A 144,179-nucleotide genomic window follows, 5' to 3' on the forward strand; every position below is an offset into this window, starting at 1 on the left:
TTCTTTTAAGCTGGCAAGGCAAGTGCAGTACAGCAGCAGTGTCTGATTTATATCCTTTTCAGCTATTCCCTCCAAAACTAACTAAAACCTGAACTAATGTAGGTGGGTTTCTTGTTTTTTTCACTAACCAGATCACCAGTCCATTGCTCAAATTGCTGAGCAACAAGAAAACTCTAAATCCATCTTTAAAAAAAAAAAACCACAGGAGCAATGTTTTCTCTGATCTCCGCATCTATTACATTCTTGCTGAGCTCCTCTGGCATATCTGAAACCAACAGATGTTGATCATGTGCTTTGGACAACTCTTTCCAAATGCGTAAGAGACATCACATTTTTGAGCCAAAAATGCTCTGAAAAACAAGCAAAACCAAAGTAGCTAAACCATGCTAAGCTTCGTGCTCATGCATGTACGTCCAGTTTAAAATTGTCCATAGGTTTTAAGTCTGTAAATTCACTGATAGCATCCAGGTTTAATACATCGAAGCGTTTATTCAGTATTTTGTACTGGCTCAGACAGTCAGCTTGAAATGACACCCTTAACTAGACAGGAAGCAAGGGAACAATTTGATGAGTGCAGCAAACTTGAAAGAGTTCGGGTGTAAGGGGATGCAGGAGAGAAACCCAGATTATCCCCTCCTCCTAGAGCAGCCCTGAGACATTATTTGTTACTGAAGTCATTCACTACACAAACACATATTTCTTCAAAGATAGCAGAGGGGAAAAAATGACTCCCCCCCCCCCCCCCATTTAACAACTGGAAAGTGAATGCCAAGTGCCTCGGTGTTTTCCTTGGCACCTGCGCTGCTCTGTAAGCTCTCTCATAGAGAGCCATGAGCAACTGAAGTGCAAGAGGAAATGTGGAATCAAGTCCCCCTGTGCTGCAGCCAGACTCCTTCCTGCCCTCAGCAAGATCTGTCCCTGCCCGACGCTGAACAAACCCCATATTCACGCGGGTTGGCATCCCACCTGGGCACGGCTGAGGCACAAACCCAACCCTTCCAACACCACCCTATGTGAACTCTCTCCCTTTCTCCCCAGGCTTGGCTGCCACCATGACTATTTTAACCCAGCATCAGGCACCTCCATCAGAGATTAGCTGCACTTACACCCTTGTGCGCGTTGGGGATTTGTCAGCTCCTGCCATTTGCCATACTTTACTGCTATAAACCATTGGATTTCTTGCTCAGCACTAGTGTTTGCACCAGTGTGGCTATGTCAGCTGTGGGCATCGGTTGCAGAGATCAGGGCAAAATTCCAGAGCAGATCAGGCCTTGGATTTCTATCAAAACCCATATGTTCCTGGCTGGGAATCATTCCCACCACCTTTATAGGCGGGTGGGATAAGGAGCTACTGAACCCACAAATTAGCACAACATGGAGCTCTTTTCATAGCCTTCCTCTCCAGAAAGTCAAGGCTGCTACCGCATCTTGTGTACACCAGCCAGCCCAGCGAGCTAGGAGGACTTCTAGCTGACAGTGTCAATTGTTTTTAAAGTGTTACTGCACTGCTGACATTTGAAAAGCAATTTAATATTTCTCCCATGACAGTTACTTCAAATACTCTGGAAACAACTCGTACGGAACAGCAGACAACAGCCGCGATACTTGTCTTTTCTGAGACGCCCAGGCTGGATTTGGGTACAGCTTGTGCCAGGCAGGACTGCGAGGTGAACATCGCAGCAAATACACCTCCTCCATCAACCTCAACCCACTTGGTAATCGGGTGTGTGCAGGAGGGTTAGCCTCACACCTCAGGCCCTGCCACAGGAGCGTTGTAATTAAAGGGCGCAAGGGCTGAAAGGAATTCACGCAGAGCTGCTGTAGTGTTGCTCCCTCCGCAGCAAGCCACAGCACCAAGGGTTAACACTCTGCTGCCTGCCTCCACAAATCTGCATAATGCCTCGCGTTTGGCAGCTATTTGCATAATTTTAAATGACTCTTTTGTCTCGAAAATAAAATTAAAACATAGCTTCAAAAATAAGTGGTAGATATTAACGTTTCATATACTAAGAAGGCTCGGTTAAGTCTATTTGTCTGAACTCGTCAACTGAGGTTGTAAAAATAATTTCAACAGAGCGATGTTGTTTCTTTATTGCAGAGCCTTGGGTGTTCTTTCCCAGTGCCATTTTGACTACCCTAAATAAGGTCTAACGTGCTCACCCACCCCACGCAGAGGGGCTGAAGCTGGCCTACACATGCTCAGACCATCCGGAGGGCTCAGCAGCTCCAGCCTTTGCAGGGGGGTCCAGCCCGCCCCTCTCGTTAAACTGGAGAAACAATGCCAGCAGCTGGAGACTGAATCCCTGTCATCAGCATGTCCTTATCGGGGATGGGCTTACCTCCAGGCTGTAGATGTGTACCCAGAGGTGTCAACACACCAGTATGAGCTCAGTGTCCCACCTCCCACTGCCACGAGGGATTCAGCTCACCAGAGGATGGATACCTACGTTTCGTCAGCTGAATCACACTCCCAGCTCCATTGACTGCCGTAACTAAGTCTCCACTGCCTGGAGTGGGAGATTAGACACCGAAATTCAGGGATCTGTTGTCTGGATCTGATTCCCACTCCAAGTTCAGTTGACAGCCTGTGAGTCGGTCTTTGCTGGCTGAGCCCCGTACCTCTCAGATCTTCTCTCCCTCATCTTGGGAGACAGATACAAAGCACAGTGTCTTCTACTTGCAGTCGTGTGTTTCAGTGTAGGAGAAGGGGCTATTAGCCTGAACTGGCACTTCAGCATGTTTTAAATCATAGTTTATCAGAGCATCAGAATAAATCCTAGGAAACAGGAAGCCAAATGGATAAGATATGCATTTAACAGTAAACTCGCCTGTCATTATGACTGAAGCCTGTCTGAACTCCCACTCCAGTGCCTTACATACTATAAACTTCTGTACATTCCTCAGGCAAAGACCTGTAATTTCTGCATTAAAAATTTACAGCATTTCTAAATGGGACATCCCAAAACAATGCACTTGTGCTCCTAACTGTGCAGTCCCAACAGCTAGGCAACACCAGAAGACATTTCCCACTCGACGCCAGCTCCCCCTGGCAGCGTGCCCGGCAGGCGCTCTGCCCAGAGAGGCAGCCAAGGGGCAGGAGGGCTCGCCACCTCCTCCTGGGCCAGCTGGAAGGCACCGCATCACGGAAAGCTTTAGGCAAATCTAGCTGGGTCTAGGTAGCTTGTACAAGCTGTGCAGGGAAAAGGACAAGTGTAGGTACGGAATCCTGAGTGAACAGATCTGTCAAATGCTAACAAGTTTCTACATGGCACATTTAGTTCAGTTTTTCTTGTGCCCAGTGCTCATAACCCAAATTCAGGTGAACTTTGAAGTTTCCTGCAAGTGATAATACACTGACTGCCCTCCTTCAGACTCTAGTGGCATCACAGTTTTCAATAAAATCTTTCAAAGATGATTTCGGGCCATCTTTTGCTATCTTTGCCTTTTGCAACAGCTAAACCTTTTTCTTGACACTTCTGTTAAAAATTAGACAAAGACAGATACGCAGTATTAAACATTTCAGCCCAAATAATTAAAGCCTAGTAAATTTACAAACACTCCAGTTCACCTCGGTTTACAGCAACAGGCAACATTCATTGCAAGTGAAACTACCTGTATGTTCAGTTAGTAGCAAGTAATCCTGCATTTGCAAATCTGCCTGCAGTTTCATGTTAACTACCTACCTATCTATATAAATACATGCACCAGCACATACGCAGGCATATATAACAGACAAGTGTTGTAATTGCTGTTACTCACAATAAAATGTTCATCCATCAGTTAACTGCGTCCCTTTCCTCTTATACTGCAATTGAAGAAAACCTTCCAGACTATTTATTCATCTCTTCTTTCCTCCATTAATTTCACTGAAGCTAAATGTTAACTACCGAAGCAGTTCCCAACACAGGTCTCTGTGTACTGCATCTCCTATTGACCACTGCCCCCACTGCACTTTTTTTTTCTCCCTTTCAGCACTGAAGCTCCATCATCATAAAAATCCTAAAACCTTATTTCATGGGACTCCCATCTGTTAGAGCTGCCTCCCTTCATATGAAGTCAACATCTTTTTTTTTTTTTTTGACATTTAATCACTTCCGCGACTGGTTGTGATGACCCACTGCAATTATGTTCTCCGCTTGGGAATATGCTACAGGGACATGGAGGAACAGTTAAAAAACACCCATCCTGTTCTATGTAAATGTCCTTAGTGATTTAAGGGGGGAAAAACAAAGAAGAAAAAAGCTCACATGATTTTGAGCAGAATGGTGAGATCTTTCCTGAAAGCAAAGCCCATCATTTAAAGGGAATGGGGTGGCCCAAGAGATGAGAATGTTTTCACTCCTGGAGAGCTGTGTTTGAAACTGTGCCTGCATGCCCATGATGGGAGCCTCTGGCTGCTGAAACGTGGAAGAGCTATTTCAGAAGGGATGGTGAATTTGCAGCCTCTGTATACGCTCATTCTGCACAGGCCAAATTTCTCCTGAACAGCCACTGTTTATCGCTTCTCAAATGACACAGCCTCTGGTTCACTTAAAATGCCAGCTGTAAATGGAGGCTGCTTTGGAGCTGTTTCACCAGCAGCTCAGTTTTCTCTCCGTGTGCCTGTGTTATCGTTCAGATCAGCAGTTTGGGCTCGAAGCTCATCTCCCTCTCACCACCCTCCGGTTCACGTTGCGGAGCAGCCTGAGAGCACATAACCTGGCCTCCTTTGGGGTGAAACCAAATGGAAACCTGCGCTCCCGAAGTGCAGCACAATCTCTGAGGAAGCTGTGGATGTTCAGTCTATGAGGCACGCCTGGAGCTGGCCAACACAAACCCCCTGAAAATGCAGCGCTGCGAATGCTTGGGCACTCAGCACCTGCTGCTTTACACTACAGTTGAATCCTCTTGAATTTTTTGAATTTCAATAATTTTTCAAGTGGAATTAAAGCCAAATGCAAGAACTATCTACTATTTCTTTCTATATTATAAATAGCCGTCCATGACAGGCGGCTATTTGATAGCAGAGGAACAGCGACTAAAAAGTAGGCTACTACACAGAAAGGTAAATCCTGGCCCCATTGGAGTCCATGGAATAATTCACTTGCTTTCGCCCTGGAAGGTCTCCACTCCTTTCCCTGCCAGAAACAAATTTACTCTGCAATGATTTCAGAAGGCAGTACATGAATCAAGGCCATACAGAACTATTGCTGTGAATGCAGTTCACCCTCACAATTTATAAAGGTGATTTTTTTTCCAAACTGCCACTTTCGAAGGTAAATATGGTTAAGGCAAGAGTAACTAACCCAATCAAATGGAACTAACAGTGAAATAAAACCCCTTTTTTGTCCCAGTTAATCATCCGGACTCCCTTGGCAGCCTGCAGACAGATGAGCAGGAGAAGGCAATTCCACAGGGAATCCAGACAACCTGCGAGGGCCACGTGCCCGCTTTTTAGGTTGCTAAAGTTCCAACAAATTCTGTCTTTCCTCAACCAGGAGCTTATAGGAAGCCGCTCTGATGTAAATGAGCACAACTCTGCTTTTCAGCTGCCTGCACAGGAACACCTGCCCAGGTGACACAGCCGACAACACCGCAGCGATACACCCACCACGTACACTGTGCACGCGAGCTCTGCCCACACCGCCTTCCAGGGACGGTCGCACAAGGTGGCTGTCCACAGCCTCTGTTCCCAGGATGTTCAGCTCCTGCACAGTGCCCGGGATGCCTGGTGAGCTCCTCTTGTCACGCTTAGCTGCATTTGTCAGCAGACAGGTCTGGTCTACACATACAAAAGCCATCATGTAAACTTTGTGGTTGGGCCTAGACAAGAGATGTCCTGGATGCCTAGTCAGAAGGAAGAGGTGTTCAGAAGTGTCTCTGTGGGATCTGGAAGAGAAGGATGCAAGTGAAGGGCTACAACAAGGGTGAGGAGCAATGTCAAGTGAGGGATCTGCCAAAACAAAATCTCAGTCTGCCAGATACAGGTGGATCTACAAACTCTACTGAGTGCTTGGCAGAGACCTCACCTTGATCCCAGACATACCATGCCAACTCCGCTAAACAGAAGAACGTAACTCTGACTGTATACTCAAGAAAGGAGAAACAGATGCACAATCCTAATTTCTAGCCCTGGAGTCCTTCACCGCAGAGCCGGGGTGAGGAAATGCTGAGCAGCTCAGACAAGAAAGGGGAAGGGACATCAGGTACCTGCAGTATTGCCTGATTTTAAACGGATATATTTCAGTCCGTGTGCAGCAGCAAGTGTATCAGCAGGCTGTGTGTCAAAGTGTCTAGCTCACCATATTAACTTCTGAACATCTGAGTCTCTTTTGGACAAATTTTGACATGAGTTTCTGGTCTCAGAGGTCTGTGTTAGCTTAATTGACCCAAGCATCGGAGAGGGGGCAGGGGAACCGATTAGTACTGCAGCTAAGGGAAAGACCGCAGCAGAGCTCAACCTTTTTTAGTCGCTGGAGAATCCACAGGGCAGAGAGAAACAGTGTGCGCACTATTAGACACCAAAGAACCCACTGTAAGAAAAAATCCATGGGAAACAAACTTTCATCAGCTCTGAACCTTACTAAGCTACCTGCCCTTTTGTGGCCGTAAACAATACTTCTTAGAGACCAGCATTATTTTGTGCACAAGACAAATGATTTTTCTATTACAGCAACCTCTTTGCTTGACAGCCAGCGCAAGCTGGAAAATAAGAGATTATAAACACTTAATACCTGGCATCAAGATGAAGTTTCAGCTGTCATAAATAAGCATAAACAAAAATCAGGCTACAACAACCTGGGACATGAGCATGACAAAACATAGCCCAGGACAGCAGAAAGCAAATGGCTGGCAGCGCAGTCATCCTCAGCTGGAATTGTCTGATTTCTAGTATTAACTTGCAAACTATGCAGGTACTTGTGTTGCAAAACACACGGATGTGGTTTAAAAGCCTGATGTTCCCAGCCCCAAACAAACTACTCTTACACTATACCTAGACAGAGGGAGAGCAAGAGGCAGCGAGGGACCGGCTTTGCTTCAGTTTGTGGCCCAAGGTGCTGGAAACAAAATTTCTTCCTTTGCAATGTACTTTGTTGCTCACTATAGGAACTTCTGCTCAGCCTTGGGAATAATCTAGAAGCTGCAGTTTTCTGCATAGCATTCTTGTTGACATTTCCAGGAATGCTGGCCTCATTTCTTCCATAGCAAAATACAATCTTATGCTGCCAGCCTGATGTCATCTCTGTTGACATCTGGAGTTAACAGCCTGGAAAGTGCGTACTGGGGCTCTCCTTAGCTGCCTGAAGCCTTTACTTCTGCTCAGGGCCTCCTCCCTGACTTCAGCACGCCCCATCAGCTGCAGGCACCGCTGCCTGTGGTACACCTGCCAGCATCTGCTTGCACTGTTTACGGAGCAAAGTCCCTTGCAGTCCTCCTACCCTAATCCTCCCATCTCTAGCAGGTCCCCTTCCTTTAGGACTAACAGACTTCTGTGCAAACCACCAGTCCTGCAGCTGCCGAGTGAGTTTCACAAGCAGTCGGGGATAAGTCTGTCCCGGTGCACGTTATTCAGAAGCTGCTTCCGATGGGAAAGTTCCTGATCTACTGAAACCGGACATTTGTGGAGCAGGACGCTGGATGAGATGATCTCCAGAGGTCCCTTCCAACCCATGTGCTTCTACCAGTCTGAATACTTCAGGAAATGCTGTCATCAAAACTCAATTTCAGACATGACAGCAATGATCCCACAGGAGCTATTTTATATGGTATTTCCAAGCTGGCAAAAACTCTCGCACAGACAAGTATACCAGCAAGGAACTTGTTCTGCTGGTTGGGTGTTGGTGTATTTATAGCTGCACCTTCATAAGGAAGCTGCTGCTTTATCAGTATGCCTGAAAATAGCACCATCTATACACCGAGGAGTTGTGCAACACAAGGAACTAAATTTCTTAGGCCAAGACAGAAGTCCTGTCTTCAAGATACGTTTTGTAAACAAAGAAAACCTAGGTCAGTTCTTGATTTTTTTCATAATTTGGTAAATACGAATTTTTAAATACCATTTCAGTATTGGATGTTGTCATCCAACAGACTTAGACAATCCAGAGGGCTTAGGAAAAGTCTTTTATTTTGAAGTTCTTAAAAAACAGAAGTTGTAAGAATGAGCAGTTCTCTATCAGAAAGCAATTCTATTTGGAGTCATTTCAGATAATTAAAGGACAATCAAACTCTGTTACCTGCGTGATTATCTTCTAAGAAATGCATCAGTGGACAAAACAGGCATTCAGTGCGTTACCGCTTACTGGTACTCCAAAAGTCAACCAGTAAGATGCAGCCTTGCATCCTGGTTAGAGAAGCAGGGGTGCCCTGGAACTTCCACCGTGTGACGAACTCCTGTCAGAATAACAACATCGTCAGCTGAACACTTGGTTTTGCATCCTCTCATCTACACTTAGGATTAGCTGCCATTTTAGACAGCAGTATCAACTCTTAGTGTGAACAAAAGCTGACATTTGCACTACTCAAGTTTATTCTGGCTCCAAGAGCAAGTTCCAGTGGAACCAATTTTGATTTTTTTTTTTTTCATTTTTGCTTATGCTGAGTGTTTGCATTGGCACAGCCATAGGCAATGGCTAAAACTGGGGTTCAGTCATAATGTAAATAAAGCTACAGAGAAGGATTACTTGGAAATGCCAGCAGCAAACTGCTGAGCCCTAACAGACGTGTGCCCCCTTTGGGCTTTTCCAGCTCTTTTTCTGTCTTTTATCTAATAGGTTTCCATAACCCATTAACTTTTAAAGCTTGCGTATGAAGGGTGGAAGGAAGAGAGTAATGGAAATCTCTTCCTTTTGCCTAGCCCCTAAGAGAACTTCACTGAACAAGTCACATTATTTGGAAATGTCAACGCTTTGGAGAACTAGATCTTGATCCCAAAAGCAAACATAAATATCTAGAGCTTCCGAAACCCTACCAAAAATTCTTGAAAGCATTCCCAAGGATGCAACAAGACCTACTGCGGGAGTTCATGTTGCCCATCTTCCTACAGTTCAATGGAAAAGAAGAATGACTGTCAAAGGCAAATATTCATTTTTTGTCTGGAAAAAAATAATCACATTGAGATACAAGGTTTTTCAAGTGATTACCAAAACATGCAAGTGATTCTGATAAAATGACTGAGGTCAGGACAGCTTAGAAGAATCTCTCACTGCAAAAAACAACATAAATATTTTCAGGGAAAGCATAAAAGAAAGAAAAAGCAGAACAAGACTAACAAACTTTGGTACAATCAAATGCAGAACTAAATAATCCAAAAACTCTTAGCTCTGTCCTAACAGGAAAAAAACCCCACTAAATCATGGATCTGCTCATTTTTAAAAGCACAGCTACTGCACTCACTACCGAACAGAATGAGTCCTATTCCATGCCTTGTGTATTTCCAGAAACCTGTTAGGATTTTCCTTCTAGGATAAGCTAAAGTACTTATTTGTATTCTTGAATCCATCTGAATATCACTGTCACCTGAGAACAGAACATATGGAGAAACAGTGTCTGAGAATAAGAAACCTGGAACACATCAACTGAATAGTTCTTCTCTTTACCACATTTCCTTATGTTAATGATAGTTGTATTGAAAAAAAACTTCACAAACTCCCCAAATCTTTGGGCTGCAAGCAGCTACATCAGCTGATTCTTGGATTAGTGCCGTTCGGCTGTATGGAGAAAGAGCCAGGGAAGGAAGGGGAATGGAAGAAGGGAAGTTGCAAAATTCCTTAGATTTGATAGCGGAGGAACAAACCGAGATTTCTAGGGTTTATGATTACACAGCCTCAGAAATTAATTATAACTCACTGAACTAGGTTCTAGAATTTTTTTGTACCATTATCATGTGATTGCTAGCATTCCTCACATGCTAAAAAATTCCAAGCCCGTTTTCCAAATTTCTGGTTTCCTGAAAATAAGCGAGAGCAGGCTGCAAAAGCAGCAAATTCCAGTAAAAAAAAAAAAACAAAACAAAGCTTAGTACAATCCCAGCCAAGGTGTTAGTTTCTATAGAAACAAATGGCTGTTTTACTGACTTTGTTACTCAACTTTCAGCAAATTGAGATGTTAATTTGTTAAAAACAGCTCCATTTGCAAGGTATGCTCTCTTGGAACAGTACAGTTAAACCCTGTCCAGAGGGAGGGGGCACAGCCACAGTGCCATCGAGCGCTTCATCGGCTTGGGAAATAACTTTTTGTTCTGATACACCACCAATTTCCCTGAAGAAGCATGGATAATTCTGGCTGTCGGAGGGACGACTAACTGCGTTACCTGTAACTAGGAATTACAAAACAGGCGACGAAGGGCAGTAGGTTTGAAGCACACCTGCGGCCGCCCGTGCACCGGGGGGGGACGGAAAGCCCCGTCGCAGCCCCCCACTAGGGACCCCCCGGAGACAGCCACGGCCTCACACACCCGCTCCCCTACTTCCATCCCCGAAACCACGCCGGCAGGCCGCACCCCGCGCCGGTCCCGGCCGAAGGGCCGGTGACAGCCCCTCCCCCCCCGCGCCGGCCGCAGGGGACCCGGCGGGGGCCAGCGAGCCCAGGCACGTGCCACTCACGGGGAACGGCTCGACCCGCGCAGCCCCAGCGAGCCCCGGGAAGGCGTTCAACGCGCTACAAGGCCGCGGCGCGGCGGGGAAGGCCGGCGGAACGCGCCGGGGCTCTGCGGCCTGTGCCCGGGGAGCGCTCCCGGCGCCGCGGCCGAGTCAACCGCCTCAGAACCAGCCCGGCCGCCCCACCGGCCGAGGGGATGGGGAAGCGGCCGCAGCGGCAGCGCCGCCCGCCTCGCTCCCGCCGAGGCCCGCCTGCGGGGCGGCGGGGGGAGGGGTGGAAGAGGCCCCGTCCGGCGCCTCAGGGAGCCGCGCGCGCCACCCCGCCCCCGCCCGCCGGGGAGTCACGCCCCGGGGCACGTGGTCCTTTACGTCTCTCGCGCATGACGTCACCGCGCTCCGCGGGGCCTCCCCGACCAATCGGCGGCGCGCTTAGTGAAGGGGCGCCGCGCGGCGGCGCGCGCGCCACTCAGCGCGAGGCTTACACCGCGGCCGCGCGCCGCCGCCCCGCCCTCCCCGGCGCGGCGCACGGAGGGAGGGAGAAGGGCCCGCTGGAAGTTAAGATGGCGGCGCGTGTGTGAGTGCGGTGCGGGCTGAGCCTCCTCCCGGCGCCGTTGCGGCGGGCTCCTTCTTCCTCACGCTCCGCGCCGCAGCGGGTGAGCCGAGGACTCCGCCGGCGGCCACGAGCGGCCCCGGGGGAGGGACGGAGGCCGAGCGCCCCCTCCCCCGCCGCCCCCCCGCCCCCATTGTGTGCCCGGCCCCCGCCCGCCCGCCTCCCTCCGCCGGGGGGAGGGGGCAGCGGCGGCGGCGGCGGCGCGGAACATGACCTCGATCCACTTCGTGGTGCACCCGCTGCCGGGCACCGAGGACCAGCTCAATGACCGGTGAGGGGCAGGCCGTGCGGCGGGGGGCGGAGGGGAGGGGCCGGCTTGGCGGGGCTCGGCCCCCTGTGGGTGAGGGGAGGGGCCGGTGGCGGCCGGCCGAAGCGCGGCGCGGCGGGTCGCCCCGGGGGAGCGGGCAGCGCCGGCCGCGGGGGACGTCCCGACATCCCCCCCCCCCCCCCCCCCCCCGCGGTGCCGCCGTCCCGCAGCCGCACCGCGGAGTCGCAGGGCTCCGGCGCTTTCCTCTCACAGGAGCCAGCGGCGAGGAGCGGTGCGGGCCGCGCCGCAAGCATCCGGCCTCTCCCGGCCGCCGCCGCCGTAAACTTTGCCCCCCGAGGGAACGGGGGTGGGGGGCCGTGACCTTCGCCGCGGCTCCGGCGGGGACTCCGGCCTGCCAGGGGTGTCCTGGTGTCTGCCCGAGGAAGTGGGTTCCCGAGGATCCCTGGCCGAGGACGAGCGAGAATGTGTCCGTATTAATCAGAGACGGAGCGAGGCAGACAATGCAGATGGGGGATCGCGGTGTGTGTGAGAGAATGATGGGAGCGAGGATAAAGAAGACGTACGCCAGGGATGGTTACACGCGCACGTACCGCCAGTGTGCTCTGCGTTCCCCTTCATACATACATTTTTTTAAATAAGAAAGGAGGCCCGATCTCCAGATTACTGATTGTGTGCGGCTTGGCTGGGATGGGAATGACAGCTAGAACAGAAGTGCAGTGTGCTTGGAAACCTCGTAGCTAACTTTATGTTGGATTGGGGGAGAGAATTGCGGGCTGGGGAGAAACTAGAATGCTTGGGAGAAAATAAATCTGTGAACCGAATTTTCTTCGCTGCTTGATGTGTATTTGACAGCACTCTGTGTGGCTGTCAAATATTTATTCTGTAGCAATTACTAATGGTGTGTGTTATAGCTTGTAAATTTTATTTGTGCTCGTTTATATAGAAATTCGTAAGAAACGTGTAACTATTCATCTTTAATTTCTTATAAATTTGTGTGTGAATAAATTGAGATCTTTAATCATCACTGGATAGAAACCTATGTATTTTTTACGCTGTAGATAAATGTTATTTAATTTTTATAAATAGTATTTAAATATTTATAAATCTTTAAAAGTATGGGCTCTTGGTTATATTCTTCTGGTTTTGATCTTACCAGGTTTCAGAGTAGGTCAGGGTCCAGCTCACTTTCGCTATCATTTGTAGTTAGGTCACTTTTCCTAGACCAATCTTTGCTGAAATGCCTCTGTTAAAACACAGCTGAGGTTTGAGGGCTTATGATGAGGAAAATAGGTCATTGTAAAGATAAAATTTCTGCTGAACTGCATCATCCATGCCCTTAAATGGGGAAAAGAAACTTCTAATGATAAAATAGGTCCGAAACCTGAAGTGTGTTAGTGTGGAGTGTATTTTTTTTCCTTTAACCTGATAATACGTTTTACAGGATCCTGCTTCCTAGGAGGCCTGCCTATTACTAAGGGATTGTTTGGCTTTCTCCCCAGTAAGACATTCAAATTTGGCATACATCATCTTCCTTTAGAGTGGCAAACTGAGAGGCGATGCTGTACTAGGAGTTCTTCCCCTTCTTCATTGCACTGTTTTGATTTAGGGTAAGATCTAGGACTTTGAACTTGAAAGGACCCCAGTGGTTTTTCTTTTTCTTTTTTTTTTTTTTTAATGTTGGTAGGCCCTTAGAAAACATTTAGCATGTAATTATCACACTTTGCTCAGAGTGAGAGCGCTCATCTGTTTTTTCTTTAATGTCACCTGTTTTGTGGACTTACTGATGTTAAATATGATGCCCCTTCAGTCTTCATAATGCTTCCTAATTTTTTTTAATTTCTTTTTTTTTTTCCCCCCCTTATTACCACAGCAGCAGCTCTTACCACTTTGATTTGATACAGGAAGCTTCATAATGTGTGGTAATTAATATATGGAGAAAGCTGCAGAAATGCTATTAAGTAGTGACTTATTCTGAAAAATCAAGTGGCTCCTTGATCTGAGCTGCAAGTCGTAAATTTCCACATCATAAATATAATTCTACTAGAAGTGCAATAGCGGTGTATCAGAACTTGTAATGCAGTGAAATCAGAATGATTTGTAAATAGGGTTGAGGCACACACATATGTGCTGGAAATGCCAGTTCAATTTTATCAGTAGCATTGCTGCTTATTACTGTTCTGTCAATATAGATCAGGATCTAGAGAGCTTAACGAATTCTCATATACATGCTCATAAAAGTTAGGATCTTGGAACATCTCATATCTCTATGATGTTTCTTTCCCCTCTCACACTTTATGGGCTTTTTTGAGTCTGTCCTGTAGACAGTGGTCAGTAGCCCAAATTACTTTTTTCTGTCTGCATTCTGGATGATAATTGCTTCTCAAAATCTGATTTTGGGACCATAATTCTGCATTGTATGCTTTCATTTGTAGTGTATGTAGAACATGATCAATTGTATTGCTTTCAGTAATGAATCCGTGTTCTGCATCTAAGGAATAATGGCATTTTAAAACGCAAGGGATTTATTGGTGCAATCCCTGTGTGTTCAGGATACATGACAGTTTTGAATTTTTATAATAAAGTATTTGATACATTATGCTTAATAATCAGCGTAGATGGGTGAGGTGTGTTTGGAAAGCATCCTTCTCCTGAAGTATTGCTCTGCTCTTAAGCAGTCACCAAAATGTGAGGAAGTAGGTTTTTTCAGTTTGGTTTGGTGCAGTTTGTGTCACTCTGCTTTACAGTTTTTGTTAGACTTTCTGTTTAATTTGTTATCCCTCTTATTCATGCAGCAACTCGGAGAATGGTAAAACACTTTGATGAAAAAAGGAAAAAGTAACTGTAGAACCACAAATAATTGGGAAGACTCCTGAGCACGCCTACTCATCATCTGAAAGTACTTCTTAACTAGTGTTTTTGAAAATACTACCTTGATGGTAGTTATTAGACCTCTCTCAAGTAAGTTGAAGCAGTGTTGGCTTGTTCATGGTATTCACTCAGATGTCTGGAAGCTAGTTGCACTGAAGAAAGCTCATAGAGGACAAGTTTATATTTAGTTTTGCAGTTGTATTAGGATTCATTTTTTTAAATGGTTAGTAGGCTAAACTTTTGTTTAGGATGAACTGAGGTAATTAAGCTTTTTCCGGTAAGTTTATTTAGGAAGACAGGTAACTTGGAATTTTTCCCCCAAGCAATTTGCTCTCTGCAAACTGAATATGAAAAGTTTAACGGGAAAAAAATTGTGTATGGCCTGCAGTTTGAGAAACAACTCCATAAAGTATTTGGAATGTAAATAATTAATGGCTTTGATCTTTGAAAAAGAGATGCCCAGCTTCTGTTGCAGTGGGTGTTAGATGTATTTTATTGATTATCCACTTATTTCATGTATGTTTCAGGATTGGAGACTTTGTGCTTTGTGAAGGAAGTTTGACACACAATTTCATAGATACGTCAATCTTAGTAAAGACTTCTTAGTATATTTCTTAATTTTATGTTGGGTTATGAAGTGGGTGTAACCACGACAAATAACCATTTCTTGGCTATTATGAAACCTCACAGGAGCAGTTTAACTTGCTAGTCTGTAGAATAAGAAGGGGAGTCTTTCACCTTACATGAATGGCTTTCCATACATGAACTAACCTTCAGGGACAGGATTCATCACAAGGCTTTGCCTTTGTTTTTACCTTATGCTAAGAAAATTCTTGTCAGCTAAGCTATTTAAGTCCTAGCATAGGGTAAGATGTCATTTTTGAAGTGGTCATCGACGCAATGTTGATGTGCTTTTTTCTCTCCTCTTGAAGATGAGACGTAATGAATTTGGTTAAATAGAGGGTATTCTGAATTTAAGATGAGTGTTAAGAAGTGGTATGTAGTAAGTTTTCTTGCAGTAAGCTCTTTGAAACAAGTAATGTGACCAAGAAAAGTTTGTTTGAAGCTTCAGTGAGTATATACAGTCAGCTTTAGGGGAAGAAAGGATTATCTCGCTCTTATGTGAGTTTGTTTTTCCTTAATAATATATTCAATGCCTTTCTCTATTATTTGAATATTACTTACTTTAGGCCATGCCTGAACTGAAAAATTAACGAGTATACTTTACATTGCCCGCATTGTGTACCTGCTCTGATAATCAATTTCCGTGGAAAAAGTACCTAGTGAGAACATACCCTTTTACTCTGTGCCTGTGTATCTCATAGCTTATGTACATGAAAACGTCATTTCAAGGTAACTGGCAAGTGATCGGTGGATATATGGGCTGCTACTCTGGCAGATTTTCTTACCCCCCCTTTGCATTTACTGATGAGCAAATCTCTTAAAAATCCCAAGCAGATGTTGCTGGAAAGAGCTGGTGTAGGGTGTGGTATGATTCCGCACAGGGAGCCAGCAGGGATGTGGAGCTGGTGTCCTGGCCCCACATGTCTGTGGGAGCCGTGCACGGAGAGGGAGAGAGAGCTCCTGATAATGCAAGTGTTTGTTTAGCCCTGAACTCCCTCTTCTACATCCACAGGCCTGCTGGGAGAGTACCTGTCCTCTTGAGGAGAGGAAGGCAGCCCGAGCATGAACTTTGCTGCTGTTACTCACATATAATCTGCATTGCTGCTCAAAGTTGGGGGGGGAAGAAGGGATTGACTGACTTGTTCTTAAATAGAAAACCTGCAAGTTGTGTGCAGATAATACAGTACTTCTTTTAGCTCAAGTGATTTATTTTGGTGCGCTTTAAACCGTTTCCTAATCTACTTTAGCAAAAGGGAAGTTAGCCTGCCTCAAACAGGAATAGATCGTTTAATTACAGGGAAGCTATTGCTGATGTAGTACTTTAATTTCCTGAGTTACAGTTGCTTGATGAGACTTTAGTAACGGGAGAAGCGTTGACTTTGTTTTTAGGATTAATTTCTTGAAAGCATAACAAAATTTAAATTGACTTCTTTTAGAAGAGAGTGAGGGAATGGCATGAGTGTCATGGCATTATTATTATCATCAGACTCTTAGTTGGAAACACCTTTTTTAAAATAAAATGTTTTAGCTGCATCAAAAGGTTTGCACCACCACTGTGGTTATACAGACCATTATAAAGAAGCAGTGCATTAAGATTTGATCTTATTTCAGTATTGTTATTTAAGGATGATAATTTGGGAAGTTAAGCATCAGAACTTACACATAAGCATCATTTCATATCTGGTTGAATGTGAAAGGTTACCTATACACAGGCCAGTAGTCTAAGCCTTTTTGGACTTTGGTCTGCGAGGGTCCTTTTCTGGTTACAGTTGTTTGCTGTGCCCTAGACACTGCTTTTTAGAGAGTATGTGTGTAATTGTCTGTGAATGTTCTTGCTGAAACTTTCCTGAGATGTTGTAAGTCAAAGTAATTGCTCTCTTCTGAAGGGGGGAGGTTAGTTTTCCCCACTTCTTACCTTGCACTAACTTTTAAGTGTCTGATCCCACAGTAAACTAACTTAATTTGCTAAAATGATATAAAGCTAACCCTGGTAAAGTGAAGTAAATATGGTTTTGTGGTTTAGGAAGTTGAACTGGTTTATCTCCTGGTTGGGTGAGCATCAGAGTAGATGGATGAAAAGGGGGGATTTTGAAAAGTGCTGCAGGAGGGAGAGTTGGGAGTGAATAACGGGGAAGAGGAAGCAGGGTTGAGTTCCTTCCATTTTGAAAGCAGCAAGTTTATTTTGGCTACTGTAATGTGAAACTGTACTGTGAATGTGATCTGGGCTGAGAGTAGTTGTGACCTGTCACAAGGAATTTAGTAAAATAGTAATTGGGGCACAAATGTTGCCTCTTTTTTCCTTCTCAAATTATCTGCGAGGTTTGAGCGTATTTGTTGTTAGACCAATGACAAAGTAAGATTAATTGAGTAAGATATTAATAGCCATATTTTAAGGTTGGCAATGCAAGTCAGAGCTGTCAGAAAACAACTTTTTTAATTCTAAGAACAGTAAGGTATCAGTCAATGACATTTATGTGCTAGTTCTTGGTAAAAGTTAAAATTTAAAATCAATAGCATACTTCTAAGGTAATTTTGGTATAGTATGTATTTATTAAATGTTCTAGTTGCCATGTAGGATACTTTTGTAAAAAGATGTTTGTCAAAAATTTGTAATTAATAAAATAGATGTAAAGGGTATGACACTTTTTTCTTAAACTGTCTGAAGTAGATAACTGTTCAGTACACAATTGCATTTATGTGAAAAATTACTTAACATTTGAGAAAAACAACCGAGGATGTACCTAAGCATGGCAAGCCCTGCAATGTGTTGTAGCTGCCTTTTTACAGTCATGGCACGGTTAACTGTTCATGACTTAACTCAAATAGATGGTAGTATGTATTTGAAAATTACATAAAGAAGGAGGAGGAGTTTCAAGATAGCTTTTATTGTAGTGATTACGCTAACAGCAATTTAGGTAAATTTGCAAGATGCTCCCTGTAAAAGCTGCTGTTTTGTCTTTCCCTGCATCAACTCAACAGCCACTTATGCAGAAGAAAACCATATACAAAAACTACTTGTGCTTTTCAGTTGCACAAACTTTTTTTTTTTTTTTTAAGCTTGAATTCAGTGAAGTCCACTAAAGATTTGGCTCTTAGTAGAAGACTGCAGTAGTTGGCATCTGCATGTGCCCCAGAGAAAACATGGGGACAGGGCCTAGTTGTAGTGGCTAGAGGATTTTAAATTGGGAGGAATGATTAGGAGAAAAAATATTGAAATAAGCGTGCAAATGTAATTTTCAAGATGCACATGTGTTTTGTCCAAAACCGTAAGCCTGTCAGTTTGAATGAGGATGGTCACAGCACTAGTTAGTCCACTACAGCAATAATTATCCAGGTTTCAGATCTTAATTCTTTTCTCTTTCTGGCATAGAACTATTTTGACTATAAACTCTGTGCTCTACTTTTTAAAATCTTTCTGTGCTTAAAAAAAAGCAGTCAACCAACACTGGTTCCTTTTCTCTTATCCTTCCCCTCGAAGGAAAATTAACTATTTTGTTTCAATTTAAAGAGCTTTTTTGTTACATTTGAGAGAAGAGAACATGTACCACCTCACTGATACAAAGGTACGAAGTTTGCCTATTCTAAACACTTCAAACATACTGTAAAACTGAGTAGAAAGGTGTAAGGTGGGCACACTGGTCATCTACATTTATGTAAAACTGCCAGTTTGGTTCCAATTGAGGAGTGATGTAACTATTGAATTTGCTATCTTTGAAAATTTTGTCTTCCTCTCACAGGTCTCATTGCTACTGCCAACACTTGTCAGGGGAATTTCTCATGGTAAATATGCTTCACCCTGTCTTTCAGGAAATCTTAGCTACTGTGCTTGAAAGCGCAGTGTGTTTTACAGTACCAATCCATGTTGGTACAGAAAAGTTTTGAATATTCGTTTGCCACCCTTTGTAACACCCCAGCATGATTATTTTGTTGCAGTTCTAAAAATTATCTTTAACATAGCATCTTATGGTTTGTCTCATTGGCTGTTTTTTGTAATCCCAAGTCTGTTGGTGTTATGCCGTAAGATGTGTCTCAGCAATTTCTCAGATTGTTTACATCTGCAATGGAGATGAAATGTGAATTTTCTGTAATTTTGTTTTGGACAGCTTTTCTTGATTAAACTGGTTACTACTACCTTTTATCAGAAAAGATGCCTCAAAATAGCTTTGGTCCCTTATGTTTCTGATTTAATTTTACATTACGGTGCTTTATTAAAGAATGCAGAATAAAAAACATTGAAAACAGTCACATGATTATTACTATTTTGGACATTAACTGTGTTGGAACTTCTCACTATCATTGTTGTTTTATTGCCAGCCGTGAGGTCTACCAATTTAATTTGGGACAACAGTAGTATAACTCAACAGATGAAAGCACGAAGGCTGCTGGAGACTTCAGTAGTCTTATGAAATTTGTCTTTGGCAAAAAAACCTCCTTACATTCAAGGAGTGTGTGTTTTTTGTTTGTTTGAGTTTTTTGCTTTTTACTCAAAGTAATCAGTATTGTGGACAGTTGTGAATATCTTGAATAATCTAGGGTGATTATACCCATGCAGCTGTAGTTTGCCTGTTCGGTAGAAAATAGCCCAGAAAGAAACTCTGTACACAGGGCTTGGTGGTATTACTTTCCGCAGCATGTTTGCCATCATCTCTAGTTAAGCTGGATATTAATTTTTGTCTTTTTTTTACCCTGTGTCATAGTAGTAGTTGACTAGCTTAAGCCAAGCCTGTGTTAAAACAGCATTTTAAAAATTTGCTTACAGTCTTCATTATGTTTCATTCTCTGTTCTCCATTAGGTTTCCTCAAACTCTCACCTTTTTCACCTTTGGGATAGATTGTTTCTTTATATACATAGGTAGTTCCGATACAATGAGATGGATCTTGATTGGGATCTCTGGATTCTACTAAAAGTTATAATTTCACTATATAGTTTCCAGTGTGGAGTCTGACATTGACTTAATATGGACAAATGTTTGTGCTACAGCATTTTTACCAAAAACTTAACTGGAAAATAAATACTTACCCATGTGAATGCAGTTGAATGATAGCTATAGGCCTTAACTCTGTTGTCATTTGAAGTCATTGAGGTTTGTCACTTCCTTCAATAAGTGTGGTATCGTTTTAATTTCTCGTTCATCTTGCAAAATTAATTTTCTTAAATATGTCTCTTGGTGTTTATTCTTCCATTTATGGTATGAAGTTTTGCTGTTCTCTATCCAGCCTGAAAAAGATCAGAGCTGTGTTTTTTTCTCTTTCTAGTAAATGTCAAGAAGTGTTCTTCTAAAGAGGATTTATGGCTTTTAATCCATCTTATATTGTTTTTCCTTTTAATATAACTGAGTTATTGTTGTCTGACCTTTAATGAAGATCTCTTTCTTAGGTTATTCAAACTTTTCTTCAGCTTTGACCACACTTAGTACATTAGTAACAGCAGTTTTCCTTCTCTTTTTTCTTTTTTCTTTTTCCTTTTTCTTTTTCTTTTCTTTTTAAGGCGTTATTTACGCAATTTGCTGACTTTGGTGAAATGTGTCTGTCTCTAGAGCAAAGATTTAGAGGTACTTAATAAAACATTCCAATGATACAAATCATAGCATCTTGTTGTTGTGGGGCAGATTGGGTAGGCAGAATGTGATCTGGCTAGAATTGCACTGCTCTTGATGGGAGGGCGTGGGGGGTAACAGGCTGTATGCTGGAACGGCCAAAGCCTTGTTTCTTTCTCTTGTGGTGCAGAATCTGTATCTGGCAAGATTGTTACCTGAAATAGTATAGCCATAGGCAAAACGTGAAGCAGGAGGTACGCAACGTGCTGCTTCATGAGTTCTTGTAGAGGAACCAAAATACTAGTTACGCTGAGGGGAAGCACCTGGACTTTTGTGGCTGTGGTACAGACAGATGGAAAAGAGAGAATCTGTTTTTCGGCAATGCAAAGAAGTATTGTGATGAGCTGTGCACCTCAAAAGCTGCGGTTTCTTTTGAGTTATTTTGCCTGCAGTGTGCATCTGACAAAGCGATTTGGCTGCTTGTTTTTCTGGCATGGTGCTTGCTCTTTACTGCCTATGCCAGGCCTCATTCCGTTCCTATCTAAATCAAAGATGCAGTGTCTGAGAGGAAGGTTTTGAAGATACATGTTTAGTAGAAGACAGTGCAGTGTGAGGAGGGGAGTCCATGGTATTTAAAAGGCAGTTTTTAACAAGATTGAAAAAGTGACATGCAGATAATACTGTGATATCAGAGTTTTTGTTGAAGACTTCAAGCCTTGGAATTGAAGGAATTGGCAAGTAAAGGACTGGACATGCGAAACGATCTTTCCCTATTGCTAAAACTAATTCAGCATGTGAATAAGCATGCTGGACTTTATTGCAAAGCAATTAGAATTCAATGTCTTGTTTGTGCTTTGTTTTTAATAAAATCACTTGTACAAAATATACTGTTGCTTTTCTCCAGCCAAGACACACAAGTGTTTAATAACGTGACAGTTCTTACTTTTAAAAATATTTTTGTAGCATTTGAATGCTCTAATCAAAGGCCATTTTCCAACTTTGCACGTAGTGGTCATGGTTTCCAAAAGCTTAGAGCAAAAATGAAAGGGAAAATGGTGGAGAGATTATGATTTGGGTTCCCACAGTAGCCTCAGCTGGGACCAGAACCTGGCTCTCCTGGCTTTAAGCTCGTGTGCTGGTAAATACACAGCCTCCCTGGTGGCTCGTAATTAACTCTTGAAGGAGCTTTAACAATCTATCACTATGGGGCACAAAAAGGTTTTAAGATTTTACAATGACTGGATTTTTATTTTGATAGCAATTTTTTTTAGTGGAATCACTACAGCAACACTCTGACAGTGAAAAAATAGGATTTTTTTTTTCCCTTTGTCTAAATGTGGTCTTTTAAGTTTCATGCGTTCTAGTCAAACAAGTGTACAGCATCCTAGCTACATTTTGGTAGCTCGCATTCATATGTTGCTCAACATAGTAATACTGGCTCATGTTATTCCATATATTTTTCAAGTATCCTTGAAGACAACCATGGGGTTCTAAATTCCCATTATCCACATTTTACTGTTATGGAAGGATATACTTACTGAAATGATGGATAGCTAAACAGCTTACAGCTTTCATTGTTTCAAGATTCAGAACTCACACCCAACTGAGTTGGTTGATCCAATTATTTAGCTTTTAGTGGTCTTCTGGCTGAAGAAATAGCCTTCTGCTAAATGTTAAACAGAATTTTTTTGCAGCTACAAGGACTTTGTGTTGTTGAACAGAATCTGGGAACGCAGAATGATGATTTGATGCATTCTACACCAGAGAACGTATTTCTGTCTTGTATTGCCTGAATCTGCAACCCGTATTTTTGGAAGTCTGCTGTCATAGAATATTGAGACTGACTTATTCTCCTGTAGTGTATTTTTCTTTTTTCCACAGAAACACCAGTAGGCATTTAGGCAACCTGTAGCTGTAGATCTACTTTACTACCAAATACTCTGGATACTGTGCTAAATAACATACATAGGTGTGCTGTAACTGCTATGTGCTGGTCCTGTCAGGATCATACCATTTGTGATTTCTTTCTGTTTATATTCAGACTTTTCATTACAACTTTTTTTGAGAAAAGAGGCTGTGCTGTGTCATAGCTATTTTAGGATTGAGTGTTTGCTTATTTAAAAAGCGTGATTGATTTTGTATTCCTCTTGAGCTAGGTTATGCCTGTGCTTTGCACTGTGTGGTGTGGTTTGTTTTTTTTTTTAATTCAGAAGGTGATCTTTTCAGTGTCACTTAAATGATAAATCTGAAGAAAGGGTGTAAGTAGATTTTGAACTAGAGGAACCAGTCAGCCAGCCTAGAAATTCATCATTAATCAGAGGCATCTAGTTCTGGCAAACCTAATGCTGCATTTCACAAGTCCTACAGGTGGCTGTCCCCGGTCTTGCTGTTCCTGCTAGAGAAACAGAGTACTTCCATCTGGATATTATAGTACCCATGAATATTTTTACTCAATGTGTAAATAATACTTCTCAGACACTTCCCTGACTCCTTGTTGTAACTTTTTTTCTAAGCCACTGCTCTTACAGAGATTCTGTAGTGAAACATGAGCTCCTAGCTTTTCAATGGCAAAAAATGTCCTTTTGTTGCCATGCCTCCAAGTCAAATGTGTGGAGATCACATCCTGAAAGCAAAAAGCCCTCAGAATCACAGGACCTCTGGATGTCACCTGGTCCAACTTGGGTGCTCAAGCAGGGCCATCTAGAGCTGGTTGTCCAGGACCATATTCAGACGGCTTTTGAGTAACTCCCAAGGATGGAGACTCCACAGCCTTCCTGGGCGACCTGTGCCAGTAACCCTGTGAGGTAACCCTCACAGTAAAAAAATGTTTCCTGATGTTCAGACAGAACCTCCTGCATTTCAGTGTGTGCCTGTTGCCTCTAGTCTTTCACTGGGCACCACTGGAAAGAGCCTGGCTCTGTCCTCTTTACACCCTCCCTCTAGGTGTTTATATATGTTGATGAGATCCCCCCAGAGCTTTCTCTTCCCCAGGCTGAACAGTCCCAGCTCTCTCAGCCTTTCCTCATTTGAGAGATGCTCCAGTCCCTTAATCATCTTTTGGCCCTTCGTTGGACTCTGTCCAGTATGTCCATGTCTCTCTTGAACTGAGGAGCCCAGAACTGGACACAGAACTCCAGGTGTGGCCCCACCAGTGCTGAATAAAGGGAAGGATTGCCTCCCTCAGCCTGCTGGCAATACTTTGTCTAATGCAGCCCAGGATACCACTCACCTTCTTTGCCGCAAGGCATGCTGGCTCATGTTCACCCTGGTGTCCACCAGGACTCCCAGGTCCTTTTCTGCCAAGCTGCTTTCCAGCTGGGCAGTCCCCAGCATGTACTGGTGCATGGGGTTGTTCCTCCCCAGGTGCAGGACTTTGCACTTCCCCTTGTTGAATGTCATGAGGTTGCTGTGCTCTGGATGCCAGCGTGACCTTGTGGCATATGAGCCACTCCTCTCAGTTTGGTGTCATCGGCACGCTTGCTGAGGGTACGCTCTGCCCCCTCATCCAGGTCATTAATGAAGATGTTGAACAGGACTGGACCTGGTATTGACCCCTGGGGTACACCGCTAGTCACTGGCCTGCAACTAGACTTCATGCCACTGATCACCACCCCCTGGGCCCAGCTGTTCAGCCAGTTTTCAGTTCATGTCACTGTCTGCTCATGCACCCATACTTCATGAGCTTCTCTGTGAGGATCTTACAGGAGACAGCGTCAAAAGCCTTATTGAAGTCTAGGTAGACAATATCCACTGCTTTCCCCTCGTTTTCCTATACAGTGATACAAAATCTGCCTTGCTTTCTTCAAACTAGAACTGAAATATACGCTTACCCTCTCTGTAGGGTGAAGAAGATGGGTAAGTCATTTTACCTGCCTCTGCAGTATGTATTTAATTTTGAATATTAGATATTGGTGGGTATCTATCTTTAACCTTCTGATGTCGTTGCCACTATCCTGTCTTTGCTAATTTTTCTTGTCCTGCTTTAACCTTGTGGGCTAGCTTGTACCTAACTTTAGATATAGGTCATTATTTGTTGTTTGTTGTTATTGTTGTATCACAACACAGTCACAGTGTTGTTATATCATGAAATAATAATGGTCTGCTGTAAGGGAATTTACTTTCTGCAATCATTGTATAACCTGAAGACTCTTCAGTGATATTGCAGAAAAATGTTTTCAGGAGATTAATTTGTTTGATGTTTGCCATATTAGCTTTCTACTATAGCTTACTGATTCAACACAGTGTGTTACCGTTGTTCCAGAGAGGACTATTAAATGGTCAGAACTACCGTTATCAACCAAACTGACAGTCTTACAAAATAGAAAATAAAGTTTGGGAGCCATATGCTGTAAACCCATGTTGGTTGATACCATGAAACATAAGAATAGCTGTTACAGTCAGACAAGAGGTCCATCTTGTTTTCCTCCTGTTTGTGGCAGTGACCAGTGCTAGATGACAGGAGACACAGGCATAACAGGGCAAACATACAGTGATGCTTTTCCAGCTTCTAAGAATTTGCAGCTCAGGGATTTCCTGAGCAGTAGGTGTTGATTTAGTATGTAATAACCAAATAGTCCTAATTTATATTTCTTGGAATGGGGAGAGGACACGGTGTAAGCCATGGTACACCTGATTACTGACTAAGTGGAGCAATGACTTTCTTTGTCATCTTGTTTGTTTCAGTGATCTATGTATTATAGTCTAAACATGTCATCCCACCCCACTGCTGAGTAGTATTGGTTACCTTGGAGGCTGTCATTTTGTACTTGCACTTGGGATTTTTTTTTTCTTATGTGCATTACTTTATATTTTCTACAGATAATGTTATTGCCTGCTCTTGTGTGGTACTTTAGCATTTTTTTCCCTGGATGCTCCCCCCATACTACCCAGAATGACTTAAAGCACACTTTAATCATCTTCTCCCGTTCTCTCCCCCCTTCCCCTTGCTAGGCCCTGCCCCCCCGGGCCCCTTCATCCTACTCATTGGTAGAAGAGAGGTTTTTCACTTCTATTTCTTCATTTATTCCATTAGGAGAAAGGTGTTTGGTACAGGAACTGTGGAAGGCTGCCTCTTTGGAAACTGCTTTCTAATGTTTCACGTGGCAATCGGGGGTGGGATCCTTTTGTATGTTGTATTATGGCATGGAAGATAGCTGGATGTGGCTTTACGTCAATGACAGCATCCAGTGTCCAAGACATCCTGGGATCAGGAAACAAAGATAACATATTCACTTAAGCTTCTCATTGGTGTCCTTTTTCTGCATTTCTGAGACTGTTTTCATGACACCAAAAGACAGGCACAGGAGTTCATTTCCATGTGATTCAAGATAGGCAAGTGTGAGAGGGCTTTGATCTGGAGGCTGTGCAGCTCTTCTGGGCTAAAACCTGTTAATTGGCCGCATAGCTGCCTCCTTGGGTCTGGCTCACTGTGCTCAGAGCACTTCAGGGCCTCAACTGAGGGATGGAGATGAAGGTTGTATTTACTCTTTAAGTGGTGACAAGTATGTTACTCAATACTGTTTTCCAGTGCTTGAGTTGTTTGGTCGTGTCCCCCCGTCGTCCCCGTCCCCCCCCCCCCCCCGCTTGGATACCTGCTTATTGTTAGTCTTCCCTTGGAAAAGCATTGTATCAGTTCTTGTGTACTTCTTTCTGCTCTGGTGTGAAAGTCTGCTAAGTTTGTTGGCTTACAGACTTCATTGACATATTGTCTTAAAGAGGCCTGATCACTTAGAAAAATCTACCAGGGCTAAATTAGTTTTATTTTTAATTTCCCTACTCGAAGTTGTTCATCATACCAAGCTGGTTTTTTTAAAATGTACCTTTCCTTTTCCTTCTCTGCAACTCTTAGCATCACCATGTGGTGCTGAAGTGAGGAAGGCTGTTGTGGTGGGGCCCCTGCCTGATATTTTAACTTTAAAGTGTACAAATAACTTTTTAAGGCTATAAAGGAGGAACTTCAGGAAAAATCCAAGAGAATCTGCTGAATATTGTGTCTGGGACTCTGTAGTGTTACTTGCCGAGTACAGAAAGACTTTCTTCCTTCTGGAGACATGCAGCATGTGAACATTTTATTTTACATCTCTGCGGTTAAATCCTTTGTTTGGATTGCTTAACTTCAGTGATTTTTACTGTGTGTTCTTTAAAGACCTAGCTGACATTTAAAAATTTAGTCTCAAGTTGCAGAGAAAAATGAAAAATAGCTTGCTTTATATCGTTACAGAAATTAATCTCTGAGATGGCAGAAGTTGTTTTAATACTTATAAATAAATGTACTAGATGTACTGTTACTTGACCAAAGCTGCAAAATGTCCGATTAGATATTAGCACCTGTAAATACTGTTTCTGTCTAGCAGCAAGTAAGTTTTTGAGGGGAAAATTATGTAAATCTTGCTACATGATATTTCTATTTACAGTGCACTATGCTTTTCATGTTACTTGCCTGCTTGAGAAGGTCTTGCAGATGTTCACTGAGTGTAGATGATGTAGGTGTGGGTTTTTTTTTCCTTTATTTTTGTAACTGTTAGTTTCCTAACACATGGGGAGAAGGATGAGCATACATTCATTGAACTATTCTAAAACCTTATAGCAGTAAGAAAGTTCTGCTTATGTCTTATGGTTTGTTTGTTGGTCTGTGAACTGTTACTGGCATGAGGGAAATACTTGAGAAGGATGAATATTCCTGCAGGATGACTGGCAAGGTAGGACTGCTGCTGATGGACTGCTGAAGGGAACTGAGCATGGTGAACATGTATTATAGAAGTCTGTAGTGTCTTTGGGGAAAAAAAAAAATTCTCAGGACAGCTTGCCTACTTTAAAAGAGAAGATTTTTATTCTTACAAATTGGGTAAAAGCACAAATTGTAAACAAGAATTTTGCTTATGTGGATTTAAGCACTTGTTTAAATAGGGTGAAGTTACTTAAAAATGTACTGTAGTCCAGTTTTTCTATAAATTACTTGGTATTTTGAAATAGAGTTTCTCTGTAGCTCTCTTGCATTTTTGAGCCTAACTTGGTTTTATAAAGCAAGATGTGGTGGAAGGATGGGTCCTCAGATAAACTTCTCTGGAAATAGAAATGTACTTTGAGAGAAGTAATACCTTGTGATGAATAAAAGCATCCACTTGTGAAGTCTGAACTCCTGTAGTCCTGACCTGGAGCCTCTTCAGTTGCTTAGTGTGAGCATAGTTCCCTTCTATTCTGATCAGTTTGGAGAGGCTAGAAATTGTAGCTGCAAAACTTAAAATCGAAGCAATCCCTACTTGGCTTGGACAAACTGACTTTTTGTTTTCCTCACAACTGTTCTTGGATGAATTTTGATAGGGATATTTAAAGAATGTGTGTCTTAACACAGGAGCCATCATCACTAAACTTTTTGTCTAAAAGCGTGGCAAGCTAGTGCATTTCCCCAAAAATCTGTCTGTGAGCAAAATACATGTTGCTTCTAACTTTGTCCTTTGAAATATTTGAAAAATTCTCATTAAACTCTTAGCCTGTCCAGGCATTCATATTGGAGATTCGTTTTACCACAGAAAGGTCTCAGTGGAAGTCTTGACCTTCCTTAATGCAAGAATTGATTAAGTAATCTCTGCCTGTACCTCTTCCTCCAGTGCACCGTGAGTTGAAATTATTGAATCGTATTGTTAAAATTAACCTGATCTTAAATACGCATTTCGTATTTTCCCTTCAGAGGGTTGGTAGTACAATACAAGGCAACTGTACAAGTAGAAAGGCTTACATTGCTGCAGGAAATATTTTTGTGAAATTATTTAGAGTTTTTATTTGCACAAACATATTCTCCATACAGAATATACAAACACATCTTTCCACTTTACTCTTGTTTTTCTGCTGGTTTAGTTTTGTGACTGGTGTTCACGCAAATGCTGGTGGTGGCACAAGGAAAGGGGAGGAGTGAGGGTGAAACCAGCAGCCCAGCAGGGACGTGGCGCTGGGGAACCACTCCTTTTTCACTCAGTGGTGTTCTGCATCAAATTCAAGTCCTCATGGATCTCTAAGCTTATTAGGCAGTACTTGGTAATTTTGCTGTTACAGCAGTTGCATATGAGATGGTCGGGGGGTGAGATAGTTTTTACTCCCCCCCCCCCCCCCTTTCTGTAGGAGAGTTCAGTGCTTTCAGCATCATCGCTTATATCCTTCTCTGCTCCCTCCCCTTGAATGTTGACAGCAGCCTCTTTTCAATGATGTTAGATCTCTTTTGACCTATGCTTGCTGCAGACAGACCTCCTCTTTTGAGATTGGTGTTACTAGTAGATTCACTGAGTATGCAAGTCTTAGCTTTCTGTGCATATTTCTTCCCTATCACTGCATTATTTTTTTTACAAGTAAAAAAGGATTATGATGATTTTTTACAAATTGAAAAATGTCTATTTCTTTGGTAGTGCTCAGGTTTTGTGACACAAAGCTCAGGTAAGGAAGCTTTAAATATTGCTCATAGACTAGTCTAGTAACCATCTCCAATAAAGCACTACTTTATTTGCCGTCAGCTTTTCATATAGGCAGTGCAATGAACTTAAAGGTAGGTTTTCCTATTCTGTAATTATTACTTATGCTTGCCAAGAGGAGAAACGTTAATGGAAAGCTGCTCAGGATTCCTGTGGGAAACTGCTAGGCGATATACTTAAGACATGAAACTTCAGGGATGTTTAACTTGTCATATATAAAGCAAGCAGATCCCTGCTTGCTTTATAAAACTGTATGGTAAGCTGTGGAGTGTATGTCATTCATCTTCGGGGTTCCTTCCACATTCTCCCACAGTAGTTGATTCTTGTGGAGTACCTTTCACGCAGACTGCATGTGAAGTTTGTGTTCTCTCTTTCCCTTTTGTGGGTTGTCTTTACAGAAACCTTATCTATGTATGTACTCTTGGCCTGTGTGAAGTAGTTGTGGCTGGGAATTGGGAGTGTGAAATTGCCTCCTTACAAACCAGCAGATTGGCTTGGATAGCAAAAGGCGATTCTAAGCACGTTCAATTCCTTCCTGCTGTCCTTTCACTGTGGTCCTTTCTTCTTGCGCTTGAAAGTTATTTCTATCAGTATAAATTATCTTGTTTCTCAAACAGACGTGTGTTTTTTTTCCTTTTTTCCCTCAGGACAAGCGCTTTAGAGTTAAACACTGTTGATAATGTTAAGACTTGGCTGTTTGGACCTCTAATCTGTGTTCTTTCTCATACTCAGGGTTTGCAAGTAACTGAAGTCTGTTGTCCACAGCAGTCTGTGTATAGAAACTGAAGTGAAGCAAGTAAAAAGAAAGGGTTTAAAGACATGGATTCAGACAGAGGAAAACAGTGCTGGTGTGCACGTCTTTTTGTTAGGTTTAGAAAGGTGTTCCTGATTAAGAAGGAGATTTGTGGAATGCTAGGATGAACATGGTACCAAAGTTGGGATTTTTTTTTCTTAATTAGGAAGACCTTGCATTATTTTTACAGGATTTGTCTTGGTTTTATATCTTAATATAATGCAAATGTTCTAACTAAAATTGGAAGCTGTTTAGGGGCTTTTTGAGATTGCTTGTCGTCTCTGGGAAGAAAGGAGCCCAAGTTTTACCTGAAATGCCTACCTGATATTACGAGAGTCTCTTTGCTGCCTGGAGAGGATCTTTTCTAAGTGGATTAGAAATTACCTTAGAAATTACTGTGTTGGTTTCCACTTTTGGACTCCATACCCTCTAAGCAGGAGTGGTCTATGGGTTGGCCCTTTTTTGGGTTCTGATCTTCCATTTGGTGAGGTGCCGTGAAAGTGAGATAGAAGTACTTTTGGAAACATTCTTTCCCTTTTAGTAAAGGTGGTGTTTTACATAACCCTATATATAGTGAATTTTCTCTGGATTGTTTCTTCTACTAGTCAAAGTTTGTTGTTCGTCCCTTTTGACACTGGCTTTTGTGCATCTGTGTTCCTGTCTTTTCTGTTTTGGGGAACTTACTGTTATATTTTTGGCTCTGATGTGCCACATACTTGGATTTCCTAGAAAATGATAATCCTGTCTGCTCTGGGATACTGTATTCAAGCTCATATGAGGAAACACCAGTATATCTATAGTGCACATTGCTTCATCTGCTTATTTTGTCTGTAAAGTTGTAAATGGTGGTAACAAGGCAGGAATAGTGCTTTTTGATAGTGACTTGCAAAACATGTAGAAATGCAAGAAAACACGGGTTTTGTGGCAAGATAGTAGGTGGAAGGGTAAAACTCTAAAGCAAAAACCCTCCAAAACAAAAACCTGATTTGAAGCTGAACACCATCCAGTTCTTATACAGACTCCCAACACCAAGTAGTATTTATATCAAGCTTCATTAAATGTGGTGGTAAGTTGTTCCCATAATGTCATCAGTATGGTGCTTAAGTGAATGTTGTGTACTGTGGAGGATGTATTTCAAACAACAGCTTCATTTCTTTTTCTTTCAGATTAAGGGAAGTTTCAGAGAAGCTGAACAAATACAATTTAAACAGGTAAGGCATATCACATGCTGCTGTAAATCATTTAGGAAAGTACAATTTTTCTAACAGCAACAAGAAGCAAATGATTTTACTGTAGATGTAGCCTTAGAAAGCCTCAATAGTACTAATACTAAAGTTCAGAAATGCTTCAGATAACACAGTTCTTATTAGGAAGAAAATGTTAGGTTTTCAATTATGATAAATTATATTATTAAATACCCTCCTTATGAAATGACTCCTTAATTCAAAGTATAACCCCTGTTCTTTATTGGTGATCAAATTAAATGAAAACTCTCTCACCTTTTAAGATTTTGTTCTGCATTTTCTGTGCTTAATGACCAAAAATACATAATAGTTGCTTCAACTAATGCACGTTTAGTCATTCTTGAATGTTTTTGTATCGGTAACCGTCACTGCACATTGTTCCGTCCATATACCACTTGGTTTTTATTTTTTTCAGACTTTAAAAGTTTAAAAATGTTATACATGCTCACTTTTTGTTTTCAGCCACCCCCCTTTGAATGTATTGGAACAGGCCACTATTAAACAGTGTGTGGTGGGACCAAATCATGCTGCATTTCTTCTTGAGGTAAATTGCTTAAATCTGCTCAGATAACAAACTTGAAACCATACAGTTAAAATTATTTCTTCTAACATCAAATTGATCAACATTCTTCAGTAACTGAAGACTTGTTTTTGTTTGGTTTTTTTTTCTGTAACTTGTCTTACATTTCAATTTTGGACACTTGGTTTTCTTGTTTTAAATGTAGGATGGTAGAGTCTGCAGGATTGGTTTTTCAGTTCAACCAGACAGATTGGAATTGGGTAAACCTGATAATAATGATGGGTAAGAAATGCTTTTCTTCATATGAAATCAAATGAACTGGATAAGCAGCATAGCTGCTTTTTTGGTTTTGTTTTTGTTTGTTTGTTTTTAAACTAGATTGCCTTTGGAATGGGTACTTTGAGTAGATACATAATGGTTATGGTGATGCAGCCAAACAGCTTAGCTTGTCCAACTGGTGTAGGAATAAATAGTAGATGCAATTCTAAAAGAAGTGAGACAGGATCTTTTTAACTTCAAGAAACAACCCCCCCCCCCCCCCCCCAAAATAATCCTTATGAAAGAAACTGCGTTAAATTGTTAAGCTTCATGTAGAATTCACTCTGAAAGTGGTCCCATCTGGAGAGGCTCACTTTCTAGACCTGTTATCTTCAGTCCAGGTAAGTCCCCCTTAATAGGACTGTTTAATGGTTCATATTTGAATGTAAACCCTTCTTAATGTCAAAGTAGCATACTCAGGCTCAGGTTTATGGATAGAACACCTGGTGATTTCAATTTGTACGTATACGCTAACTGAAAACTTAGCACAGTGGCTAACTCAAATCACTAATTAGCTTAATATGTATTTGCAACTGTGCTATTATGGATTGCCGATGTACATAAGATCTGTTAGGCATGCTTTCCACTTTCTTTTTCCAGTGTTCCTCTTAATATACAGTTAGATTAGTTTGGAATATTCCCCAAGGGTGTTGCTTAAGCTGGTATGTTACCAGACTAAGTCCCTGAGAATTTAGACCTGGGATTCCAGGTTTTGTTCTTAACCCATTTGGGATTGTTTTGTGACTGATTTACCATCTTTTACTTTCAGTTCAAAGTTGAGCAGTGGCTCAGGGGCAGGAAGGACATCCAGGCCAGGCAGGACTAGTGACTCCCCATGGTTTCTGTCTGGTTCTGAAACTCTGGGCAGACTGGCAGGCAACACCCTTGGGTAAGTTTTGATAGGATTGAGGCTGCAATCTGTTTGTTCCATATTTGAGTATATGTGTATACACATATATAAATTGTATGCAGTATGTATAAGGGAACGTATAATTACAGCAGTTTTGTAGGTAGGGTATAATAAAAAAAACTATATTGACTTGGTTAAAATAACAGATATGCAAGTGACCCTTCAGTACCTAGGATACGGAGCGTTCTTCATATATGTGTGAAGAATAACTTGGTTTTGGCTGTGTTGTCTTTTTTTGAAAGCTTTTTAGTTCCTCGATTTTGAAAAGCAGTTTTTTAGAGGGACACTATCAATTTAAACCCTAATAGGCTAGCAGCATAGAGTAAAATGAGTGCATTTATGCAGGAAGAATCTTCATTATCTATGTTTGCAGACCTTTGTGCGCTGAGTTTTATTGTGCCTTCCTTTCCCCTGCCCCAAGTAATGAGTGGTGTTTTGTTAGTTGGGGTCTTATACATAGTAATAGGAAGGGAACATCTGGGAAAGGCTATCGCTCAGAACCTTTAAAATTGTACTATATACTAAATGTACTATACAGACTCAATTTTTTAATCATTAGCTTTAAAATTGATGGTGTCCCTTTAAATAGCAATGTAAATTAATCTTCATTACATAATCAGAGTGAACTCTTTGTTATATGCTTTTGTAAGATGTGTTCAACGGTGCTGCTTCCTAAGGTTACTAACCGTAGTAAGGAGAACTGCATTTACAAACTATGGTTTCTGCATGTGAATGATTTGTTAAGAGGGAGGAATTACAGCTTTTCCACGAAAGTGAATTTGTTGTTTATGTTACCAAATAAGCTAATTTCATCCGGGACTTAGTTGCATGAAAGATAACCCACCCCCTTACCCCCCCCCCCCCCCCCAAACTTTTTGTGAAACCTTTGTGCATCTGAACCTAAAATCCATGTATTGAACTTTAAAGGCAAACTGGTATTGTCATGTTTAAAAAGTTACTGTGGAAAGTGTAAGACTTTTTTTCCTTGTTATTTTTACCTGAGCATAACCAGTTAAAATTGTTTGAAGCTATGTGTTTAGGAGACCAACCCTGAAGACTTCCTAATTTCTTCCCTTGCATGTTTCAGAACTAGGTAGTTGAAAGTTACCGAACTAGTAGAGTAGCAGTAGACACTATAACTGCTCTATTAAATGAAGGGAATACTTAACTTAATACACTGAGTCTAAAAACATTCAAACTGTGGAGCCCTTAGATTAGATCACTGGATTTGGAAAATTGCTAATATGCTAGTGGGCAGTGGAGAGATGTGGAAAACTAGTACGTGAGCAGAAATGAGCAGAAAGATTTCCAGTCTATATTAATATTTATTCTAGGTTTAGACGGCTTTAATAGGAATAGCTGTGTCCTTATGATTTTTTTTTTCTCTATAACAGGACCAAGTTAGGACACACTTGGAATATTTGAATTATTATATGAATATAAATGGTTTTAACTGTTAGATGTCTTGTCTGTCAGTGATAGTTTGTAACTTAAAGTAGAAAATGCATCTATAGTAAGTATTAAAATCTAAGACGTAACCTTTTCTTTAAACCCAAATCTTCCCTGCTGAGAGTTGAATTGAGAATTATCGTGTAGGAAGAATTTGACTTCCTCTCAGCCCCCTTCTTTTCCCCTCAGCCCCCTTCCCACCTTTAGAAACAGATTAACTGGCTCGTTTTATTTAAAATGTCACATTCTTCTTTGGTTTGAGTTTGGTTTTGTTTTGGTTTTTTTCCCATTTTCAGTAGTATCTTTTTTTTTAGAGCTCTTTTTCTAACTCATGAGACAAGACTTTTCCTAAAGCCATTGTTGAATTGCTTTTTGTCTTGTCATTGTGTGTGTGGTCACTGGCTAGAATCCTGAAAATGTAGATGTCTCTGACAGGGCCTCATCTTAGGCAGATACTTGAGTTATTCTGTGATTGCATGGTCTTGTCAGGAGGAAAAAAAAACAAAAACAACAACAAAAACAGAGAAGGACGTTAGTAATCAACTTAAGCCATAAAATGTAAGACAAATATTCTTACTTAATTAGCTTTCATAGCTACGTGTGGTATACTTTTAACATGAATTTATTAGATACTGTTTCAGAGAACATACCTTTTTTTCTTGTCTTATTTTAAATTTTTTTTCTTTTTCTTGAAAGGAGATTGAGGATTAGGGTGGTTGAGAACAGAAAAGTTCTGCTGATACTGATTATTAAATAGCAATAATACCATATCCCATATCCTTTAAGGTAGATTTGTACAACAAAGTTTAGTTAACCTTGAAGAACAAACTAGAGTCTTTTAGCCTTTCATGACAACAGAGTATCTAGTCTTGCATCAAGAACAGATTCAGTTGACAGTTCTGTGGTGTTAAGATTAGTGGAAAGTTGTAATGGTGAGTTGTCTATTTCTACAAATCACTGCCTTTTTACTGCCTTGTTTTGATACTGACTCACAGAAATGAAAAAACTGTTCAGTCAGTTTAGGCATGTTTTTGCAATGTATACAGTTGATGTTGATTTCTCCAATAGGAATAGGTCTAGAGGAGAGTGTCTCTTGAAAACCATCCATGAGGATCAGAGAACTATCTAGTGTAAGATTTGTTTTGCAGTAAAGAAGATTACTTGATTTTTCCAGTGTAACCTTAAGCAATTTCTTAATGTAAATCAAGTCTCAGAAATTTTAGAAGACCCATCTGAGTATAGTGACCTTCTGTCAAACAGAGTCCACTGACCATGAAGCTGCTGCATATGTACTTCTATAGTAAGAAGTTAACAGCTGAGTGTTAGATGTTATGCTGCTGATACAGTTGCTTTTAGAAACTCTGGGAATTGGTGCCTGCGTGTATTTATGTATGTATACATCCACACAACTATATGAGTAGGAAAGAGTGCAACTTCCAGTTGGAGTCCTGTTTTATATTTCTTCTGTGTAATTCAGAACTCTATCAATTGCCAGGTGCTCTTGTTCTTACTAGTTTTTAGAGATACTTTCATAGTGTTTGTCTCTGAAGTCAATCTGCAGGATTTTTCAGAGACAGCCTACAAGTTATTAATAATAAAACTAAAGACATTTCTTGAAGTAGTGTCCTGGTTTCAGCTGGGATAGAGTTAATTTTCTTCTTAGTAGCTGGTACAATGTGTTTTGGATTTAGTGTGAGAATAATGTTGATAACACACTGATGTTTTAGTTGTTGCGAAGTAGCGCTTATCCTAAGTTAAGGACTTTTCAGTTTCCCATGCTCTGCCAGCAAGCAGGTGTGCAAGAAGCTGGGAGGGAGCATAGCCGGGGCAGCTGACCCGAACTAGCCAAAGGGATATTCCATACCATAGAATGTCATGCTCAGTATATAAACAGGGGGGAGTGGGCCAGGAGGGGCGGATCGCTGCTGGGGCATCGGTCGGCGGGTGGTGAGCAATTGCATTGTGTATCACTTGTCTTTTCTTGGGTTTTATTTCTCTCTCTTTTTTTTTTTTTTGTTATATTCCATTTCATTAAAATTGTTATTATTATATTTTTTAATTATTATTATTGTTAGTATTTTATTTTACTTTAGTTATTAAACTGTTCTTATCTCAGCCCACGAGTTTTACATTTTTTTTTTTTTTGATTCTCTTCCCCATCCCACTGGGAGGGGGGAGGAGTGAACAAGTGGCTGTGTGGTGCTTAGTTGCTGGCGGGTGTTAAACCACGACAAGTAGTCCCCAAAGTATGATGCTATATTAAAAAAAAAAATTATAATCTAAATCTTCTAGAAGTCGCTGGAGTTCAGGGGTTGGTGGAAGTGGAGGAGGATCTTCTGGTAGATCATCTGCTGGAGCTCGAGATTCTCGAAGGCAAACCAGAGTTATACGCACAGGACGTGATAGAGGATCTGGACTGCTGGGGAGTCAACCACAACCAGTGATTCCAGCATCAGTCATTCCAGAGGAACTCATTTCACAGGTATGTGAGCTAGAAACTGCTTGTTGCCAAAAATCTGGAGAGCTTCTTGTAGCACGTTAACAGGAATGTATTGTAATAGTAGTGCATTTTCTCCAGGGAGTAATGGCATATAATTGAAAAGATTTACTTTCTCTAGCTGAATTGCTTTTATTCTTAAATGCATAGTGTGAGTGATAGACTTTTTTTGGATTCTAGAGTTTTCGTTTCCCAAAGTTCCACTAAGACAGGGTATGTGTTTAATCTAGATGAGGAATTTCATGTGTTGTTCATTTGCAGATGGAAGATGTAGTGAGAAAATCAAATATCTGTGAATTGTATCAAGTGTGTAGCTAATAAAGTTTAAGTTTCTTGAAGGAGTACAAGGAAGCGGGGCAGGTTGACTTTTTTTTTTACTTGTTTGATAAAAGGAGTGATCCATTTTAGATTTAAATGGAAGACATTAAATATATTTAGTCTCTTTAAAATACTAATAATTTTTCTTCATGGACACCTCTACTTAATTTTTTATAAATGTAACTGATGAATGTTGGATATAAATTGCTCTGCTTTTGCATCTTAATGCACTAAAGCCTGAATAAGCTGATGGACTTTGCATTGTGTGATTAAATGGAGTTTGTTAAAATAACGTATTTCTCCACATTTGAAGAAAATAATACATTCAAAATATGTGAGTAGTTAATGCATTTTAATTCTTAGTTCAAAACAAGTTGCTGGTCTACATTTGGAATACAAGTGTTAGTTGCTAGGCCAAAGATAATCTGCTTGCATGCTTTGAATGGCCTATAGCATGACTGGCACAAGGTAGGAGCTAGCGGGCAAGGGATCTGCAGACCCACCAGTGACGGACTGGCTTCTAGTTCCTTTCTCTTTTTGAATTCAAAACCCAGTAAAAGCTAGGAGCTTCTGCCTTCACAGAGGCAAGGTACTGGAGGTGTTGGTTACTCTGAAGTTAGCCCTGCTTTCAGGAGGTAGTTTGGTTAGATGACCTCCAGCGGTCTCTTTCAACTGTGAAGTGGTAGGGGTGTTTTGACTTCATTGTTCACCTCCAGGTTTTTTTGAGAGTGTTTACTGACATCCTTGATACCTTACATGAAGTAGGAAAACAGACTAATATCCCTTGGTCCAGACAGTTCCGTGCTATAATCTAATGTATGGTTTGTTGGTTAAATCGTAACTTTGCTTCTCTTGCTGTGATCTTTTGCCCTTTTTTTTTTTTTTTTTTTTTTTTTTTTTTAGAATAGCATACTTTGTCTACCTTTAAAACAGAAGGTGTCTAAAACATTTTTGGGGTAACTCTAAAGCAGACCAATGGGAAAGATCTTCACAGCTGGTCTATATAACATAGATTCTACCATGTCTCAAAAATCTGTAAACTTCTGGCATAGAATGTTATGACAAAAAGTTTACTTTTGTGTGCTGTTAAAATGTCCCTTTCTTTTTTTGCTTGTCAACAGACTATTTTATTTGGTGCTTCATTTTTACTGTGTTACGAAAACTTTCAGTACTGGTTTCTTACATTCTTCATGCAGTTTGTGATCTTCCAGAACTCTATCATCTTCGCTGGCATTCAGTAGATGGTAGTCTGTCTGGAAAAAACAAAATGCTCTGAGTCCTAGGGTTAGTGGAATAGACCAGAACGCTTCTGGTTTTTGTAAATTCATTGCATCTGTTTAACATTTGGAAGGTTTTTTCTGCATTTGCACTTTGCTAATAAAAATTTAAATGTTGCAGAAACTGCTGAAGATAAGCCTTTAGAAACAGAATGATGAGAAAAACAGAGGAAATAAGGTGGTTATGTATTGAAGGGCAGTGGAAAGAGAAACCAGTGTCAAAAAGACAGGGATTGAGGTGTGGTTTTGGAACAACAGTTGATTGCAAAACTCTGTTGATTGACATAGTAAGTTTAAACACTTTCATAGAAACATATGGAACATTCTCAAAAACAGATTTAGCTTATCATTTAACTACAGCATTAAGCATTTCAAGAAGTAGATTCTAAGATTCCATTAGGAAATTCAGCACCAAAGTTGGAATTCAGTGGACTAACTTGAACCGAGAGAAGGTTGACTATCTAGTACAAGATACTGTGAAAAATCTATGTGAGCCTTTGTCTGTATGTACTGTGATTGACTTTTGTTTTTTATTAGACTTCTTTCAGAATTAAGCATTCTTTTCTTATGAATGGTGGTTGGTGAGCTGAGAATGACCAGTAACCAATTATACTCTGCTCTTACAGGCACAAGTTGTTTTACAAGGAAAGTCCAGAAGTATTATTATTCGGGAACTCCAGCGAACAAATCTTGATGTAAATCTTGCTGTAAATAATTTGTTGAGTCGTGATGATGAAGATGGAGATGATGGGGATGACACAGCAAGTGAATCATATCTTCCTGGAGGTTTGTATCCTGCAACTTTTGATAAGAACACGCCAGTGTGTTCTTATTTTTCTGTATTTAAGCACTGACAGTGTGCTCCGTGCTGTGCAAGTTATGCAGCAAAGACAGTTCTTGGTTATAGGAGCAAAGTCTAAAGATGTGCAAAACGAAAGATTCACTGGGATGTCTTGAGGGATTAGGTTAGGCATTGAAGAATAACTGTTGACCCTGTTTGTGGGTGGCATGAAAGTTATTTTGGTGGGGGGGATCCCAGGCTTTGTAACATCAGCATTACTTACATCCGTATTTTGCTGCTCAATGAGATGCTGAGACTGCTGTGTGGCTTGCTCATAAAAGCTAATTCTAAAACCTTCCTGTGACTTGCATGTTTTTTACTACTAACATATTCTTAAGATACAGTAGTTTTTAGAGCAAAAATTATACAGCTTTTTTTTAATCAAAATGCCTCAAGAGAGGGCAAAACAGCTTACAGTTGTTACAGTTAGATCGAGAATTTATTCTTCATCTCAAGTTCCCCTCATAAATGCTCTAGTATTCTGGCTGTACCGGTAAAATGCTGTAACTGAAGTCCAACTATTTTTGAAATACTGTCTGTCCCGTACAATTGCTTTTTATAAAAGACTTTGAGTCGTCTTTTTGCATTGGCTAAATAATTTAGGTAATCTTTTCTTGCTGAGTCAACATATTTGAAAACGTAGCAGCCAAATCTAATGTTTGTGTTAGGTGCACTGCATGAAAAGAACACATCTAAACTCTGACTACATATTGGCTTTTCTTTCTGTGTGTCAAAATGATGTTTTGATATTTTTCTAATAAATGCTTTTTTTTCTGCTCATCTGGTTCACCAGGAAGATTCGTGGGCTTCCTCCATCTTTATCCTGTCAATCATGTGATTAGACAAAGGGTTTTTTTGTTCTGCAGCAAAGGCTTTGTATTTCATTTTGCCTCTTCTAGTTTTAGTTGCATCTGTCAAGCTTCTTTATTTTGCGGTAGAATCAAGAATCCTCTGGTGAAAGGGGTGAAAAATCTTTAATTTGAGTCTTGTGTTTTAGTGATCAGCTTAATAGCATTAGACAGATGCATTGGAGGAAGTAAATTCTCCTAACTCTTTCCAAGTATTCAAAGCAGGAGTTCTTACTCTAAGCATACTGAATGCATTCCTCCAGAACCAGCCTTCAGAGGATAAATCACTGCTAGTAATCATTTACAGTAGAAGTTTCTTTTAACCATACTAACCAGCTTTCTACAGCATTAGCTATTCTCTTAGTACCTCTGGAGATCATAAGGATCAGTTAATAGGGACCGTCTGACAACCTGTGACTGGTAACTTTTATTTGAAGGTGCCTGCGGTTCAGTCTGTGAGTCTTTTGTATTTGAGATAGGTTAAAGGAGTATGCAGAGTTTCACTGTCCTCACTAGCTGTCCAGAAAACAATTTTGTCCTTGGCTTAATTTTTAAAGCTTCTCCCCTGTTTAGACTAATCTTTCCTATAAGGGATTGCAACTTCCTAATATTTTGGGGTTTTTTTTCCTTTTTTTCTTTTACCCCACGGAGAAACTGGGCTAGCTTTTCCCCAGTTCTTGTGGGAAAAGACATGGAAATGACAACTGAAATGAAACTTGCTATGTCTTAACTCCAGTCTTCAAAGATGTAATTTGCAATTTGTAGAACATGCTATGCCTTCTCTGTCTGTCTTAATTTATTTCAGTGTTACGGGCAAAAATAAGTTTGTTGCACAGAAATGAATTAATTTGATATCTAAATGTGATCAAAACAGTAGGAAAAGTCTAGCTGAACACTAGTCCGTGCTGTCATGACTCTACTGTTGGTACATTAAATAGTACAAATTACCAGTCCTCGCTTGTGTCACATAACCATGCAGGCTAGTTTTCAGGAAAACCTGATGGCCAGAGAAACTTGCCTATAGCTCTCTGGAAAAATACCAACATTCTGTCCTTCAGAACTACGTAGAACCTTTTTTTAAGTCTGTTGCTCTAGAAAGTTTGCACTCTTCTTGCTTTTACTTGTCATCTCGCCTCTGGATGCTCTTTTGGAACTATAACATCAGAGTTCATAAAAGAAAACTGTAGATAACTGATAAATGCTATATGCATGCAATTTGATTTTCTTCCTTCCAAGAACAAAAAAAGCAAATGACAAGACTGCTTTTGCCTCAGGACTCTTGAGGCTCTTGCAGTTTGATTAAAAGCATATGCTAATTTTTACTTTCTTCCTTCTGCATGTCTGGTGCTTTGTGACCCTTAAATTTAGGGGTTACTCCTCTAAGCCTTCCAAGACAGAGAAGCTTCTTTTAAAACAGTAAGAGTAATTTACACTTGATTTTAAAAATAAAAAAAAAATAAAAAAGCTAAGATACTTTCCAACCACTGTGAAATGAATAAATTCTTGTTTAATACATCATAATTTCATTAATACATCAGTTGTGATAATTCCAGTTAGTATTGTAAAGGTTATGCATCTGAATTTTTTTTAAGGTAACGAAAAACATGTCTCGGTTCTTCCCGAATTCTTCAAAATGTCTTAAGAGCAGAACTTTCCTTTTCTGTGCAGATTGCCTTCAATAACTGTCTCTTAGATATTTATTTTTGGGCCCTTATGTACTTTGATTTTGACTTCTCTAATCTAGTCCTGTTTCTTTTGTTTTATGATAGTTAGCAGAGAGGAATGTGGGTTCATTTGATACATAACAAGTACATAAGGAAAATAATCAAAGTAAAAACTACATAGAACAAGATCATTTAGCATAGAAAAGACTTGAAGGTCTCTAGATCAATTTTCCAGCTCATATCAAGTTGTATTAGAGGCTTCTTCTGGGCTTTTATGTTCTGTTAATCTTCTGTACAGAGATTCTGTAGAAGTTAAAATATTTTGTTGTTTGTATAGTTCAGATGTGTGCATGTTTGCTCAGTAACTTCTGCGTAATATAGTGGGTTCTCGCTAGTGGGACTTGTGAAACATAGGTTTGGCAACATCCAGACTACTTTGGATTTTGGAATTGAGATGAGCTTGTTCAAAAATCCATTTTATTTTGAAAGGAGAGAAGAGAGACGGGCTGGTATTGCAGCAGTACTGACTGTATTGGTTTGCAGTGAGGGGAGATGGGAACTGGAGCATAGCATAGGATCAGTTCAGTGGCTTGCCTTTGAGGAAAGCAGTTAGGTGTATGTTTTTTCTGTGGTTTTGTTGGTGTGATTTGGTTTTCTTTGTGGTTTTTTTGGTTTTTTTTTTTTAAGATAAACTTCAAGTTGGGTAATGTTTTGAATAAATATATCTTATCAAGAAATGAGTTCTGGAGTTCTGTTTGAGTCTGGTTTCCTAGGAAACCAAAATACATGTTTCTCTCCCTTCACTGTCACAGTTTTGCCAATTTAATGCAAGCTTGAAAGAGGAGGAGAGACTGAAGACATTGAATTCTTGGATATTTCATAAAAATATGCAGCTGAGAAGAGGGGAGAGGACTTATGATTGCCCCCTTAAGGGAAAAGGTTTAATGCGAGCTGAACTTGAGATTGGAATCAATCTAGGCAACACCTTCAGTTAATGAATCCAGTGATAATGCTACGCATGGAGCTATTGAAAATAAAAATTTTCTCAGTACTTGAATTGCTGCTTATGTGCATACTGGAACTTGTTTTTTAATTGGGGGGTTGTTTTCTTTTTTTCCCTTTCCTCTGTGCTGGATATCCTTTTCCTTCCAATTTTCATTGGTATTTACTAGTGAATCATGGGTACTTCCTTACCTAAATAGATTGATCAGAATTATCACATCTAAATGCGAAGGGTGCAGTCTGATTCTGGTCTAATATGGCACAAGAGATGAATGATATCATCCCATGGGATTTTTCTGAAGAGCAGGAAAACAAAGTCATAGAGAATGTTTTTTCCCCTGGATTCTTAAACTGGATGTAGCCTTGCAGTATCTGTGTTTTCACAGCACTAAAAAAATTCCAGTGGTGTTTGAAGGGGAGTGGATTTGGCTCCTATCCCTACTGGTTTTAGCACCTTTGTTTGCTGGTATAGAAAATGGAAGAAGGAGGATCTCTTGCAGAAATATTGGAAGAAAATTTAAAATCTGATTTGAAGCTGAAATAACAGGGTAAGAAAAGGCTTTATTTCCTCACTCGTCTTAATGCACATTTAGCCAAAAACCACATAGTTTTGGTTCTTAAGTCTGATGGCTTGAATTTTTACTTTCCTTTTTGGAAACACAGCTAAACTCAAGATGCCTAACATGGTGGAAGGTGTGTGTGTGTGTCACAAGTTAGTGTGTATTTTCTGTCAAGAGGATTTCTGGCCTAGCTTACCTTAAAAAAAACCAAAAAAACCCAAAAAACAAACAAACCCAACATATTGTCCATTTTGAACGAGGCTGGAGAGTTCTTTTCTGTACTGGCCAATCCTGTTCCTAAAAAGAGATCAAAGTTTTTTGCAATTTTTGGCTGGATAGTGACCAAAAAAAATAAGAACAAGTTGATAGACTGTAGAGAGGTTGGAGCTTACCTAGGAAGAGATGGTCATGGTGGGTGTGGGAGGAGGGAAGAGGAGCAGCGTGTGAATATTGGGAGATATACCAGAGTCTCAGCTGTGTTTCCAGCTCTTAAAGTCTAGTACTTATAAGTTGACACTCTTAAGGTGAGGTGTACTGCTGCTTTATCATTGTGGAAAGCCGGTGGAAAACAGATAAAGTAGCAGGCAGCATAAGGCCACTCTGAGTGATCTGAAGTGTTTTAGTAAGACAGAGCCTGTTTGCCAAATCTGATTTTTTTTTTTTTTTTTAAACTGGGATTTCCAAGCAGTCTGTCAAGGATGAGTTCTTAAAACGTACTTCATGAACCACTGAGTCCCAAATGGTGTGCTTGTAGAAGCACAGACTACACTTGAGTGGATTACTTACTTAACGCAAAAAGCATTCGTGCAGGTCTTGCTTGCTTTGAAATCCACAGTGCTCACTAGTTGCAGTGCTGTTTTTTCTGGGGACAGCTGGTTGTAGTTGGTATGTGTTACATTTCTTGGAGATGAGAATTTAGAAATTTAAGGATGAATATTCTGGTGTGCAGGGATGTGAAAGTCTCTAATACTTTCAATATCCGTAAGTGGAACAGTTAAGTAAATTAATGCCAGCTGTAAGTGTGGACTGCTGGCTCCTTTTCAGTTTTTTGATACCTTCTCCTTTGTGTTCCTCCCCCCTTTCCCCACCCCCTTCACTCCAGACACTGAGAAAAAGACCCATAATAATCAGTTCCTACTGTTAGGAATACTTTTATTTAACTTCAGACCTTGATTTCTAGCCACTATTTTGTTTTATGCTTACGATGAGGCAGAGGCTGAGAACTGGATGTGTTGAAATTACATGTGCTCCTTCTGTGTTTCCTGAAGGGATTCTGTGTATAGCTTCATGTTAGTTTCATGAGTGGTTAAAGCAGATGAGGTTGTCCTGCTGCCAGAAGGAGCTATCCTGCCATTCCCTTGCATGGTGGTGAGGTTTGTGTGCCTGCATGGGTTAGCTGAAACCTAATTTGAGGAGTCTGATTTTTCGGTCAGATTTGCTTGAAAGTTTGGAAAGGGGCAGAACTGTCTCTTTCGGCAGCAGTAGGGTCCAGTCAGCTTTGCTGCATGTGGTGAGGCACCACCTTTGAGGGTCTGTTTGACTACCCAGTTAAGTCAGTCTGAAGATTGCTTCCCACCTTACTTCTGTACTCTATGAAGTACTGTTTCAAGCCAGACGAATGCACTAGTTGTAGATTTAGAAATCCACCTTGCCCCAAGGAGGTGACTGCCACAGGGATGAAGGAGGGAAGTAGGACTGTCCTTTCTGTAGCAGCAAGATGGTAGTCGGGTTTGGTTGTCTTGTCAGTCCACATTGCTGGACTTCAATAAATTACATGAATTTTCAGTAGCCTCTTTTGTGTGTGGATAGTACCTATAGTTTCGTAAACGGAAGGAAGTTGTTTTATACTTTAATGATGATCAGTACTTCAGAGAAACTCAAGTTTTCTAACATAGAAGCTAGGGCAGTCACAGTATTTAAGTTCATCTTTTTGGTTTTGGTTGGGTTTTTTTTTAACTGCATGGTATTAAAAAATGGTGCTTTTTCCAGACAACTGTTGTTGTTCTTATTGTAGCTACCATTTAAAGCTTTGTACTGAGAGCTGCAAGCTACTAGCCTGTGAATTAAACAAGAGTCATTCTCTGAAAGAAACCTTCCATGAAGGAACGTACAGTCTTTGACATCAAAGGCATGACTTCGTGAAGGCCAGCTTTCACCATCAATTCTGTCCTCCCTTAATTCTAGGTCGTCTTTGAAGTTCTGCGTTACATGCATGAGTGTGTGTGCACATGTATGTGTATGTATCTATCTTATCCTAGCGCTTTGTTCTTTCAAGTGACAGGCTAAAGTTTGAATTTCTGGGTTACAGAAAAATGTGTTTTGGGCAAGTCTTGTTTGGGAAATGTGGTTAGATAAGTGACAGAGCAGTTCTTGTAGGGAAACTGGTTTTGTTCACTGGTCTGCCAAGCTTGATTGTAAACGTTGGTTGCATAGGAGGCACATGAGTTTGCACTGGTGAATCTGAAGAGCAGAAATTCAATTAATAGATAGGATTTTTTTGTTTTGATATTTGTTTAGTTGATGGTCTCTCTAGCTGATGTTTTAAGTAGCTGATTATTCACTTAAGACCCTTGTCTCCTCTTATAGAGGATCTTATGTCTCTTCTGGATGCTGACATACATTCTGCTCACCCAAGTGTCATTATTGATGCTGATGCTATGTTTTCAGAAGATATTAGTTACTTTGGTTATCCATCCTTTCGGCGCTCATCACTTTCCAGGCTAGGCTCATCCAGAGGTAATTTTGCACCTTTTTTCTTTGTAATAAGTAGTTTGCTGTGGAAAAAGCTAGTGATAGTACACACTGGTGGTTTAGATTCTGATTTAATGTGAAAGTAGACTGTGATATGTTGTCAAATATAGAGTAGACAAATACTGTTACTCATTATCAAAATTATTAATGAATTCTGAATATTAGCAGGTAAGTTCTGCAAGAACCTTGATAGTCATGTATTTTAAATCTAATTGTTGATCACTGGTGTTGCAAGGTGTAATAAAATTTTTGCATGTTAAGTTTATTTTAAACTGTAGTGTAAGTACCTACTAATACATAGATTGCATTACAAATATTTAATTTGGCTCAAAAAGGAGTAACAATTGATGACATACAGCATTCTTAATCTTTTTTTTTTTTTTTTTTCCCCTTCCCTTCCCCTTTCTTTTGGGTTGCTCTTTGTTCACTGTTCTTCACATTTCCTTAATTGTTCCATGACAGAAGTTACCTTTATGGAATAAGGAACTTTAGATACTAAGGAGGGAGAAGAAATCTAAATTTTACTTTTTGGAAGCATTTTTATAGTTGGATAAGGAGAACTATTGGCAGCTGATAAAAAAAAAAAAAAAACCTCCTTGAGCAGTGTTAAGGCATTTTACTTTTTTTTTTTTTAAAAAAAGCATATTACACTTAAAAGATTTATAACAGACCATGCAGCAATTTCCTATCTTTTTGAAGCTGTTGCGCAAATGCCTAGAGTATTTCCAAACTGTTAATCCAACCTCTGCTGTGATTGTTTGTTTAGTACAGTTCTGTTGCCTTTCATGAACATGTTTTAGTATATTAATTGCTGAACACCTAAGTTCCTGTTACAAAATTATTAGTCAGGAGTCAGTGTGATGTTTGCTAGAAAATAAGTACAGTACTTTATGAAATATATCTGTAAGACAAGCTGTCATGTTTGGCTTATGAAAAAACTTTCCCATTTGTCTAATACAGCAAAAGACCCAAGACTTGACGTAATTTGTTGAAACTATGATATAATAATGTGGTCATCTCATACATGTAATTCCAGTTGATTTTTGTGAGCATAAGTGAAGTACTTAATAGGTTAAATGCATTATGTGCATGTACAAATATTCAGCATCTGACATAACGCCTTCTAAATTCCTCCTTTTTTTTCCTTTCCTAAGGTTATTCTATATAAGACGTTACCACGAATTTTATAATCCTTATTTTCCATGCATAGTTGACTCTTGGAAAGTTAGTTTGATTACCTGATTTAAAAAATTTATCTGCATGAGCGAACTGCAGAGTACTGGCTTTAGACAGTTTGTAGGCCAATTGGAGGGGAAGCATTTTGGTAAGGAACATTTTCCTACAAGGATCCTTTTTAAAACTTGTCTGACTCTTGAAAAGTTTTCATTTGATCTGCTCGAAACAGATTCACTTTGATTTCTTAAATCCAGTCCTATGGAATATTGCTTTAAACAAAAGGGGTTGGATTATCAAACATGTCTACAAGAGCTTTTTTTAATGCTTGCTTTCTTTAACCTTTTCAAATTACTGGTTTTTTTGGGAAAGTTGTTATGAAACTCTCTAATAAATACTCTTTTCTGGTTTGCATAAAGATATCTAACAGACTATACAGACTTAGTTTTTGTTGTTGTTACTACGTTGATAAAACAATACTACAAAACTGCATATTATACTATAAAACTTGAAATTGCAATGTTAAATGTATTTGGCCTCTTATGATGTAAGTGAAAATGCTTTAGCATTTTTTTATAGTGCACAAAACTGTAAGACTTCTTTATTTCTAGCTTATTTTTATGTTTAGTAATTCTAAAGTACATATGCTTGAAAGGGTTAATATATTGAATGTTGCATGTCAGGACTTTATTTTTAATCTATGTGAGTAGATTTAACTGCTGTTAGTTGCATCCTGAAGGGTCTTTACTAGAGAGTGGCTTACTTTTATCCCACTGGTGTGACCCAATTGCATACCAGTTCTCCTTCTTCCCTTAGAGAGAGACTCTGAGCTGTTGCGTGAACGTGAGTCCGTTTTACGTTTGCGTGAACGAAGGTGGCTTGATGGAGCCTCATTTGATAATGAAAGAGGCTCTACAAGTAAGGAAGGGGAACCAAACCTGGACAAGAAGAATACACCTGTTCAAAGTCCTGTTTCTTTAGGAGAAGACTTGCAGTGGTGGCCAGATAAGGTATTGAAATTTTCTTACTACTTTATTTGCATGCTGTGCAATAGATCTGTTTATTTTTTCCAAATAAATACTCTGTGTTTCCTTTTTAAATATCACATCTCAAATTATGTGAGATAATGAAATAAAGCATATTCTTTATCATGCACTTAGAAAAATTATAAATAACTAGTTATATCCTTATACCTGTGCTTCTGTTATTACTGTTTTAATTTTCTTCTCCTTGTGTTTTGAAGGCACTGCTGTAAATCATAAGGTTTGGGTTTTTTCTTCCTTTTTTTTACTTAGATGCTCAAAGCATTTAACAGGCAGTAGGAAACTCATGGAACAATTTAAACTATCCTTCATCAAGGAAACCTTTTTTTGATTAGCGTTATTATTCCCAAAGATACTTTCAGTTTGAGTGGATCGGGCTTTTAAGCAACAACGGTGAAAGTTGACATTTATTTGCAGTTGTGTTTTGAGTCGACCAATAACTTAAATGAGTATTGGCTGCTCCTTCAGAATCCCTTTGGCTTTGATTAGCTGGTTTTCTTTGTAACCCTAATTCCATTTTCAAGGCAAGAAGTAATTCCCACATGAGATACAAGAATAATAGGAACACCGGCTATATGTTGCTAACTGGGTATCTGTAGTCATTTTCTTTATGAATTACCTAGATGCTTGGGGAAATGACACTGAAAACCAACCCAAACCAACCAACCAAACCAAAAAACTTCCCAGGAATGGAAGTGATAATCTATGTTTATTAGACCAAATTTTATGGATTTAGGGTGTCTTTCTAGTGTTCCCATGTCTGTCTGTCTGCAGTATCTGTGAGGGTGCTATTTTGATATGTCATGCTTTCTTTTTCTATGTCTCTGTTTTTTCCTTTCGGACTAAATATAGATAGCTTGAAGAGAGAGGTGAATTAGAGGCTTATTTCTGCTTACAGCAGCTTACCTTTAGCTGCTATCATCTTCATTTGGGCGTTCAAACTGAGAAATGAAGATACCGAAAAAGAATGTTTGTCTAATAGGTGCTCTCCCAACCAGACCTTTTATGTCTGAATTGTGATTTTATTTTTTTTAGCCAGTAACGTTGAACTTCTGTGTCAGTGAAAACTGGCAGCTTTTGCCCCCCTTACTATGTCATAACGGTAGAATGAGAGTCATGTAGCTTGAGTAGAGAGAGATTTCAGGGGTTTTAGCATCAAAGAATAAATGTAGTTTAGATTTGGAATACTAACTTATCTTTTTTATTTCCACTGCTGTGTTTTGGTAACATTATTATGGCCGTTATTACTGTTGTGTTTTTTCTTTTGTTCTGTTTTTTTAATACTTCAGGAATGTTTTTCCTGTTAACTCCATTCTTCTCTGTGGCCCTGCAACTTAGTTACTAAATTAGTGTTGTGGTTTCTCCCCCCCGCCCCCGATGGAGTTTTTTGTTATTTGCAAACTCAGCAGATCCTGCCCTAGGACAATTATTGCAGTCTTTTATTGGGCATCTTTTATGGAACTAACTTGCTGTGATATCTAATTGCATGCTTGTTCAATTTAAATATACTGAACTTCTTCCAAGATACCTGTTTGCATATGCACTCATATAAACCCTAGCTTCCAGTTAAATGAAGATGTCTTACTGGAAAGGCCTTTCTTCTTTATCAAAAAGTAGTGTCATCCTGTCCTTCAGCTGAACATTCATAAGAAATTGTTCTGCATCTTTCTTGCTATAGCCCCACTCTGAAGTTTTGTTGGTGGTATTTTCCAGCAGAAATTCTTCAAGGTGAATCCTGAGGGAGGTGATTTAGCTGAGAGGCCAGTTCAGATGTTTATTCCCTTTTGAAAATTGGCAAGGAGATCTTGAAATGTTAATGGAAAAGACAGTAAGCTAGGGGAGAGATTAAAGTGCGTGAAGAATCGCTACAAAATAACCAATCTTGTTTGCAAATATTTTTCCTTCATTTTTCATTATTTTGACGTTTAGCATTTGAGACAGAACTTTAGTAGTCCATGATGAGGATGGTTAACTTGCATTTATGGGAGGTAAAGTACCAGCCTGAGAGGAATGGATGAAACTTTTGGAAAGCTGGTAGTGTTCCCAAATGTATCAGTTTCACCTGCAATCTGAGATTAATGATGTTGAGACATGTTGCGTAGGTACTGAGTTTTCTCCACCAAGTAAGTGAAATCAACTGCTCAAGAATTCAAGTCAATGAATGAATTCTTCTGATAGTTCAAATCTTGTTGGACTGTAGTACTGTTAGCCTACACTGCCACGTATTAACATTGTGCCATGCATATCAGAGCTACTCTATTGTATGGCAAGTATGGCTGATTTTGTTTCTGCTAGACTGTAGTTAGGTGCAAGCTGAGCCTTTAGTTTGTTCAAGTAGGTATATTCTGTTTAGCTATTGAGATACTAAGATTTTGTCAGCAATCTGCATCATCTTGAAGCATGTAATTTCTCTGGTCTGAAGTCAGAATTTATAGTTGAACGCATAAGGCTCTGGGTACAGAACCAGAGCTGTCATGTCGTTTGTGCATCTTTGTGCAGTCTTTTGAAAGGCCTCATGAAGGTGTATGTAGCATTGGTCCTGTAGCATTTAGATCACAAGTGCTAATATTTTGGTGGAAGGGAGAGAAAAATTTTGAATGTCAGGTCTCTCTAGTGTTGAGCTTGAGGTATAAAACGGTTTGTTTATAAAAAGTTGTAAAACATATTAGCAAGATTAGAAGTCATAATGATACTGTCTTGGAGCAGAAATTAATTGCTTTCCATACTTAACTTTGAGACGTTAGGCCAGATAACTTCTGAAGATTCATTTATGCTGATGAAGTACAGATGCAGCTCATTAGACTACTGTAGGTTCTGATGGCAGTTCTTTCTCAGAATATACAATATTTATATGATGGCAAGTATTAATCATGACACAGATTAGCATTCGTGCTGCTTCTGTACTGTGTTGGTAGATGCCCTCCAGAACAGAATAATTCACTTATGATTTAACTAATTCTAGATCCTGTTATCAGGGTATAAAAGAGAATTGCTTCTGTCCTTTCCTGCTGCCTTCTTTCTCTTCTTGCCCAAAATACTGGTAAACATTTTGAGCTATTGGTAAGAGATGTACTGAATCCCGTGTTGTTCAAGGACACACTCACACCTTTTGAAATGTGCACTTCTGGGCATGAAAATAGTAAAAAAATAGTGTGAATCCAGATTTATGAAACTAAAAATGTTTCCACTTGTAAACTTCTGTAGCTGAAAGAAAAGTCCCTTAATTTAGGGGACAGATAAATGTAGTGGATGGTGTTTTTTTTTTAATGGTCTGACAAAGAGTTCAGTTTCCCATCAGATGGTTGAATTGCTTAAATGTGGTATATTGTAATCAAAGAGAGGCAGCTAAAGGTATTGATCTGGGAGATTACTACAGAGAAGACTAGTTATCATGTACTTGTCTTTCAGATTTGTAGCTGCAGAAGACAGCATTTGATTTTATACTAGTTTAAGGTTTTTTTTTCCTTTTTTAGAAGCTGTATTCTCTTTTGTTGTATTCTGGAACTTTTAGTTGTTACCAGTAAAGAAGTTTAGAAAGAGCGTGGTTGTCCTATAGCTGCAGTTGCTGAGGAGCAGCGAATGGACAGGCCTTACAAATGTTTCTCAGTAAACAGAAGCAAATGTTTTGTGAAATCACTCAAATTCACAGGTCTGTAGTTTGAGATTGGTTTCAATGCCAGGGGGAACAGGAACTTCGAAAAAAGTGACATTGTAACTGCTGTGTAGCTGCTGCACCATTGGTATACAACCAAATCTAAGAGGGGGGAAAACAGGCCTGTGAGAGCTGGCTAAGGTACATGATGAAGCAATTGAGCAAAGTGGTACTATATAAGTAGTAGAAAGATGCCATATGAGTTTTAGTAAAACGTTAAAAAGGAGAAAAGGGCGGGTGGTGAATAACCCATAATTAGAAGCTTTTTCAGCATATCAGGTCATAACGATGCATTAATGTAGCATGCTGATTTATTTTTTTTAAACTTGATCTTGTTTGCAGTTATTTACCTTCAGAAGTGAAAGATAAGAATTGTTTAGTTGATGAGGCAGTGAATTAGATAATTGATTTCTCGGGTAGTTGGAAGATACCTTCATGAGTATACTTAGGAATGGAATAATGGAATTATGTTGCTTTTTTGTTCATTTCAAAAAGCCAGAATTTTAGAGGGAAACTTTTTTTTAAATGTCACAAGTTAAGAGAGGTTCCCATCTTTATGAGCAGTGTTGTGTTCTTAAAGTATTGTGGAAGCTCTTAATAAACTGTCCAAGTTAATTGCTATGTATATGTTATTGCTAAACTTCAGGAAAATAATATCTGTTTCTTTCTTCCCCCACTCTGTCAGAAGCAATAATGCTTTTTTGTGTGTGTTTGAGGGCATGCTGAGCTTGAGACAAGCTGGATATATCTTTATTTTCAAGTTCAACATCCATGGGAACTCTTAAAAAAAGTTAACAGTTACAAGTTCATTTTTTTTGTATTTCTGTATTTTTATATGTATTTATAATATTCCTGTCTTAGACTTCCTATTTCTGTATTTGTAGGATGGAACAAAGTTTATTTCTATTGGAGCTCTGTATTCTGAGCTCGTGGCTGTTAGCAGTAAAGGAGAACTCTATCAATGGAAGTGGAGTGAATCAGAGCCTTACAGAAATGCACAGGTACCGTACATCTTTAAATGCTTACCTTCAGAATGACTTACATGCTTTGAATATCTAAAATATTTTTTTGTTTCCAAAGAATCCTTCACTGCATCATCCACGAGCCATGTTCTTGGGATTAACCAATGAAAAGATAGTGCTCCTTTCTGCAAATAGTATTAGAGCAACTGTTGCTACTGAAAATAACAAGGTATGAGATGTGTGCTGGTTGCTGAATTTGACAAAGGTGTTTTTTTCAGTTACTTGCAGTATGTTACAGAGAAGTTGATTCTTCAGCTGCATCAGTAGTAGAAAGTACTTAATTCGTTCATTCATTCTACTTCTTTTCCTCTATACAGATGTAAAAACGAAATAGAAACCCAACTGATGTTTTGTAAAAATGCAAAAAGGTAGAAAAAAAAAATCTGGCAGTGAAAAGATACCTGTTTTACCTGACTGTCTGAAATACTTGACTCTTTGCTGTTACAGTAGAAACTGTCACTGGTTTAAGAATAGAGAAGCTTGTTAATGTTCTGTATGTATTTTCTAGAAAAACTAAGGGCATTGAAGCTTTCAGTGCTGTAAAGTAAGTTATCTAAATATGCTTTTCTGCCCAGTTAAGAGTGAACTTGAAACTGATTTGTTAAAGTATATGCACTTGTTGAAGTATTTTTATGACACCTCTCTGTATTTTTTTTTACCTTTTTTGTTTTTGTTAGGGACTGGAAATAGAGGAAAAAAAAAATCCTGACAATTTCTTTTCTGGGGAAAGAAAAGTTAGTAGGGGATAATATCCCAAAGGGAATCATTGGGGTTTTTTTTGTTCTGTGTTGTTGGTTTTTTGTTTGTTTTTTTTTTTTCCTTTCAAAACCAGTAAATATTACATTAAAGGCGCAACTTTTCTTTTCCTTTTTTTCCCCCTACCTTCTCTGTTCTTGTCTTCCCTTTTCCCTTAGGTTGCTACCTGGGTAGATGAAACTTTAAGCTCCGTAGCTTCTAAATTAGAACACACTGCACAGACATACTCGGAGCTTCAGGGAGAACGGATTGTTTCTTTACATTGTTGTGCTCTTTATACATGTGCTCAACTAGAGAACAACTTGTATTGGTGGTAAGTAAATACAGTGTTTATGTACAACAGTGTAGATCCACTGGATGTCTTCATGTCCTTGGCTCTGAGAAGCATCGCAAAACTACTGAACCACAGTTGTTCTGAGTTCTGTAACTCTGCACTTGAGCTTAGGTTCCCTTTTTAAAGTATATTTATTCTCTTCTTTAATGCCTAAAGCTTTTGGATCCAATTATAACATCTTTAAGAGAATAAGGTTATTCTTTTAGGACATGTGTATAAATGCTTTAGCATTCAGATCAGTACTACAAAGTATAAGAGAATAACCTTCTTTATGCTTTTCAGGCCTTTTTCAGATTATAAGTATGGAACAAACTTACCCACGTGTGAGGTCCACATTCCTCTGTCAGGCTCTGTTAGAAAAGTTGGTCTGTCAGTTTGTGGTCCAAATCTTAAAGAAGGGAGAAATAACATCAGATGCTCCCTCTGGAGCTTGTTGTTAAAATATAACACTTTTAAACATTGTAAAATATGAAATGTTAGTTAAAATATTTTAACTAACAATTTGGTAATTAAGAAGCCTATGTTTAAAAAAAAAAAACACAAAAAACCCCAAAAAAACCCCAAACCCTCAAAAATAACACTCCCAAGACAGCTCTGAAATGAATTTCTAATTTGAGTGAATTAATTGAATATTACTAATGCATTGTCAGTATGCATTATTTTTGTCAGTGTGTCAGGAGTTGTTGGATTACATATCATGCCCAAAGCTCAAGTAGCTTTTAGGCATGGATGAGTTAAATACTTGATGATGAGTTGGAAATCAGAGCATTGAAAATTGATTCTATGAAACAGCTTTCTCGTTAAATTCTAATAACTCTCTGGAAAACATTTCAGTAGAATTGTAGCTAGGCTTGTAAACTTAAACACAGACATATTTTATTCTAACTTCTAGTCCCAAATCTCAAAATTACAGCTCTCTGGTTCTTGGCCCTTTTGTTATGTCACGGCTGACATACCTCACTTAATTACCCTTAGTATAGAAACTAATAAGCCATAACATTGGAGATACCTGGCTAGTCGAACCTGCCATCTTTACTGCCTTTAGAATAAGTGGTGCAATATATAAAAAGACTTATTAGCATTTATATGTAATCTTTGAAAGCTGTTAACCAACATGTCCTTTCTGGGAAGGGTTAAATGTCAGCAGTGGTGATTTTATGTTAATCAGATTGATGTAGACAGAAGCTTCTGTTACTATTGATATCCTTAGTTACAATGGTCCGTAGTACACTAGACAGGATTTCAGTTTCCAGTGTTGCACTGATGCTTTTCATGTTTTACTTAACAAGAAGGAGGTTTTCAAATAAAAGCATCTAACTCTATAACCCACTGACTAAAACATGAAGTATCAAAATAATAAGCACGCTTAACTGTGTAGGTAGGCGTTATTTTCAGCTAAACTGAGTGGATCCAATTACAAAAGAAGTGTCCTTTTTTCCCCTCTTGCAGCTTAAGTCTGTTATAAGAGTCCTAGACTCCTTCAGCCATGTCCCCAGAGAAGAAGTGAGGCTTTTAGAATTTAAAAACAAAAAAGCTTATCCTGTTCCCCAATGACTGCAAATTCTGGAAATTACCACTAGTCATGGGAAAGATATCCTCAAGTTCAGAGGGGACAACCCGCAACTTGAAAGCTGTGACTGGAGCGTACCATCTGCGACAGAGGTCTTGCATCATTTTGGACTAGAAGGAAAGCCATTTGGCAGTGACATGTCTTATGTGCTCTCCCTCTTCCTCCTCCTCCTAATAAATTGAGATGAAGGCCAGTGGAGATGAATTTGGAAAGTAGGGGTGAATATAGAAAAAGATGTCATTTCTACAGTGCTTTGAGATTTTGGAGAAGGTGGCACAGAGACTTGTATGTTTAATCATGACTACATTAAGCAGAAGGAATAAACTGTTCAAAGTTATAAACAAAGCATTTCTTTCATAGCCTTTTTTAAATAATATGCGTTTTTCCACAGGGGTGTAGTTCCTTTCAGCCAAAGGAAGAAAATGCTGGAAAAGGCCAGAGCAAAAAATAAAAAGCCGAAGTCTAGTGCTGGTATCTCCTCTATGCCAAACATAACTGTTGGAACCCAGGCAAGTGCAAGTGTCACAAGTGGCATTTTTACAGTGCTATATGATGAGCTTACAGCCTGCTCTTAAAAAAAACCCAAAACAAATTAGGTTCTGTTCTTGTTACGCACAAAAGTTGTATCAATATTATGGGATTAAAGTAGTATGTTTTAATTATATGACTGTAAACTGATGTGCCCTGTTAGTGTTGTTATTGATTTACAAGTATGATTATTGCTGCAAACATGGAGGAACAAGCTGTACTCGTACAAAGTACTTCTCTTTTAACTTACCTACTGATTCTGTATTTTGAGAGAAAGTAAGTATAGAAGTATGAATCTCAGTAGAGCACATAGCTTTGTAAATGATTTGGCATTTACGTGCCTGCAGTATTAGAGTCTGGGTTTGATTTATTTATGCACTGGGACAGGCCTTTGGTTTGAAGCCTTTACCAAAAAGGTTAATAACTGATACAGAGGTGTAGGATTCTTTTTGTGATTAGTATTAGAACTAGTATGAGACAAAGCAGCTCCTTCCCAGGGAGCACAATCTATTCTAATCAACTCTGGGATGAGTCTTTGTTATTGGATGAATTGTTTCTTTTGTGGTTCAGCATCTAAATACTAGATATTAAACAGTTGCACTGCTAAAGCTGTTGCTTTCAGCTGTGAATTGCACAACAGCCTCTTTTTTCCTGGCAAAGTGCATAGTACATCATGCTGACTTTCCTCTTCATCTAGTTCCATAAGTTTTTCTTATTTTTTGACTACTACATATGTCACCAAGAAAATGCATGCATATATGATTTCCCTCAGTATAATCCATTGTTCTCATAGAAATAAATATTTCTGTCTGTAGGTGTGTTTAAGAAATAACCCCCTCTATCATGCTGGAGCAGTTGCTTTTTCAATCAGTGCTGGAATTCCTAAAGTGGGTGTGTTAATGGAATCTGTTTGGAACATGAATGACAGCTGTCGATTTCAGCTTCGGTCACCTGAGAGCTTGAAAAACATGGAGAAAGCTAGCAAAACTACCGAGGCAAAGTAAGTGTTGAGAACACACATGCATACACACAGAACATTTATTTGATATTCTCTTGCATTGGTGATTGATTAAAAATTGAAAAGAAGGAAGGTCAGGTTTCTATCAGTTTGAACTTTTTGCCTTCTTTATAAAATTCTAGCTTTCTTGTAAACTCTGGTAAATGTGTAGAAATGCTCACTGCGGGAAAGGCGTCTCATTTGTGTGAAACCACTATGGAAATGTGAAATGCAGAAGGAATATTAAATGAAGACTTTCCTGCAGTGTTTCATAAAGTTCCCAAGATTTTGTATTTGAATAACTGAAAGTGATTTTGTTATGGAACTAACTGTTTTCAGGCCCTTCTTCATGGCATTGAGAGGCCTGTTTCAGCCCCTCTGTAGTTTGGGAAAAAATCATTGGGCTGACAATTTGCCATTTAAATATTTCTTAAAACAGATTTAAACTGTTTCAAGAAAAGCTTGAAAAAGTTCAGCAGTTATAGAGTTTCAGGTTACTGTATAAAGCTAATAATTCTTCCTGTCTTCAAATGAAGCGTATCTGAGGATGTTTATTTTCTGTAATACTGTACCTATGCTCGGTTAATGTTATAAAGCTAATCCCTGATTAAGCAGCATAGCACCATTCCCAACATCGGATGTATAGGCTTGTCAGTTAGGATGGTTGTTCGCAAGTATGGAGTTATTTCGGTAAAGTATTATTAAAGGAACGTGGCTGGGACGCACTGACACTTTGTCCATTGTCACGGAAAAGATTTCACCTTTTTCTTTCTTCATTCAAAGTAACACCTTTTATTCTAGACCTGAAAGCAAACAGGAACCAGTGAAAACTGAGATGGGTCCTCCGCCATCCCCAGCTTCTACTTGTAGTGATGCATCTTCAATAGCAAGCAGTGCATCAATGCCATATAGTAAGTAACGCGTACCTCATAGTAACGTAAAATATTTATGTAGATAAGAAGTTTTCATAAAAGGCAGTTCTACAAAGATTCTGTACTAATTTCAGAATCCTTTTCGGTCTTTCAGTCTGAACTGCAATATATGTAAAGGCTTTTGTAATAGTAGTCAGTGAATTGTCAGTGTTGAATTTAAATGTATTGGTATAAGCAGTAACTACTTGATGTAAGGTGTATCTAAGCAAGCATAACAGTTCTCAGAATCAAAAGTATCTTTCAGGAAGTGATCAAGAGGAAGTCTGAAGATAAAGTTGTTTATGTTTAATTACAATGTGATAGTGAGTTTCTTTACAGCCCAGAAGTTGAACTTTTTTTTGAAAATTCCTTTTAAGTTAAGCTGTTCTTGCACAGCTTGCCTTGCAGGTGAACTTCAGTGCATAAAGCAATAGTTCGTCATCTATTACATAAAATGTCTAAAACTAGACATTCTTTACTTACATACAAAAACAGCAAGAGAAGTTTTCTAGTACAAGTTGTACTTAAAAACCTAAAAGGCTGCATTAGAACTCATGTAACTGACCTCTTAAGCATTTTTTCTCCATTTAAACCCATACTTCTATAAAGGGTTAATTACAATGCCATCATTTGAAGAAATCTCTCTGCTCCTGTTTCTTCTAATTGTTCACATACTGCAGTTTTAAGAAGCGTTCACCTAGAGAATCAAATGGCCTCAGTGACTGAGAATTTCCTATGCTCAGATCTGCAGTACTAATTAATTTTACTAGTAGAGTCTTTTGCTACTGATTTTTTTCTCTTTTGCAGTTCTTGCAACTGTAATTTTTTACTGGCTATAACTTTGCTTGGGATTTTGAACTAGTGTTTGAAGTTAACTTCACAGTTAGCTTAGAAGTTCTCTGCTTCTTACTTTAAATATGGTGATAATATTAATTATACTGTATACTCAATTCAGGAGATTAAAGGTTCTTGTCAGTGTTAATTTAGCCATGTTACATATTTAAATTTGATCCTAAGCGTACTACAGTTCCTGTTCAGATAATGTCTTTGCAGCAAATCTAACTGTATTGCAATTGCTATTAGCCCAAATAGCTATTTTCTGCCTAACTTGCTACTCTTCTAGATGTTTACCAAAAAATCCATACTTACTGGACAAGCAGACTTTTTGTAAGGGTTATAGAAAGCACTCTAGCAGGGCTGAATGAAGGGTCTTACGTCAGCCTTTTTACTTACAGCATGAATATCTGAGCCCTGCCAAAACAATTTCTTGTATTCTAATTATTTTACTTAAATGTCCTTAAAAATTGCTTTGTTTATCAGATAGGCTTTATTAGTGATAATTTCGTAGAAAAACATGAAAGCAGCATGGTACACTGTTAGGTAGCTCTGACTTTTAAAGTCAGATTCTTGTTAACCTCTTGTTAATTTCTAGATTTGACCATTGGTAATATTTTAGGGGGAAAAGGTTTGGTGTTTACTGAACATAGCATTTTGATGCTTTGTTTAAATATTTCAAGTCGGTTTTTTTGGTAATAACTTTTTTGTCTCAGAGCGACGACGATCTACTCCTGCCCCAAAAGAGGAGGAGAAAGTCAATGAAGAGCAGTGGTCTCTGAGGGAAGTTGTGTTTGTGGAAGACGTTAAGAATGTTCCTGTTGGCAAGGTTTGTCTAAAATACACTGTCCCACCATCTTTGGGGAGGGAGAAAAAAAAAGTTTTTCCTTTTATATAAGCTAACTGTTAAAAGAATCATAGTTTTGGGGATGCTTGAGAATGTTTCTGAGTAGTATGACTTTTGTTGCATTTTTATTTGTCCATAACACAATGATAGTAATAGACTGCGTTGTGAATAAAACGTGGTGAATCTTAAAAAATAACATTCTGGTACTTCAAGTTGAACCACAGTATTAAGAAAAGCAGATGTGGTTTTATCCAAAAGATTATTTTTGGTGATTTGAGCAATAGCTCCCACATGTCCAGTGAGATTGTGAAGACTTACAGGTGTTGTGACTGACTTTTACATGCACATCAGCTGAACGTTTGGGTGAATCTCATGTTCTGGCAACCAAAGAACAGAAATGTTTTGGTTAGAAATTATGTGCTTCATTAATATGACTATAAAGTTACATGATTTATTGCTTCATAAAATCTGTTTGTTTGGTCCTTGTAATTTTTTCATTTTCTCTCTAGTAGACCTTTGCTCCGACTAAGAGTGCTGTAGAGGAAAATACTCTATTTCTCCTTTGGCATTGTTCTGCGATGTTAGGAGGGATTAGATCATCTAGATAGTTCTCTGCTATGTTTTTAAAAAATAAGAGCAGCAGGAACGCCAACATAGGTTTTCCACAAAATGAAAAGGTTGAATTGCTTTCTACTTGATTCATAGAAGATTAAAAAAAAAAAAAAAGTTACCAGAAGAGGAAATAACTGTCCAGCAGAAGGCAGTTGGATTTAGTCAGAGTTATTTTACTTGCATCCCTGATGGGTTTACTCGTGCAGGAGTGGAAGATTTGCCTTGAGCAGTATCTTTGAAAGGAGGAGGCCCACAATGAATTTTCATTATCAAGTTTAGGTCATTTCTGCAAAAGGGAGTATGGAGCAACTTAATTCATTGAAACACTTCAGTTTCTCTAAATGAGGTTTTTGGGATCTAGTTGAAGTCGCCGAAACCATTGTTTGCCTCTCGTACCAGCTTTGGGAAAGCCCCTCTTGTTCTTGTCTGTCCTTCCTGTTTTAGATCCTGAGATTTTCAGGACAGAGACTGTTTTACTATTTCTGTATACAGTTGTAAAGGTGTCTGTCTTTGTGTATTGTGTCAAGAAGAACTACTATAATAAATATAGAAGAGCTTGAGTTTTTATATGTTGATATTTTCACTGAAGTGCTAAAACCAGTAAGTGGGCTGTCTTCTGAATAGTTATTGGTGCTGAGTCTATTCTATATCAGTCATTTATGGCAAAGATGCTTTTTTTCCTTCATAAAGCATGCTGCCCTTTTCCAGTGATGTATATTGTCATTTGCTTTTTTCCTTTTAGAGTTTTGTAACACTTTATCTTTAGAGTTTAGATAGAATCTGGCAGACAAAACTATAAAAATTTTTTGCCTGATGGTGTCCAGGTTAAAGACAGAAATACAGTTTATGCCCTGTTATATGTTCTGTTTGTAATTTGGATCAGTTGTGCGATTGTATGAAAAAGCCTGGAGGCACCTCAGTCTGCAGAAGGGTTACTCTTTGCAGTGTTCTCCTACAGGCTCCAGATGTTGTATGTAGCTAATGTTGTTCATTGTGGAACAGTAACATTTGTAATTTAGCTTGTTGTGAGCTGAATTAAGCACAAAGAGGATTTGAATTCTGAACAATCTGACTGTTCTGTGCATAAATAATTTTTGAATGTGTACAGAGGTTCAGACTGCAGAAACATAATCATACGGGTTTGGGCTCTTAAGACTTCATGGGTTAAGAAGTCCTACCCTTTTAGAGTCCAGCCAGATATACCTTCATCTGGTCTTCCATTGTCATTTGTTTACTGAATGACATTCTAAAATGTCACATCTTTGATCTATTGGTATGGATGGCCTCAGTGGCTTAAGTATCCTGCATGAGAATATACTATTCCTATGTAACCTGGGAATTTGTTACCTTTGGTGTTTCAGAAAATTGGAAAGGCTTTGAAGCACTGTTTTGAGTTTTAAGTACTTGATGTTACAAAGCATGGTGTCAATAGAGCAACACTTAGCTTCTCTCAAAGTGCTGTCATCGAGTAAAATCCATAGTCATGGAGCACGTGAATATTGGGACATCTTTGAGAAATATGCACTGGTAATTTGGCGGATGTTTTTTGAGCACAACGTGAAGTCAATTGCACTAAACTAATTGATCTGTGAGGCCAAAAATCTTGCCTTATGTAATGATTCAGATCTGAAGTAGTAAGAGGAACAAAAACCTGATTTCTGTCCTTTTACCTGCAAAAACATCTGAAATTTTGAACATTTATGTTCTTTAGAATAAAGTAAATAAAGTGTGATAGCCGTGAGCTTCTGTCAAAATATTTGCTACCTTTTAAAAGTATTTAGATAATTCTTTGTTTTACACAAAAAAGAATTGTTCATTTAGGCTTCGGAAGGTGGAATGTAGAGATAGGAAAGGGGTTCAGATTTACTGATGCTCAGCCTGTGTTCCTGAAATAATTTTGTTTCTGGAAAATTTGTGTTCCTGTACTTTTGGATGTACACCACAACTTCATGATGTCTCCAAAAAGTGCTTGGTTAAAATCCTTCTGAGACCGCTGTTGTGTTCTGTTTGTAGAACGGTGGGCAGGTAGATGGTGTCAAGTTCTAACATGCCTGTTTCTCTCTGGGCTCCTACTGATCTTGGTATAGTAACAGCCCTCCCCTGAGTGCTAAGATCTAAGATGGCTGCTTGTGATTTTTCTGATGTCAGTAGATTGTACAACCAGCATTTTACACGCTGCTTCGTAAATGTGGATTGCATATGGTGCCAAAGCAACAAATGACCAGAGAGTGTGGCGACAGTGCAAAAGTTCTTACGTTGGGGTAGTCTTGAAAGAAATGAAGAAAGCAGAAGTCTACTAGATATACTCTTGGATTTAGTCATCTTTCTCCTTGGAATACATTATCTTCCAGTCTCATTTCAATTTAAACCCTTCATGGGCTTGGAGCAAAACTAAGCCTTTATTCCTCCGAGTCCGTCGTTAGATGGAGGAGGCAATGATTATAAGACTATCCACCTAATGGAAGACTGTTGGAATGAAAAAGCCTGGCACTTGTCTCTTCTGTTGTCTGCATTGATGAGAAATCTGATGGGGTCTTCTTTCAGTGTAGTTTAGAAAAGGTATGGGCTGAAATAAGCCTTTGTTACTGCTCACTAGTATCAGAGGAATAGAAGCTGTTCTTGTCCATCCCATGCACTTTGGGTATTCTCCTTACCCACATTAGCTTCTGGATCTCCTCTTCTGGAACGGCTTAAATGGTATCTGGAACCACTGTTAGAACAAAAGGGTAGGGAACCTTGGTTGGAGCTGCTTTTTTCTTCTTTGACAGCTGCGGTTCATTTTGGTCTGAGGCTTTCCATTGGCAGTGTCCAAGGCCTCCCCAAACTGCTTCTGTTCATAAAAGTTATCCTCAATCAGGTGAGATTTCTGTGTATTACCAGTTTTTCAGTTCGTATGCCCAGAAAGTTTATCGAGTCCTAGGGATTTTGTGAAACACAAATTTGGATTGAGTAGTTTGTTCTTTAACTTGTACTTTGTATTGTATTATTTCAGTCAGTCACTTGAACTTTTTATTTTTTGTTTAATTTCTGTCTGAGACTGGAAGGCTTCAATGAGAAGGAGAAGTTGAAAGAGCTCAGGCTGGATATAGTCCCAGAATAGCTACCTAATCCTATTAGGAATCTGTTTTTAATCCTTCGAAGTTGAATATTTTAAAAATTGTGTCAGTATTTCTTTGGAAGTGCTCATTCTACTTTGAGAGTAGAGGTAGAAGCCTCTTCTGTGATGTTAAAATTTCTTCCATTCCAACAAGGAGATTAGATAAGAAATAAAAAATATATTTTCCCTGGTCTGCTGCTGCTGTGTCTTGAGAGGGAATATGGTGATTCTGGAGAGGGAAAGATTCTACAGATCACCAGTGGATCCAAACAGGTTTGCTTCTGAAAGGCTCAAGTGCTGGTAGTCAATTTTGTTATTTTTAGAGGCTACTCAGCCTATCATTAATGTGATTTTAAATGAACAACCATAAGAGGGAACAGAGGAGGAGGAGTGGGGCTCAGGACCTGCCTCCACTTCCTTTTGAGGAAGGGACTTCAGTTGAATGTTTTCTGCCAATCAGTGTGCTTTGGCGTTGTGGTTTAAAGGAGTGTGGCAATGGGTTGATAACAAGGGTAAAGGAGATAACAAGTATGTCCATCTTTCAGTTTATCAATTCATTATTTTTCTTCCATTAACAAGAAAGATCAGATCTCATTATCCTGTGGTTGAAAATGCTCTAAAATGTTATTTTGCTTTTGGAAAAAAAAATCTTTAAACTTCCATTTTGTTGCTTGCTTTTTTCATTCGTTTGATTTGGTTCTTTTAATTTAGTCCTACTAAGACAAACATTGTATATGTAGTTCTGTAAAATGCTTGTTTCTAATTGATGAAACTTTTGCATTAGCAATATGAACAGTGTAAGTACATTAGTTCTGTAAGTTAAAGTGCCTAAATCCTCTAAGCTCTTGCATTTTATTTTTGTTAATGTGTTTTTCAATGAATTCAGACTTATATAATTTCAATTAAAGAATGTTGATGTTGCTTATTTATGTTGTTTAGTGCCAGCCCATTATACCACATCTCTGCTTTGGAGCTTTCTATGTACAATTGCTATTAAGTGTTTCACTCAAGCTCCAAGTTGCTTGCTACATCAATGGATAGTTTTATTTTCTTTCTGTGTAACAGTCAATAGCTGTTAGTTAGTAGTAACTTTAGTTAAAGAACTGCATTTTAGTTACCCTTTGAAGAGGTGAATTTCTTCTCAACCAAATCTTAATAAACGTATTTTCCAGTTTTTAAAGATACATGATTTTCTTCTTGAACCACAAAATGGGAAAGAAAAAAATATTTGGCATGTGGACTCTGAAAGAGTCACCATAGAGTTCCAGCACTTTAAAAACTGTCAGCATTTCTTTGAAAACATGAAAAGTGATGTAAGTGAAAAGTAATGTAGGTGATAACACTAAGAGCAGCCAGAATGCATGTAGAAGAAAACTTTCAGTTATGGAGATAGGATAAGTTAAATATTTGGGGATTGTGCCTTTTCTTAAGGTGTGATTCTTCCCCCCACCCTCTTGATTATGAATTTGAAACTTCACAAACAAAATTTCATTGGCCCTGCTAGATGCTGACCATTTAGAATCTTCTGTTTTCAGAAGCAGGCCAAATTTACAAAGCTTTTGTAGTAACATTTAGTCATCTAAAAAAAAAATAATTTCTACATGTCAGACTAGAAGCTGTGGTCGAACCATTGGCATGTGATTTCAGGCTTACAAGTTAGTCTGATTACCTTAAAAACATCTAAATGTACCTTGATATTTTTTTGACCAAATCATGATTTTTGTCTAGAGTGTTGTCTTGCGAGTCTTGATAGAAATCTGTCTTTGTATAGTCTAGATCAGAGTTAATGTTTGTGAATCTTTTGACTAGGTCTGAATTTTGAAATTTTTGGGTAGTATTCTTACAGCCATCGGTGATGCTCTACTACTAGAAGTAGGAACTCTGCTACTGGAGTGAAGTTTCAGCATACGGGGAGCAAGTTTTCTGACTCTATCCACAATAATCTTTATTACCAAAAATCTGATAATACTTTCATATTTGTCAATATATCCTTTTCTCTAGCACGCTTGATAGGCTGCACCTAGCTAGAGAAACTGGGAAAAAACATGGAAATGCCTGGATTTTTATTACGTACAATATATTGAAAATTTGAGAGTTGGCTTTTATTGTAAGGGACATTTCAAATAAAGTTGATTACATCTAGATCTTTAATATTGCTTTGTAAGCACTTCCTGTGTAGAAACTATTGAGAAATTAGGGCCTAATCAAGATTGACGGTTGCTTGTATCTAGTTTTGATCAAGACTGAGAGCATACCAAGATCTTATTTCTACTAAAAATTAAAACATTGTCTGTCCTTCCCCTGTCCCCTTCCCTCTTAGCTTTGTTTTCCTTTTGAGAAAATTATGATCTCAACTGGAAACTCAAAGGGCCTTGCTGTTTGGTGATAGCATAAGATGTTTCTATATCAAGGAAGCCTATTTTGACAGTTTTGATTAGATATGCATGGCAGCAACTCTTTAGAGAGGCTTACAGTCTCAGAAATGACTGTGTCAGTGTGGGGTTGGATAACTTCCATTTCCTTGGGGGGCAGAGAAAGACACAGATGCATGAAGTATGTCTGGGTAGACTTGTCTGTATCCTTCAGTTCTAAAGGACTGAGTGGAGAACTTTATCATTGAGTGTAAGGAAGAGGTAATAGACCATAAACCAACACTTCTTTTTTCCACTATGCACAGTCATCTTGAGGAATGAGCACTAAGACTCTGCAACAGAGGCTTTAAAAATTCGTAGATGGGGGGGAGGGGGAAGAGTGATTTCCTGTTTCTTGTAGTACAAGAGCTAATGGACACTTAAAGAAGTAGGAGCTTCAGTGTAGATGTTTTTTGTTGAATTGTGAGCTAATGTTTGGAACTCATTGCCACGAGAATAGTGTTTATTTCCAAAAATGATTGGACAAATTAATAAGAGAAGGGTCTATCCAGGCTATTAATATGAAGTTGTCCTGCTGTTCCCAGTAGGTGGAAGCTGGAAAGATACCAGGAGAGCATCAGTAGGAGCTTCTCAAGTTGGTGTTGGTTCCTGTTGGACATAGGATGTTGAAATGGAGGGACCTTTGATCTGATTCAGGATGCCTATGAAGTCATTAAGAAATCCAAGTTTTTTAAGATTTCATTAATTTTAGCAAAACAACAAGGCTAATGACCAAGAGCTGTAGAATTTTATCACTGATTATTGTGAACTTTTTTCTTTTACTGATAAAGGTCTGGTTTATTTTGAAGCAAATCAACCTAAACAGTTTCTGTTCAAAGCTTTTGGTAAAACTGTAATGTGTTCTGCTTGTAGGTGCTAAAAGTGGATGGTGCTTACGTTGCTGTGAAATTTCCAGGCACCTCCAGTAATGCAAACTGTCAGAGCAGTTCTAATTCAGATCCTGATCCTTCTTCTCTTCTCCAAGACTGTAGGCTGCTCAGAATAGATGAACTGCAGGTATGTCTTTGTGAAACATTGAGAAAACAATCAGTATTTTGAACTGTCAGCACTGTGTGCTTAATTGCATCTTAAAATTTTACATATGTTTTCAGGTCGTAAAAACTGGTGGAACTCCAAAAGTTCCTGACTGTTTTCAAAGGACACCTAAAAAGCTGTGTATTCCTGAAAAAACAGAGATCCTAGCAGTAAACGTAGATTCAAAAGGTAAGTAGGACTTACCACGTAAGATACTCTGTTGGATCCTTTATTACCTGTCTCTCTTCCTAGTGGAAAACAACTACTGTCAAACTAACATAAACACATGTTTCCATTGATATTAGTAATTCTGTAAAAGTGCTTTAGTTAGGAGTTCTTTTACTGGATGCCATCAGTAAAAGGCATTAACATTTTTCTTCATGTATCTTTGAAGGAGTGCATGCTGTTCTGAAAACTGGGAACTGGGTTCGATACTGCATATTTGACCTTGCCACAGGAAAGGCTGAACAGGAAAATAATTTCCCTACTAGCAGCATTGCATTCCTGGGTCAGAATGAGAGAAGTGTTGCTATTTTTACAGCTGGACAGGTTTGTGGTTTTGTATCTCAATCATTTAACCTTACTGCACTTCACTTCCGTCATCTGTGAATGGGATGGTACAGCCTTTTGTAAGGCTTTTCCAAAGACTGACAAAGAAATAGTTCTTCAAACGGGTTATGAAAGACTTGCTGCTACCATTAATATTTTGAAGGCACAAGGGGAATAGCAATCTAACTCACTTAAGCACTTCTAATAATCTCACTCAAATTCTACCTTGAATAAAAAGTAAAAAAGAGGGAAAAAAAACTTGACAGAGTAGTTCCTGTGTTAGTGTAAACTTGTTATCTAGCTACATTTTGGAATTGGGTCAGATGAAAATCCACTCCTGAGAATAAATGGAAATGTTAACAAAAAAAATCTGTATCTGCTACTAAAAATGATATATCGAGGTTTTGTGCAACTCTTTCTACTATCCAATGTTAAGTATCTTATTTTATCTGATGATACAGCTTGATTACACTGTGCAGGCATCCATAAGGAGGGCTGAGAAAAAATACCAAAACCATTTTAGTAAATTCCACAAACCGATATACTTTGCTTACAATAGTTGAAGGAAACATTTTTGGCAAAAGAACTGAATTTGAATGTTTCATTTCAACATATTCAACTTTCTTTGGAGCATTTAAGTAAGCTAAAAGTATAGGTACTATATGTTTCATTGGTAATGTTTTGTAATGAATGTATATCGTAAAGAAGATACTTTTAATAGTATTTACTATGTTAAGCACCTTTCAGGCATTTGAGAAAGAGAATCTGATATCTTATGCTGTGCCACTTGTAATGATAGGAGACAATGGCGTAAATGAGAATTTTAGGTAAACTGTTGTCATTGTTGGCAGTCAAGCAGAACTGGACCTTTTGGGAAGGATAATATTTATAAATTGTGGAGACTTAATGATAAATTTTTTCCCCCAAATGTAGGAATCTCCTATTATTCTTAGAGATGGAAATGGTACAATCTATCCAATGGCAAAAGATTGTATGGGTGGGATACGAGACCCTGACTGGCTTGATCTTCCACCTATTAGTAGTCTTGGAATGGGTGTTCATTCCTTAACAAATCTTCCTGCTAACTCGACCATCAAAAAGAAAGCTGCTATTATCATTATGGCTGTTGAGGTAAAATATTTTCTTTATTGCAGAATATGTGCTTTTTTTCTCTTGCTTTTATAAAGTTATGCTTAAAGGAGCTTCGTGTTTAGATGCCAATTTGTATTTTCACTACTTCAAAGAAACTAATTTCCACAGAAGATTCTCTTACAAACATGAAAGCACAAAAAATTTATGTAGTAAAGTGAAAGATCCATTTTGGGGGTGCGTGGCTTCTGTATCAGGCTTTTAACTAGTAATATTTTTTTAGGCATTACTTTTAAAACTGTTACCTTTTTATGTATACTACCAGTATACAATTTTATTTGTTTTATGGGTGCACAGTTTTTCTGAGAGATCCAACAACTTGTTTTCTTGTGAATGCAATATTTTTTTTCTTTTTTACTTTTTTTTTTAATCTTGTATTTGGACCATACATTAAGAAATTATGAGAGTCAAGCGAAGATTTTTTTCATTTGAATCGCCTGTAGAGTTCTGTACTCATCTGTGGTGCTGTATGAATAGTTCTGCTGTGAATTTATGTATCATACTTGTATAAACCCATCAGTGATTTGGTGCAGTTTAGTTAGATCTGCTGTGTGCTATGCTGCCACCAGGAGGTATTGTGTACCTGTTAGACAGATTGATTTCACAGTGGAGTATTCCATCACTCTGGAAAAGCTTGTTATATATGGGATGAGCCTCCCAGACCTTCAACAGCTTCTGTTTGTTCACTTCTCAGTGTGTATATTGCTTGTTTAAAACAAATATGTAAGAGCTAGTTAATGTAGACCCCTTAGTTTTTCAGTTGTACCACTTTTCCCATGTTACATGTAGCCATGAAATAGAAGTAAGCTGTCTTAAGAACCCAGCTATGAAGCCAAAGGCATACTTTTGTGAGCCTGATAGTTTCTGCTGCTTAAGCCTCTCTTTTCCTTTAACTTGTCTGTGCCTGAATGCATGCTGTTTTCTGTTAACAGTGCTATAATTGAGATGATGCGTATTCTCAACAGTTGCTGCACTGACTTCCAGCCAATGTCCTAGATTTATAGAGCTTTCTATTAATTTCAAAAACAAAACTAAAAGTACTTAGGAAACTTGTATGTCTGCCTTTTAAATTGTTAAAATATTTTATTCTTTTGAGTACAGAAGCAAACTTTAATGCAGCACATTCTCCGATGTGACTATGAGGCTTGCAGACAATACCTGATGAATCTTGAACAAGCAGTTGTCTTGGATCAGAATCCACAAATGCTGCAGACGTTCCTTGGCCATAGATGTGACGGAAACCGCAATATTCTTCACGCTTGTGTGTCTGTATGCTTTCCAACCAGCAACAAAGAAACAAAAGAGGAAGAGGGTGAGCTCAACGATATCATGAAAATACTTTGAAAATAAACTTTTAATGCATTTTCAAAAACATTTGAAATAAAAGCTGCATTCTTCGTATATGGGTATCTTAAAATTTAGCACCTAAAATGTGTCCTAAGCTTTTCGAAGGTGCTGAGACAACATTTTTATTACTCTCATAAGGATTTATAAGAATTCAATAGTTAAGAATACTAAGCTGTTTTTATTGACTGTAGAAGACAAACTTTTCACATACACATGTTAATTTTAGATGAAAACAAGTATTTTTCCACCTTTATATTACTAGTATCCCATTATATCACTAGTAAACTTTTAAGAGAAATGGTATTTAATATTTTTCAAGTGTTATAGTATATGTTAACATCTCCAATAAGCAATGCTACTTGCAGTTGACGTGTTAAGAAATGTGAAAGAATGACCTTCTGTTAATGCCAGTTACTGACACTATTTAAAAATGTCTATTAAATACTGTTATGTAAAAAGTATGTTAACAGAACAAGGTTGCTAAGTCAAGCACTCAAAAATTAGGAAATGCCAGAATTAAGTTTACCCCTGTGCTATACATGGGTATGCATTGTGAAATGGTCTTTAATTACACCGTCATACTATTTTTTCCACAGGACTACCTCATTCAGTGCACAAGATGGACGGTGCTCACCGAATGGGTAGCTATTCAATATTTCTTTTTATCCTCATCATTCAGTGTGTGGCCCCATTCCTTACTTATTGCACACCATACAAACCCTGCATTGAATAATGAATGAACTTCCTTGTGGGACTTTTGTATGGTGCTGTCATTGAATTTTAGTCATTTATAGACCTTAATTGTTCCTCATATCCCTATTTATAAAATGGGGGTAATGCTGCAGCTTTCTCATCTCTTGAAGGTATTATAGCTTGAGGTTTTTCTGTATTCAAAGCTATTAACTAATTTTGAGGGTTCTGTTTGAGAAGCCTAGGGCCTGATCTCATTTTTTTGAGTAGGTGTTATTTCAAAACACTTTATTCTAGAGCTGGATTTAATAGTAGTTTTAGTTGTTCTGTGAATGTTAATTATTTCTGTGAGTCAGGCACCTTTTAGGTGTCCAGAAATGAGTAAAATGTATCACAATCATCTGTAAAAACTTGTTTCACGAAGTTCTGTGTGCTGTTAGATGTGGCAGAAATAGGTTCCAGTTCTGCAAAGTGATGTTCAGTGGCATTAAACACAAGACAATGCTTCCCCCTCTCCTTGCCAAGCTGTTGCTGCCTTACTACACACCTTCCAAATGTTGCAGCAAACAAGGCATAAACAGCTTGCTCATTGTACAACCCTTCATCTTTAGTGTGTCGTCCATCCTGTGCACTGATTGAGGCAGGGGTCGGGGGGGGGGAACAAAAAAAAACCCAAACCAAAAAACCAAGCCAAAACAAACAAACAAAATCCAACTGTGTAACTGAAGATTGTTTTACTATAAGCACACAAGGAAGCTGAAATAAGGATGCATGGGCAAACTTAATCTGACTTTTCCTAATTTGAGTGCTTGTCTTTGCAACCTTGACATTTTTTCAGTAACTTCATTTGGATGTAATTTAACTTTCTGAAAAATGAAAAATGTGAACCTGGTAGACTTTTAACACCCCTCTGCCTCTCTCTTTCCCCTCACAAAAATTGTCTTAAAAGGGGATTCATATCTTTAGATTCAAATCACATTCACCTTCCGCTGTAACTGTTAGCGATGGCTGTTAGGACTAGCTTATTTTCTGTGCATCATCTGGAGGGCAGTGGTGACAAATGTTACTGTCTGTAAGTTATACGGCCATCTGTTAAACTGTAAAAGTTGTTTGATTTAGGAGTAAAGGCTTCAGTTCCAGACTCCAGATATGATGTTCCTTAACAATTACAGAACATACTGCCCCTTCCCAGCTAGTACCTGTCTGAGATCCTTTACTCTTCTTCATATAGGTTCCTCCTTAAGTGCCAGAAGGGCAATACGGAGGGCAGAGATAAGCTCTTTTTGTTCTCAGACCTTGTGCCTAGTTTTGCCATAGCTCCTGCAGCGTTGGATAAATGAATTGCAGGAAAAGTGGCCCCAGACCTGCTAAGCTAAGCTGGGGGAAGGCTGCTGTGTTTCTCTGTGATTTGGTATCTCCTCAGTCTCGCCAATAGAAAGGATCTTGGAAAAGACGTGTCCAAAAGAAACATCCAAAGCATGTGAAATCATTAAAGTGTTATGATACTAAATTTCAGATAACTTTACTGAACACCTACAAACTGAGTTTTTTTCTAGAGAATTGGGACAGATTTCATTAGACAACGGAACAGCATATTACCCTTAGAGCCAGGGCAGTTACAATTGATGGGTCTCCAAAAATGAATACTAACTTTATAAGTGGAACAGCGAAAATTCAGTTACGGTTTACTGTGGGACCAAGGATAGGTGAAATCTCTCTGTTGCAGAGAACGGTTGTATTGCTTTGTATTGCTTGAGGGATCACTCTCAAGAGCTGTGACCCCCTGTGTGAGGGGTCCAGAAGTACTATGTGATGGCATATGAGTTAAGAGAACTAGTGGATCTTAGAAAGGAGTACAGCACAAAATACAATGACAATTCATTTACAACTGCAGGTCAACTAGTATAGAACTAGGGGCACAAGAGTTAACTCTGCTAAGTGCTTGATAGTCATCTGCTGTGGGTAGTGGGTGATTTTTGTCTAAGAAGCCTGCACATGCTTGAGAACAAGCAAAACCTAAGATCTTTGCTATTTCAGGTAGTGATGAGTAGAAAGATCTAAAGAATAAACATACTATAAAAGCTGACAAACATCATCAAATTACCTTATTCTATGAACTCGAAGTTAAAGGTATTAATAGTACATTCTTGTTTAAAAAAAAGAAAAAAAAAGAAAAAAAGGGGAATTATGCAGGTCTTAGTACTGTCAGTGGAGAAAATATACGTGCAGAGGATGGTGACTGTCAGTTTGAAAGGCCTTTAAATGGAAAGTGAGCCCTAGCCATAGCAACTTTGAGACACGTCCTGAAAGAACGATCAGAGTCACTTTAAGGAAGTTTTTTTTCTTTTTTCAGAAGTATACCTTTTCCTTCTAGTTTGTACCAAAAATTGTCTTTCACTGTGTTGAAAGGAAAATTGTCCCTCTTCTGGCCTGCGTCATGCTGAAAGTGGCTTCTTTTTCTGTTCTTTCTGGATCCATGGCTGTAGTGATTCATAATTTGCTATGTAGAGGCTATGCGATCTTTTATTGTCAGTAGCTCCTAAAGAAGCAATACTGTGTGCAAACCTTGTACAGCTAACTTTACTGCTTTATCTGTGTATTTATCTTGCAGATAAATAAATGTAGATTAGGTCTTTGATTCAGGTGGCTGCTTCAAGTTGTACTGTAACTGTACAACTAGGCAATTTTTTATAGTCTGTATAGTACTTGGCACAATTTGGTCCTCGTTATGACTAGGACCTTTAGGTGTTATGGTGCTTAGGGTTTTAGCAGAAATGCTCGTTCTTTCTGATGTAAACTGATTGTGCTACCTTCTTATAACAGTTAGTTTTCCTAAGCATGCTCATAAGTAGAGTGTGTAGCTTACAAGCCCACAACTTTGCATTGTTGTTCAGAGCTGCTCATTGTGAAGTGTGGTGGGTTTTTTTTGTGGTGTTCTGAGTTTTTTTTGGTTGTCGTTACTTTTGAAGCCTTGACTCAGCAAGTGTCTGGAATCAGCTATGTGATAGGTCCTTGTCTCTTGACAATACTGAAAACTGAAAGCTTGTTCTGGAATTTGGGTGCCTTGAATTTCCTTCCTTGATGGCCTTTTAGAAACCAAACCCAGTCAGAATCATGGTTAAGCTCATCCAGAATAAAAATTTGTATGTGAACCTACTCTGTCACTCTAAATCTTAAAAAAAAAAAAATGCAGGGAACATTTTATGATTAGTGACATTTCATACTTTATACTCCTTCCTTATAATTTTCCCAAGTGAAATTTTGGCACTAACACTTTTCTTAATTTTTCAGAAGCAGAGCGCTCTGAAAGGAATACATTTGCTGAAAGGCTCTCGGCTGTGGAAGCTATTGCAAATGCAATCTCCGTTGTGTCAAGTAATGGTCCAGGAAATCGGGCAGGATCATCAAGCAGCAGAAGGTAAACTGACTAACACTTTCTTCTTGTTTTCTGCATGCTAATTTCTGTATTAATTACCAATCTCTTATTAATTCTTTCCTTCAGTCTAGTTTAAGAGTGGGCTCTATTGCTAGTTTAAAGTCAGATTTCACTTCTTCAAGCAACAAACTAGAGCTCTAGTAGTTTTTTTGAAGCCTTTTCTGGTGTGAAAACTAATGGTGGGATATTTCTAAACCGATTCTGTTTTCTGGGGTTGGGGCATTGTTTCCTCAGTTGTAAAGTGGAAATGCTCCTCCTTGTGGGGAAAGGGGATTTGAGGGTAAGCTCTAGTGTTCTTTACCAAGGAGAATCAAATATCGCGGAAGTACTATAATAGCGCCCAGGCTTGTTCTTCTAAGAGAATTTCTGAGGGAGGTGGTCACTTAGATAAATAATACTGAGATCAACATAACACCAGTGGGGAAGAAGTTAAGTTGATTCTTTTTATCCTAAGCAATCATTGTTATAGTGGGAGTCCTTTGTATCAAGGTGGCTCTAAAGGATAGGTTTCTGACCCTGACAGAATCCTAATTTCTGATGACATTTATGGTCTTCCTCCTTCCATGATGGTAACTGAGTGGTGCTCACATCAAGGGAATTTGATGGTATCTGTACTGAGTTCTAGTCAGTTCAGAGTGCTCTGGATGAGAGCATAGTACAATTTTTTTACTTCGCTCTGTAGTCAAAGCAATTGACATGAAATGATGTCTTTATCCTTCCCAAGCTACAGTCCTCATCACCGTGATCTTTTTGATACGGGAGACAAGGGTAAGGGTTGAAGCTTCCCTCCCACATTCTGTAGGAGACATTACTCTTAAGAGGAAGTGCATTTAAAAAAAAAACAAACCAAAACCACCTCTATGTTTGTACCTCTTTGTATCACACTAGGTTCTTTGGCTTCTACCTTATTCCTGCCACCTTTCGCTCTAGTAAGATGATACAGAATTTCTTGAAATTGTTTACTCCCTGTCCTCAGTAAAGTAGTACTTTCATGTTAAATAACTTCAAACAAATAACTTCTTTCAAAAAAATTTTTTTCAAGCCCCATTTTTACTCTTTCATTAACCTCTTCTTGCAGTTAGATTTTAAAAAGCAGCAGCAACAAGAGCAAATCCTTGCACAAGCTTAACACCCCTGGCAATGAGTTTGGAGTAAAAGGAATGTCAAATACTGGTAATAATGCCCATCAGCTGGTGCTCCATGCAAGAGGCAGTGCTGTGGTGACTAGGGATGCGTTCTGGGCTCAATCTGTCTTGATATGTTGCTGGCTGGCTCTTCTTCCAAGGCCATTATATTCTGTTGCAACAAAATGGAATACAGGAATGAAAAATACCTCTTTGCTCATTCTTCTTTATGCTGAAGAAAAATGGAGATAAGAAGAGTTTGGTTTCCTTTTTGAGTGTGAAATTCTGCTTTAAAATGTTATAATTATAAATGAAAATGAGATAGTATTTTTACCTTGGTTTTGTATTCAGTTTGAGATTAAGAGAAATGATGAGAAGATCCTTGAGAGCTGCTGGATTGGGCAGACATGAAGCTGGTGCTTCATCAAGTGATCACCAGGACCCGGTTTCTCCACCAATAGCTCCTCCTAGCTGGGTTCCAGATCCTCCTGCAATGGATCCGGGTAAGTCTGCTCATGTATCACGTTAGACTGTAGAATGAGAGATGTAATAAAGGAACCGATGACTTTTAAGGTGAATCACTTAGATTTCAGCGTGAGACTAAAATACCTAATGTCATTGAGGTAGCAAGAGGCCATGAGGTAGCTTTAAGAGTTTACTGAAGACTTAACAGCTGTTTTTAAATCCAGTATGTGTCTTTCTAACGCTGGTGTCAAACTTCTGTGAAGTGTGTTTTGTAATATTGAGTTACATTAATAATCTAGGAATGTGGCTGTTTGTAGGAAAGAGTACCAATTAAATGCAGAAAACCTGCAGTGTGTTAGACATTGCAGAAAGAGCATGTTGTTAGGGATGTTTTTATGTATTGATATACATCCTGCTGTTCTGTTTACTGAAAGATGGTGACATTGATTTTATCCTGGCCCCCGCTGTGGGATCTCTTACCACAGCAGCGACTGGCACCAGCCAAGGACCTAGCACCTCCACGATACCAGGTGAGGACATACTGCTTATCTGATTATGCTTTAGAAGGCAAATGATCTCAAAAGCTGTCTTTGCTTGCACAGATTTTCTGCATATGAAAATGCCTCTTATCAGATGAAGATTGGATTGAAGCAGAATTTCACAAGTGTGCAGAAAGTAAATGAAGCACCATGCTGTGTTTTATGTAAAAATTATTTTTACCTGGGGAATGACAAATATGTAAAAATATGGTAATCAGTATGAAATTGGCATTACTGTCTGTATTTCGGAATGTAATTTGGAACTGAAATTCACAGTACTTCAGTGAAATGTTGATGAAACTGGCAAACCACTGAATAGTCAAGCTACTGATTAATCATGCCAGTGAAACATTGAATTATTTGCTTTTAATAGGTAATCATTTTTTGAGGAAAAACTGTTTCTCTGCAATTTTTTTTTTCTCATTACAGGTCCTTCTACTGAACCATCTGTAGTGGAATCGAAGGATCGGAAGGCAAATGCTCATTTCATACTGAAATTACTGTGTGATAGTGTTGTTTTACAACCTTATCTTCGAGAATTGCTGTCAGCTAAGTAAGGATTTTTGTATGAATTCTCATTGTCCTTTGTAATGTTATGTCACCTGAAATTTATTACATAGAAGCCTTTTAAAAAAGGTTATTTAAAGGCACATTAGTTAAAATGGAAAATGTTAGAATATTGGCTCTATCTGTGTCCTGCCATCTCTTAAAATGAGGTCCATTTCACAGAAGTAAAACAAATAAAAAAGTGCTTAGTCACTCCATGGTTTTTCTGTTTGCACAAGATTAGCAGTGCTGAGTTTTCATGTATTTGTTTCCTATCTCTCCTGTTACAACAAAAAATTTCAGTGTGTTTTAACTTGTCTGTTGTATTTTCCCTAGGGATGCAAGAGGCATGACACCATTTATGTCGGCAGTTAGCGGCCGGGCATATCCTGCTGCAATTACAATTCTAGAAACTGCACAGAAAATTGCTAAAGGTACACCAGTTTCAGTAATTATTAGCGTGTGGTTTCCTTCTAAAGTTTGGCATGTGTGCAGATTCATTATTAACAGTGCTTTTTTTTGTGTGAAGTTGCGTGTGCTTGAGCAACTGCTGATGGTGGTAAACAGTTCTTTCCAAAACACTGTATATTGCTGCGTGTTTTGGAAATCTTGCTATTACGGAGTATCTTCCTCCTTTGTAGTGCATATATTACGATAGATTTTAATGAATATTACTGCTTTTGTGTTCTTTATAGTCTTTTCAGCATTTCATTGCTTTACAAACATCAGTGGATTAAGGTGCTATTTTTCAGTAGCACAAAGGTGTCACCTGGAACTTCTTTGTTTGAACTGGAAAAACCCGATATGATAAAGCAGTATGCCAAGCTAGATCCTGTTCCTGAAAAGACTTCTGTACAAACACATGTTTTGTGACTCTCTTTCAATGTTGGTATTCAATTGTTTAAGAGAAATATGTGAAGTTGAACTTGAGGAGAAACTTAAGTAAATTAGAACTGTGGTGTGACAAGGTCTATAGGACTGTGTGCATTCCCAATAAGAATATTGCCCATAATTTATTTTTTAATCATTCAAAATGGTGATCCACTGAATTGATTAGAGTATCAGTGAATTTAAAACTGGAGAAGAGTTGGTGGTTGTATTTTTCAGTCAGGAATTTGCAGCAGCTTCTATAAGAAATACCTGTAATGTGACAAGCAGAAAGCTTTCTCAAAAAACTGTGACAGAGACTTTTTTCAGACTTCTAATTCTGTATCGGATTTTGTAATGGCAAATGTCTGTCAAGTATGGGTTCTGTTGGTGGGTTTTTGTTATTTTTTGGGGTTGTTTTTAACACTGGTATTCTATTGTTCTTTTAGCTGAAGGAACTTCCAGTGAAAAAGATGATGATGTGTTTATGGGAATGGTTTGTCCTTCTGGTACAAATCCAGATGACTCTCCTTTGTATGTTTTGTGTTGTAACGATACATGCAGTTTTACGTGGACTGGTGCAGAACATATTAACCAAGTAAGGCGCTTTTTTTTTTTTTTTAAGTGAATAGGGGTGTGTTTCAACTATGTATTGTGTTAGTCTACTAATCTAATTTTTAAATTATTAAAGTTGCATTGTTTTAATTACTGTAACTTTTAAGTCTGGTATAGCTATTGCCTCCCCTAATTGCTTTGTACTCTCAAAGCTGGCTGTGTTGGTCAGAATATGGCTGTTTATGGGTGTGGCTTTTCCCCTCTGGCTAGCTTTGGCAAAAATTTTGATGGAAACAGCTCCTTGAAAACACTGAATATTTCAACTAACAACAAAGTTTCACTTTCTAGAATTGACTTACTTCTAAGTGAAGGCATCAGTTTGAACAAGTGCAATTTTATTGTAACCTGAAATGCTGTGAGATTGCAAGCATTGTAGGGAGAAAACTATGCATAATATTTTTGGTAAATTTTTTTTAGGATATATTTGAATGCCGAACATGTGGCCTATTGGAATCTCTTTGTTGTTGCACAGAATGTGCAAGGGTCTGTCACAAAGGACATGACTGCAAGTAAGTATTGTGTTCTGTTTCTTATAATTAAATTAATATTTTATGTTTTCGTTTGTTTACTGATAGTTAATAGTTTCTTTCCTTGGTTGAAGTGTTCAGATGATAGAGAACAGAAGATTAATAAAATATTTAAAATACCTTCTTTTCCTTCTCCTCTGTAAGATTTATTTTATGAGTCAGAATTGAAAGAGTAACCGGAAGCAGTCTTGTACTTTTCACTTTGTAGAATTTAGAGTAAACGAGTAATTCTAACACCCTCAAAGTGCTTAATATCTAAGAATAATATATCTAAATAATACCATGTTTTCATTTTGAGTGCCTCCAGGAGTTTTCTGAAGCCAGTGAATCCTGATCACAGATCATTCTTGTAAACTTTCAGAAAAAAGTGTAGCATATTAATCTCTTAAGATCATCTGTAATAAAGGGAAAAGAGAGCAAGCAGTCAAATGAACAGTCAAGAAGTCTCTGATCAAGCTGGCCAAAGCTTTGAAGCTGCAGATGTTTTGTGCCACTGTTACAGGGTGTAAATGTTACAGCATTAATTTCCTAGCTATAGTAAGCTAACAGATACAATTATAAAGATATTCTCAGCATTGTAACAATTACTGAGATTTTACTGCGTGTCATGAGGATTTCCAGCTTAACTTTCTTGGCTGGAGGCTATTTTGGGGAAGAATAAATGGTCTTGGATGAGTTTTACTAAGGCACTATGAAAAGCTCTATAGTGAAACTGCCCTCTTAAAATGAGCATAGGAAACAAGAATAGCAAATGTCGAGTTTGCCACGTATAAACTCTGCATTTGTCTTTTAAGCTAGGTTTTAGCATCTTGCTACTGTAATAAACAAACAACTCTAGCAGGAATCTTAATGTGTACGCTAACACCCTCAGCCTGTGTAGAAAATACTTGGTATATTACTGAACAGTGTTACAGCTCACCTTTTCTGTTTCTTGTAGGCTCAAACGAACATCTCCAACAGCCTACTGTGATTGCTGGGAAAAGTGCAAGTGTAAAACGCTAATTGCTGGACAAAAGTCTGCTCGCCTTGATCTCCTTTACCGTCTGCTTACCACCACAAATCTTGTTACCATGCCGAATAGCAGGCAAGTTCATATTTGCAGTGACTCGGACAGAATAATTTTTATTATTTTTAAATATGTGGTACATCATATCTCCACTAATCAATTTTTCATTACAGGGGAGAACATCTGCTGCTGTTTTTAGTACAGACAGTTGCCAGGCAAACTGTGGAACACTGCCAGTACAGACCACCTAGAATTAGGGAAGATCGTAATCGTAAAACTGCAAATCCTGAAGGTAAGAGCTGTTTCAGTGAAATAAATGGCAAATTCCATATTTCAGTACCTCTTTCTTATATTGCTTTTTTGTCTCTTTAGATTCTGATATGCCTGATCATGATTTAGAACCTCCCCGTTTTGCCCAGCTTGCTTTGGAACGTGTTTTGCAGGACTGGAATGCACTGAAGTCCATGATCATGTTTGGCTCCCAGGAAAATAAAGACCCGTGTGTATTTACACATAGTTGTCAATGTAAAGTTTGATCTGATATTTGAGATCTGCTGACTTATATAAAATTTATTTCCTTTCTTTTTGTTTTTTCCAAGTCTTAGTGCAAGCAGTAGGATAGGTCATCTTCTGCCTGAAGAACAAGTTTACCTTAATCAGCAGAGTGGAACTATTCGCTTGGACTGTTTCACGCACTGCCTTATTGTCAAGTGTACAGCAGATATTTTGGTAAATGCTCTTAGCCATGTTTTACATAGATTTTCTGAATAATATGATATTATAGTGTATCTCAGGTGATATGCTTGGAGACTAATTTGAAAATAACTTCAAGTTAGTGGTGTTTTTGTGAATTTATACTGTTATGACTGTGGTCTCCCTTTGAATCTTAATGTGTCTTGTTTCATGCTTCTAAATTACACGCCATTATTGGGTTGTAATGACCTGTTTCTACAGCTCTTAGATACTTTGCTGGGTACTCTGGTAAAGGAATTACAAAACAAGTATACGCCAGGACGCAGAGAAGAAGCTATTGCAGTTACAATGAGATTCCTGCGTTCTGTGGCAAGAGTGTTTGTCATTCTTAGTGTGGAAATGGCTTCCTCCAAAAAGAAAAAGTAAGTGGTGAGAGATGTGTGTTGTTTGTGGTGTTTTGGGTTTTTTTAATTTAAATATTTATTCTCCTATTAAGTGAGTTGATACAAATCAACAATAGGCAGAAACATCTGAATTAATTTGCGGTCTGTAGGCAGCATTGTGTGGAAAGGTGCAAACCTCAAGACTGCACAGTAGCTGCTGGTATGTCGTGTAGCTTTTTAATACAATGCTTATTAAACTTACATGTTCATACTGAACCTTTCTGTTTAAAATGTTAGGATTTTTGGAAGTAGGGTTTTTTAACATGTTAAAATTACAATCTATGGTTGTTTGTCAGTAATAGATTTAGATATCCAGCCTTAGTCTGGAATTATTGAATGATAAATGTTTTTAACTGACTTGAGTAACTGTGCGTATTATTACTATACACACGAATGTATGTATCTGTTAAAGTAATTGTCTTGACTTTTTGAAAAAAAAAAAAAAATTTGATAGCGCCATAAAGTTTTTTGAAAAAAAAAAAGACATATTTGACCTTTATTTTTCCATATTTTTTTTCCCTAGCAATTTTATTCCACAGCCAATTGGCAAATGTAAACGTGTGTTCCAGGCATTATTGCCCTATGCTGTTGAAGAGTTGTGCAACGTAGCAGAATCTCTAATTATTCCAGTCAGGATGGGAATTGCTCGTCCTACAGCACCCTTTACTCTTGCTAGCACTAGTATAGATGCCATGCAGGGAAGTGAAGAACTATTTTCTGTGGAGCCTCTGCCACCCAGACCATCATCTGACCAGTCTAGCAGGTAAAATTTCCTAAAGCTCACTATTTGTTCTTTTCAAAAACTTGTTAAAGGTGGTTTTATTTTGGGGTTTTGTTAGCTTCTTATTCTGGCTAAGCATTTTGGAAGTACTCTCTTACTGACAGATTTCTACAGTAATTTAGGTTCATAGTGACATCCAGAGGTCCAAATCTACTTTTTTGGGTTTGTTTGTTTGTTTGTTTGTTTGTTTTTTTAAAAGTTCTAGTCAGTCTCAGTCATCCTACATCATAAGGAATCCTCAGCAAAGACGAATCAGTCAGTCACAACCAGTTCGTGGCAGGGATGAAGAACAAGATGATATCGTTTCAGCAGATGTGGAAGAGGTCAGTTTTCTTTTTTTTGTTTTGTTTTGGGTTTTTTTTTTCTTCTCAGTATGGCACCTAATGCATTAGCACATACTTTAACATCTGAACCAGAAATCCATGCATCAAGACCTCCGATTTGCAAAAGATATTGAGTAGTACTTCATGAAGTCCTACCATGCCATAAGCATTTTAACAGAGCTTTGTAATCGTTGTTTTGTATTCAGCAATATTTAGTCATTTCAGAGTATACTAAGTGCCTTGCATTTGACAGAGTTACAGTATGATTTAGAATACTAATACATACATCTGTCATTTCCTTTATATATAAACTTACGCTGTATTATAACTCCCTGCTAAAAAAGTTTTTAAGTCTTTCAGCACATGGTTGCTATTACATAGGTTCTATTAGAGAACCAGAGGGTCTTTTACCAGGATGGTAGGTCTTCAATATTTAGAAACTAATTCTAGGTTTTTTAGTCAGTTTTACCCTTTCAGCATTAAAATCTAATGTCCAAGGCTGTGTTTTATTTGTGGGCCTGATTTTTTTTTCCACAACACTGTGGACTGTACAACCATGTACAACTACTGTGGCTGTAAGTTCATTTTCTGTTCATGTCAATTCAATTGTGAGGTCATCTTTCTTACATGTGGGGGTTTTTTTGTTTCTTAGTTTTTAAATCAAATTTTGCACTGATTTTTTGACAATACGTAGATTATCTCTGATACGGAAAATATTCTAGCGTAAAATTACAATGCTCTTTCCAGGTTGAGGTGGTTGAGGGGGTAGCTGGTGAAGAAGACCATCATGATGAACAGGAAGAACATGGTGAAGAAAATGCTGAAGCAGAAGGACAGCATGACGAGCATGATGAAGATGGTACGTATAATGTACATCATGCACGTTACTGCTTGGATGAGCAAACTGTGCATCAAATACAAAAGGCATCTTTGGAGTCACCAATTATAATGATTTGGGAGACTTGCGTGAGTAGAGAGAATCCAAGGGTTTCAGACTACGCGTCTTACAAAAGGAGATGAGTAAAATTATGGATAACTCGTAGTAGGCAGATATGTGAACATTTCTATTTTTCTCTTTCTGCACAAGGAGAAAATTTGAAGGTACCAATGGATTAAAAAACCACCCCAAATATTATTATATGCTTAGTTAACAATATCTATTTTGCCTTTTGTATTTGCTACTGTAAAATGTTGTTGACATAAACTACTTGAAGGACTGAAAAAGTAGCCTAGCTCTTGTATGGCTAATGATAGAATAGTGGTTATGGTAGATGTGTTCTCAAAAGGGATCTGAATCATGGTGAGCTAGTTTTCAAACCAATCACAAAATATTAAATTATGGTTCAATATTTTGTAGACAAAATTAATCCATTATGTGTGAAAATTCTTGCCATTAATATGACTTGTCTTGTATTAGTTAGTTTGGGATTAGATGGCCCAAAGCTATGACTGAAAAAAAAAATTATCATCATCTTTCTGACTGTGCCTTGTGTTTCCAGTCAACCCGTTTACAGTACAGGAAATTTGTTTATTCACTTGCTGAGTATTCAGAACATCTAATTCTCAAAACTTAAACTTGAATAGAACCTGTATTTTTTAATTAGATTTTTTTTTTTTAAAAGTTTTCAGGTATTCCTTAGAGATTCATTTGAAATAGCATATGGTTAATTGTCCTAATCCATGTGCATGAAAAGTTGTGGAGTCTTTTGGCTTGAGTGACTAATTCTGAATCCTTAAAGCCTTAATTTTCAGTGTGTGTGTTGAATGTATATGTGCAGTACAGAGTGAGAGGGCCAGGGGTTGCTAATGTCTGGAAAATAAGAAAATATGCTCCAAGTATTGCTGCATGTTTGCACTGCTTTTATGACCTCTCCCTGCATATCCATTAACTTCTGCTATAGTAAGAGGCTCTGGGTTTTGTTTAATGTGTCTTATATGAGTCACTACAGTCATTCTATTTTTTTCTCATTCTGAACATGAGATGTTTTGTATATTGTTTTTATAGGTAGTGATATGGAGTTGGATTTGCTAGCTGCTGCTGAAACAGAAAGTGACAGTGAGAGTAACCACAGTAATCAGGACAATGCTAGTGGGCGCAGAAGTGTTGTCACTGCAGCTACTGCTGGGTCAGAAGCAGGTATGCCATGTCATCTTGTGTTTAATCTAGTTGTTTAAATTTAGGTATTAGGATTAAGTTGTACAGGAAAAAGAAATGTGTTAGTGATTGAATATGGCTTTAACAAGGGCAGAACTGGCTTCACCTAAAAAATGTTATTCTTTGCCTTTGGATCTGGACTGCATCCAGCACTCAAGAGGTATACTGGAGAAATTACTTACTTCACAGCTGGATTGGACAGACTGAGAATTACGTGGTTATGACATTTCAACAAATACCTTTCCCTTGTAATCTTTTTTTCCCTTTCTTTATTTTTTTCTCTTCACCCAGCTTCTTCCCTTCCACCTCCACCTTCCCCACGTTTCCTGTTTTTCCTTTGCTTTTGCTTTGCCGGTAATTGTAAGGTACTATGCAGGCTTGCATATGCGCTAAGATGTGGCCTATCTTTTTTGCTCTTATGGAGCTTCTGCATGTGTTAGCCAGAGATTACCTTGCACCCTTGTGAAGTGAAATGAAATGTTTTCACTCATTTTTAGCGTAGAAGTTAGATATGGTTTAAAACAAAACACAAAACCTGACCAATCATTTTAAGACTTTTTGAAAGCAACTGCTCTACTGTCCAGTTTGGAAGCATAATCTTTAGAATTCATTGCCTGGGGGCAGAATCAGTGTAGAATTTTTAAATCAAATTACTTCTTAACTTATCTTTTGAAATGTAAGTAATCTTGCTGCTTTTTCATGAAACCTATGGAAAATTAGCAGTATGTTATAATTTATTAAAGATTTTCAGTAGTGGTACTCGAGCCTTTTTAGTACGTTTGGTTTCTTCTCATGGAAAAAGTTTACAACGCTGACATGATACACGTATACGTGCACAGATGTGCAGTTGTCAGTTACTGTTTATTGCTGCTTTTCCTCAACAGGAGCTAGCAGTGTTCCAGCATTTTTTTCTGAAGATGACTCTCAATCAAATGATTCCAGTGACTCTGATAGCAGCAGCAGTCAGAGTGATGACATAGAGCAGGAGACCTTCATGCTTGATGAGCCTCTGGAACGAACCACAAATAGCTCACATGCCAATGGTGCTGCCCAGGCTCCCCGTTCCATGCAGTGGGCTGTACGTAATACCCAAAACCAGAGGACTACTAGCACTGCTCCTTCTAGTACGTCAGCCCCAGCAGGCAAGTCTGAGTAAAATGCATGCATGAATGTCAGTTAACTCTGGCTTTGTTCTTTCCTCTGTTTTTGTTTGTTCTCTTAAGGATGAGATCTTATCTATTTGTCTTAGAAGGACAGCGCTGACCTATCTTGACTGTTCCAGTTCTGGGTTTGAATTTAAAAAAAAGAAGGATCTGTTGTAGTTCTTAAGATATGAGTATGCTTACTGTAGCTAGTAATTTTTTGCTAGTCACAGTTGTGATGTCAGTAATATTTACAAGTTTATTTCTAGAAATGTTCATTATATCAGTCAATACAGAAGATACGTAGCAAAAGTTAAATAAATTCATTAATGTCATACCTTCTTTTATGTTTAGCAAGTTCAGCAGGCTTGATTTACATTGATCCATCAAACCTACGTCGGAGCGGTACCATCAGTACGAGTGCTGCAGCAGCCGCTGCAGCACTTGAAGCCAGCAATGCAAGCAGCTATTTAACATCTGCAAGCAGTTTAGCAAGAGCATACAGTATTGTGATACGGCAGATATCTGATCTGATGGGTCTGATTCCCAAGTACAATCATTTAGTGTACTCCCAGATCCCAGCTGCAGTGAAGCTGACTTATCAAGATGCAGTTAACTTGCAGGTAAGAACATCCAAATCTCTGTAGAGAAACGTAATTTCAATACAGTTGGGTTTTTTAGGTAAAATCATAGAATTGTTGAGGTTGAAGGTGACCTCTGAAGATTGTTTAGTCTAAATTGCCTGCAGGGTCAACAGGAGAAGGCTGCTCAGGACTGTGTCCAGTTAGGTTTTGAATATTTCCAAGGATGGAGACTCCACAACTGCTCTGGGCAACCTATTAAGTGTTTGACAACTCTCATAGTAAAAAAGTTTTTTCTTGAGTTTAAATGGACTTTCCAAGTATTTCAGTTGGTACCTGTTGCCTCTTGTCCATTCACTGGATATCACTGAGAAGAGCCTGGCTCTATATACTTTATACCTTTTTATCAGGTATTTATACAAACTGATAAGATCCTCTTGAGTCTAAACTGTCCCAGCTCTCTCAGCCTCTCCTCATATGAGAGATAGTGTAGGCTGAAGTAGCTGTAGTTACCAATTCCATTAAATTGTTCATATTTCATATACATATATTATTTCAAAAAAGGAATCTCTGATTTTGGTTTTTTTCAACTAAGTCTGACTGGTATCTAATTAATAGTTAAGTCAGGATTGACTGCTTTGGAGGTACTAGTGATCTCTACTAGAGATCTTTTGCCCTGTTCTTTTTGACGTGAACTGTTGAGTCTATAAAAGAAGAAAGGGCCAAATAATTTAATGAGATAAAAGATTTGTACAGGTAAATGTACTGTTCGCTGTCCCTTCTTTCAGGGACATGATCATCCTTTCCCTGTTATGTGCATCTTTTTTTGGTACAGTGCTCTTGACTGTCAGTTTTTGAATGTATATGTAAAATATATCTTTAGAGAAAATACGTGAAAGGGAAGACTGGTATCTGGCATGTATAGAAAGAAGTTTTAGAGACTAACAACACAGGAGGAACTTCAGTGTGTTCAGAAATTATGTATCAACTTGCATGTGGGCATAGTGTATAGAGTGAATTTGTACTGAATTTAGTACAAAAATCAACTGTCGGAGTAATACCGCTGCTATGGGGAGCCCAAGAAATCAAGTGATGCTGTTTTCTGTTAGTAGAACAGTAGTACTGTGTGCTGGGATGTGGAAACCAGATGACAGTATATTTACTTGTAGTTGAGCCACAAAGTATTTGCATGGCTCTATTTTCACAGTGCAATGGAAGAAAAAGGCTTCTGATTTGGGAGAGGAACATTACAAAGATATTCTGGGATCAAACACTGGGGGAAATATACAGGGAAAGAAGTAAGAGAACATAGTTTTATTATGGAGGAGGCTAAAATCAGTTTCTGTTTAGGAGATTCTTAGTGGGAAAATACTGTCTCTGCTGAGTAGAGATGTTTTGCAAAGGTTACCTTTTTGCCAGAGGAGTGCATAGGAGAGCTGTCCAGCTGAGGCAGCAAGAGATTTGTATTAGCAGGTGAAAGGCTGACAGTGGAGCTTTCATTTGGATACAGAAACGGAGTTGGGACAGCATTTTGTTAGTTTAGTGAATACAAGAACGTTTGAAGTGTGAGGCATGTTTTTGAAGACCAGAATGTAGAGGAATGAAGACGGCAGACTGATGTTGGATAAAAAAACCCAACGGGTCAGTGGAGTTAGCAAACAGCAAGGAAAGCAGGCTCCAGAGCCAGTATTGGGAACAGGTGAAGAAAAGACTGGACCAGGAGGAGAGGTTTGTGTGCAGACATGGTTCTCTATGCAGGTCTTAACTTTGTCGTCCTCACTGAGTAAGTCGCAAGGAGTGAAGAATGGTGAAAGATCTGGCTGGTGAATGCCATAGCAGCCTGACAGCTGTTGAAGCTACTAGAAAGTCAGGAATTGGACCAAAATCCACAAGATATGTGCACCTGGGAGATACTGGGTGGTCATAAGGTGAGGAGTAGAAGAGATGCCCAAAAGGGAGAGAGGGATGGTGAGAATGCTTTACAGACACCAAGGTATTAAGTGATGAGAGCTGCATGCTGCTAAAGTAAATCGTCAGTCTCAATAGAGCTTTCAGAAACTGTTCATTGGTCATACTTGAATGTGGTTTTACAGCCTCTTTGTTTACAGGGAATCAGGTGTAACTGTAAAAGCCATGGTGGAGGCTTATGTTGAGATTGCATTCTCATCATCTAGTTCTATTGTTTGCAAACCTCATTAAATCTCATTTTCTATAGAATTATGTAGAAGAAAAGCTTATTCCTACTTGGAATTGGATGGTTAGTATCATGGACTCTACTGAAGCTCAGCTGCGTTATGGTTCTGCATTAGCATCTGCTGGTGATCCTGGGCATCCAAATCATCCTCTCCATGCTTCTCAGAACTCAGCCAGAAGGGAAAGGATGACAGCCCGTGAGGAAGCTAGCTTAAGAACACTTGAGGGAAGAAGGTATGAAAATAGTTTGATTACTGCATGCGATATGAATTACCAGTTTTACAGTCAAATGTTCACTGACATTTTAAGAATCTAATTTTGTAATGCAGCAGTGTAGTTACTATTTTGATTTAAGTTGGCTTCCTGTGTTGTTGCTACTATTTGGTTTATTCTGATGTACTTGACTCATCTCGAGTATTAACTGTTTCTAACATACTGCACCTGAGCTGCTTATAGTAAAGTATAAAACTGATTGTTACTCTTATTATCACACTGTTTTTGTGGGTTTTTTTTGAGTTTTTACATCCATATTTCAAATATAGAGACTAGTATGTAAAGAATGCATTCTACTGTGATGCCTAATCTCTCTGTATTCAATCCTTTTCTTTCACTAGACGCGCTACTTTACTCAGTGCCCGTCAGGGAATGATGTCAGCACGCGGTGATTTCCTGAACTACGCACTGTCTTTGATGCGTTCTCACAATGATGAGCACTCAGATGTTCTTCCTGTTCTAGATGTCTGTTCACTAAAGCACGTAGCATACGTTTTTCAAGCCCTTATTTATTGGATTAAAGCAATGAATCAACAGACAACATTGGATACTCCTCAGCTGGAACGGAAAAGGTATCGAGGCTGACTCATAGAAACAAAAACTTTTGCAAAAGTGGCGTATGCCCTTTTGTTTCAGTCATTGGCGTTGTTGCTCAGCAACTCATATAAATATATATGTATATTTATATATCTGTGTGTGTATATGTAGTAACATGCGTATTATAAAAAGAATGTATGTATAATGGTATATAATGTACATATGTTTGATTGATAAGCCTGTTGCAGTATCCTGTTCAAATCTTTTTATGCTGATTGCTGTAAAAGGTTTTCTTACCACTGAAACTTGAGTTTGATTTTTAACTCCATGGTAGTGCCTCTAAAAGATGTATTTGGGGCAATTTCTCAGCTCAAAAATGCAATCTGCTCCTCGCATTTGACATGATACCAACTTATTTAGAATTCTGTCAAACATGTTAAGAATGACATGGGAGAAAATGTCAAAGTCTGGTATGATGGGCTTAGTAGTTCTGTTTTCCATTTGGTTGTGGATGTTTGAGACTTACCTGATGATTTAAAGCACAGTAGGGAAATCAATAGCTGAAAATGTCCTTAAGCTGAAAATCCCTGCTACTTCAACTATAGGATTTTACAAGGTGCTTTTATTACTTTTTAAAATGTTGTAAGATTTTTTTTTTTTAAGAAATGTTTTTTGGTTTGAAATGGCAATTAACGATCGTAGAAATGTCCACATGTTGGTCGTCTACACCATCTGTTCCCATTTCTTACTAAGTTTTGAGGTAATGTACCTGAACAGTCTTAGTCAACAGTGATATAAATGCAAATCTTTGCCCCTTCCTGCCCCTAATTTTCAATATCACAGGTCAAACTTAACTTTTCCTTTTCTCTACAAATTTAGTAACTGTACAATACGAGGTATCGATATTTTAGATATATATTGGACTGCTGCTTTAGTTCCAATGTTATGTTCAATATATCTTGGTAATGTAAGGCTTGTTATGACCTCAAAATGTATACCAGAGGATGTTGTTGTCAACAGTAGTTTCCTCACAAGTAGGAATGAACTGATTGGGTTTTTGTGCTGGCTGACTTGAGTAGTTAGAGCTGTGGCTTTCAGCCTTTTCCGGGCAATAACATACTTCTGGAATCTGCTTTGTCCCCCAAAATTCACATATTGAAATCCATTGAATAACTGTTCATCAAAGAATTGCAAAATTCCCACGAAATGCTTGTAAAACTATGAAGGCCTAGACCTTTTCAATTAAAGGTCATTAGTTCAAATTCAAACAGTCAGTTGCTTCTGTTAGATGACATTTTAGTAGCCTATATGAAACAAAACGTTATCGGTCTTCATCTAGTTTCAGAACATATTTCACAGTGCACAAACTGCCAGAGATGAATACTAATCAAAGTTCTTGATCCTTTTTATAATACAGTGAAATCCATTTCTTTATGCAGCTTGCAGACTTACCTTCTGAAATGTGATCAGTGACATTTTTATAGGACTAAGCATATTTTACACCAGTAAATTTTAGAATAGTATTCACTTACATATTTCTTCCACTAATGCAGGGTTCCTAGGTTTTTTATATTGACGTAGTGTTTAAAAACAAGCATACCCATCACTGTCTAAAGCTGTAACTTCTAGATCAAACTTAGTAGGTGGCCAAATGGCTATAAGGGTAACTGCAAGTAATGTAGTGAGTATGTAATGAGAAGTACTCTACAGTACTTTTATTTTAGAGTTCGTTCGTTCTTGTTATGTGTAGGTCTCAAGTACACTTACTGATTATACTCTTGCTTTTATTGATTGCTACAGATGTAAATGTTTTGCCTAATGTTTTCTTCAAGAGGATTGACTCTTTTTCTTTTTTTCTTTTTTTCTTTTTTCTTTTTTTGTTAAGAACTCGGGAACTTCTGGAACTGGGTCTTGACAATGAAGATTCAGAACATGAAAATGATGATGACACCAATCAAAGTTAGTATACAGAAACACTTCTATAGTATGCCAAAATGCGACACTTTCTTAGCGTTTTTTTCCCCTTTAGCTAGCTGACACTTCGAATAAATTTTGCTACTTGTATATGTTACATTAAAGTTGGGTTTTAGTAAGATTTTCTTACCATTGTTACTTTACCACATTTCTTCTGCCATTGCCTGTTCTCATTTCGGGGTCCTCTTTTTGTCTCCTTTCTCCCTAAACTGCAGAATTTGTGCCCGCCCTTAACATTCTACACAATGACAGAATTTAAAATTTGAATCAGAGTTAAACTGATTTTTTTGATCTGATGAAACTGCTGCTGAAAATGGTAGAATGTATACTCTATACTAAGTACATATAGCATAGGAGTGCCTGTTCACTAAAGTTAGTTACAGTAGAAAGAATAAAAGTGATGACTAAGCAACTTAATAAAAATATGGGATTTGTGGAAGCATCCTGTGAAAGTATTAAATTTGCAGAGATGCTCCTCCCGTCAGATAGCTAAGAGGGAAGCGTATTAATTTTTGGTATTTTAAATCCTTTGCTTTTGTAACTGTGAAAATTGAATTGAAATCTTCTCTGATACTTAGGTGCTACACTCAACGACAAAGATGACGACTCCCTTCCAGCAGAGACTGGCCAAAACCATCCATTTTTCAGACGATCAGACTCTATGACGTTCCTCGGCTGCATTCCACCCAATCCTTTTGAGGTTCCTCTGGCAGAGGCCATCCCCCTGGCAGACCAGCCCCATCTATTACAGGTGACATCAGAGATGGTGTTCTGGAAGAAAACTGCAATTTGCTTTTTCATTTCTAACTGAAGTATATTATTTACCCAGAATGCTTTTGTTAATTTTCAGCCAAATGCTCGCAAAGAAGATCTGTTTGGCCGACCAAGTCAGGGTCTGTATTCATCTTCTGCCAACAGTGGGAAATGCTTAATGGAAGTTACAGTGGATAGAAACTGCCTTGAGGTAGATTTAAAGGTTTTATTATTTTAAACAATAGGGTAATTTAAGCTAGTACCTTCATTCCTTAAAAAGACACTTTAATGTTTTCAGAGAGAATTTTAAGTAGCTTTCAGAATGATAATTTAAAAGCCCAGTAAGTGTGAAAACTTGGAGTTTTTATGAAAAGTATGCTTAATTTTTTAAAAACGTAGGAACTTCTATGATTACTGATTTATAGCAGATTTCAGGCAATATTTTTAAAGGCTGCAGTACAATCTCAAGTTAATTTTGAAATGCCAATTATATAATTATTTATGATAAAAATAATGAAATCTCCATATAGCCCAGTAGATTTGACTTGCCTGCAGACTGAGCATTAAATGGCAAGTGTATGAAATGCAAACATAAAGTGGGAAAATGGTTTTTCGTATTTGTTGAAATGATTTGAGGTTATTGTGTTTTAACAGGTCAATTACAGTGCTCACTTCTGTGTGGTTTAAAAATTGTGTGTATATATGTATATCCTGAAAAAGCCTTCTAGACTGCTTTGAAAGTGCAATTAAATTTTACTTCTCCTTGTTTAGGTTCTTCCAACTAAAATGTCTTATGCAGCCAACTTAAAAAATGTTATGAGCATGCAAAATCGGCAAAAGAAGGAAGGGGAGGAACAAAACGTGCCTACAGAAGAATCTGAGACTTCAAAGCCAGGGCCTTCAGCTCATGATCTTGCAGCACAACTGAAAAGCAGCTTGTTGGCAGAGATAGGGTTGACAGAAAGTGAAGGGCCACCTCTCACATCTTTCAGGTAGTTTGAGTTAAAAATTACTCTATGAAATATTACTGAACTGATAAAAGGATATTTGGGACTCTGAAAAGTCTTTTTAAATTAAAATGGGTAGCTTGCTTCAGTTTGAATTTTTAGTTTGTGTTTGATAGCTTTTAAAATGAACAGTTGAACAGTCTTCAAAGAGGTCTGTGCAAACTGTAGTAAAAGTCCTTTACTACCTGACTTCCTGCTGCAGACCTACTATGATGTTCTGGGTAGCTAAGTTTAAAAATTGGAATTGACAGCTTGCCATCTGTGTCTGGTGATACTGACCACACTTTATGCAGTTAGGGATTGAACTACCCTCACTCTGAATTACAGCTTTTTTGAAAAAAAAATAAGGTCTTGATTAAAGGGAGACCAGTAACAGTGACTTCCATGCAGCAGTGGAGTTACATGCTTTGACAGTAATTTCTCTTTGGAAGCAAGACATGTGTTTCAGCTGAAACCGAGCAGCTTCATGTGCTTCTGTCCACAAACTTACTGTACTGTGTTGCTGTTTATCAGAAATAAAGAACTTATTTGAAGGCAGAGGGTAAGAAAAAGCAGAAGTACACACAACATGTCTGAAATTTAACTTGATTTTGCTTGTCTGTCATTTTTTCCCTCCTTCTGTCAGGCCACAGTGTAGCTTCATGGGCATGGTTATATCTCATGACATGTTGCTGGGACGTTGGCGCCTTTCTTTAGAGTTGTTCGGTAGAGTATTCATGGAAGATGTTGGAGCAGAGCCTGGATCGGTATGTATTTCCCAGTGTAAGGACAATTTCTCTTGCAACTAAATTGTGAACCTCCCTCATTATTCTGATTTTGGTTTTTGTTTTTTTGTTGTTTTTTTTATTTTAAGATCTTGACTGAATTAGGTGGCTTTGAAGTAAAGGAATCAAAATTCCGCAGGGAGATGGAAAAACTTAGAAACCAGCAATCCAGGGATTTAACGTTGGAGGTAAAAAATGTTAGTTTATCTTCTGAATTTGTTTTCATTAAAAGTTGAATTATAGCACATTGCAGTAACTTGATAGGAGAAGTTGTATTTCAGAGTCTGCAAAGCAGGTGTCTTAAACCTTACTTTGTGAGCTGTGTTGCAGTTACTCTGTAGTTTTTCACAGTCTAATTGGTATTTTCTGAGTCTATGCCCAAGTGTCTGGAAACTTCTTCTGAGGCTGAAATTCTCTTGGTATGATGATTGATAAAGAAAACTTTTTTGTGTTTTTACTAGGTTGATCGAGACAGAGATCTTCTAATTCAGCAGACCATGAGGCAGCTCAACAATCATTTTGGTCGCAGGTGTGCTACCACTCCGATGGCTGTACACAGAGTAAAAGTTACTTTTAAGGATGAGCCAGGAGAAGGCAGTGGTGTAGCACGAAGCTTTTATACTGCTATTGCACAGGCTTTTCTGTCAAACGAGAAACTGCCAAATCTAGATTGTATTCAGAATGCCAACAAGGGTACCCATACAAGTAAGTGATGCACAGCAGTTAATCTACAGATAAAATTCATAAAAGCCTTGGACACTTTTTTACATTGAAATGCTTGGCATTGTCTCAGAGATTTCTCTTGTTAGCACGGGAACTGTGAAGATTGTGCATGTTACTTCTCTGAGGCAAGGAAATGGCTTTTTTTCTGCTTTCAGAAACAGGAAGCTCTTGTTTTTCTTGAAACAAGAGTCTGCTTTAGATGCTCTCAGCTTTTTTGAGCATCTTTCTCTCCAGTAGGTAATAATTGTCAAGATTTTAGCTAGTAAGAGCTTATACATTTTAATATGACTGCTCCATCTGGCTTGTCACAAAAACATTTTAATGTTTTTGAAAGTATATATAAGCTCTTGAAGTGTTTTGGCATTCGTAAGTTGGTACAAACGCTTCAGGTTCCTTTCTTAAGTTTGGCTGAACCCCAATCACTGCTTTAAGTGAAGTGGTTCCATCTCATTGGTGTCTTTCAAGCTGTCTTCCAAAACTGTGTATGTTTAAGCTTATGAGGTTTTTTCCCCTTCAGGTCTGATGCAGAGATTGCGAAATAGGGGGGAGAGAGATCGGGAAAGGGAGCGAGAGAGAGAAATGCGGAGAAGTAGTGGCTTACGAGCTGGTTCTCGGAGAGATAGGGATAGGTAAGTGATCTATTTTTAATTTGTTGGAGATACTTTGTCAAATAGAATAATTGCCACGGTTGTCTTCAGGAAAGATACTTTTACTTCCTCAAATTAAAGGTGTCTGTCTTTTTCAATTTCAGGAGCAATTTACAGGGCAATTTCTTGAAATTCGATGTATACTTTAATTCTTTAAAGAATAATTATGCTTACTTTAGCATTGATAGATTATCTCTCCTGCTAAAACAACAATAAAAACTTGTGTATTAGAATAAAATTGTGAGGTGGTTTAGAAAAAACATTGCCATTGGTGGCATGTCTGACTGCTGTATCCAGAACCTAGTAGTATTAAAATCTCTGGTTCATTTTCGTACTCTGTTTTTGAATCATTCTCTCCAAGCAGCTATGAGCAACACTACTATTCCAGCATAAAAGCTAATGCTATTTTGAATCTGTGTGCAAATGATATTGTTCCAGAGGATTTTTGCTTATTTCTTCTGAAATGAGTACAAACTGCTCTAATTTTCTTAAGGGACTTTAGAAGACAACTTTCCATTGACACACGGCCTTTTAGACCGGCATCAGAAGGAAATCCTAGCGATGACCCTGACCCTCTTCCAGCACACAGACAAGCCCTTGGAGAAAGGCTCTACCCTCGAGTGCAAGCAATGCAACCAGTAGGACTTATCTATCTAATACACTTAATGATACATTGTTCTTGTCATCTTTTAATTGAAAAATTAATTTCCTTGTCCATTATTGTTTAACATAACTGAAAATATTTGAACATGTAGGGCTGTTTTTATATTCTTTGGCATTTGCGTAAGATTTTGTTTCTGTAATTTGTCATTTAGCTTAGGAGGTCTCTTGTAATGCATTCTATATTTAAAATACTAAAACTTTCATAAAACCGTATTTGAAAATGAGAGAACTGGAGGAGAATAGTAAGACATATCATTCCTTATCCCCAGGCATTTGCAAGTAAAATCACAGGAATGTTGTTGGAATTGTCCCCTGCTCAGCTGCTTCTGTTACTGGCTAGTGAAGATTCCCTTAGAGCAAGAGTTGATGAAGCAATGGAACTCATTATTGCACATGGCAGGTAAAGTATCAAGGGTTTAGATAAGAAATGAAAACTGATTTTGTGGCCAAAGCACTTGTACTGTGCTACATCTAGCTCTGATACATGCAATTATTCCTTGCTTTGTTTTAGATTTTTCTTTGGGCAAGCGACTTGTTGACTTTGGTTTAATCTAATCTGTCTGGTTTCAGAATACGACAATTCCTTACGGTGAAATTAAATCTACCTTTTTTTTTTTCCCTTTGTCAAGGGAGAATGGTGCTGACAGTATATTGGATCTTGGATTGCTAGACTCTTCAGATAAAGTGCAGGTAACGAACTGTTACACAAATTAAATTTACTTAAGATCCAGTTGTATCAGTTAATTTAAAAAACTTAAGCGACTGGAGCCTTCCTTTATCATACAAGACAAAGTTCTATTTAATTCTCTTGTGGAGTTATCTTTTTTTTTTTCCTTTCTTTTTTTCTTTTGAAAAGATTAAGCAGTAATTACTCAAAAGTGTAAAATGTTACCATTAGGAAATATCATGGAAATTCTTAACCAATGGAACTTGAATCTTTGGGTCTAGTAGCAAATAGCTTGTTGATGTGTGTCAGTAACTAGCAGTAAGTTTGTTAATTGCTATTCTGACTTTCAAAACAGGAAAACAGAAAGCGACATGGTTCCAGCCGCAGCGTAGTAGATATGGAATTAGATGATACAGATGATGGGGATGATAATGCACCACTTTTCTACCAACCTGGAAAACGAGGGTTTTATACACCAAGACCTGGTAAAAACACAGAAGCAAGGTTGAATTGTTTCAGAAACATTGGCAGGTATGTTACTATTAACTTTCTAGTCTGAAAAAATGTGAAAGACGAATATACAAAATACCAGGGAGAGTACCAATGATCCAAGCTGCAAAAACTTTATTACATTTATGCTTTGTATTTCTCACCTGGAGCGAAATAGTGGGGAATTTGCACATGTCAACTTGAGGTTTCTTTTCCTGTTAAATTTTTATTTTTATCTTTTTTTATCATCTGGAAGTTTTATACTGCAGGAAATATTTTTTTTTTTTTTTTTTTTTAAATTATATATGTCCGTGATTTTCTTTTGGGGATTGATAGAGCTGGAGAGCTAGCTGCAGCTTGATTCTTAGAATATTTTGACTTTTTTAATGTGAGTTTGCTGAAAGATCTCCAATGTAATTTCTGTCATACCAAAACAAAACCCAAACATTTATTTTCAGAATCCTAGGGTTGTGCTTGTTGCAGAATGAACTATGTCCCATCACGTTAAATAGACACGTAATCAAAGTTCTTCTTGGCAGAAAGGTAAGTTGAACGTAGAAATTTTTATTTCCTTTAATTACATAAAATCTCATCTTTAAAAACTGCTTTTTTTCCCTAATGTGCATGTATTGAGTAGCAGAGTTCATACTGAAACTCTAAGGATGCCTTTAAATTTAATTTGAGGAGTATTAATTTTTTCATTTCCTAGGTCTTGAACTAAGTAGATGTACTAGAAGTCAGGTATTTGACTAAGATGGAATGATTTGTAATAGGTTAGCCTTTGACTCTCTTCAGAAACAGCTTACTGTCTGCCCTTTTTCTCTTCCTGAGACTGAAGACTCGAAGAGATAGTGTTGGACAGTACTAGGCAATAGCATCTCAGCTTACTGAACAGCATTTTCCTTGATAGTTGAGAGAACTCATTGAATTGAATTGTAATTAAAATTTTGCCTCAGGTGTAGGTCCAATTTAATTCAGAGCAATAATTACCTAAACTTTTGGCAAAAGTGCTTCCCCACCCCAATAAACGCTAATTATGTACTGCACATTTCATGTGTTAGTCAATAGCATTGTAAGTTCTCTCTGATGCAACAAACTTAAACCAAGGTTTATTACTGCTGCTCTTTCCTTAAAACCAATGTTGATCTCATAATCAGTTATCCAACATCCATATGATCTTTAATGAAAAAGGGTTAATGGCAGAAAGATAAGCCTCCAAATATCCCATGATATCTTCCAAGAGAGATTCCTTTCTAATTCTTTTCTTCAGGTTTTTCTTCTTGAATATGTGTTCCTTCCAGTTAAATGTTGGATACATCAAAAGAATATATTAGTTAGGTTTAGTTTAGTTAGTAGATGACTTTTCTCTCCAGGCTGATAAAGAACAAAGAAGCAAGGAACTATAGAAAACAGCAAGAAGTAGACATTGATATTTGAATTGTTGCAAACTGTGGTATGCAGCTACTGGGCCATCATTCATTTAAGTGTGTATATATAGCAGCAGTATGTATGTGTTTAAGTGGAGGGGAACTTTTCAGCATTTTGGAGCACTGATGCAAATTGTTTCCAGCTTTAGTCAACCTCCATCAACTGTCTATTGATCTAGGTGATATGTAGAAGAATTTGTTTAAAAAAACCCTATAAATTTTCTTTATAACCTCTATGCCCTTAATAGCAGGAAAGGCTTTACAGGTCTGTCTTTACATTCTGCTAATGCACTTCAGTTGAGTATTCTAATGTACCTTCAAAAGCAGGCTGAAAATAGGAGTTTGACTGCCTTTATTTCCAAGTGTTTGTATGCTTTTTTACATGGGTTATGCACTGCTGTATGCTAGTGCATAGGTTAGGCACAGATCATGTAATTTTGAATATATTCTTAAACAACTGGTATGTTTCAAACATCTGTCTTTTTTTGTAGGTGAACTGGCATGACTTTGCTTTTTTCGATCCGGTTATGTATGAAAGCCTTCGGCAACTTATCCTCGCTTCCCAGAGTACAGATGCTGATGCAGTGTTTGCAGCAATGGACTTAGCCTTTGCAATAGACCTGTGTAAGGAGGAGGGTGGAGGGCAGGTAAGCACAGCTAAACCTGTGTCTCTGTAGTTTCAGAATTTGACAGCTTACGCATGTTGTAGTGTGCACATAATCCATGCTCTTCTCAGATGGCAGAGATAATGTTTTACCCTTCCTAGATTCAAATACAGTGTTCTCCTTTAGACATTGAAGTGTGGGTTTTTTTCCTTGAAGGTGATGTAAAGCCTGCCATAAAGCCTGGATAGCATAGTCAATCCTAGGGAATCTTTAAAGCTAACCCGTAGTAGTAAATTTTGCTTGTTTTTAGAGGCATATTAAGCAATAAATGACTGTGCAGCATACTGTGGCTGTTGTAATAATCTCATTTCCTTTTTTCCTTTTTTTTTTTTTCTTTTTAAATGGTCCTTATTACTTTGCCATAGGTTGAACTTATTTCCAATGGTGTAAATATACCAGTCACTCCTCAGAATGTATATGAGTATGTCCGGAAATACGCAGAACACCGAATGTTGGTAGTAGCAGAACAGCCTCTACATGTAAGTCTTTGGTGGAGTGTTTTTAAAAAAAAGGAAAAAAAAAAATCTGTAAGATTTCAGTCAGTTAATTCTTTTCCTCATTATGGTATTGCTAATCAGGTTTCTTTTGAGTCTTGACAGCTTGATTAAAAATATTTAATTTTCTGATTTTTTTGTAATTGTATAGCTGTTCATGCAGTACTGTGAAGACTGAGTACTTTGAGCAGCTTCTCTTTTTTTAATAGAATTAAAGATAGTTTCTTTTAAACTTGATCTCATTGGTTAAGCATATGTGTTCCTTTCTTGAGCTCAGATGGCACGTATCCTCTTGGAATTTTTGCTTTGTATTTAGCAGCTACTTTATTCTAATAATTTGTCACCTTTGATTTGTTTAGCCTTATAAACAAAGATTAAAACGAAATTTCAAAATACTTACATAAACCACCCTGAACTTCTGAGTTGTGTCCTTGTTTTAAAAGGAAAAATCAGTTACGAAACATACAACTTTGTTCTTATGTTACTAGCCTGGCAAGAAACCTAACAATTGACTATAAAACTATATTAAAAATAATTTGGGTTTTGAAGCCCTTTTTAAATAAAAGTTAATGCAGTAATATATTTTTGTAAACAGTTAATGAAGGTCCAGTACTTAGAACCACTTACTCTGTCATATGCTACTACATCTAAACTTGGTCACTTCTGCTGACTGTGGTTTCCTGCTGCACTTCTGAGATACGCTAGCAGACTGCTAGGTTACCTCTGTGCAGTTTAGGTCCAAAATTCTCACAGAAAGAACATGTTCCTGGAATTAAGCTACTTGATCTCCATGTCTGCCTATTAATAGTTTGACTCTTGTTTATTTTAAGAGTTGAAAACCGTAACATTTGTATTCATTTTGGAATTTACTAAAACAAATTTATTCATATTCTTCCATTTTGAAAATAGAATTTCCAATCTCTTCAGGTTATTACTTATTTATATAAAATATGTGTGTGTGCATATAACATTTTTAAAGCAGAGTTGGCATGTGAGTGTCTGAGGAAGCAAAGTAAAAGTAACATGCAAGATGCATTTTTTGTAATTCTCATCAGATTCGCATAGCTCAGCAAAATACCTGCACTTTTTAGCATTAGAGCGTGCATTTGCTTCTGCTCCTGGTGAAATATTAGTTCAAACCATTACTGCTTTTTTTTGCCATAGTAGGTAGGGTTTAACAGATTGGTGCAGTTCTTTGTTTCAGAAAATTTGCATCTCAGATGGTAAAGCTTTGAAAGAAGAGAACATCTAGGAGAATAATGAATTTTGAGTTAATAGGGGATTTCACCTGGAACTTTTCAGTAACGCATTTAAAGTCAATCTGAAAGTGATATGGCTATAATGTGAATCTTGTGGTTTTCACTTAAGGCAATGAGGAAGGGTCTCCTGGATGTACTTCCAAAGAATTCATTAGAAGATTTGACAGCAGAAGATTTCAGACTTTTGGTAAATGGCTGTGGTGAAGTAAATGTGCAAATGCTAATCAGCTTTACCTCTTTCAATGATGAGTCAGGTATGAAATAACTTACTTATTCAGAAACAGTTGCAGGGATAACTTAACACTGTTTGTTCTGTGTGGAGTAGAGTTACCAGCATTAAACTTAAACTACCTCTTCAAATTTGACATCAGTTAATAAGTCACTGAAAGTCCTAATAAAATTATTACTGTGTTTTTTTATATACCTTTGAAAATACTTACCTTCAATGGGGGCGGGGGAGGAGCGCATTTTCCAACTTTGCTGTCACTTGATGTTAAATACAAGGATTGTATTATTGGTAGCACATCTTTCCTTCTGAAAGTTCTGACCTAACTTTGGAACTATAAATGTGATGGATGCAGTCTAATATTTCTTAGATAATTTTTAAACTATTTTTAGCTGTTGTTAGGCTTTTTGGGAGGGAGGGGGTGGGAGTTGTACTGAGGTATGTCAGAGTTAGCCTTTACATTCAAAAGTTATGTGTATTAGTTTTGAAATTACTAGTGTCTCCAATATCAGGACTTTATGAATGAGATTGTAGCTGAGATCCAACTTGCAGTATGTGTAAAACAGATCTCTTAATATTTATTGTCCAGTGTACCAGCTCAATTATATATCTTTTTCATTTCCCACAGGAGAAAATGCTGAGAAGCTTTTGCAGTTCAAGCGTTGGTTTTGGTCCATAGTTGAGAAGATGAGTATGACAGAAAGACAAGATCTAGTAAGTTGTCCATTCCCAGTGGAAACGTGTGAAAGAACTGGAATAACTTTGGCATCATTACTGTTTTTAACCGTGTCTACCTGCAGAGACTTTGTATGTGAAGAGTTAAGGTAGCAGAGCAGGGTAGTAGGGTTTGATTAGACTTTCAGTTCTGGAAACATCAGGTGTGAATCCTAGATCATCTTGCAACTGGAAGTAAGCGTGGTGTGTCCTTATCCATATTCATAGGTCTCTTATGGAAGCACAGTTACAGTCTCTGCACAGTCGTTCTTAAGCTGAGTAACTGTGGTTAGTCAACTGTGTTGTGGGCTAGTAGGGTTTTGAGGTTGAGTTCTCTTCCTGGATCATCTACTCTCCTGACTTCTGTGTATCCTGAGGGCAGCACCTGTGTCCTCTCTGTAAGATGTCAGTAATGATACTATCTCCTTCTCAAAGCCCTTCAGGAATAGCTGATGAGAAGCATGAAAGAACAAGATACTGTTCAGGGGGTTTCATTTTGGAAAACTTGCCTGTAAATTGTATTCATTGTACGCTTCTTAAAACTATTTGCTTTTAACTTCCTACTACTTAAGGTACTATCTTTCCTTTACAGTTTGCTAAAAGGAAACAAGGACTAATCTGAAAAGCAGAAAATCTAGAGCACATTTGTTAAGGAATATCTATGGTTACACTTTGGTAGTGACTCTGCTCTGCAAGTCAGTATTTCACACTTGAGACAATAAACCAAATACTCTCTGTTGCTGCCTTTTGTCTGTACAAGTACTATATTCTGTAGTCACTAACTGGTTTGTGAGTGATTTCTGATGCATTTTGTATTGATGGCAGTCACCATCTTCCGAGACGGATTTGGGGACATTTCATTTACTGAGGATTTGTTGATGCAGGATCATTTTGAGTGCTGCTTTTGTCAGTTTTAACAAAAGTATATAATATAATGAGCAGTTGAGGAAAGGAAGTGAAGGAAGCTACTACAAAAGCATGTAGCATGACCACTGAGTTCAGTTGGCATATTGAACAGAACTTAGTATGATCAAACTTGCTGTGACTGTGCAGTTCTTCTTTAACCTATCCCTACACAAGATGTAGGCAATATGAATTTTAGCCTTGTACAGCAAAATTTGAAATGCTGTCGTCTTTTTTTCAGGTTTACTTTTGGACCTCAAGTCCATCATTGCCTGCCAGTGAGGAGGGATTCCAGCCTATGCCATCAATCACAATAAGACCACCAGATGACCAACATCTTCCTACAGCAAACACTTGCATTTCTCGCCTTTATGTCCCACTCTATTCCTCTAAGCAGATTTTGAAACAGAAATTGTTACTCGCCATTAAGACCAAGAATTTTGGTTTTGTGTAGAGTATAAAAAGTGTGTATTGCTGTGTAATATTACTAGCTAAGTTTTGTAGATTTTTCCATTTGTCTATAAAAGTTTATGAAAGTTAATGCTGTCATACCCCTGGTGGTACTTTAAAGATTTAAATGCAAACATTCCTGTAGTAAATTTGTAACGTAAAGGCCTAAGGAGCACTGGCAATATCTGATTACAACAGTTTGCTAGTCAATAACTCCTTTGCCTAACCCCAGCCAAAGATGACAGCAGAACAATATAATTTACACTGTGATTTATCTTTTTGCTGAGGGAAAATATGTAAAATGTTCTGAAAATTCACTGCTGCCTTTGTGGAAAGTGTTTCAGCAAAGGTTCTTGTATAGAGGGAGTAGGGAATTTCGAAATAAAAAATTAAGTATGTTCTGTGCTTTATTTTAACTTTTTTTTATGGTGTTTAATTTGTGGTTGGCTGCAGTTGTGTATCATGTATATTGAACTTGTAAAAAGTTCCTGACAGGTCAGATCCCGGAGTTGGGATCGTTCACTTATGAAACCACTTTCATTGCAATTTTTGTTCTGATTGCATTGAACTCTGGCGCATCAGATACCATCACTAATATTTTGCATGTAATCTGTACCTTTAGTGGGTTTGGTTTTTTTTTTTTGTACATATGATGAGGCCAATGCACAGTATTTCATAGTTCACAATCAACATTTTTGTATCCCTGTTTCAGTGAACAGACAGTCAGGAGATTGTTCCACTACCAGTTCTAACCCGACACTTGTACTACGTTATCTAACTATGTAAACTCAGCCTGGGCACTTTCTGGTAACTGTAAAATGTTTATAAGATCATGATTATTGAAGATACATTTTGGAAAACTTTAATGTTCGTGAGCAGCTTAACTTCTTTTGTATCTAGCCTTTTTTTAAGTATCTTGTTACAATTTTTTAATAAAGAAATTACAGACAAAATACAAAGTCATACTGAAGAAACAATAGTTTTTATTTATTTAGCCATTTATACTTTAGCTAACAGCATACACTAAACATAGTTGTTCATTAAAAATCTGAATTTTGTAACTGAAAAATTGACCTGCAGAAGACATTCAGCCCACATTTTACAGTTAGCAGAGAATCCTGAATGAAACAGGCCAGGCAACCCCTTCTTTTCACAGAATTGGTTTGAAGGGAAAGTGGCTTGTTCTGAAAAATCTCAAGGTTATTAGGTTAGAATAAAATTCTCAAACTGCATTGTAGTGGGTTCTACTGTATGTTCACTTTTGAAGTGGTTGGTTGCTTTTGGGGAGGGCAGTCTTTGACCGTAACCTAGGACTTGTTTTCCCTAATGCTTGAGAGAGATTTTTGAGAGTTAGGAAGTGACTAATAAAGGAAGGAGCTACTTTTTATGTGTCAAAACAAATTTCTGAAAGCTTAGCAGACTGAAGTATTGAAGGTTAGGAGCTTTTGTGGTGGTGATGTTCTCCCTCTTTCTTGCTTCTCCAACCCCATGAGTCCATGTTAGTGATTTTTTTTTTTTCTTCCTTCTGTTGGGAAGAGCTAAACTAACATTCCGTCCAAATCCGACTGGAATTCACCTTTGCCAGAGCTCCACTGGGTTTTCCTTTCTGTCAGCTAGTTGAGGATGACGAGAAGTTACCTGCAGCTGTGATTTTCAAAAAAGCATCTGTTGTCATCATTTATTTAGTTGCTAGAGGTATGGAGGACAGTTCAGATCAGAAATTCCGATCACCAGTTGCCAAATCGATGCTGAAAATCCTGTTTTCTAAATAAGGCTGACTGTTTCAGGCTTGTGTAGTTAAACTGCAGATAAATCAAGTAACCAGATGTGGAATTATTTCTGCATGTACTAATACTTCCTAAATCAGTTGTCCTAGAAAAGGATAGTTTCAATGTATGAGGATTGGAGTCTATTCTGGATTTCCTGGTGTGACCTCCAGTGTATCTTAAGTACAAAACTGTACCAGATTTTACTATGCTAGTATCAATTAAAAATAAAAAGCAGTACAGCTACACAAGTCTAGATATAGGTGTATTAGTAAAGAGAAAATTTATACTGGTATGGCTGTTCTCATATACTAAGGAGGATAGTTACAAAGGTACAAAGCAAGATATACCTTATGCCTGGATTTCTAACTGGTGTAATTATTTCCATTACCAAAAAGGCCTCCAACTGAAATGTGTAAAGTTAGTAGAAAGCAACAAAAGAAACTGTTTAGAATAGGCATCAAATCTACAGTCTGTAAAATAAAGCTCCCTCCCTCACAAAGTTTTGTGAGACTTGATGTATTAAAAAGTATCCAAGGCCCTTGGATGAAAGGCCGTATATAAATGTAAAGTACTGTGTGTATATATATATATATGTATTGTGTGTATATGTATATAAGTGTATGTGTATGTATAACATATAAATATATGTTATATGTATATATATTTCTGTATATAGCTTAAACATTTTTTTAAGTCCTGTAATGTATAGCTAGACAAAAATTATGCAGATAACTCACAGTAGCTCACCATATATACACACACAAGGCATTCTGATAAGCGGAGAGGGAATCTAGAATGATTTATGCTGTCATCATTGACTTGAAATGTGTATGTAGCTTTATAAATAGCTTTTTTCCTCTGTATGGTATATTTAAACTATATCAAGATTTTAATAAGAAAAATGTTTATTAAAATCATACACCTCATCTCCCTTTGACTTAAGCCCTTCTGTTAGTTCACTTTTAAGATGTGGTAGAGAAACTAGTTAAAGGAAAATTCTGTAATGTTTACATTTTTTTAATAGTCTTAATCCTTAGGTGTTCATAACTGCTGAAATAGGAGATAAAGGTAGCTACTAATAAAATGTTATCACCAACTACTAAACTAGTTCCTATTCTGAATCTAGGGAAAGCTGGTACCTTAGTGCTAACTTCCATGGCTAACTCTTGGCATTGGTTTCTGTTCCTTAGCTAACTGTATCCAACACAGAAGGTAATTGCTTGCTCCAGCTTTGTTAGTTTTCCAGAAGTGAAAAACTGTATGGACTTGTCATCGAGTGGCCTTTCCCATCTGTTTGCTTTGGGAGTGACTTTTCTTTCCTGCAAGTTAGTCATTTGGTCGTTAGATAACATGCAGTGAAAAAGCTGTGAACTCGCAAATTTGTGAATCAAAAGCAATACCCTTCTTGTACAGCAGCAGTCATTCAGGGAGGCAGAGGAAAGGAAAATTTCCTCATCTCTTAACCTATGTTTATCTTTGTATAATTTGCACAATTGTATACAGACCTGCTGTTTTTCGAAAGTTTACTTCCACATGTGCATCCGAAGAGAAGTGCATGGAGAACAGGGTGTGAACCTTTCCTCGGTAGTTGGCGTGCGGGTGGGAGAAGTACCCCAGTCACCACCAACTGCCTTCCTTGCGGTTCTGCTTCTCGCAGGGAGCCCTAATTCAGCACGGCCCTTCATCATTCTTAACACCACGTGAAAGATTGTTCAGTAGATTAGTAGTAACCTCCTCAGGGGAAGCTTACTGCTGTTCTCCTTTAACTCCCTTTTTATAGTGTCCTTATAACCTGTGGATCATGTCTCTGTGTGTGAATCTGTAAATGCCATTCTGAGCTTTTTCTGTGTCTGTACTCTTCGCTTCATTGGCACTTGCATCTCTCTAGGGCAAACTACAGATACCTAGCTTAGTAGCTTTGATTCCCTTTCTCTTTTCAGGCTTCGTATGATTTGACCTTTTTTCTGAACTCTTCAGTTTGCCTTTTTAATAACAGGTCTGCCAAAATTGAACAGAAAATTCTGCAAGTCTGGATTAACTGGATTTCAGTGCGTGTGGCATTTGCTTATCCCGAAGTCTGAATGTCCACACACAGATTGAAATGTGTAGGTGAACTGGTCATGTGAAAGCTTCGGCAACTCTCTTGAACTTGCAGTGCTGGAAGTTCCCACATGGTCTGTGTGGGGAGGACACGAGCAGGACACTTCACAACTGGAATCTGGCCTCCGTCGCAGTGTAGTCATTGCCCGGCAGGACTTCCTAGCATCATCAGGAGCACCGATGGGTTCTTTCCTAGTTGGAAATTGCTTTCGTGGTTTTCATTTGCAGCTATTCGAGTATCTTACCATTGAGCAGATTTGCTGAACTGAGGAGCGTGGAGGGCTTTTAATTTTTTCTGTATCTTTTAAGGATTTTCTGTGGAGTTGTCTTTAAGAGGATAACTTCATGTCTTGCTTGAAACACAAGCCTCTCAGTCAAGCTTTTTTTCCCCCTTTGTCCATGGCTTTCTTAATATAAAGGTATTTTTTGTCATTAAATATCACTGTTATAGTAATATATCATTTAGTATAGCAAGAAGCAGTCGGTTGCTCCCAAGTGTTTCAGGACTTTTTTCCATAATGGTGAAACTTTTCAGTATCCCTTGTCCAATGACAACGGCAGCTAACACAAAATGCGTATGTTTGAATACTATAGTCATGCGAACCTATTGGAAAATAGGTAGCTCCCACCTATTGGGACCTCCCTTGTGGTAAGGTCTCTCTGCAAGGAGATTCTTTTAAGAAGATAGTTGGTTTGGACATACTGAAATTATTCACAGATTGGTTTTCATACAGTGAACCGTTTTAAGCTGAAAAAGCAGATTTCACTTTAATTTATAAATGAAAATTCTTCAATTTACTTGAAATGGCATTCTTCATATAAAAAATGGTATTTATAAAGCATTTTTAAAAGGCAGCCAAGTATTCACAAAATAAGTAATATCTTTTGGGGGAGGGAGGGAAGAGGCATTATAGTTGAAGCTGTGATGACTGCATTTTGGATGCCTTAGCAGATAAAATTTTAGGACATACTTTTTATCAGTAACTTACTTTGCCTTGCCATGAAAGAGTACTTTGCCCAAAAAGTTGTAATTGATGCTAGCACAGATTACATTTTTTTCAGTGCTTTTATTATTTTCAGAACTACTAAATACAGCATGAACTTGCAGATTGTTCTCGTTCATGTCTTTCCAAAGGAGAACATGGACAGGCTTTTTTTTTTTTTTTAAAATGGGCTGGTTTTTTTGAGTGGATCAAAATCACTCTGTTGGACAGAGCAAGCTTTGGGGGAATGCAAAGCCGTGCTATTAAGCCCGTAAGGTCTGGGTCCGTCCAACAGTGTACTAAAGGTGTGTGCTGCTCTGTTAATTGCAATTAGCAGAGTGAGAGAGCTGTTGTGAAGCCATAGGCCACCCTGCGGGAATGCCCGTTCTGGCGTGCTGCCATGCCGTGGGTCTTCTCCCCTCCCTGCTGTGGAGTGTCCTGCACCTCCGGGAAGTGCCACCACACTTTCAGGACGTGATGGTGGACGTGATCCTGCGGATCAGAGTCCCTCCCCATGCAGAAACACCTCCACAACTCCTAAAGCGTATGTTTGTTGTGAGCGAGCGCAGGTAAGGGGCCGTGGGGACCGGGGCAGGACAGCTGCCGCACCACCGGGCAGTTAGGAGCTAAGGAATGAATACAGCTTCCACCACCCGTCAGGGAGCTTGTTCTAAGTAGGACATCGTAGGTACAGCTGAGTAATCTGAACTCGTGCAAAATTGTGCATAATGCTACACTTCATATGTACGTTTATTCTGCTTGTAAACTATTTTACTGTTCCACAAGTGCTTTTCTGTGTTTCAGTATCGTGTACATGATGTAATTAATTTATATAAAACAAAGCTAACAGAAGTTGGTGGATTTTTGTGGAGGTGCAAGAACAGCCAACTGCTGTTTTGTTAATCCCTGTGGTACACTTCCTTTGCAGTATTTTTCCTTTGTGTATTAATCTGTAGGCACCATGTAAGTAGATGTTTGCTGTGCATCTGTAAAAGGGCAGGTGTGACTTCAAGAAGTTATCCCCAAATGCTTGAACTCCTTTCTATTGCTAATTATATTAATTTGTGGTAGTTCTTAAACCTTGTCAAATACTCAGCAGGACAATCCCTTATTTGGGGAATTTTGAAACAGGAACCAGGATAATCAGGTTAGGGGGCTAAGCCAACTGATAGGCAGGTCAATGTTATTTAATATGACTAGTATGCTTGAGTTTTGCTGCTTCTTGTTTTTGGCCCAGAAACTCACGCATCTCCCTCTTAAACCATCAGCACACTCTGCACTGCACACACCAATACAATTTGTCAGTGTTAATGGGTCAGCTGGGTTTGCTCTACATCAGTCGGTGTGCCTTTAATTGTTTGTTCTGGACAAAAAGCTGGAATCCCTGGTACTCAGTAGGCCAACGAGTGGAGCTGTTGTTGGATGTGAATACTAACCAACTTGTATGGTATCTCTGGGTAATAAAACTTAAAGGCTGACTCAGAGCAGTAGTCAGGTAACAGCAGATGTTGTTAGTGTAAAACCACCTTTTCTCATTTACTGTTTGTGTGTTTCTGGTGCGCTGTTTAGTAACTTGCTGCTTAGGCATGTGTTTCTGCTCCTCAGAAAACTTGATGTAAGAAAACCAAAGTTGTTCTCGTGCTTAGGACCAGCACGGTCACCCATGCTGCACAGACCTTGCCACTGAACTTTCCTCACCCCCTGCCCCGGTGAGGCTTGAGCTCCTCTCACAAGGTGTAAAAGAGCCGCAGGAGGCAGATACAGTCTGGAGGAGCCCAGCTGGCCCGGCTCCCACTTCCCATGCTTGGGAAACGGGGAGAGGGGAGGTCTCAGTCTCTCTGTGGCGGCCAGGTGCCTTTAAAAAAAAATACCTGAAATTCTTCATGACAGAGAACCTTTCTGGAAAAGGATACCAGCATCCCTCGAAGCCCCTACCTGTGCACTATGTACCCTCCCTGGCTGCGGGGCAGTTGGAGATGTTTGGCTGGCGCTTGGACTGAGGAGCACCAGGCAGCAGTCGCGGGGATGGTGCACAGTGTCTATGGACTTGTCTCCACTGAGGAACACCAGGCCTCCGGGTCCTCTTCCTCCTCCTGAAGGGACCACCTTGGGCTCCGGGCATTTCTCTTGGCCTCCAGGGAGTGGGTCAGTCCTGCGTATGTGCTGCCTGACTGTCTTGGTGCTCATAAACTTTTAGTTCTCGCTCACTGGTGTTTGCTTTTAGATTTGTTTGATTTTTAGATTTGTTAGATTTTTTGATTTCAGGTCTTCATGCCAAACCAGGCCATACCCGTTGGGTGGGACTTTTTTCCTCTTTTTGCTATGGACTATTTGATTGTTTTGGTAAATGACCCACATGTCTACAGGAAAGGGGCCCGACGGCCTGGCCAGCTTTGGGATGAGGAAGGAAGAGGAAACCACTGAACTCTGATGGTTCCCAGCTCTGGATGAAATCTCTCTGCTTGCACGAAGTGACAGAAACAAATGTCAATAGTACTTTCGCTCCTGGTGTTTGCACTCACAGGCCCCGGCAAGCACCTCTAAGGACTACAACTATGTATGTCTGTTATGCAATTACTGGAGGGTGTTCTGAGGTCTGTATTAGCTCAGGATGGATTAAAAAAGACTTTTTCTTTTTTTTTTTTTTACATAGGTTGCTCTTTCTTGTACGCTTTTAGAGCGCCCACCTGTACCTAGTAATAGACACGTCAGGTTATGTCTCAGTAACAGCTACCACTACTATCTTCAACTCTGAACACATTCTTCAGCAAATACTTGCAACAAAGCAGTTAACTCCCTCCACTATCATAATCTTCCATTATCATCTTTCAGAGGCTTGTCTAGGACTTTCTTCTAATTTTGGGTTGTTTTTTCTGGTGGGGGTGGTGGTGGTTTTGTCTTTTTCCTTACAAAACAAGACCACCAGTTGCAATCAATGCTCCACCTCCCTCAGTGTTCTGTCTCGGCAGCAGTGGGGGCCAGGACACCAGGGCAAGCAGGCACAAACCTGCGCGCGCTGGTTGCCCCGGAGGCCAGAGACCGGGTCTAAGCACCCGGTCCTTCCCCCGGTCTCGCTGGAGACCAGGTACCGCACAGCCCTTGCCCGCCGGGAGCCCAACGGTGCGGGGCCGGCCCCTGCTCAGCGGCCGCCTCCCTGTGCCCGGGCCGGGACGCCCTCAGGCCGCGCCCAGGCGCTGCCGCAAGGCCCGCGGCCGCCGCCGTTGTCCCCGCCCTGGGGAGGCGGAGCGGCCGCGGCCGTGGCCGTTCCCCCTTCAACCGCCGCCGCCCTCTCGTGGCCCAGTCGCCGCCGGCCATGGGCGAGCGCCGGGGGCCAGCGGCCCTGCAGGAGGCGGCCGGGCCGGAGCGGGTAAGGCCGGGGCCGGGACGGTGGGGTCCCGCGGCGGGTGTCCCGGGCGCGCAGCCGCTGCCGCCCGGGGGGGGGGGGACCCGCCCGCCGCTGGGGAGAGGCGCCGTGGGCGTGCGGGCGTCTCCGGGAGGCAGCGCAGCCCTGCCCGCCGCTGTCGCATCTCCGGCCTTGCAGGCACCTGCCCGGCCGGCGCCCTGCCCGAGCCGCCGGCTCCAGCCGGGCGCCGCGGCCTCCTGTACTGCCGGGGTGCCGGCAGCTGCTGCTGCCTCCCCGCCGGGCCAGGCCTCCCCCGGGTTTGCGGGGCTGGCATGGAGGGGTCCCGGCCACCCCAGTCGCGGTGGCTTCACCCCCGCCTGCCCTGGGGATCGTCTACTGACACGGCTCCGTGGTGGCGCTTTGGATAGCCCTGGAAGGGACACGGGGTCGCCCTCGTGTCCTTGTCCCGCTCGGGAGGGTCCTACCCTTCAGGCACCGTGACCGCGGGGAGCACTGAAAATGTACGTGTGATGAATAAATACAGTCAGCCAGGATTCGGGCCCGGTCTCAGCCAGGCCCGAGAGGCCCAGGGTCACCTGGCGCAGGGCCTGGCAGCACAGGCCCTGCCGCCTCACCTGGCGCAGGGCCTGGGCAGCGCAGGGCCCTGCCGCTCTGTGGGGGTCTGGGTTTGCAGAGCTGTGCCTGCCTGGGGCTCGGAAGGCACAGCTTGTCCCTTCTGCCCTGAGCTGCTATGGAGGCAGGCATGGGTGTTGTTGGGTGGTCCTGGCTTCCCAGCCCCTGTGGACTAGTAGAGTCTGCCCCTGGGAGGTGTCTGAGCTCTGTTCTGCGTTCTCCCTGGTATGACCCTGCGAAGCCAGGCTGAGGTGCGCGAGGGTAAAGGATCTTTATGGCAGAGAAACCCACGTGGTCTTCCCAAACCTTTTTATCTCAGCAGTACTCAATTTTCCAAAAACTGGGGCGTGCTGTGTTAAATACAAACCTAAAAAAACCCTTAATGTTTCCCTCTGTGAACAGCGGCATGCTGTACCCACAGTGAGGAGGTGCTCGCTCTGGCCTGCCAGAGGCAAACAGTAGTCCTGTGCGTCCCCTCAGGTGTGCAGAACCAGTAGGCGTTGTGCTCCTCAGCCGCTGTGCGGTGGAAGCCGTCTCTCCTGGGAGTGCCAGCGATCTTCCCACTCTCACCGCTAGCATGGCCTGCGCTGCCCAGGGCTGGCCTGGAGCCTTTGGGAGCTCGTGGGATGCACATGCAGCCTCTTACTGGGGTGCGGAAGGGCTCCTCGTCACATACCATGACGTGGTATGCGCCACATTACAGTGCTGGCTCTGCTAGTGCCGTTAGCTTTTTCCCTGGCTACAACTGATACAGGGCATGTTACCGAGATGCTTGCACACGTAACCCAACAGCTATTGCTGTGGGGTGGTGGTTGTCCGTGTGTATATATGTTCATTGTTTCCTAGTTTGCTGAAATTGAAATTAATGGAGAGCTTCAGTACCACTAGGCAGTCTTTGTTGTCCATTGGGTTTATTGTCATCACCAGAGTTTATTTCTAGCAGTTGCAGAATAACTGGGATATGATGTACTGGAGTGTGTCCAGCAAAGGGCTGATGATTAAGAGACTGGAACATCTGTCATACGAAGAGAGGCCGCGAGTTCTGGGGCTGTTCAGCGTAGAGAAGAGAAGGCTCTGGGGGATCTCATCAGTGTGTATAAATACCTGATGGAGCGAATAAAAGAGATGGAGCCGGCTTTTCTCTGTGGTGCCCCGTGAATGGGACCAGAGGCAGTGGGCACACACTGAAACACAGGAGGTTCCATTTGCACGTAAGAAAACATTTGTTTATTGTGAAGGTGGTCAAATGCTGGCACTGGTTGCTCATAGAGGTTGTGTAGTCTCCATCGTTGGAGATACTGAAACCTCGGCTGGATGTGGTCTTGGGCAGTCTGCTCTGGCTGACCCTGCTAGAGCAGGGGTTGGGCTGTGCGTGCCAGCTTCAGCTCTTTTATGGAGAGAGACAGGAGTGTCTTGTAGCCAGCAGCTGCCTGCCTGCCAGCTTGGAAATGGAGCCTGCCTGTGAAACTCCTCTCCACCCAGAAAGGGTAGGAAGGTGGGTTGAGGGGGAGGTTCCAGTATGGTGTAGTCTCTGTGGGCTGACCCTTCCTTTTTTAAAATTAAAAAAACTCACCTATTTTTTTAAAAACTTGTACCATTTTTGAGTTCTGTGTGGTGGTCCTTCTCAGGGTCATGCCATCACTCTTGAGTCTTTGGCTCCTGGAAGCCATCCTTCTGCTTTCCTGCCATCAGGGCTCTCCAGAGCATACATACTGCTTCACGGGCCTTTTCTTCTCTCGCCTTTCTGTCTCACTGTGCACTGACAGTATTTCTGGTGTGTTGACGCCTCTTTCTGTGGTCTGCGGCATGGCAACTGTTAAAGGCCATTGGAAAAATGGCAAGTGCTCCTTGTCTCAGTGTTGGTCTCCAGTTTTCCTGCCACACTGGAACTTTGCTCTTCCTGTGCTCAGCTTCACTTCTGTACACCAGAAGTATTTTTCAAGTTATCTCCCTGCATTATGGGGCCTGCGTGCTGGCTTCTGAATGGCTCAGGAACATCAAGGCTGAGGTTAGTAACTGCTAGTCCACCTTGTCAGGCTAAAACACATACTTGGTTATAGTCCCCAGGCAGTATAGAAGGATTTTGCTCAGGAAAATGCTGGGCTAACAAGGAAGGCTTTTGCAGTGTTTCCTTTTTCAAGGATGATGGCTGGTGCAGAAGCAGATGGAGATGCTAGCTGCGTGGCAAGCCCTGAGAAGGTGTGTGCTAAGGCAGGGTGCCATCCCCACTGGGCCCAAACTCTCCCTTGGCACTTCCAGTGGGTTACTGCGACTGAAGTACAAAAGGTCTTGCACTCTCATGGCCTTCAGTAGAGATTCTGCAAGATGATGCTGGGAAATTTGTCTCATGTAACTGAGTAATTTTTAAAACTATAATAAAGTGGTAAAATTGTAACCCAGAATGTGCTTCCTGATATGTTTTCTTTGGGAATCTGCAGTATGTATGCCAGCTATGCAATGTGCATGTGTGTTTGGTTTTTGTTTTTTCAATGGCAGTAGAATTATTTGTTTGAGGGTATTTTCCAAATTGAAGTAAAGTAGTACTTTTTATTATGTGGGTGATTACAAGCAGACTGGGTAGGGAAAGGACTTTGGCACCTCCTAGGAGGGTAGAAGCAATGGTATTCAAAACCTTTTGCTCCCCTTCCCTGCTGTATTATATATAATACCTCGTATACTGCCTGTGGTTATTTATCCTCTACACCAGTGTCAGCAGGATCTCAGAACCGACCCAGAAAGGCATCGTGCTGGCTAAACTTTTTATCAGTGTGAGTCACCAGCCCTTCTGGAGAGGCTGCAGCATGCTGTCCTGACAGCTGTTCACAGCGTTGTCTTCAGGAGGTGCCTGGTGATGTGCCTGGCAGGGATGTTGTCTGGCGTTGATCCTGGAACAGATGTCCCCACCTGGATGCGAGGTGAAGGCCCTGCTCCTGGAGTGCCCTCTCCGTGCTGCTCTTCACTGGCCTGTGTCATGGTTTAACCCCGAAACCAGGACAGCCTGTCTCCTAAACGTCAGCCATCTCCACCTTGGCTGGGCTGGTAGCTCTCTGAGGAAGAGCTGTGCACGGGTGTTCTCCAGGAGCCCACACAGAGGGAGCGGGGTGGGGATGCGTGACTCCAGGCAGGGGTTGTCCTGCTACCTGCTGTTGGAATGAGAGGCACATAGCTTCATATTGGCACTCGAGGGACAGCCTTCAGAGCAGCCTCCAGAACTGCACTGGTGTGCGGGCTGCCTTCTGCTCACCACAGGATTGCATACACGAACCTCCATGCAGAGACTCGCTGTGGCACAGGGCTGTTCCTCTACCAAACGGGATTAGTTGCTGTGATCTCGTGGTATTTTTAAGAAAGTTCATCAAGGCCCAAGTGGCTCAATGTAAAGCGAATGATTTGGAGGTAACCTGGGTGGTGAGCCTCGCAGAGCTGTGCTGGGTGCGGGCTGGCGGCAGTGTGCGGTGACCTTGCACATATCTCCCCACATGCAGTACTGCAGCGGCTGATGTCGTCTCCCAGGGCGGATTTCCTCCTTGCGCTGCAGAAAGGCTTTCTTTTTGGCACGCAGGCGTCGGGCGCTTCCTGGTGCCGGAGCCCCTGGCAGGGGGCGGTTGGAGTGAGCGGTGCCGGGTAGAGCCGGGCAGGCAGGCAGTGCTGCCGCCCCAGCAGCAGGAGCACAGATGGAGGGCAAGGGGGCAGGTACCCCAGGGACAGGTAGTGTGTCCACCCGAGGGGAGCAGGTGAGTGTCTGTGTGACACGGGTGGCTTTTGAACCACACCTTTGGAATATGGGGAAGAGGAGGAATAAGTAACGGCAACCTTAACCAGAAGCGTGCTTTATCTTCAGAGCTCCTCTCCGAGTGCTGCTGAAAATGGCTTGGACCCTGACGAGGAGCCTCTTCTCAGAAAAAATCCCCGCCGGTTCGTCATCTTCCCCATCCAGTACCCAGACATATGGAAGATGTATAAACAGGCTCAAGCCTCCTTTTGGACAGCAGAAGAGGTGAGCCCTGGGGCCAGTGGGTTGGCACAAGGCGCTCAGACCGGGGTCCTGGCGCTTCCTTCCTAGCTCTGCTGTTGGCTTCTGTGTTGTAAGGGTTAGAGTTACTTGCATCGAACATGAGGTGCCTGCACCAGAGCAGGACTCCCTTCATGGACAGTGGAAAGAAAGCCGCTTCCACAGAGTGATTCAGTGGAGCTGTTTTAGGTGTTTGGTTTAGGACAAGGTGGAATTGTATCCCGGGGCACTTCTCTGGTTATAAAGGGAGCCTAAGTCAGATAGCTCTGATTTGTGGTCAGATAGCTCCTACCCTGCTGTGGTCTCTGTACCTGCAGCTAACTCTTTGCCCTTGTAAGATGTTCTGGGCAACTTCATATGAATACTGTTCTTTAATGTTAGGCACCTAATTTCCAGAAAGATGGTGATAATCAGGAACACTTGCTAAAAATCCTTCTAACTGACTCCTGATTGCCCTGGTTAGATGCTTGCCCCGTGTTACAATGCCAGCTGTTTTTCCCCGAGGTTGCTGGTTAGCCAGACCTGAGCAGTACTCAGCTCGCTACGCTTGCAGCAGTGGAGGCTTCTGATCTGGAGAGATTACCTGCCAGCTGAGCTGGTTATTCCAACTCAAAGCTTCTGCAGCCTTTGCTCATTTGTGAGCAGTGATCTGCAATCGCAGAGGAGTGAGCTGAAAGCACTGGCAGGCTCTAAATATGTCAGAAAGCATCCTGGGATGGCGAGGAGCAGCTGTCCAGAAGTGCTATTCCATTGCCTGCATGGGAGGCTTGCTGCCCTGTTGCAGTAGAGGTTGATTTAAGCCATTAAAAGAAAAGGCAGTTAAACTCCTGCCTGATCAGCATTGCCTTTTTACCATATTACTGGTTCCTTCTTACACTGTCCTACCATCTGTTGGTGCGTTTCCAAATGAACCTGAAAGTTAACTGTAAAACTGGTTTGTGTGTGTATGTGTTCATATACGCACTTATATGTGTACATGTTTATATACACACTCACACATAAGTTTTTAGGCCTCTGTGTTTTTCACATCTGGCCCTACTTAACTGCTGCTGTGGTTCAGAAATCCTTCCAAACAAGCAAACAAACAAAAAAGGCCTATGCGAAGGAAGTTGTGGTTTTCTACCATGGCTAGAGTTCAGTCTGGTAGACGAGAGCAGTTGCACAGCGTTTGCCCCATGCCGTTCTTTAGCGGGATGGAGGCTGAACACCTGCCAAAGGCAAAATTCCCCTCAGTCCATCTTTTGGCATGCCTGGGTTTCTTGGAGTATCAGCATTTATTTCAAGTAGGGTTTAAGTGTCTCAGAGTGAGCTCTGCTTATTGGTGCATGTTCATACTCGTGACAAGAAGATACTAATGCTTTTCAAAATCTGATTTATTTGTAGTTCAATAGAGACTGCTTTTTATTCCAAATTACGAAAGTGTAAACTGCGAAGCAGACACATGATGTTACTGTTGCAGAGGGAGACAGTAGTACTGCAGTGTGTCGTCTTTTACAGTCATATGTATTTAAATTCTCTACATGTAAAGATTTGAGAGCAAACGCCAAAACTCTGCCTCAGTCATTTGACTAGGCTGCTTCTGTTCTTACAGAATGACAAACTCAAAAGGACAATAACGTTTTTCTGTTTTCTTTTCATTAGGTTGATTTGTCAAAGGACCTTCCTCACTGGAACAAGCTGAAAGCAGATGAAAAATACTTTATCTCTCATGTTCTGGCATTTTTTGCAGCCAGTGATGGAATTGTAAATGAAAACCTGGTGAGGAAGCTTTACAGAGGGTTTGAATACTTACTTATTTTATTGGCTTTTCATTTTGGTTTTCTCACATTAATACATAAGTTTATTAAATGTGTATTTTTTTTTTTCTTCTCATTATCTCACCTTTGCCAAGGGGAATAAGCAGTTTGTTCTGCTGGGGCCAGTGTCTGAGTTAAATTGGGTCAACTGTGGTCAGCAAGACGCCAAATCACATCACTCTTGGACACGGTTTTTAAGCTCAGCCTTCTGCCTGGCTGTGTTGATCTGCATTTCTCAATGAATTAATAGAACCCCACGCTTCTTCCCGTACTTGCGTTAGATGAGAAGTAGGTAGGGATTGTGTTGTGCCATTCTCTGTATTCTTCATTTTGGTAAGATCCATTTTGCTCTCACTGAACGGCATCCTAGAATCTTCTAGGGCTGCAGGTGGGTGCTGCTAAAAAGGTGGGAAATCTTTCTGCTGAAATCAGTTCTGGACTGCAGAATGTCTCACCACAGATTATCAGTGGTATCTGACTGCAAATGCCCAGTTTAGATCTTGAATGACTATAACATGTAAAATATGGCATAGTATATGTGCATATATTGCATGAACATGTCTTATGTCATAGTGTTTATTTTTTTCAATGATGAAGAAAAAGTCTGAGGCTTTATTCAGTATGAAGTGTCTACTATTGCAATATTTTGCTGTTCTCCTCCTGTGTATGTGTGCCCTCATGCTTCACTGCAGGTTTCTATCCAATATGCACGGCAGATGTATTTACTTCTAGCTAGCTTGCTTTATTTTCTTCTGCACCACACCTATCCTGTTGACACATCTGTGAATAAAGTAGGGCTGAACTGCTCCTGTCCTTTGTGGTAGAGATCTATTGTCTCTCTCATTAAGCTTAGAGTACTGTCATGCAGGACTGGTTTTTACTGTACTCATTGCCATGCTTTCTGGTTTTGGTAGGTGGCGCGTTTTAGTCAGGAGGTGCAGATCCCAGAAGCTCGTTGTTTCTATGGCTTTCAGATTCTCATTGAGAACGTTCACTCAGAGATGTACAGCTTGCTCATAGACACCTACATCAAAGATCCTGAGAAAAGGTAAACCTCTGGATGTGTTACAGACCCATGGGAAATCTGTCACCTTGTCCAGCGGCACCCTTGTTGGGCAGCAGCAGCAGCAGCTGTCTTCTGTTTCCTTCTGACTTACTGGGGGAGTTGGGGACAGTTCCTTAAAGCTTTCAAGGCCTGCATGCCTGACCCCCAAAATGGAGAGAAGTATTACTGACCAACAGACTTGTGTGGGAGTGTCAGAAGGTTAGTTAATATTTGTATAAATCTTTGATTGCAGGAAGTGCAGACTATGTGAAATGTTAAAGATTAGACAAACTTCTTGTGGGTATTGTGCTCCTGACGTGCTTGCTGTCACATCAGCAAAGGATCTGCCTTGGGAAATTGAGTGCTTGTGATCCAAATGGTGTTTCTAACATACACTAATCAATGTATTGCATCCTTTCAGCTTTTTTGTTGTCAGTGTTTTTTCATGCAACTTGAACTGCATATTTTTAAAGTATTGGGTTCTTTGGAGAGCATCATCACCTTTATTGTCTGGAGAACTTCCTAGTGCAAATTGTAATACATTTGAAAAGAAGCACTTTCCCTCAGAGACTCCACCATGGTGATGGTCAGGCAGAGCTTGGTTTCCCACGGTGGCATCCTGTATGGTGACAGTGGGAGGACTGCAAGGTTTCCTTTCAGGTGTTTAGTATGGGAACAGAGCCTGTGCTCGTGGGAATTGTCCAGTTCCTTTTGTGGAGCTGGGCAAGATGAGGTGTAGCTCAGTGGGTAGGAAGTGGCTGCCATGTGGCTTGAAGTCTGAGAGGCAGTGTGGTCTGGTGGGTGGGCACTCCTGGGATGGGACGTTTGAGTTCACTTCCCATCTCTGCAGCTCGCCTCCTCTGAGACCTTGGGTTTGTCGCTTTCTGCACGTCTGCCTCCCTGTGCCCTTGTTATCTGAGATCATCACCCCTTTGGGGTGGGAACGGTCTCTTACTTGGGTTAGTTCAGAGCCTAGCGTAATGGCTTCCTCTGTCTGGTGGAGCCAGTAGGGACAACCAGGGCAGATTTACATAAATCACTTCTTATTATTTTGATGTTTTCTCTTTGTTTCTTCTATAGGGATTTCTTATTTAATGCTATTGAAACAATGCCTTGTGTCAAGAAGAAAGCAGACTGGGCTCTGAAGTGGATTGAAGACAGAGAATCCACTTTTGGTGTGTAGCTTCTTAAAAACTTGTTTCTCTTCCACGTGTCACAAACTAATCCCCTGGGAGTAAGCTGCATCCCTGGAATGTGAAATGAAATTCTCCACAGATCACGTAGTGGCTTGTGGGTCTCTGGTTTAACTAAAGAACTAGAAGTAACTTCTGGTGAGCATTTATGTTTTTGTCTTCAGCTAAAGCAATATAGTAATGGCAGTACCCACTAGAATCATGTTATGAAAAATGCATGTGGGTTTCTCCGTCTTTTTTTGTCTTTATACCAGACAACCCTAGTTTCTTCAGTTTTTGCTTGTAGACCTGGTTTTCTAGGAATTCTGATTATTTCTTCCAGTTGGCTCCTATTTTGTACTCCAGTGTTCAGAACTGGGCAGCTGAAGTCTTGCAAGTCCAGGCTTTTTCTGTGTTCATGTTCATATAGACAAATTCATGTGTGATGTTAGCCTGTTTTTTGTAACAGCATGACTGAGCCTGGGCAAAAAAGATTCAAGAATCATCTGTCTCTGGTGTTTCTGGTTTGCTGTTGGGACCAGGTTTCTAGTTTTGTATCTCACTTCAGAGCTGGGACACTGGCTCAGCTTCCATCAGCATGGTGCAGGGCGTCCTTTCCAGTGTTCTGCATTCAGCTTACAATGTTGATTCTGAAGGATGTGTTGTAGCTGAAATGAACAATGGGCAGACTCTGGTGAATTTTCTAAACCAAACATCGTCTATACTTAGAGAAAGTGCAGGAGATGGAGAGGTTCAGCCAGACAAAAAAAATAAATCTGAGTATCATTCTTTTGCAGCATCTGTTATTCACAGCTCTTGTTTGAGTGGGGTTCTTTTTGTAGCTGTAGATTCTCCTGTCCTGGAGTGTCCCACTGCCTCCCCAATCTGGCTTTGCTTGCTGTGTGTGGAGTCCCTTCTTCATCTCCTTCATTTGGCTCCCAGCAGCGTGGGGTGTGCCCGGAATCAGAAGGTTCCCTAACTCAAAAAGCAATGTTCCCCCACCCCCTGCCCCCAAACTTCATGCATCCTATCCAAATTTTTGTAAAGTACATTTCTACTCTTCTGTTTTTTCATCTTACTGAGAAAACTTCCCAAGTTTAAAACATTTGGGGGGCACAGGTCTTACAGTTATGGATTATGAGATATGGTATATGAAAGTGGCTGGCTGGCTTGTTTGCTTGGTGTTTCCTTCCAGCTTGGGGACCTGGCCTGCACCCAGGTCTCTGCAGCTTTGGTTGATTTCTTATGCTGAGGATTCAATTGCTGTATCTGTTCTGTGGACTCTCAGCCTCCCATTGTGCACTCACATTATGTGGTGCTGCTGATGGGCGATTTTTGTTTCAGCATAACTCATTTGTATGATAGCTAGTCAGGTGGAATGTAGTAAAAAGCCTATCGATATTCAGTCTTGTGCTTCATTAAACCTATATTGTATGAGCAGCCTTCCTCCACTCCTCTCTAGAAGTAACCTAGGAGATTTTTAGTGTTGCCAGACAAATTCTTTCCTTAGTAACTTCTATGATACTTGTAAGTTCGTGTTGCTCTTCATTTTTTCCTAACTTGAATTTCTTCAGATGAGCCAGCAGATGGCATTTGCATCTCACAGAGGAAGTGGGACATCTGGCTATTTTGAGGTTATTTTATTTTTTAAAAAAATTATATGCAGTTCTCACTGGGAAAAGGCACCAGCACTTAATGCAAAAGCACTTTATGTTAGAATATACCCAAGGATCTTGCGAAGTTGTTTAAAATAGAGTACATGGAATGACGTGTCTTCACCAAGCAGTCAAATGATCTTGTGGTCTGAAGAAATACTTTCCTGTAGAGAACAGGGAGAACTGGGACCAATAATGCTGTGCTTTCCTTGGATGAAAGGTGGGATAATATAAATAGTGTCTTAATGAATTATGTTATGTGTTCTTCCACTCTTGTAAGAATATGGTTTTATGTAAATTCTCAACAAGCAGAAATTGAGGTGTAGGGTTTTTTGTTTAATTTACAGGAGATCGGCTCTTCTCTCAGTTTTGTCTATTAGTTACACAGCCATTTTCCTGCCTTTTAGGAGAAGGAGATAAAGGAGTACTAATGTCTTCGCCACTTTGGACAATTATATTCTTTCCCTTCTGACCTGTGGCAGTTTCAGCAGGTGCCCTGGTTCTTCAGTTCTGCTGAGGTTGCCTGTGGTTAAGTGCTGTTGCATGTGTAGACCCTGTATGCGTCGGGATCTGCTGAAAGATGTGGTCGGATACAGCACCTGGTGCTGCAGAGGGGATTGCTCCTCTGCAGCGTTGGTCTGTCTGATGCAAATGGTGCATCTTGCTGACGAGCAATACACTATTTTGTGTCTAACTGAAAATGTCTTATGTTAAACAGGTGAGAGAGTGGTTGCCTTTGCTGCAGTGGAAGGCATCTTCTTTTCGGGTTCCTTTGCTGCTATATTTTGGCTGAAGAAGAGGGGCCTGATGCCTGGACTGACTTTCTCCAATGAACTTATTAGCAGAGATGAGGTAATGTGTCATGTCCTACATACTGTCTGGGAAGGAAAGTGAGTTGCCAGGCAAGGGCAGAATTATATTCATAAAGATCCCATAGTCTTGCCAGAGTGGCCCGCCTCTGGTTGGAGGGAAGGTGAAGAGAGCAGAAAGCAGTGTTTGGGTAGGAACCAGTGAAAAAGAGAATCCAGCAGCGAGTAGGGGATGCATTTCTGGATACAACAGAGCCTTTTTAATGTTGACAGTGCTGGTGGCGAAAGAGGTGGTAGAAGTCTGAGTAGGTTCTCTGCTAGCCAGTGTCAGCAGCAGGGTTTTCCAGGTAAAGTCCACTGTCCTGGTAGGACAGAGGTCCTGGTTACCTGCCAGGTAACTGCAGGCCACGCTCCCTAGAGCTTCTCCTGCAGTAAGCCTTCTGCGTCTGCTTTAACATCACCTCCTGGGTAGCAGAGAGAAGAGACTTCCTTTCCCCAGAGCAGTGCCCGACCCTGTTTCTGCAGCCTGACGGAGGAGCTGTAACTGCTGACATGTAGGAAGACTGGAGTCCTGCAAAGGAGCAGGCTATTCCCAGAACATTTGTAAAAAGGGGAAAGAAGCAGACTTCTAGCTATAAGTTACTAATGAACTTAAAACCTAGGTGCTGCTATGTCCCTCAGCAGAAATACCTGTTTTTAAAGGGAGTAAACATAAATATTAGCAATACTCCAATGCATAGTATGATCAAAAAGGTGGACTTTTTGGATTGAAGGAGATGTTTGTTTTCCTGTGCCGTGAAGGGAGGCAAAGGCCTGGCTGCCCAAGGACTGGTGTGGAATTGCACAGTCCCCAACTGCAGTGAGGGCTGGGTTGGGGAAGGACCTAGCTAGGATGTGATGGAGCCTTGCTCTGCCTTAACTGCTTCAGTCAGATTCAAGTGGCCTCCTTGTACCACTCCCCATCTGCTCTTAGTTGTGCGTCCCAGAGCTTGCAGACGGCCTTCTGCATCTGTTGCCTGGCCAGCTGTGGCAGGTTGCTGCAGAAGCAGCAGATATCATTCCTCTCCATGTTCTTTTGTTATTGCACAGTGATAGGATCTCCTGGGAGGGGGCAGCTACAGGTCTGCATTAGAGGGGAGTGCTGCTTAGCTTAAGATGTGATGTGTCTGAGGGGCTGCATGTCAGCACGCCAAACGTGGCAGGCCACATGCTGACATGTGCCCTTTCTTTTCACTGCTTCCTGCACTGCTGCCTGCCAGTTGGCAGCGGTTGCTTATGGTTGGGGTCTGTCTTTAAGGCACTGCACAACTTACAGTGCTGTCGGCACTGAAAAAGCAGAAAGACCAGTTTTGTATGCAGTATAAACATGCTAGCGGTTTGAACTTAGCAGAGTTGGTCTAAAAGAATAAAGAGCTTTATCATAATGGAAGTAATTTCCACGGTTGAAGAACATGATATGATCAGTAAGCAAAACCAAACAGTTCTTCAGCCTTGACCTTCCTTGTGTCTTCTGTTTCTGTGAGTCGTCATAAACTGATCCATTTGAGCGAGGAAGTATTTGTTAGGAGGATCACTTGCAGGTGAATGAGATTTAATTTCCTCTCTACAGCAGTGTAACTGTACTTCTCTGCAGAGTTGAGCACCAAAAGACCGAATTTTTCTTGAGCTCCACTGGCATAATTCCAGCTGCAGAGCTGTTATGAAGTGTAAGGCTTGGTGCACACAGCACCTGCATCAAAAACCAGGAAGCTGTTACAAAAGCAGTGGCAGTAAAAAGAATCCACAATGGAAAACTACACGAACTGTGTTCTGATGCACCTGAACAGATAAATGGTTAATGCTCAATATGTTTTTTGAGCTGCAGGCTCTGTTCCCAGGCTGTTCTTTGAGCTGGTGCTTCTCTGATTCTTAAAGGTGCAAAGCTGCTGGGAGCACCAGTGAGCAGAGCACACTGATTCAGGTGAGGAGCCAGGCACGTCCTGCTTCCTGCTGGTGATGTTGCCCTGGACAAGACCACGGGAAGCCCTGCAGCAGGCAGCTAATGCTGTCCCTAGAGGGGGAGTATTTCTCAAATTATGTTGTTTCAGGGCTGTTTCATGACCTGAAGCACAAGGATTTTATAGCCTTTCTGAAAAAGTTTTCACTTCTTGTTTTTGTTTTGACCCTTGTTAACAATAGCCAACAACAGATTGTCTTGTAGCCCATAGTCTGCCAAGTCCTTCTGACTGGTTTTCACTCTGGCTGTGCCCTCATGGTGCTTATAGGCTGTAAGCACCACCTTGCTGTTGAGAGGAGAGACGGTGGTAGAACAGTGCTCCTTTAGTCTAGCAGCGGCGAGTATGGCTGAAGCCAGAGGCTCAAGCTGTAGCCAGGCAAGCTCAAGGAGAAACTGAGGCACCTGTTGGAGCAGCTGTCTGGTACCCCCCTCAGACTGTGAGGGATTGCTCGTCTCCTGATGTTGTCTTATCCTGGCTGGAGGCTTTTCTGGAAATCTTGGGAATGAACACAATTTACTGGGCTCTGTGCAGGATAGCTGGGTGAAATGTGAAGGTGGGTTGCATTGGGGCACGGTAGCTTTAAGTATTACAAACCTATGAACGTTGTGGTAGCAAATTCCTCGCAGTAACTGCACGTTGTGTGGAGAGATGACTTGTTAATCCTGGATTTGGTGACTCTAATCTGAATCTTCCTTTCTGAAAATGCTGTGAGGAAAAGCAAGGGAAGAAATGCTACTAAAAGAACTTAAGTATTTCTGTACAGGTATCTCGAAGTGGAGAGCAGGTAAACAGTCTATGTTAACTGTCAGGTAGTTTTGCCGGTCTTGATGTAGGAGTCTTTCTGCAAAAGCATCTCTGACAGGAGGCAGGGACCCAGCAGGGCTCTGTGTAGGATCCCTCACAGTAGAGCAGCTCTCAAAAATATTTACCTGAGAAACATGTATGCTGAGTGTTATTTTGGCATAGGTGGCATGTTTTGGATTTCAGGTGTTACTGACTGAGTTGTAAACTAAAAGTGCCCGCTACAGGTGGTAACATTAAGACTGTCAAAGAAGCAGGAGGCTAGGAAACTTCAACCTGAATGAGGCTGCCTCAAAGTAAGAGCAAACTACGCGGAGGAGGGAAAACCTGACTTTTTTTTTCATTGTTCTCTGTTATTTCAGGGTCTACACTGTGATTTTGCTTGTCTAATGTTCCATTATTTAGTGAACAGACCGTCAGAAGAGCGGGTCCGTGAGATTATCGTTAATGCTGTTGAAATTGAGCAGGTAAGCCTGGCCGTGACAGCCTCGTGGGCAGCAGAGGACCAGTCTTATGTGCAAAAATAAACAAATTAACTTCTAACTTTTGGGATTCCATATTTGATGCTTGGCTCAGGTCTGGATCCCTCATGCATTATACCATCCTTTCCCTCTTCGTTAATGGTGACAGTAAGAGTCAGAGACTTTCTGATTCAGTTGTCAAGCAACTGGGAGAAGCTGAAGCTGGCAGCTGGTTTCCTCCTTAACGACAGAAAGGAAGACAGGCTGTCTTAGTATAGAATAGAATAGAATAGTTCCAGTTGGAAGGGACCTACAACAATCATCTAGTCCAACTGCAACTGGCTCTTAGAGAAGAGTTTGTTTACCTCTGTCCTTTCAGGATTTTTGTCTCTCCGTACTGTATACACATCCCTGCTTGTCCTCAGGAGAAGACAGAGTCTGTTCTGGCCATGTGTACTGTGCTGGATTCTGACTTTTTCTGAGGTTGCTGTCAGGTTCTTTCACGTGAAGTGCTGCCCATCTGTAACTACAAGTTTCTGCACTGCTGAGTGTTTGGCAGGATTGTAGTTTACTCTTTCTTTTCTGTTGTCATCTAACTACTGTGATGATGACGAATGCCCCAGCTTTGCCTCACAACACTGACAGGTATTGCATCGGTGCCTAAACATATACATGGCTGAGTTCAGCTCTCGTATATATCACTGTCCTCTCCGATCTGTCGTTCTATAATGGCTGGAAGCCAAGGAAAACTGGAGATTTCTGGTCTATTCCTGCTTCCACTAGTATGGTCTGTAGGTTTTATTGAACTTGGAGCTCAAGTTTACACTGAAGCTTGGGATCTTATGGCGGGGTGGGGAAAGGCAGATGAGAGAGGCAGTAATAAAAATTCTTGTACCTTTTCCAGAAAAACATGCTAAAAATAAAGGAACATACAAACAACTACTGAAAACAGAAGACACTTGTTGAGTTTAGCGATGCAAGTTATTTATTCAGACAACTTCCTGGGGAGCCTGGAATATCACAAATTGTGTTACTGTGAAACACAGGTGTCTTCTCTCCTTTTCCCTTCTTAAATTTCCTTTCTCTAAATGTCATCTGTATTTTAACTTCTAGGAGTTTCTAACAGAAGCATTACCTGTAGGTCTGATTGGAATGAATTGCACTTTGATGAAACAATATATTGAATTTGTCGCAGACCGGTTACTAATGGAGCTTGGGTTCTCAAAGGTAAGAGATGCAATTGCCCGAAATGCTGGTCTGCTAGGACAGCCCAGGAAAGCTGTCAGCACAAAGCACTCTCTTAATGTGCCTGGGAGCAGGTCATATTTAGCGCTTGCACTTTCTGTGAGTGACAGCTGAAACCACAGCATTAATATATATGCTTCACTGTTTAAAAGAGCAAGAACAATTTAGGCCATTGTTTCCCTTCAGCTGCTCTGCAGGTTTGTAATGGGAAGCTTAGGCTGTACGCAAGTGCTACAGTCCTCGAAGGATAATAAGCACCTTGCGTGGGTGAACTGCACCATGGACCAAACTCCTGGGGAGTGACAGTACTGAATTTGCTTAGATAGGTGTCCATTCAATCTACAGCATATTACAGCAAGGGATGATCTAGTTTGAAAGGGTTTGACTGTTTTGTTTGTTGGGGTTTTTTAAAGCATTGCTACCCTATCAGAATCACCGGTGTAATAGTGTTTCCCTTCCCCAGGTCTTTCATGCAGAAAACCCTTTTGATTTCATGGAGAATATTTCTCTGGAAGGAAAAACAAATTTCTTTGAGAAGCGGGTTTCGGAATATCAGCGTTTCGCTGTTATGGCAGAAACAATGGACAATGTCTTCACTCTGGATGCAGATTTTTGATAACTTGGCAAATGAATGGTGACTGTTTCCCTCTCCCCGTCTCACTTTCTGCTGTGAAGTTGTCTTCATTTCCTCTCCTGGAATTGGAGTCTACTGGGATTTTTTTCCTGGGTTTTCATGTTGTTTGTCTGAGGAGTAAATATATTTCTCTCTGTGTCATTTAAAAAAAAAAAAAGGGGGGTCCTTTTTAAAAAATTTATATGGCTTTTTAAAAGGATGGCCTTTTTAAGATTCCCTTGACTCATCTGCTGTGATTGCTGTCTTTAAAAATTACCTGGATACTACTACTTTTTTAAGACTTTGGTAGCATTTTAAGAAAGCAAACTGTGTATTTACCTCATGTTACGGTTTTTTAATCTGAAAACCAGATGAGGTATCACCCTCTGTATATATGTTGCTATAAATTATTTTCATGGTTTCTATTTTCATGTTTATAGACTTGGTCTAGAGTAAAAGCTCTTCCCTTTCGTCCTGCTGCAGATAGAGTAATAAGTGAATGTGGGAAGACATTAATAAGGTATGAACTATAAAATCTTATTAAACCCAGGGATACAGTATGATCTCCCCATTAACCTGGGTTCTGTCTGAAAACGTTTTTACTCTGGTTGCAAACCTGATGGCTTGGTAGGAGTTTAAATCAAATAGATATGATTTTTGTCTTACAGCTGTTATTGAGCAGGTCAGTGGACTTTGAATGGTCCTTGAAAAGGCAAGCCTGTTAATAGTGGAGAAAAACCACATCCTGTAGTTCTTTGGCTTGTGCTGCCTGTTTTTCCCTGCTTCTCTGAACAAGTGCCTTATTAAGCAGTCTGTAGTTGCGCTGAGTTGCAATCGGCATCTGGCACTGGAACAGCCAGGTCTGGGTGTTGTCTGCCTTCCCTCTGTCATGCCGGGTGATCTGATATTCTCCCCTTCTCGGTTTCACTTGTGCATTGATGGGGTGAGAAGGCATATCATTCCAAGGGATTATCCCTTGAGGTGCTACAAACATACTACTTGGGCTGTAAGGAAGTACCAATAATGTATGAAGGTACTTCAAGTTGCGTGTTTAATGTGAACCATTGAAACTGTTGTCACAGAGAGCTTCTGGAGGAAGGTATTAAACCTTTCAAAAACAAATCTTGAAGTAGTATGGATTAGCAGCATCTTACAAAGGACTGCTGTTTGGTTTTTGGTATGTTCCAGTGTGTGCCTGAAAACTTTTTTTAATTTCTTGATGTCACATGCAGAGAATGGAGCAATTGAAGAATGGCTAACATACTGCAGTGGTACTTGGGATGGAAGGGATACTATTCAGTTGTAGGTGGATTATTTGCAAACAGATATGCTCATTTTTTTCAAAGGTGAAGTGAGTGTACATGAGCTAGACAAAGGGTTCTGCTTTATTAAACCCAAGCATTTTTTCATAATGTTCAGCAATTTGTATAAGAGCTTTTATAAGTCTTTCTTATTGTTGCAAACATCTTGTGCTGCTTTTGATATGTCTGGCATGAGATGAGCTGACAGCCCAGGGTTATCAGTGATGGGGTGGTGTAAGTGCTACTTCCCTGCCAGCCCAGATCAGCCATAGCCCTGGGTACCTGAGTTCAATGAAATAGGTCCGCTGCCTCAGCGTAGTTCCTAGTGAACAATTGTCCCTGGTGTAAAAATAAGCGGCAAAACTGACTCTTTTTGTTTGGTCTCAGTAAAAGATCATGAGTATGTAATGAGCATGGAAACAGGACAGCTTTTTTTTCCTAGAGAAGAGCCTGCATCATTTGACATAAGGTACTTGGGGAGGGCAGAGGGGGACCTGGAGAATACAGAGAAAAGCTGGAACTGGTGTCCCTCACTAACGTCCCGTCCTGCAACTGCAAGAGAACTATGGACTCGGAGAGAAAATCCAGCGCCTTTTGGAGATACTGTGTTGATGGGGGAGAAAGAGAAACTGTTGTAAATGGGTCTGTGTTGGAGGAATGGAACCTATTTTTATGTCACTAAAAGTACTAAAAAACATTTGTTTTGAGTGTTGTGAATTAAGATGAGAGTATACAGAATATTCAAATATGAAACCCCTATGTGCTCAGGTTCTGTAAATGTATATGAGATACCAAAGTCTGGTACAACAGCTCCCACTCCATTTGTGTGTAAAATATGTGTGTAGTTTCAATAAAACTTGAACATGGAGAGGAGCATGCCTTTGTTTGCTAGTTACAAGCTTTCGTGTGAAATCCAAAATGATAAAATCGGGCTGTGCCAGAGTAAGTTGGTATTCACAGCTTTTGGGCTGTGGGAGAAAGGTATGAGTGCTCCATACGCTGTCTTGCACTTTGTGAGCTCTCGACTTGCTGTTTCTTTTTCCCGGGAATGGGGTTTGCAGTCTAGGGAGCAAACAAATACTTTTTTTCTGGAATTTTCTGGCTCAAGGAGGAATCTCTTGGGAGTCCCTTAGATTCAAAGAAGAAACACTCCAGAAATGTAATTTGGGTGGGTAGTATCTGATATCTGATACATCAAGGGCATCGCTCCCTGAGGTCAGGCACCCTGACTGTGCTGGGCACAGCAGCGTGGGGTTCAGCCCCCTGAGCCGGGGCCAAGCACCGGGCAGCTGGGTCTGAGCTGGCAGAGGTTCACACCTGATGGCATCTGCACCCTCAGGGGTGTCAAGTCAAAAGTCTTGTCCCTGCTGCCCATTCCTCTCCCACCAGCGCTGGGTCTTGGGCAGAAGCCATCTGCGTCTGAGGGCTCTGGTGAACAAGCTGGCTCTGGCTCTGCATGTCTCACACTGTGGCCATCACACTTAAAAAAGCCTGATGGGAGCGTATGTGGGAGAGAAGTTGGTGATGCATCCCTTCAATATATAGTCTGTGTGCTCTGAGTTGGAGTCCAAGGCTGGTGTGTGACTCCCATTATAGCCAGCGGGACAGAGAAGGTGCTTCTGGAGGGCTTCGTCTCATGGTGAAGGACATGTCTGCAATGGTCAGGTGAGCAGAAACCGGTCTCTCAGGGCTGCAAGGGGAGCTGAGGCTCACAGGTAGAATCCCACCGTTTAACATCCAGAACGGCCTCCGTAGCTCCCGCTGTTCTCATTGAAGCAGACACATAGGTCCTAGCGAAACCCATGACTTGATTAGCAATAGCTACAAGCGGACAGCGTGCTCCCAGCCCTGCTCCCTGGTCATGAAACCACTGCAGCGTACAGTAGGTCAGTGACTATTCCCAGCCATTGCTGGGAAAGAAAAGAAAGTGGGTGAAGACAGGGCAATTAGCAAGATCTTTCTTAGTGTTTCTTGCCAGCCCGGAGGCCATGTTGATGGACTGGTAAGATTTTTGCAGCAGATCAGGACGCCGTGTGCGTGGCAGCACACCCAGAGCTGCGGCCAGCCCCTGGCCGGCTGGCATTGCGCTAATCCAATTCTGCCACGTTTCTCATCCTTGCCTTTGAACGTTGCTAAACAGCAAGTCTGGCCTCCCTGCCAGTCACTCCCCAGCCTGCCAGAGGAGCGCCTTCCTTCTTGCCCTTCCGAGGGGATGAGCTGGGCTGGTTTTCCTCCTGGTGGAGCCCTTGAGTCAGCAAATAGTGATGTTTCTGTCGCTATATTCTCTAGAGCACCTTCTGGGAGAGAAACAGTCATCGGACATGCTGATGTGTTAATATTATGTGTAGCTGAGTACGTGTTTGCCAGGAGGATGCCTGTGTGACTGGAGACCACTCTCCGCACTGCACTCTGCAGAAGTATGCGCGTGCATGTATAAACTTTATATATGTGCATACTGATGTACAAGTCTGATACACATAGACGTATGCGCTACACATACGCAAGAGCAGAGTTGAGGGGAGAAGCCTTTGAACGGCAGGTTTTAGTGAACCCTCCCTGGAGCAGAAGGGTAAGATGGATACTATAATATTGCTATTAAGAGATGCTATTCCTGGTTTGCTGGCAGCTGCCTGCTGCCTGCCCTGCTTCTTGCTGCCTGGGCACAGATGACGGCAGCGGCACAGCCAGAAGCTTCTCCCATCCCATGGTATGTAATCTGGCTCTAGGAACTAAGGCTGCCCAAGCCATGAGGCTAGAGTTGTGCTCTGCTAACCAAAATCTTAAGCTAAGGTTTTTTCAGCTTAAAATACAGGTAAGTCTCAGGAATGGCTGTGTTTGGCCAGTATGGAGCACACTTGGCTGCTTTGAAGAACAGTAACTTTGGTCTTTGGCTGGTTGAGTGTAGCCGCATGGATGGGCTCGGGAATTCCCTGTTGTATTTTCACCCTTCTAATGAAATAAAAGAGTATTTGTGAGTGACAGATGTGAGATTTCTATGACAGGCAGCGGTGCTGCCAATATCGCAGCTTCTTGCGGAGCTCTGCTGACTAGGGGCTCCTGCGCTGCAGATCCTTCTTCCCAAATCTGCTTGAAGAGCTTACCCAGGAAACGTCCTTCTCCTGGCACTGCTCTTGCTTTGCCTGCACCTTTCATCACTGCATTGGCTCTAGTGTGGCTGCTGGTGGGTTTGCGGGGACAAATCCATATCATCAATCCCTTTTTTTTTTGCTGTAATACACGATTTGGTTAATGTCACTCTGGGAATGGCCCCGGGTAACTGCTGCAGCATCTCTACTAAGCTCGTAGTATGAGGAGAGCTGCCACAGCGAGCTGCATGGACCAGCCTGACATCGAGGGTGAGGTGTTGACTTGGGCCACGGGGACAGGCCACCTTTGGGCCTTGGTGGTGCCTGTTCCTTTAGTGAGTGCCTCTTGCTGCAGAGGCAGGAGGAGGTCATCACCAACACATGATGAAAATGGGATCAATGGATTGATGAAAAGAAGGTATTTTGGATGCTTCTATGACTTCACCAGCAGGGACTGACTTTGGCTCCTGTCCCTCTGGTGCTCAGTGAATGTCAGAAAAAAACTGTGCCGGGCACAGTGACTGCTGGATGGCTTGCAATGTGATCTGCTCAAAGCCTGTCCCTGCAAGCCCCTCCTAAACATCATGCCACAACTCCTACTCGCTGGCTATACAGAGAAACGAAGCTGCTGGGATGCCGTAAGCAGCTCCGCATGGTTGCTTCTCTGCCCGCTCTGCGTGATAGCTGGCGTGGTGATGCCGTGACCTTTCAGCTGCGGCTCAGGCTGAAGTCCTGCCTGGCTTGGACTCGGCTCTCGCAAAGCCCTGCGGGGAGCCCTGTGCGCAGCGCCAGCACCAGACGGAAGGTCTGGAGTGAAGCACGGGGCTGACAAACCGGGGGCAGATGCTGACAAGAACCATGTTTGCTCACCCCAGCCTGGACTCGGAGCAGGCTGTGTGCTCATGTGCCTGGTGTGGTTTTGGGGGGCTTTTTTTCAAGCCCTCCAAACAAGGTCCTGTCTCAGGTTGTCCATAAATTATTCCTTTCAGTGAGGAAGCTCCCAAAATCGCACTGCAGGCTCTGGCTCAATGGCAGAGTAGTTGGTGGGATTTTTTTTTCTTGTCAGTTGGCAGATCCAGGAGAAGTGTTAAGAACAAGTCTCAATGTGCAAGTGGTTTTTACTCATCTGATGAAAGCCTCTGGCACCACAAGCTAACTTGAACTTGAGAGCTGCAGGAAAAGTTTGGCTGCCCATCGCTGTTTCTTAGCCCACGGATGTGGTTCAGAAGAGATTATGCTCAGGCTGTTTAACAAGGAAATGCAAGAATCCTTTCCACAGCTGGTGACCTTACAATGCAGGAGGTTGTTCAGGCTCTCCACCCGTGCCGTGTCTGCAGGTCTGTTACCAAACGGCCTGTCCAGGGCCCGTTGTGTGCTGATGGTGGTCACCTTCACTGGCCTCTGCCACGGGGGATCTCCAGAGTGGGATGGGCTGTTTTGCTGCTTGCACAGGCAGTTTTGAACAATTAATTGAAGGCAGACGGAGGTGGCACATCTGCCACCTCCTAGGAGACTGAGACCACCCAGAGAAGGGCTGGGGGCTCCTGAAGGCAGTGACATGCCTTGGGCAGGAAAAGTATGACAGGCAAAAGATGTGCTGGTGACAGTGGGAGTAGACAGCCGGTTCACTCCTCATTGCTTAGATGTCAGCAGTTGTACAACAAAAATGATCATCGTATACAGATTCGTGTGGTCACTCGTGTCCTGCACTCACTTTCCTGGTGGCTCCATCACCCCGACTCTGGGGAACTGAACCTGATGGTGAACAGTACAAATATTGACTAATAAATATTCAATAATAATACTGAATAATAATACTAGTGCTACGATCTGCTCAGCTGGAAGTCATGGCAGAAGCAGCTTTGGGGGCCTGGAAAATCACTAGTGCTGGGAAAATTTACTGCCAGTGTTAAACCTGAGGAGCCCGGAGCAGACCTGGGGGAGGCCTGAGCCCCGAGAGTTTCAGCCCTACTGTGGCTGTTGCCACTCTGAACTTGAAGCGAAGGACCAAGATCCCTCTGCTCTGAGCCACAGCCCCCCTCAGTGGAGAGACCCTTGTTCCCCGAAGCAGGGCCAGTGTGTGCAGGCAAGCCCGGGCGGATGCAGGACACAGAAGGCTTTTAGATCCCATCGCTGAGATAATTTACAGCTTTGGAAAAAATAAGATTCTCTACCAAACTGAGTGTTTCATTACTAGGTCTCTAGCATTTAGAAGCATTTCTGTGGGACTTCACTGGTTTATTTGCTACTGGGTTAACTTTTTCCAAGCAGAGACTTGCTTTGAAGTGTCCTGTTCCTCATGGCATGGAGCAGGACTTGGGGTCTCCCTTGGGAGAGTGGCAGCTGTGGGGCAGCTCCTCCAGATCAGAGCTGGGTCCAGGGACATCTCAGCCACCTTTCGATGTGTGGAAACTGCCCCAACACGTGCCTCTCTCTTGGACATCTCAGTTCTGCAGGTAGGAGGAAATCTCGGTTGCCAGGGCTGTAGGGGAGAATGGGCTTTAAAAGAGGCTCCAGGAAAACAGGGAGGTTTCTCTGAAATATATCATCTCAGCTGGTGAGTTCCTTCTGTCTGGCTAGCTAAGGAGAAAAGCTTCCATTAACAAATTTAAACCAGGTTAGTGAGTAAAGGCTGTTCAGATCTTGGTTGCAGGATCCCAGGGCAGCACGGCATGATAAAACCCATGGTGCAAGGGAGTACCGGTGTAGAGCTATAATAGTGAGCATTTCTGCCACATGAGAAGAGGCTTGGCTATCAGTTATTGATTTCTTTTTTCTTTCAATTTGAAGGGAAATAGAGGTAAATTGCAGCCTCTTAGGCTGACTGGAGAACTGAGTGTGTTTATTGAATGACTTCATTCGTAGCGTGTGTAATTGCCTGCTTCAGAGATGGGTGTTACGATAAGCCCTGGCAGAGCTGCCTCGCTCCTTGCGGTACCCTCTGTCTCCTGTTTACTCATCCCTCCACAGGCTAATGGCACCATGTGTGGAGGGGGGCTGCAGCTACTCCATCCTATAGCCACTACTGTATGTTCCACTTTTTTGGATGAACACCTTGGAAAAAGCGTTTCTTGGCTCGTTTTCCCAAGATTCCCATTGTTAAAAGCCCCTTCCACACAGTTGGACCAGTCTGCTTAACTCCTCTTGTTAGCTGAGCAGGGCATAGGGCCTAAAAATGTTTTCCCAGCTTCTCCCACGCCGAGCAGGGTTTGAGGGCAAAGCAAGGACATCTCCTGCCTTTGGAGCTACCTTCGAAAGGATGGCAGCCGGCCAATGCTGCAAGCTCTGTGGCTGGGCGGAGGTGCGAGCTGCTGAGCCTTTCTCCTTGACCCTGCGGTCCTCCTGAGCTCTAAGGCAGCGGTCACATCCATGGGATGCACATCCTGCATCTGGTGCAGGCGGGATGGCTCCCGATAGGCTGCTGAGGCCAGACAAAACTCATGGGGAAACACTGCACGCAGCTGCTGAGATAAATGCAGACATTTTCACACTAGGACATGGCCTATTGCAATGTCTGTTTGCAACAGAAAATCACTGGATAGGAATTCCTCTGTATAATTAAAAAATAATTGTATTTTTAACTCTGTCTTGATTTTTTCCATTTTTTTTTCCGCTGTCTGGTTTTATTCACCTCGGGCCCCTTAGATTTACATGCTTTAAAAACATGAGGTGTGTTAAAGCTCTTCTGTCACTTATAATATTAATCTACATGTACTCTTGGTGCTGCCGTACTTTGTGGTATGATACCTGCATAAGCAAATCTCTTTCTCTCCCACATCCATTAAATGTAAGTGGCAGCATTACACATGCTGATTGTATTTTAAGCTCAAATGGTCTTACCCAAAGCCCATAAAACGGAGAGCAATTGCTGCCACTTCTGTTTCCTTCGTGTCATGGCTGCTAATTTATTTCCCTGTTACTGCTGAGCGTAGGTCTGAATTAACAGGGTCTGGTTATTCTCACATCAACCACACAAAAAGGCCAATTTTTGCCCAGGAGTAGGAGAGAGAATTTTTTTTCCCAGACATTTGCTCTTGCTTGTGGGGCTGAAAAACTGAAATTTACCACAATTGCACGTGCATCAGTGATGTTCAACATGAATGCTGCTTGTGTAGAAGGATGGCTGTGGCTGGGGTAAGAAGCACTTTCCGTAGACCTCAAAGATGGGAAGGCAGATCCTCACCCAGGATACTGGTGAGTATCACGCAGAGCCACTGGAAGCATTTGAACCAGTCAGTGCCTGACAGATGTGAGGCTGGAAATGTGGCTTTGGTGTGATAAGCAGCTATAAAGTCCCATTCTTTGCTCTTTCTGTGTGAAGTAATACCTACACACAGGTGAGGTGGAGAATAAGTTAGGATGAAGGTGGGTTTATACCATGCTGGGCAGGTATTTACATTTCCTGAGGGTCAGCAGTGTTTCAGGCTACACTAGAACAAACAAATTTAAAAAAAAAAAAAACCAGAAACCCATGAAGTTGCAGTCCATCAGCACAGCGTGCCGGCCCCTGGGCAGTGCTGTGCTGTGCTGTGCTGGTGGGGATCCAGCCGTGCAAGCAGAGCCCGGCGGTGCCCCTTCCTCGACAGCCTGGTGCTTGCTAGCAGGGTGAGAGCTGGCAGAGATTGCCAGGGGGCTTTACAGTGCTGGCTTAAACAGCATTAATTTATTTCCCAATGGCCACCCTGAAGACCTTAGCTGAGGCTAATTAATTGTCAGCAGCAGCTGTCCTAATTTTATCACAGCTGCCTGGTTCTTGCAATGAAAGGCAAGAACATAAGACCATGAGAGAGTGAGAGATTTTGGTTCAGGTGCAGCAAATGCCTCCAGGGATGTGTCCACCTCTGTGGGGCAGGCCAGCTGCCAGCTCCTCTGGCCCGAGTGCAACCACGGCAGGCTTGGGCTGGAGGCAGCTGGTGATGTTTGTAGGAAGAAGCTCAGCCTCCCTGCACTCGCAACTACACTTCCCTACAGCCCCTCTTGGAGTAGCCTGCACCAAAGCCCAGTGCTCCTTCAGTTAAAAGGCTTGCGGTAAATCTCACACACGTTATTTCGGCTCCTGGGGCCATTTCATGGCAGGGAGCATTTACAGGCTCATAAACTGTGTTTGAGAGTTCTTGTAGATTAGCCAATAAACTTTCCAGGAGCGAAACGTGATTCCACCTGAGAAGGGTTTTTGCATCCAGAGGTTTTCCTCCGTGGCCAAACACACAGCAGTGTGGGGCTGTGCGTTCAATTAACAGGGCACTGCTAAGTGAGTGTGGTTGCCTGCATGGACCTGTAAATAAAGGCAAGCAGCGCAGGCTGGAAAGTGCCTGCGGGGTTACCCAGCGGGCTCCATTATTTGCGCTTACCCTGGCATGTTTCTAGAAGGGTGTAAGGAAAAGGAAGATAATGTCTCTGGGAAGTGCAGGCGTGTCTGTGAGACAGCTACAGCAAGCACTGAGATTTGCAGCAGCTCTGTACTGTGGCTTAGTCTGCTGGGACCTGTGTGTGCCATTTACTGTCTTTCTATTTACATGTGCTGTGAGAGGAAGAATGAGAGGATCATGCGGCAGGCAAATTTACTTTACAAAATTAAAAATAAACCCCAGCCCCCTGCTCAGCTGTTCTCTGGCATCTACTCCTACGTAGTAGGAGCATCTCCTGTGACTCTCCGTTAGTGATTGACGGGTTATTTTTCCCAGGGATGCTGGCCCGCACGATGTGGCACCCTCCCGCGCGGAGGTGGCCGCCAGCTGCTCCGGGGTGCCAGCGGCTCCTCCTGCTCAGAGGCTGGCACAGCCAGCGATGAGTTGTGCCCACGGGAGGGAAATGCCACCGAAAAACCTGGCGTCTCCTTCCCTTCCTTCACCACCCGGAGCAGGGCTCCCTGCTCCTGCCCTGGATGGAAACCAGCCCCTCGTCCTGATGGCCCCTGGGGCAGGTGCTGTCCACCCCCTTCTTGCTTTGGGGCCGCTGAATTATTCCCTTGAAGAAAAGTGCTCACTTTCTGCCCAGAGACAGCCCGCTGAGGAAGCAGACAGGTGCTGGTGCCATTGCACTGGAGCATTTTACGCATCGCTTTTGGCTTTGCAGGGGTGCTGGGCTATAAGGTAGCATGGACCACCTCCGATGGGCAGAGTCATACAGCAGTGCACTCAAACTGCATTTGTATTTCTACCTACTTATTAACATGAATCTTGCATTAGGAGCCTAATTAATGTAAGTTATGGGCTGGGGTGCTCGAGGCAGAAGCTGCAGTGGAAGCCAACTCTGCAAGCACCGGAAGAGGTAAATCAGAATAATCTTGATGTGACCTACTTTAATTTACACCTTCCTCACATCTGTACAGCTCTCTTCCAAACCCTCGGAGTGTCAGCCACACGAGTTTAGGCTCTTGCTGTAAATTACATCAGTTGATGAATAAAATTCATGGAACTTGTAATGTGAAGAAATCAGGGGAAGGTTGCACTTCATTAACTAACGTTCCCTTGGGATACACGATATCCTTCTCCTGGACTTCTGGGTAACATCCAGACTGCAGCCCCAGACGATGTGCAGTGTACAGGACTCTAGCCCCAAGCTAAGGAGTCCTCCAAAAATGTGATGGAGATTGGAAAATCTTTTTTTGCAATCCTAACCTGGGTCATTCAAGGCTATGCCTCTCTCTCCAGTTACCTGCTGCACATCTTGATTCATTAGCTCTGTCATATCTGCCTTATCTGGTCTGTTAGACCCACTGCTTGGGAAAGATTTGCCTCTGCATGGTGAAAAGTGCTCAGGGAACTTATTTTTAGGTTGCATGGACTTCAGCACCAGGAAGCCCACTATGTATCTGATCTTTTCACATGCCGAGTGTGTATCACACTGTGGTGTTAGGAACAGCTGTTCTTCATCTTCTTGATCTTCTTCCCTACATTTTAGCACAGTGGCTTCAGTGGCTCCTGTGTTCTGGTTTGCTCCTTTGGGGCTGGGAGGGGAGCTGGCACATCCTTTGCATGCAATGGGTTAGCTATTCAAACAGTCGCGTCCATCTGAGGTAAAAAGCTCCAAGTCCTCCCAACCCCTTTGGAAGGTGGAGATGTTAGTATGCTATAGAAGGAGAAAAAAATGCATATAAGTGACATCAGCTAAGATCTAACTACCTCTCGCTACACCAGTGTAAGCTGGGAGAGGTGGCCATGGATGCTGGGGGTGTTACTGGAAGGGCTTTATTTCTTCCATGCGGAGCTTCCATTCAATTATCAAAATTCAATTCAAGGCTTTTTTAAAAGATCACATACATTACTACAGGGTCATTTTACAAAACTATAGTATTGTAGTTATGTATTTCAATTCTCAGAGGGTTGTTATTACAGTCTCAGTGTGCCTTCTCTTCCTCCAAAAGATCCTTTTTCCAAACAATGTCTTTCCTATCGCTGCATGTCCCGTTTCCTTCCCAGTCCCACTCCCTCCTCCTAATATTGCTGCCTGGTAAAGCAAGCACTAGGAGGACACCATAGGCAATGCACAGAGGTTCTGATGTTGTTGGGATGTTTGCAGGAGTGTATTTACTGTGGTAAATTGAAAAGGGTCTCAGGTAAGTGGAAGTTGTTGACCAACAGAGGAGTCTCTAGCAGTGAGGAACTGGCTGCCTCAGCTGGTCATTTCCTCACTGCCTTTAGGCTGGGGACAAGACAGTTTAGTTCTGCTTTTAGGGTCGTCCTCATTACCATTTACATAGACCAAACCATGTGAAAATATATTATGATAAAAGAAAAAAAGTGCATCAAAGAGCTATAGTTCTTTTCATGGTGGGTTTTAAGGTAGCAAAGCCACTGTAACTTAAAGCAAAATCTCAATTTGGTTGTTAATAAATAACATTCATTTTTAAAAATTCAATACCTGTATTTGATTAAGTTTCAAAGAACTGTGTGTACTGGATAACAAGACAGAATTGCATTAACATCCATAATTTAATTTCTCATTAGACTTCAAATAAATTTTCTACTCATGTGAAACAAATTTTGAAGTTGTTATGGTTCGTCTTCCAAGAGTTCCTTCTTTTTGAGGTTAGTGTAAAAACATATTGCACAAACCATGGGACAAGCAAAGTATGAAGTAATTCCCTTCAGCATCTTTCTTGAAAAGACACAGAATTTTTACTTATTTGTAAAAGAACATATGCCAAAAGGAAAATCTTTTAGTTAACCTGAGCAAAAATGTTTATTCGTATTATTCCTTTCACTTAAGTTGTTTCTGAGATATCTTACTAACAGACTAAAAAAAGGTATTTTTAAGTAAAACTGTGTTAGTTGAAATGAAACGTCTTGGGTAAAACATGGCAAAGATGTCCAGGTTCTTTAGAAGCGTCCAGAAATACAATTCAACAGTTTAGTGTTGGTCTGAACGTGAGTTCCCTGCAGGAAATTTAGAGAGGTTCAGTAAGGAGGGTCTTAGACACTATTTCATAGGATTAAATCTGAGCTTCCCTGTTTTTGTGAAGTTTCTGCTGGGTCTGCAACAACCCTACTGGATAAGAACATGTCATTGCTAATGCTGTCTTGCCCAAAACTAATAATTCTGTGGTTGTATTAAATTAAAGCTATTCTCTGTCAATTACTATCTAGCAAAAAAAAGGGATTTGTTTTCAGCAATCTTCCAAGGTGCAAATAGACAAACAAAAGATAAACAGTCTTGAACTAGAATAATATATTGTGAAAGAGGAGAGAAAATTACACCTTGTATTTTGAAGGAAATAACGTGGTGGGAAAGAAGTACATAAAAGGAAATAATTTTGAACACAGTTGTAGGGTTATCACTGCAATTTGCTAATAAAGTATTCAATAGCTTAGTCTCAAGACAATGTCCAAACCCATAAAGTCTATAATTGGAATTTGTGGGTTGATTGAGACCTATTTTGGTCTGTAAATGTGAACTGCTCTTGTTGTATAGAGAAGATAAGGTTATTTGAGAACTCCTAACAAGAGGACTCCTTAAGATAATTCTAACTGGCTCTAAATAACCGAGAGGACTCATTAAGATAATTCTAGCTGGCTCTAAATAACCAAGGTTGTACCTGTTACTTTGCTAATAAATGTCACCACCATAAAGATTTCAATAAACTTCAATGGAGTTGTGAGTCACAGAACATTACATTTTCATTAAGAGCAGGTTTGTACCTCCTAAAAGAAGTTATACAGTGAGTCAAATTTTGGTTTAGGCTACATCACCAGCTTGTGCGCATATAGCACAGGCCAGTCATTGATGCTGCAGGGTGGTGGTGTGAAGCTGGAGCTGTTTAGCTGAGAGCCAAGGTACACTGCTACCACCTGGAGTCTGGTAACAGCCCTTTCCAGCGGCCATTGGGAAGCTCTTCAAATGCATCAGCACAAAGTAAATAATTTGCACACCAGATCTTTGTGGCATAAATAACATGTTTTTTGAAGCCTTTAAGGTTTGTTTTGCATGATGTCCCACAAAACCTGCTTTTTGCATGAACTCTTTTGTCTTGAAAGCCATATTTGATTTTCTAGAAACATGCTGTGACTAACTACTCACGATAGATGAACACAGAAATTCCCACCTTTCTCATCCCTGTGATTAACATTTTTCACTGTGTTGCTGTGTAAGCCCTGTTGTCTTCGTGAAGCTCACCCGCTCCAGCTTAGACTTTCAGGCCACATCTACACTAGTAAATTAAAAGTGCCCATGGCTGTTATCTGCTCCAAGATCAAGTGGTACGGGCCAGCCCAGACCTGCACTGTTAGCGTCTCACCCCTGGTGTGGGGCTGCATCCACAGTGCCTGCCGGAACAGCACTAACTCCCAACTTGTAGGCCTTGTTTGGGAGAGCATCGCTTGGTTTGGCCCAAGACCCTGCCAGGGACTCTTAAAACAATTTAACATCCCAGACAATGAGCACAAGCCATCCCTCAGCTCTTTTGATTTCCAAATAAAGTTGTAGCCTGTCGATCTGAAAGAGAGCAGTCTGGAGCAAGGTAAAGGTCAAAGAATGGCCAAACCCATTTGAGGAAAACCGAGGCCCAACTCTTGCAGTGTTGCATCAACAGTGTTTTCAGTTGCTGCTTAATGAAAGTCAGTTTTGAATGTTATTTAAGGCATTCCTCCCCGCCTCCCCCTATATTTTATGTATTTGCATATGTGTGTGCCTTTTTTGTTTAATTTGCAGCCTATCAGATGTTTTCTGGTGTCTTCCATGTGACCGAGATAAGAAAAAGTATTTATGGCATTTTCTCTTTAATCTTGTTAAATCTTCATCACCACACATCTTCCCCAGATGTTTTGATTGGTTTAGCACCTTACTCAGATTTAACAAAAAGCTATGTTTTATTAATAAAAACATGAGAAACAAGAGCTCCGCTGGACATGGTGCAGGGTACCCTGCTCTGGGTGGCCCTGGTTGAGCCGGGGGCTTGGACCAGGTGACCTCCAGAGGCCCCTTCCCACCTCGACCATTCTGTGAGTCTGTGAGGGCATGCGGGGGCGATGCCACAATGCATTACCGCTCCCCCAGATTTGCCATGGCTGATAAAGGTCATGGATCAACATGTGTTGGGGAGAGGATTATGGGAACTGTTGAAAGTAGCCCTGTTCCCACCAGGCTTATCCCATGCTGACCCCAGGCTTCGTTGTGGGTCAAATCCTGTCTTCCTGGTAGGAATCCATAGCATCACTGCCTACTGATTGCCAAAAATAAAAAAGGATTTGGCCTCATTTGACAGCCTTGTGGGTGATTATGCTATCGAATATGTGAAGAAAGACTATATCTCCATGTTCCGTTTTACTCTGGACTGCACTGTGTTTCCAGTGCGTAACAATACTCTTCTACATATGGAATTCCTATAAATATCTTGCTGCAAGTCTTTTCTGCAGTACAAATACAGCATAAATCAGTACAGAGTCATCAAGTCCCACTGGTATGCTGGCAAATTTGTGATCAGCAGAGGCTTGATTGTAGTGCAGATACAGCATGGAGAAATATAGCAGCTTAAGGTGAACAGTGATGAGTAGGATTGTCACTATTTTAGTTGGGCAAAAAGGACAGAAGGAAATAGCAATTGCGAGGCATAGAAGAATAAGACTGCTAGGGGCTTCAAGAGATCACCCCAGTCATTTCTGTTGGTCAAGGCAGGATACTTCTGTCAGTCCGGACACAACAGTCAAGTCTGTTCCTGGCAGGACAATCCAGCCTCCAGTGCTGGATCCCACCGTCACCCCAGCCAGTGAAGTCCGGTGCCTCACCGTTAGCGGGTCTAGTGCAAGCCTTCCTTCATACCATTTTAAAATCCCTTTACTTTCTCCTCACCAGGAATGAAAAAAAACCACGTTAAGAAGTTAACTCATTGCCACTGTGTTTTTTATGTTTGAAGAATATTCTGAATAAGCTGACCAGCCTTGGTGCTTTTGCCTTTCCCCACAGGTTGTGGTGGAAAGCCCTGCTGCCTCAGCAGTCCTTCCCAGCCCTCTGGCCGTGCCCGTCAGTATTTGGTACATCACAAGCCACGAGTCTTAGGGATAAATGTTGAAGATGGCATTGCTCAAGACAGCTGGCTCCTCCCATCAGCACCGGCAGTGTTCTGCACCACGTGCTCCAGCCACGGTGGTTGAGACCTAAGCTCTGTCAGCCACTACCAGAAGAAGGCTTGGCACAGGAGAAAAGGATCGACATTTCCCCCCAAAACAATGAAAAAGACAAAAATTCAACAGGGAAAGAGGACAAAAAGCATCTGAAATTCAAACTGCCCAGAACGAGTTTCTCTATACTTACAAGTGTCCTAACACCAGCACTGGTCCTAGGGGAGCACCTGGCACCTTGGGCTGGTTTCCTCCAAAATCTGTGATTTGCTGGGGAGGGGAGGCAGCTTCCAGTGCCCTCTGTTGGGATCCTGTTTGAGGGCTGAGGGCATTTAGGCTGTTTCAGACAGAACTTACCACCCTGCTGCTATCGGTTACTCACCGCTAACTCATTCTTCCTAAAGCTGGCTCAGCCATCGGCTCCTCATAAACAGAACCAGATTTTTTTTTTTTAAAAACATAATTTCAGGTATTTTTCTGGAAGGATTTCTGGAGGAATGCCCCCAAAGGCCTTCCTTTGTTCCCATCTCTGCAGCTGATCACCTCTTCTAGCCTGTGAACACACTCCTATTTTCTGAGAACAAGGTATATATGGTTCCAGCTCAGTGCACTAAACCAGATTTGTTTAACTAATGTTTTTGCATTCTTCCTTAGTACAGGCTGCAGACATTTAATTTACTAAACCTGGAGAATGGTTGTTGTGCACAGTGCAATGTACTCCCAGTGTGCGGGGCTGCCACAGCCAGGTATGAGCTGTCGGGGACCAGCCTCTGGTCAGGTTTGGCAGCAAGAATCACCACCTGAAAGCAGGTTTTTGGGCCATCCTGTTATATTTTTGTTTATTTCAGGCAACTAGATTTTTAACAGCATTCATGGTACCTTGCTCCTTGATTTTTAAAACCTTACTGACTCTTAGATCTTAAGGAAATCAGTGTGTCAGAGATATTCAAATGAGGCATGAAACAGCTCAGAAAAGTTTATGTAATTTCTGTAAGGGCAAATCCTTTCCGTGTCCTTGCCCTAAGTTTTCATGCAAGATATAAACTTTTGTGCCTGGTGTGGCCCTAAAGTACAGTCTAGAAGGTCAACATTTCAGACAGCAAAGCGTGACCAGTAAACAAGTGCTCGCACAGGACACTCAGGTAACCTTAACTGCTGTCCCCTGCCACTTTTACCAAAACTCCTCTGATTACAAGAGTCAAACTTGCAGATATCAATATGTTCAGTAGATATCCTCGCTGAA

General features: G+C 40.6%; 2 protein-coding genes across 2 annotated transcripts; both read left to right on the top strand.

Moving 5' to 3' along the window:
* The first annotated feature begins 11,325 nt into the window (after positions 1-11,325).
* On the top strand, positions 11,326-102,976 carry UBR5 (ubiquitin protein ligase E3 component n-recognin 5). Its single transcript, XM_050892776.1, has 59 exons — positions 11,326-11,455; positions 30,900-30,944; positions 31,440-31,521; positions 31,703-31,779; positions 32,585-32,704; positions 36,467-36,656; positions 38,893-39,052; positions 45,768-45,917; positions 47,904-48,115; positions 52,685-52,801; positions 52,881-52,991; positions 53,737-53,891; positions 55,874-55,991; positions 56,826-57,010; positions 57,809-57,918; positions 59,469-59,581; positions 66,593-66,736; positions 66,832-66,943; positions 67,149-67,303; positions 68,237-68,434; positions 69,554-69,764; positions 73,781-73,907; positions 75,401-75,552; positions 75,949-76,044; positions 76,483-76,606; positions 76,936-77,033; positions 77,916-78,064; positions 78,499-78,590; positions 79,546-79,692; positions 79,788-79,906; positions 79,987-80,113; positions 80,214-80,343; positions 80,569-80,729; positions 81,274-81,513; positions 81,731-81,854; positions 82,602-82,713; positions 83,860-83,991; positions 84,894-85,151; positions 85,506-85,774; positions 87,948-88,159; positions 88,540-88,770; positions 90,621-90,694; positions 91,288-91,460; positions 91,560-91,673; positions 92,234-92,454; positions 93,095-93,215; positions 93,323-93,421; positions 93,695-93,938; positions 94,474-94,585; positions 95,097-95,241; positions 95,536-95,666; positions 95,896-95,956; positions 96,289-96,464; positions 96,881-96,965; positions 98,341-98,496; positions 98,880-98,993; positions 100,377-100,521; positions 101,122-101,207; positions 102,352-102,976. Exons 1-59 carry the CDS (start codon positions 11,394-11,396, stop codon positions 102,562-102,564), a joined length of 8,397 nt encoding a protein of 2,798 aa, XP_050748733.1. The 5' UTR covers positions 11,326-11,393; the 3' UTR covers positions 102,565-102,976.
* Positions 102,977-110,725: 7,749 nt separating this feature from the next.
* On the top strand, positions 110,726-129,172 carry RRM2B (ribonucleotide reductase regulatory TP53 inducible subunit M2B). Its single transcript, XM_050892554.1, has 9 exons — positions 110,726-110,779; positions 115,230-115,385; positions 117,042-117,158; positions 118,111-118,244; positions 119,322-119,416; positions 121,787-121,920; positions 125,038-125,142; positions 126,250-126,363; positions 126,845-129,172. Exons 1-9 carry the CDS (start codon positions 110,726-110,728, stop codon positions 126,995-126,997), a joined length of 1,062 nt encoding a protein of 353 aa, XP_050748511.1. The 3' UTR covers positions 126,998-129,172.
* The last annotated feature ends 15,007 nt before the right edge of the window (positions 129,173-144,179 follow it).

The sequence above is a fragment of the Gymnogyps californianus genome, chromosome 2 (genome assembly GCF_018139145.2).
Source record: "Gymnogyps californianus isolate 813 chromosome 2, ASM1813914v2, whole genome shotgun sequence".
Classification (NCBI taxonomy): domain Eukaryota; kingdom Metazoa; phylum Chordata; class Aves; order Accipitriformes; family Cathartidae; genus Gymnogyps; species Gymnogyps californianus.

Bases quoted from the DNA above. Each gene is read 5' to 3' on its own strand.
- RRM2B (XM_050892554.1), top strand. From the start codon at position 110,726: ATGGGCGAGCGCCGGGGGCCAGCGGCCCTGCAGGAGGCGGCCGGGCCG. The intron at 121,921-125,037 runs GTAATGTGTCAT...CTGTTATTTCAG, and splicing joins AACTTATTAGCAGAGATGAG to GGTCTACACTGTGATTTTGC. The intron at 125,143-126,249 runs GTAAGCCTGGCC...TTTAACTTCTAG, and splicing joins ATGCTGTTGAAATTGAGCAG to GAGTTTCTAACAGAAGCATT.
- UBR5 (XM_050892776.1), top strand. From the start codon at position 11,394: ATGACCTCGATCCACTTCGTGGTGCACCCGCTGCCGGGCACCGAGGAC. The intron at 66,944-67,148 runs GTAAGTAGGACT...GTATCTTTGAAG, and splicing joins AGTAAACGTAGATTCAAAAG to GAGTGCATGCTGTTCTGAAA. The intron at 83,992-84,893 runs GTATGCCATGTC...TTTCCTCAACAG, and splicing joins TACTGCTGGGTCAGAAGCAG to GAGCTAGCAGTGTTCCAGCA.